At 40.3% G+C, this 144,179-nt stretch overlaps 7 protein-coding genes across 16 annotated transcripts in view; 6 read left to right on the forward strand and 1 right to left on the reverse strand.

Annotated features, from left to right (window-relative positions):
- Positions 1-2,711: 2,711 nt before the first annotated feature.
- Positions 2,712-41,396, forward strand: LOC108679726 (glucose dehydrogenase [FAD, quinone]; the record flags this gene model as incomplete). Its single annotated transcript, XM_018168439.2, is given in 8 exon segments — positions 2,712-2,825; positions 3,483-3,639; positions 6,946-7,100; positions 9,857-10,031; positions 11,567-11,640; positions 12,212-12,363; positions 38,924-38,985; positions 39,185-41,396. Coding segments are annotated over 8 exon segments (897 nt in total). The 3' UTR covers positions 39,262-41,396.
- Positions 41,397-55,641: 14,245 nt separating this feature from the next.
- Positions 55,642-58,797, forward strand: LOC125178305. The gene is made up of 4 exons (XM_047881737.1): positions 55,642-55,959; positions 56,515-56,616; positions 57,924-58,136; positions 58,559-58,797. The coding sequence occupies exons 1-4, from the start codon at positions 55,731-55,733 to the stop codon at positions 58,795-58,797; spliced, it is 783 nt and encodes a 260-aa protein (XP_047737693.1). The 5' UTR covers positions 55,642-55,730.
- A 7,157-nt stretch (positions 58,798-65,954) lies between these two features.
- LOC108679725 (protein pygopus) lies at positions 65,955-81,701 on the reverse strand. 6 transcript variants are annotated; one of them, XR_001931394.2, is made up of 7 exons: positions 81,367-81,606; positions 72,403-72,456; positions 70,250-70,438; positions 68,633-69,444; positions 68,268-68,413; positions 66,541-67,668; positions 65,955-66,480 (listed from the first exon to the last, which is right to left on the reverse strand). XR_001931394.2 is itself a non-coding variant. In XM_047881739.1 (6 exons), coding segments are annotated over exons 1-6 (1,323 nt in total). In that variant the 5' UTR covers positions 81,614-81,701; the 3' UTR covers positions 65,955-67,547. The 6 variants fall into 6 exon arrangements, 5 of the variants coding, with proteins under 5 accessions (XP_047737695.1, XP_018023924.1, XP_047737697.1 ...); XM_047881739.1 differs by lacking the exon at positions 81,367-81,606 and adding an exon at positions 81,613-81,701 and having other exon boundaries at positions 65,955-67,668; XM_018168435.2 differs by having other exon boundaries at positions 65,955-67,668.
- Positions 81,702-86,951: 5,250 nt separating this feature from the next.
- Positions 86,952-110,190, forward strand: LOC108679721 (calponin-3). The gene is made up of 8 exons (XM_047881738.1): positions 86,952-87,118; positions 97,871-98,025; positions 99,316-99,382; positions 99,661-99,765; positions 105,404-105,436; positions 106,862-107,027; positions 108,367-108,423; positions 110,052-110,190. The coding sequence occupies exons 1-7, from the start codon at positions 87,065-87,067 to the stop codon at positions 108,384-108,386; spliced, it is 600 nt and encodes a 199-aa protein (XP_047737694.1). The 5' UTR covers positions 86,952-87,064; the 3' UTR covers positions 108,387-108,423; positions 110,052-110,190.
- Positions 110,191-118,393: 8,203 nt separating this feature from the next.
- On the forward strand, positions 118,394-127,586 carry LOC108679722. Its single transcript, XM_018168432.2, has 5 exons — positions 118,394-118,489; positions 124,881-125,085; positions 125,546-125,756; positions 126,032-126,111; positions 126,959-127,586. Exons 2-5 carry the CDS (start codon positions 124,888-124,890, stop codon positions 127,034-127,036), a joined length of 567 nt encoding a protein of 188 aa, XP_018023921.1. The 5' UTR covers positions 118,394-118,489; positions 124,881-124,887; the 3' UTR covers positions 127,037-127,586.
- Positions 127,587-132,412: 4,826 nt separating this feature from the next.
- LOC108679727 (probable 4-coumarate--CoA ligase 3) lies at positions 132,413-140,414 on the forward strand. Its single transcript, XM_018168440.2, has 10 exons — positions 132,413-133,410; positions 133,719-133,836; positions 134,199-134,412; positions 134,786-134,991; positions 135,275-135,419; positions 136,974-137,128; positions 137,395-137,569; positions 137,978-138,147; positions 138,461-138,616; positions 139,269-140,414. The coding sequence occupies exons 1-10, from the start codon at positions 133,097-133,099 to the stop codon at positions 139,569-139,571; spliced, it is 1,956 nt and encodes a 651-aa protein (XP_018023929.1). The 5' UTR covers positions 132,413-133,096; the 3' UTR covers positions 139,572-140,414.
- A 3,357-nt stretch (positions 140,415-143,771) lies between these two features.
- The window catches only part of LOC108679724, a 7,467-nt gene continuing 7,059 nt past the window's right edge, over positions 143,772-144,179 (forward strand). For all 5 annotated transcript variants that reach the window (XM_047881742.1, XM_047881743.1, XM_018168433.2 and 2 more), the window contains exon 1: positions 143,772-143,854. The gene's annotated coding sequence lies outside the window, so the exon portion shown is untranslated. The remainder of the gene's footprint in view (positions 143,855-144,179) is intronic.

Below are 144,179 nucleotides of genomic sequence, written 5' to 3' on the forward strand. Positions count from 1 at the left end.
TCAACAGTAACAGAAGAAGAAAAAAAAGAAAACTTAATTATTACTCCAATTGTCAATTCGTCACTGCCAGTTTTTGAACCCCACACCGACTGCACCACTTGATTAGAGAATATATTTGTTTAAGGAAATTTCGTTTTATTGAGAAAAAAATTTGGTTTATTGTTCTAAACTGTGATGATGATGGATGTCGTCCTTTTATTCCTATTTGCATATAATCGTTGTACGATCTTTGCCCGCGCTATTTCTTGAACTGTCCGCTTTAAAGCTCACGGCAAACTATCAATCTTAAATTTGTCCTCGGAAGAGTTTTCTTCTCATAAAAAAAAACACTTTAAACTGTCATGTTGGTTGTACTTGATTTTACGTTATCCGAGTGGTCAAAGAGGCGCATAGAAAGTTCTCTACTACTACTGGCAGTGCGATTCAACAAGGAGAAAGACACACACATTTATCTCAAACTTCATATACTAAAAAGGGCACTATATCCTACACCTAGTTACAGATTTAGGCACGGTGACAATAACGAGAGCCCAGGCTTACTTGTCCGAAAGAAAATCCTATCCTATACCGGGCTGGCATGAGACAACAAAATGTTGACAATGTTACTAACAGACAAGGAATCAAATGTAATTAGATCGTGAGGACTGAACAAGGTGGCTACACGAGAACGCTATATTTTATCAACTTAACATGGGTACATCACCGCTTAAATGCCGCGAATCCATCTGATCTCTGCCTGTGAGACTGGTGATTTTCGGCTCTTGACGAAGCTCTTTGGGCGAGGGTTACTGGAGACGTCTCCTCGACGACAGCAGGCGGTCTTATAATACGGCTATAGTAGGCTGGACGCTCAATCGGGGTGTATTTTCTTCGCTGGAGTTCAGGCAACTTGCAGGCCACTCTAGTGAATCCAGACTCTATTCGCAGGTTGATTGACTTCAGGGATAGACTATCTTCGTCGATACGTGGTGTTCAAATAGTTGCAGGACTTTCAATCGGGGTGTATTCTCTTCGCTGGAGTTCAAGAAACTTGCAGGCCACTCTAGTGAATCCAGAATCTATTCGCAGGTTGATTGACTTCGGGAAGAAACTATCTTCGTCGATACGTGGTGTTCAAATAGTTGCAGGACACGGCGTGTTAAATGGTCTCTTCTGACAGTACTTCGAGGCTCACGATACTTGCGATAAACGGCGTGTTAAAATGTTCTCCCTGAACGGTACTCGAGGCTCACGATACTTGCGACCACTTGCGTCCACGATACGTCTGACTGCCTCGAACACCCGAACGTGACTACCCGCGGTCGGCCCGCGCTCTCCCTTAAATACTGCGCCGGTCTCGCGCAGCGCTCTAGCTAGGCGGTTCCGAGCTCCTCCCTCGAAATCTCGAGTTTATGTCTAACCTCAATCCCTAATTTTATGTAAAATTTATTCCTATTCCTATTCCTAATCAGGCGCGCCGCGGCGTTGAGCTTTCTTTCTTTCTAAGCTCTGCCATGTCCTGCTTGAAATTATGATTTCAAGGTAGTTTGCTGGTCAAAAAATATCCTCATAACGCAAGGGATACGAATGAAATTCAGTTTTCTTTGGCTGACCGTGACAGTGGAATATATTTATTCATAAGAAATTTTCTTATAGCGTCTGATAATTAGGTTGATTCTAGGTATATAATTCTGGTAAAGTTGACTTGGTATCATTCCTACGCAAAATTTTTTAGATGAGGGTAGGGAGAAAAAGTGACACGAAGTGGTGAATATATTTCAAGCCTAGCATTCCAAAATCATCGAGTGATATCAATTTATTTTACTAGAGAATATACTTGGCGAAAATGTTCCGAATCGTTCATCTCAAAAATAACTTCGATTCTTATCATGCATTTAACCGTAGCCGTTACTCTGAGCTGATCCGTGGTCCGTTACGGATAAACAAACATTTTTTCAGTGCCCGTTTACTGGAATTAAACAGCGTGTTCAAATAAACAGTGGTTCACGGAAACATCTAATCGTAACGGCAGTGTATTTACTTGTGTTACTTGAAGATAGTATTTGCTATACTTCAGTGAGTCTCTCAAAGCGACTAGCATGCTAAGACCTCTCCGATGGTTCAACGGTATACAGGCTTCACTTCGACCGCCGTGTTTGTTACCAGCAGTCCATTTAGTCCATGTCCCACGAATTATGTGTTACGGTACATTGATAATTTGTTCCTTCTACATTTAAACGAATGCAAAATTTTTGTTCAACTTCATTATAGAGATGGCCATCGATGGCTCATCGATGTGTCATCGGTGCCATGAGGTAGTTATTGGTAGAAGATTAATTTTTCGGTTGGGCGGCCATCGGCAGGTAATTGGTGGCTGCACACGACATCGATGCCGCATCGATGCGCCGTCATTGCTCCATCAATAATTTCCATCTATATGCACCAATAATTAAAATCGGTACTCCCCCTATAATTTTCACTTGGGTCTCGTTTATGAGTTTCTTTTTTTAAAATAATGAACATGAGCGATTACCCTGCATGAATCCACAAAGAAGTGTCTTACTATGCTCTTGTCTTACTATGCTCTTGGTTTCATTTAATGGGAATTGTTATGTGATCGCGGCTGCATCTAAAATTTGTATAACCTTCGCGTAACTTAAGGGATTTTAGAATTATATTGATATATTTCATTATAATTTTTTAATTTTATATCGAATTGTACCCATAATCAGGTGAAACGAGCGTTCGCCAAGCGAGAAGTTATACTATCAGCGGGCGCAGGTGATTCTCCCAAGCTGCTGATGCTGTCGGGGATTGGGCCTAAAAAACACCTAGAAAAACTGAGGGTGAGTAAAATCCGAAGGAACAGGCGATAACAAATTTTAGATTAGATGGATTTAGATGAATCTAAATTTATATCCACATTCGTTGTTTTGTACCACTTATTCTTAATTCACATATGAGAGCACTACCATACCACAATTCAATTCCTGGAATAAAACAGCGTGTTCCCGTGCTCCCATCATTCGCTCAGCTTTGTTTGTGAATGAGATGTAGTATATAATTCTAATGCAAGACAATAGTGCTAAGAAGAAGCAATGATGAGAACATGAAATCGCAAGTAAATAACAAAATACATCACAATAAATTAACTCTGGATAGAACTGAAAACAGCATATAACTATAAATAAGCATAGCAATAATAAAAACATTTGGCAGCAATCAATTTTAGGGCACTAAAATGGGAAAGGGTCTGATTGAAAGATCAATTTAGTTTTGTCTGTATCCGAGGATTTTGAAACACTATCGCACGCTTCATTGAACGTAATTTTCGAGACGACACATAAAATAGAGCGTCAGCAGGAGAAGACGTAGCTTACCATTGCTAAATTTGATTATTTTATTCAAGGGCAAGAAGTCGAAATAAAGAAGCAGGAGGAGTTTAAATTTTTTCATGTTTAAAATTAAATAAATATACGTATATATTTTACTAATCGGTTCAGATTGAAAGTCGAGTCGACCTGCCGGGAGTTGGACAAAATTACCAAGACCACTTATATGTCCGCGGAATAAGTTGGACCATTCATCCCAACATTTCGTCTTCCATTTTCGAACGGGTCGGGACGAGTGCCATTCTGAACTATTTCGAAAGGAGATCAGGTAATTAATCCACCTAAGGCTGTTCACAGAAGCTCCCTTACACGAGTCTCTTGTTATAATGGTTTATAATGATCCTAATTATACTTTTGATAACACGTAAATTCTTTTGCAGTTGACATCCCCTAGATTATGTTGTATAGTTGTATTTCTCTTGCGTAGAAAGACCCTTTTTTGAATCGGCTATCATTGCCAGTACCTACGATAAGTTCTAAGTACTCATTATGAATCTACATGAGTGCGAGGCGATAACATACTGGCAGAAAAAATCCGGTAAAAATTAAAGACGAAATATCACGTAGGCAGAACAGGATACACACACAATCATCAAATTATTTTGTAGATGAAAGCTTCGAAATGAGAAAGAAAACAAACGACGAACCCCAAATGAGTGAGAATGAAATCGACGGACTGAGACCCTAGGTTTCAGTCCGTCACCTCAAAGCAGTTTCAAACCCGGCTACTCTACAGCCCTACTCTCCTCCCAATCTCGCATCAAATCGCAACCGGTTTCTACTTTAGACGGTGTCCTTCCCGCAACGTGGCAGTCGCGATGGACCCGTAGAAAGCCTCCGACAGTGTCGACTACTCTTTTCTGTTATTCATGATTGCATAATCTACCCTACACCTCAACTTGATCCGTTGGCTATGTTTGTAAAGATCACTGTAGTTATTGTCTTATCAGAAGTTGACGATATACACAAAGCTTAGAGAGATGCTTAGTTGAAATACGGCAATCCAGTTTTATTGTTTCCGGTTACAGAGCGTGTGATGACTGAACAGGAGAAAATTTATCTAACCATGTTAACAAAAAGTGATCGATTTCTTTAGCGGATCAAATCAAGAAGTAAGGACGGTTGCTACATGTTCCTGCCTCTACCTGCAATCCCGGTCTCCTTTCAGGAGCATAAACAACAGAGCTCCTCAAGAGTCCATCATCTCCCCAGCTATCTTCAACCACTTCAAGCCCGGTCCCGACCTCAACCATCACCTCTTACGCAGATAACCTCACCATATTTATCACTTCACCCAGACTAGACACCTCGAAGGAGGACCTGACGGTGCTGCTGTCCGGCATCTCCGCCTGGTTCACCGTCTCCGCCTGGCGGTGGAAAAGACAAAAATCCTAGGAGTAACCTGGGATATCCCTTTACTAGGATACCAACTCACGTCAAGGAAATAGCCTCTAAAGCAGCCAGCACCTTACGCGTCCTGAATATCCTATAACTGGCACCTGCTGTGGTTTCTCGAAGGAAGTCAATACCTACAAATCCATCACACGACCAATCCTTAACTATGCTGCTTCAATTTTTTATCTTCTTGCCTTCCGATACGCTGTCGCGAGTCTACAGGTCGTGCAGAACTCTGCCTTTGAGGCTCGCTTACCGCTGCCGCAAGATGACTGCAATATACTACCTACAAACTGAAACAGATGTCCTTCCCTTGGCTAGTCACCTGAATTGCGCTTGCTCGCCGTTCATTGCTACCGCCTTCCATCCTTCAGACCGATTGTCTCCGCCTCTTCTGGTGAAAGACTCATGAAGGCTACAACGCTCCGATCATCTCGAGGCGCCCGTATTGACAGTTGGCTGCCCGCCAGCGGGCTTCTATGGGGAGGCCAGAGGCTATCCTTTGCCGAGTGATCCCCTCGCTAACTGCGATGACCGCGGGATGTAGCAGGGACCTGGCGCCCTATCTTCCCCAATTGCGTCCAAGGGAGCCATGCTCTCTCGCCCCCTACCGCTCTGAACTCGCTCAGCTATAGTCTAGTTTTTGCAGCCACCTTGCGTCCTACACATTCATGGTTGGGCTCTCTGCCAGACTCAGCTTCTCCTAAGTTTGTGGATCTCCTCCACTCCACTGAACACCTTTTTTCCTGCCCGTCCTTTCCCAAAGACCTCACCGTCTCTTCTCTATGGAACATCATTTGCAGGCTGCAGCTATTCTGGCCTCCCTCCCATCATTCGCTCACTTCCCTTCTCTCGCGGTGGCCTCTCCAAGTCAGCCTCCTTCCTCAGGGTGTATGAGTTACAGAAGCAATGAACATCACAAACACATTCGAGAACAAATGGCTAATTGGACCAACACCATCGAGTTCAAAATCATTCCCTTTATTATGCGAAAAACACCTGACAACTACATTGATAACACTCATTACCCATGCATAAACAAAAGCTTATAGTTTTATGATATAAGTTTCATGTTAAATGGTTTTATGATCAAGTGCTTTCAGATTCATGGCAACAGCATTATCCCCACAAATCTACTCATAAAACATATATTACATCCACTCCAACCAAACATAAAGCATATTTTATATCATGCAATTGTTGGATCCTCTTTCACATCTCTCAGTTACATCGAATACCGCCACAAACAATATCAAAAACACTACTTCCCGAATTATAAATGTCTAAAATGCAGCCCTGCGATTCATCAACTATCGACACTAGTCCGACTTGATGTATTCTCACAAATACTACAGGCACAATGCAACATTCCATTATATAAACACGGTCCTTCATCAAACCAACCATGGCACTGTCGAGTTATTAGCTCCACAATCCGACGTTATTCCAGCTCTTAAATAATACAAACGAACCTAATCATGCAGTTAAGGCCTTTTACCTTTCACATCTTCATTTCAATTTCTCCTTATCCTTTCTAGTTGCTCTGTTGCACTTCTGTTGTTTACTCATATTCCTTGTAACACTGCCACCATCAAGCTGGTCAAAACATTAAAATACTTGTTGGGATTTTTGTAGTTCATCTCCAGAATCAGTGAACGTGAAGTTTACTAAGTTATGTAAATTTCATCTTATCATAATTTTCCATCTTGGCATGGGTTATCATCGATCTAAGTATAAACCTGGAATTTCAAATGAGATTATGAACAGCTTTCAAATGATTGTTCCATACATGAACTAAATTACTGTCAACAGTGAATTTATTTTTGAAGTCTTCGGCATATTATTGAAGGTTCAGGTCAGTCAAAATCTCCGTTTTTTTTCAACGTTCTTAAATGGGCATTAAAGCTACTCCTGTTTCAAGCTAAGTTATGACTACAAAAAAAATGAATAACTTTTCGTGCAATTTTTGCCACCGATGGAACGTTTTCCGAACTCAAATTGTGATTTCTGCCTCCGGTCCAACTATTAACATCGCGGAAATTTTACACCATATCATCGAATCTCTTCATGATTAAATCGACAAATTTTACGACCCAACAGTAAATATCCGCCAAAAAATACGAAATTTTAGTTTTAACGTTAAACCTTATTTCATTAAAGTGACTTTCTTTGGCTGCAGGTCCGTTGACAACTGCAGTTGGAATTTGTGCTCTGTACCAATTAAATGTAGGCAGTCCTGAGGAACCCCATATTCCGGACATTCTGATAACCCAAGAAAATGGACTGCTGGGTCAAGACTATGGTCTCCCCTTTCTTTCATATTACAAGCAATCGGTAGGTTTTATAATCATTTCCCATGTTTTTGTTATAAATCTTTTTATTGGTTTAATCTGAAAAATAAAATATAATGGAATATAGTATATTGCATTCACCATAATAACATTAGCGAACGTTGGCTCTTCAGAATGTAAGAATTTATCGCATGTGTTTCCCACTTTTTATCAATTCTGTTTATGAATGACACTAAAGTTATGATCACCACACGTTGTTAGACTAACATGATTGATCGAATCTGCATTTTTCTTCACTTATCTGTACTATTTCTTAACTTATTTAAATTTATTGTGGTTAATACATTGCGTTGTGGCCGCAAAAACCCAGATTCGCATTTTGTTTCAGGCACCAATTTACGGGAAGGGACCCGAAAAAAAAATTGTTAAAATAAAAAATAGCAATTCTTTAAAAATTTATTGATTTATCAAAAAACCTTCATTTAGAATTTGATGGAGTGAAGTTCGTCACTTGGGACAGTTCCGCAAGTTTGTCAATACTTGTATGTTGATCTTCAGGAATTAGGTCCCTAATTTTCTCAACATTATCGTCACTGTGGTAAGTGGAAGGACAACCTGAACGAGGTTGGTTGTCATTTGACAATTCCCCTTCTTTGAAGCATGAAAACCATTATGAAACTTGCGTTCTCCATACGCTCTTCGTAGGCTTTCTGTGGCATTCCCTTCTGTTTTCCACATGAAAAAAAAAAATATTTGTCAGCATGTTGCTCACAAAAATCAGGCATCATGAAAAATGGACGAGCGCTCAAAAGAAGTGCCATAAAAAAGCGCGAATGTGAAGCACAGCACCAATGCGTTGCACACTAACTGGTGAATGTCGGTGAAATATTCACGTAGTGGGAGACTTTGGTAATACCGAAACTTCGCCCACTTCGCCCAGGCAGTCCGTGTCGTGGCGCACAAACTACTGCAATTTATATGCTTTATAATTTATACGCTTCGACCACTCCACATAAGCCTTTTATGATCGTATATTTTGGTAGTACTTGTGGATAAATTAAAACACCGGAGAAAAACTACCGTAAACTCAGACATTCATACTAAAGGGCAGAGGTGGGCAGTAGCACGCTACCTGTAGCGGCCGCTACATTTTCAGTAGCGGTAGCGGCGCTACATTTAAGCAATTGTAGAGGTAGCGCCCGCTACATATTTAAGTAGCGATACGAGGTTTTGCCGCTACAGCGCTATCGCTACATTTATAGATAAAGCCTTTAGATTTTACTTAATAGTATTAAATATTATTTAAAAACCAGCATGATACATACATAACATAAATTACAGAATAAAACTGTACGATTTCCGTGTAATATTGTCAACCTCAGCCTGTTACTACTGTCAACATGTTAGTTGTTACTGTTAAGTTGTTACCAGTTACCACTTATAGGTATTTTTTCATGTTTCAGTTTGCTTAGTTATTTTTATGTTTCACCTTCCCTACATGGTTGTCTACTTTAATCTACCAATCTCAAAAATAATCCACGTATACATATCTACACAAATAAAAGACTGCTTTTTTATATGTATATGTGGATTATTTTTGAGTTTGGTAGATTAAAGTAGACATCCATGTAGGGAAGGTAAAATATGAATATAACTGTAATTTTTATTTACTGTATCTAACCCGTACTAGTTCAGTTAGGTTAACTGCAATAAAGTTGCATTGATATGTTTTGAAAATGTTTTATTATCTTTAAATGTTTATGAGTAAATCCCAATAGCAGAACAATAAATATTTAGAGATTTTCAATAATTTTGGCCGTTGTAGCGGCTAATGTAGCGGCGCTACATTTTACTGTAGCGGTAGCAGTAGCGCTCGCTACAATCTAGTGGGTGTAGCGGTAGCGGTAGCAACCGCGAAATTTAGAGCATGTAGCGGTAGCGGTAGCGGCCGCTACATTTCAAAGTAGCGCTGCCCAGCTCTGCTAAAGGGTCGATTGCCGAAGACCACTACTGCCTCTGGGGCCATACTTTCAAAACTCGCTAAGTGAACGTAAGTACTTACGCTCTATTTTCTTGTCTATGATTGGTGTATTTTGCTTGAAAGGCCGTCAGTGATTGGCTGTTGAACTTACGATCTCCTAACTTCTTTGAAAGTATACGCCCTGGATGTAATGGACCATCATGATTTCTGCCTTCTGGAACGTAGCCTTCAACACTTCTGGACAATTTTATCTAGGCCGTGCGTCGAACCAGCCCTCGGTCGAACGGCCACTCGTCGAAGGACGATGAATTTTGTAACTAAACAACTATGCTATCTGCAACCTAACCTCAGATACAATGAACGTAAATTACGTAATTTAACGATTTCAGGATGTCATATTCGATATGCGGTCTGGTGGTGCACGGCAGGTTTTATGCATGGCCGGAGGCTGATTGGTGGATCACGGCTGATTGGTGGATGTCCGGAGAGATCCAAGGCGTTCGATTCTGGGCTTATTGGTGGTGCACGGCTGCGCTCCCATACTAAATATGACAGCGTACATTAGACAACCGATCGAAATTCCCACCTTACGATACGTGTTTTAGCAAGAACCATTTGCTTAGTTTACTAGAGGCACGAAAATTAATTCACAGACAAAAAATTCAAATAACTAGAGAAAAATTAAGAGCTAATTGCTAAATAAAATTACAGAAAAGTTAAGACAAATACAGATTCAATTAAATATATAATTCTAACAAGTTTTGTCGTTCATAACACTGTATTTTATAAGCACAATACATTCATAATTGTATTTACAGATACATGATTACTATCGACCGATCAGCGGGAGAGATGGTTTCTCTATGAGCCCGTTGCTGTCCAGACCCAAGAGCGTCGGGACGGTAACCCTCATGTCAAAGAACCCTTTCGACCCGCCCGTCCTGGACCACAATTCACTAAGTCACCCCGACGACGTCGAGCTCATGGTCAAAGGTACGTGTGAGCAAGAAAATGTAACTACGTCGATAGTTTTCGTAATCTCGAAATTTCGTAGATCCACAGTGTTTTACAAATGATATTTTTATGTTATTTAATATAACGCTTTCGTCCGTTTTCCATTTTTTCTGCATGAAGCCACTTTTCGTTTTAATCCAAAGCAGATACGTTTAGATATTAACAATAAACAATGCAAAATGGAATGCAACAAGTTTAACTGATTTATTCACTTATGAATGTTCCAAGTCACTGATTTAACTATTTTTACTAGATTTTCTTCTTGTCTTAATTAAATCCTTGACTGATGGGACATAAACTTTCATAAATTTCAATCACATCTGAAGGTCTGATGACTCGAGTTTAGTTACTGTTATTTACAGCGCTCCGAAGTCTAGGTACGATTGAATGTAATCTATTAATTCACTAAAGCGCGCTTGGGTAGTTTCGCAAGTTTCAAAAATAAGTCACATTTGAGAGTTACAAATATGTAACGTAACCTTCGCTTATAGAGGATGTATCATGGGAAACGTATAAGGGCTTTCGTTTAATTTTGCATTATAAAATATGGTAAATGTGTTACGATAAAAGAGAAAAATAACGTCCGAAGACTGCTTTAAACTTTGAGTAAATTCTGGTTATTTTTTGGTCATTGTGCTTATTGGATGCTATTAATCGCTCCTTCTTGATAATAGACATGAACGAAAATTGTATCCAATTCAACTATTCTTCGCACTCCCATCTTTTCTCGACTCCCTATAAGTGATGAGTGAAAAACAATGTTAAGGTCCACTCAATAAATAAGCAGACAAATCTTGGTTTCCCCAAACTTTTAATAAATAACTGTGATGATAAACAAATCACGGATGCAAGAATACAAATGAATAAACCGTGTATTTCTCTAGCACTTCTAACTCCGGCCTCACGTTTTAGAGCCTTTCTCTGTGGTGGGATTCCCGTACAATGACGAAATACAAAGCGCATCTAAACGAGTTCACGCCAAAGGTGAATCAAGACGCTAAACGATAAATTTTTAGAGTCCTATTGCAATCCCTTACAACAATATATTGGCCCGCTCAAACTTTTTCAAGATGGCGAAAACCGATGAGCTTAAGTAAGAAAATAGCTTTCTGCACCACAAATTAGAAAGTTCTTTCAAGCGCCGACAATTAGCAATAAAACACGTGATAAAAAGACCTAAATATCTGTCCCACATTGGAAATATGGACGAAGCCCAGGCACTACGTAAATATCAGTATAATAACATTTACCTAAAAAAGTATTTTTTGAACACCATCAGTCAGCTAACATGAATTCATCGTATCACAGCTTAGTCAGTTAAACAGAAATAATCGATGGAGGACTGAACTGTTGTGTGACATTTCATTTGAGATTCAAGTTTCTGCGCGCAAAATTATAACTGATCAGGAAAAATATTGCTTATTGTCATTTGAAGCTCATTTGTGCCTTATGTTTTTATTACACATTAAAATTGATTAAATTCATGTTTATGAGAGTCAAATTATTTTTTGCAGCTGCCAAGGTTTCTCGAAGGCTAGGAAATGCCAAGATCTTCCGGCAAGCTCTTGGCGCTGAACCCATTACAAAGGTGAGCTTTCATATTCATGACAAGCGCGATGTAGAAACATCTCTAGAGTGCTAAAAAACCAATGCATGATTTGGAAGTCATTTCCAAAGATAACGGAAATTCTTCTAACTGTCGGGAGCTTCAGTGGGCATAAAAAAATCTGATTTTCTTTCCGCTAGCAAGACCCAGGAGTATCGAAAAATATCACATATCAACAGAATATCGTGATTTCATGCTTTTCAATGCCATATTAAAGAATTCGTGTTTATATATCGTTGAGAGATCAAAAAACTGCTTGAAGAAAAAGAAAAAATTGTCTCAGGATAATTATTCAAGGTATTAAAAGATGCTATACCTCTGTGACTAGAGCAAGTAAAAAGAAAATAAAATATCACATAGCCCACTTGAAAGTTATGAAAAACTTTTAATACCCTGAATAATTATCCTGAGACATTTTTTCTTCAAGTATTTCAGGACTTTTTTGCATTTTTTCTTCGAGCAGTTTTATGATCTCTAAACGAAATATGAATACGAATTCTTTAATCTGCCATTCACCTCGACTACAGCATAAGTGCTCTGGTTGATTGTTCAGCCGATTCCTGACTGCGCGCATTTCGCGTTCGAATCGGACGACTACTGGCGCTGCTTCGTGCGTGGCTGGAGCCGCATTGGGATGCACATGTGCGGCACCTGCAAGATGGCTCCAGACTCCGACCCCATGGGGGTGGTGACGCCCAGACTGAAGTTGGTTTGATTTTACTATTATGTTGTTAGGGTACGCTGAATAGTACATTTGCACAGTAATGAACAGTAGATCTTGTAGAATCAACATTATTCTCCAATTGTTTGTATAAAAGACCGCAAACCTTCATTCAAGTAAGTAAGAAAATTTAAGGTATTATTATCATCATTTTCATTATTATAATTACTGGTTTGTAGAATTCCTACCTTCTAACTCAGCCTCTACATGCTGAAATATCAGACTAACGCAGGTGCTGCGTCCTCATAGTAACCGAAAACACGGAAATGTCTTGGTGTCATTTATGGCTGAGTAGAGCTCTATTCTCCTTCTGAGAACACGATCAAAAATCTCGCGTCGTTGACACATTGAACGTGACGCTTAATTAACAACGAGGGTTGTGCGTGCACTGCATCGACGCACATAAATAAAACGTAGCTAATCCAACATACGTAATTCACCTTAGAAGGTAGGCAAAGGTGTTCAAAGCATACGTAGTTGTGGGTCCACAAGGGCTCAGGCAGAAAGCAGGTCGATGTTATCTGTCAAGAAATTCCATATTTAATCACGGATGAGCACAAAAATAGGCATCTTCTACCAATCGAGACTATGCAAACGCAAGCCTTTGTTCGTCAAAAGCGTAGTGGGAATTATCTACGGCTGGATTGACTACGGAGTTAGAATCCAGTGATATTGACTGAGCGAACCCGGGCACAACAGGGAGATTCTGGCTCAGCTCAGCCTCAGTTCTGTGGTTAAATGTAATGACGGCAGAATACATGCACTTAATCACAGGCATTCAGCCTGAGACATGATTATAATTAAGATTTATGTTCAAAAGAAGATGTCTACTTCCTTCCTATTTTAGTTTAATTTATGGGTTGTACCTTGATGTAAATTATTTCGATTTTACCCTACGACAAATTCATCCATTTCCAGTTATGACGTCAATCCTTTAACTTTTCTCTCCGTGGAATTTTTAGTTCAGGTTTTAGCTATCCTACTGTCAGGTTTTTGCACGAGGGCCGGGGCACAGTGAAAAAGTTCTCACGCTGGCAGCTACGACTTGACAAGGGAAAGGATACAAATAAGCATGTCAACTCTTATATACTTAAAGACAGCAAATCCCACCTAATACAGAGCTGGGCACGGCAAAAATTGACAACAAATTTCTGGGCCTAGCCTACCCGTATTTGCAATTTCCAAAGAAGGCTACAATGCACGCTAATAATTTAACCTTCCCAATAGTACAAATCAAGAGGGCTAAAACGGGGATATTATTTCACCCGATCCCAAAAAGGGGTACATCACCGGCTGGAATGAAGGCGAGCGTCGACAACTTCTCCGGGACACGTTCGGTCACACTCCGGCAATACTTGGCTGCGGCGTTCGTTGCTTCTCGGTGAGCTTTGTCTGTCGGTGTTTTCAGAAGGGTATCGTGGTGTTATCTGAAGAGATGTCGTAATATACGCTGGAGGACTCCCCGGTGGCTCAATCCGTCGTAATCCGGCAATACTTGGATTTGGCGTTGATTTCCTTCGGCGTTGCGGTCTAACGCGGAGGGTTGCTGCTTGAACACTCGTAGAACTTTGCTTCGATGGAACTCACTCTGAGCGCGTATAACCAGGCTCGCGTTGTAGCTTTTGGCCGTTGATACTAGTTGTCCGTCTTGAATCGTCGTGGTTAACTTGCAGCACTATCTCTCGCACCCGCGGAGCTGTTTCCACAAATGCGTCTGGCTCTCGGCTAAGTCGTAGAACGCCGCCCAGTAGCTCTAACCGCCACTAACGCCGATACGGAACTGGCTCGCGGTGGCCCGCTCGCCCCTTAAATACTTCCCCGGTCTCGCGCATGCGCGCTAGACGGCTCGAGCTCCACACCCCTTAATTCAAAATTCGCTTCTAACCCCCAATCCCTATTCTTATCTTATTTATACTTTATTCCTATTCCTAATCATCGTCGGTTTTTTTAATAAATCTTTTAACGGTTATAGTTATACTCTCCTATACTAATCATATCCTCCTTTGCCCCCTAAAAAAAATCTAAGCTTCGATGTTTTTTTTCATTCTAGTACCCTCGATTACACAAATCAATTCTAAACACCCTCATAACGCGATCCAGTTGTATCGGTGTATATATTCCGACCTTCACCACTTTTACATTACCACTCCTACCCGGCTATCCCTCACTCTCATCTAAATAGTTCGCATTCCCTCATTTCCATCACCTGCAATTTCCCTCGACATGTGTTCCCGTCAACTCCCCTTTCGTTAATCTACTTAACCCATATCCTAAGAAGCATATCCTATTATACATGGCATTATAAAGAGAGATAGTATCCTATGATTAACACATACACCCTAGTCACCTATAGGCAACCTTAAGCACCTGAATTTTACCCCTCAACCCAGAGCAACCCAAAAAAAAAGATTTATAATAATTAATGTTAAACAAAAAAAAAATACAAAAGAAAATACACATTTACATCCTAGTAAACATTGCAGACAACCTAAATAAAATATGTCCATTTTTGCGCATATATAAAGAACAATCACAACGCAATTATAATTTCGACAAATAGAAAAAAAAATTGCAATCACAAACCACCGATAATTTTATGGACGTGACACTATACCGTGCAAAAAATAGTTTAGACGAATCACTAGAAATCACTTCACAAGTAAAAAAAATGCTGCCCGTCTGAACACCGTAAACTATGCAGTATCTCTACCAATTATCTCAATTAATTTAACACTTTGAACTTCTATGAGAACATCTTAGTATTACAGTATAACACCACATTGAATCAGACTCACTGCACTCACTATACGGCCATTAATTTTTTTTAGATACATCGCAAATGTAATGATTTTTTTGCCATCACTATAATGCCTGAGAAAGAACAAGTTCTTCTCAAACAAATTCTGGCATAGTATCGAGGAAGGCTAAATTTCACACAGTGGCTAAAATAAATTTTCGGCAAAACTAAGAATGTCAGCATTAAAAACGGAGTTTCTTCTATCAATCTTAATCTTTCACAATACTTCTTCAATTTAATCGCCCTCTATTTTGGGAATTCCTTGTTATGTTGTCACATCCTATAGGTATATCTATTGATACCCGCACTCGTTTGACCCATTCAGTTCCCTATTATTTATCGACACAATTTATACACAGTTAAATGCTCAGAAAAATCCTCCTTAATATCAATTAGTCGGTGGTCTAGCGCAATTTTTAGTGTCTGAATAAATGTGACAACTTCTACATTTACCTACAGTCACAATACTGGCATAAAATGTCTTACTAAACATCTCACAAAGATACGAAATCACGGAAAAACTATTCGTTAGAAATTATTTACAGCAAAAAAAAATAATGTTTCACAGAGTTGAGGTACGTCCGAGTAGGCAGGTCACTCTACTGACATGAACAATCAAATTCCAACTAAAGAAATGTTTTGTAAACTTTTGCTAAACTATTCCATCACTTTAATCGCGCGTCACTGAATTCTAGACAAATTTTAACGTGTATCCTTTGTGTTCACGTAGAAAAAAAAATAAAAAAAACGAATCTTCCCACTCAGAGAAGTTAGCTCAACTAAAAATTTAATTTTTCGTACACAAAAAAAATGAAAATCTATAACCACATTTGAAACAACTCTCTCTCCAACACCCCTAGTGTGACAATGATAGAAGAAGGAGAAAAAAAATCCCGCACTAACCATCCTACCACAAGGTTTTCTTCACATAAAAAGAAAGAATAATACTTAGCGTAAACATTTTAGAAATATTATCCAGGGTATTACGCTCCACTAACTATACTCGCTCACCATTGTTTCATGTTCATACACAATACACAACAAGTAATAAAAAGAAATGACGAAAAAAAAACATATCTAATTTATCACATTTTGAGACACGTACAACAAAAAAAACATGAGAATACACAAAAAAAATATTTCGAAATCCACCCTAATTGACATCCTAACGACACAGTATTGGTAATCGTCCATAAAGAAAAACTTTATATATCTTCCGTTGATAACTCCAAATTATTATCTTGTTCCTCTTGGTATCCTTTATCGCTTCCGAGGGTCCTAGAAGGAGAAAGAAAGAAGAGACAGAAAAGAAAGAAAAAATAATTGCCTCTTGTAGGCAGCCTAACGTAACAAGAGGGGTGAAAGAAGAAGAAAGAAAAAAAATGGAGCTCGTGCCTGCTGGTTCAGCGTGCCCCGGTCGTGAGTTTATGCTGCAGTGCGGCGGTCCGTGGCGAAAGTTCTCTTCCACCTCATCACACCGTCCGCGGTTTGTTGGGGGTACATGTGGAATAGGAGGGTTAAGCACACGTTTCCCTTACATTTTTTGCCACCCACAGGGATAGGACTCTTGAATTTTTTTTTTACCGCGAGATTTTACAGGAATTTCGGCTAGCACTAAATGAGACTCCGGGTCCCTTGGTACGAGGTCATGTTTTCTTTAACTCATCTTTGATTTTAACTGAGCACTGTGAATGCAACGGCGACTGGCCACATCAGGCCTACTCTTCAGCGCCGACATCACTTTGGTTTATGTAATTATGAAACGATCGAGTCCCATCCTGGGTCATGGCAGGCATACTGTTTTAACAAAAGAATCTATGATAGAGTATTATCCCTATTTCAGTGAACATACAACAAAAAAAATTCTTACATTCAGTTTATATTTGATATCGTCACACTTTAAACCCAAATACAAAGAAAAAGATCCTTATATATAGTTATTCACAACTTAGGTTATCTTACCATGACCCAGTGAGACGTTTTTCAACCACATGACTCCGTACCTTACAATTTCCTCTATGAGGGTGGGACCCGTCCTCTCCTTACCTTATGATGAGTTTAGGACGTCGTAGTCCAAGGTCACGCTGATGCGCCACCTTCGTCGTCCTCCGTCTCCGAATCGTCGTCGGATGTAACGTTGGACGTGTTCCGTCTATTTGCCCTCATTTGGGCCAGCTGATGCAAGATGCTGTTGCTTGTCACTAGAGTTCTGAGTCAATATCGGCAATGTGGATGAGGAAGAGGATCGGTCCAAGCACTGAGCCCTGCGGAACTCCGCTTTTCACCTTCGCTTCTCTCACCTTCGCTTCTCCTGTACACAGAGCTGCTCGATCGTCTTGCCTCTCACAGGAGTGGCCCGTTTCTGCAATACATCTCTTGGTAAGGCACGGTACAATTTAAACAATGTCGTAACCTTTAAATTAGACCTCCACATACATTTAAATTTTTATCCTATCAGTTCTACTATGCTCCATCAATCGATCATTGTTACATACATTCGCTAGTTGTTCGTACCCCTTGAATAGTCTCCCCCCTCAAGCTACTCTCTCTCTCCGTTTTCTCTTGCGGCGCGCGTAAGCGCTAGTAATCCTAGGGTCACTAAACTAACTCTTGCGGCGCGCCACTTATCGTTTTCTCTGAAATTACCCTCTCCGCTGGTACCCTAACCGATCGTTTTCTACTCCGCGTGTTGGGTGGAAATTTCTACGGTTGCCTTGGTAACCTTTCCCCTGTAGTTGCCGCAGCGCTATCTACTCCGCTACCTACTCGTGCGCGCCATGCTACATGTTGAACCGCCATACTTAAGAATTTCCTAGATTATTCCATATAACAATTTTCCTTTCGGCCATGCAACCATGCAAAAAAAATGTTTTACACTGCGTATTTGCCTCCGCTGGTGCTCGCTCATAGACACTCTTCGCAACCGCACTCACGGATGTTTTTATTCTCCTATGAAGAATTCGCATTCGGATAGTGAATGCACTATCTGCTCTTGCGTACTCTTTCTTCATTTCGTTGTAACCACTGCCCACTTATTCATTCCAACGCAAGGCTCCGATCGTCCAGATTCATTTGTCTCGGCGAAGACACTTTTCTTTTCATCGCTCCTTGGCCTGTCAGCAGCTGTTAATCAGCCGTGATTTTATTCTCCTCTCGGCTACAGGTACAGAACTGAGCGACTGTGCACTAGATCTCAGTCCTTCCCGCATAGCCTATTAATTTAGCGGGTCGAGCCTAACTTCCTACTCCTCGTAAAAGTGCGATACATTTATTCCTTTCTTTCTTCCCTTCCTATCATATCACTTCTTATTAATCTTCAGTAATTTTTCGGCGCAATTATAATCTAGGCCAACGTCCGACCCTCGGGCAATAGTGACAAGTCGCTACGTACGTTATTCGAAAATTTAAAAATTTTCTATCCTAGTTATTTTGTCGCGCACCTTCTCGTCTGTACCGATTATATCCTCGACATCTCATTTTTATTTCAATCTATAGGGTCGACCGTCATCGAATTGGTTCTTTCTCAAATTCGCTTCCTCGTAAGAAAGTACTGTATCCAGCGAATCCGTTTGTTCAATATCTCTGGCCAAAGATATCAAACTTTGAGTGCCCTCGCAAGGAAAAAGTCTAGTGTAAAGAGGCAATAGGCAGAAATTCGTTCCGATCATGGCGTCCCGTAACTTTACGACTCGCATCGCTCCTCCACAAAACTATCACTAATCGTAAGATGGACGGTAACGATGGCCATTAGACTTTCGTCTTATCCCCTTTAAAAAAATATTTAGCTGCAGCATTACGTCTTCTTATAATCCTCGCGGCATTCATCATCGCGGCTTTTTCATTATCTCTTTAATCCTCACTCAATTATCGCGGCATTCGTCATCGCACAATTTCATTATCTCATTAATTATCATCACAGTATTTATCGCGGCATTTATCATCGCAGTTTAATCATTCATCATCTCTTAATCATCGCAATCTCATCAATCATCGCGTTATTTTCCTCGCGGCGTCATAACTCCCCCTATCCCTTAATTCGGCAATATCGAATTAAACTGCAGCACCTCAGTACAACGTTTAATCTCCCGGCACTTAGAGTTTCACGATGTGAGATCTGTAGCTAGCTAGATGTTTCCATCTATTGTGCAGGCCTGCAGAGTTTAAACACACAGCTCATCGCCGTTTAAAACCCACCTATTTTCAATCATTTTTGCATTTTTATCATCGCATCCGGACGTAATTTGTACTCCTCGTTATATTTTCTTTATCGCAACCCTCGTCTTCGTAATCCTTATCCTCATAATTCCTCCTAAATTTTTCCACAGAATAATTCTTACTTAATCGACCCATGCTACCAAAAAGATATACTTCCTCCCTACCTATTTAATTCCCTATAGCGCATAAACTTCGTACAATAACTGTTATCGGGCGCTCTTTTAATCCTGTTGCATTTTCCCGTGTCTTCTCCACTTATCCTGCACTTCAGAATTTCGAATCTCGTTCCTGCTTTACAGTTCAATAAATTGAATTTCTCTTTGTCTCAGCTTCCCGCTCGGTCGAATTTCCAAATCCGCATTATATTTCAACTGAGAAAGACAAAAAAAACGATTGCTTTTACTAACTTCCATTTCTATGTTAGCATCTGACTGCTCTAACTGCCCCTGCTGCGGTAGTAACTTTACTACTTAAATTTCCACTGCCTTACTGCTTCAAGCGTCCGTCTAGAACCGAAACGTATACATTCCAAATAGCGTAATTTATGACCTCCTCGAGCGCGTACCGTTTATAACTCGAGTCTAACCGCGGACTTCACGACACGCCACGCATGAAAATATCGATAATTGAAGTAGAGAAATTCAAGTTCTTAGTGTCCTATCGTTCATGATTACTCGTGATGAGGAAGCAAAAAAAATAATTTTTTTTTCTTTCATAAAATAAATTCAAACCGTCGTTAACGCATGCACTAAAATCCCACTGGCGTGTCTATCGTTCCGCTCATCAATTATCGATCTTCTGACCTCCCTAACGTTGGCTGCCCAGTTCGCCGACCATAAACCGTCCTTAATTTGCTCGCCTTTCTCAGTATCGATCCTTGCCAGCTTGCCTTACAGTTTCCTTCGCGGTCAGTCTAATTTAGTCATGCTGCACTTCCTGCTTCGGCCTCTAACGACGCCTGCCTACCCTGGCATAGAATTTACAAGCACTGCTCAAAAGCAAACCTTACGAAAATCTATGCCTACAGCAGACTACTTAAGTACGAGAGAACCGAATTCCTCTGAGTTAGGAGGTTATGTTGACCTCCAAGCCCGAAGTTCCTATCTTATTTATCGCTCACAAAAATTTATTTTCTACCATAATCGGAGTCCTTTCTTAGTTCTACTCGCATGCCCTTAACTTTATCTCTAATACTAAGTATCCGTAGAAGAGAAGACTACCAAGGAAACTCACATAAGTAGGCCATAAACGGACTCCTACTCTCGAGTAGCTTCTAATTCTATCTCTTATTGATCAACTTAGAAATATTTTTACAAAAAAAAAACATTGAGGCCAGCATTAACCTTAAAAGTTTCCTACTTCTAAGTTCGTAGTTATATATACAGCTTATGTAGGCGTGCACTCGAGTGTGCTCTTAGCTATCGACTTATTGTTTATTTCCGAAGCCATAAAACTCCCTGGAGAACATTCCTTCGTTGTCCGTCTACGCCGAGCTGTATTTACAGCCGTCTACATTTTTGTCGAGAATTTCCTTTATCGGTAGGCAGGCTGGTCACTGTTTAGAGTTTCAGATTTCCCTTATCCTCTAACCGTTACAAGCGGTTAGCCTGCCCTTCTCAAGAGCCTAGCCTAACAATTAAATTTAACGACTTGAGAGGCCAGCCTCTCTATTCCCTCAGCTAGAACCGTCACTTGATACTACGTGTGCACTTTGCTTTCAAAACAAATTCCCCAGTCTTTTGTCGACAAGGGTTACGGGTTCGGGTTATTCAACGTCTGCAGAATCCTCAACCGTCTTCTCAACGAAATTTTCTACATAAACTTTCTTAACTCCGTAGCTGCTAAAGTTGTTTATTTTTAATGGCCTAGGACACGGTCGTTACTCTACCTTTTCTTGAAGAATTCTTTCGGAATTATCGATCGTCCTTCTAGCAGCCTCCCTTTTCTAGCTTTTGTTCTACTCTAGACTTTCTTATTGAAATTTATCCACAGTTTACAGCAATTAAATCCGCGAATATCCCTAAACTATCCTCACAAAAATTCGTCTAACCCACCTGGATACTTCAAATTTGTCTAAAATTTTGACGTACATTTACTCTGCAATGGAATTTCTAACAATATGTAAATTTTGCTATTCTCCAAATTCATGGTTATTTTCCCCACTAACATTTCAACCCTTAAGACGAGGGACGAGATGACCAAAATAAAGGCTTTTTGTAATGAATTTCCTTCAGTTAATTAATTGCCCATATAACTAATCTAAATCTTTTAGCGGAACCAAATTAAGGAATCAATCAATTAATTACGTTTTCTGACCTAGACTTCTTAACGATGAACTTGATTATCACTGCGTTTCGTCGGGACCAATTTCCCATAGATTATTTCTACCGGTTAAAAATATCTAAGTCTACTTTATCTACAACTGCTGCACTTACTTATACTTAACTCTCTATCATTTATTTACAAAAATTTATCGGGGCACCTTTCTTTGAGCCTTACATTATCTTGGGATATTCTGAGGTTTCAGCCTGGTCGTAAATAATCAATCTCAACTTTCCGCGGTCGACAGGGAAACCTTGTTCCACGGTCTGAACTCTGAGCTTATCTAGCTGCGTCGATCCGTTGGTTGCTCAAGTGTCGAACCCATTAATTTTTATCGTTTGTTTAGAAATCTCTGCCCTCTGGGCCTTTGCGTATAGTCGCCCTCAACCGTCGGCGCACAACTTGTTTTGAAAACATAGCGCGATTGAATAACCGCCCCGAAAGAACTTGCTCCCTGAGCTCCAACCGTCACGTGAAAAATAAATCACGGAGAGAAAGAAAAGAAATACATTTATATTCTAACATCCCCTCTAAATTTTATAGTTAAGTCGCTTCTCGTTCTCCCTTATCCGTACTTGTTAGATTTCTTACGCAATACATTTTGATTCTAATAATTCCTAACGCCGACACGCTATAATTCGCATTTCTGCCTACAATAAAAAAAACTAAACTTTCTATCAAAATTCCGGCGCTATTAAATTATTGCATGCGAGTGATTATATGTTTTTGCGAGCCTTTCTCTAATTTTCCGTCGGTAATTTAAACTCATTAACTGAGGCGCGCGCCGTTCACAAAACAAAACAAAAATATAGAATATTCCTAATCCTCTCCTAAGAATTATTATCCCGAATGTGTGATACTTTAAATGTTATGCACGCGCACATCTTCTTTACATCCTTCATATTAAACTGAAATCATGAATTTCATCGTTCCAAATCTTACTGTCGCATGTCTACGGCTGTCCATTTTATGGCTCGCTATTCCCTATTTATTCCTGGTGCTCTGATCTCTCTCTGTGGTCACACTACACTCTGTGGCCCTTGCCGCGATCTGACCATTTGAAATTGCTTCATTCCCACAACAAAGATTGTTCGAATTGGACGCCCAACCTAAGCCTTGCTTCTAATTTTGAGAGAAAAATTAAATTTCTACGCGTCTCGCTGAACATTGCTTCGAAATTATATCTACATAAGAAAAAAAATCGTCCTATCACGGAAAAATTCTATCCCTTACCGAGTATACCTTGAAAATTCATTCTCATCAGATTTATTGAAATTACCCCTCGTTTTTTTTAATCTCCGCGTGGACGCCGCAGTTCCCTAAGTTTAAGATGCATTTTACTAAGTTAAGACGCAGTTTCCCAAGTTTAAGACGCATTTTTACTAAGTTAAGACGCAGTTTCCCAAGTTTAAGACTAGCCCGTCCCACTCTTCACATCTCGCGAAGGGAAACGAATAGAAACGTACTTAGTCCTTTCGTCTGGCGCGTATGTAAATCTCTAGACGTAAGTTATTAATGCAGCTTTACCGTGGCGCATTCATCTCATCAAGCGAGCAACAAAACAAAAACAAATAATCACCAAACGAATACTACTGTTTCTGACCATCGTCGTCGCAAGAACAATAGAAACAACTTTAAATCGGATAGCATCTATGGTTAGTCAGCCCAAGCGCCTTTGCAATTTTCAACTTGCGTTATGCGAACGTGGTCAATCGTGCGAGCTCAAGTAACGGTTGCGACTTAGAACTATTTACATCCTTAACCCTGATGTTGATTCGAGGAGCTAAAAAAAATAATAAAAGAAATTCTCAGACGAGCTTACTTCTTAGTCATGCTATCATCACCCTTACCATTACCTTAGGGGATAAGCTTATTTCTACGGAGCTCGTACATGCCCTTAACTACTAATCCATATCCGTAATTATTTATACATTTCAATTTTCTGACGTAACGTACTGCGTGCTATCGTAATCTGCGGTGGTTACTGTGCAGATACAATTATGGTGGGTGCTCGGGTACTGGACCCAGAGAGCGGAGCGCGTACCTTGGCGTCAGCTGGGCCTGCGGTTCTTCCCTCGGCCGTTCCCTCGTCTGTATATATATTACCGTGGGTTGGTCGGTCCCCTTCTGCTCCCCCTCAGCCTTACTCTCTCTCGCGGCCTTGTCCTCCTCTTCTTTTTCTTCTCTTTCGTTACACTCTGCTCCGACGTTAAAGTACGGCGCTTCGTCGTCTTGTGTAGCCGGCTTAAGCCTGTTGATATGTACAATTTGCATCCGCCTTTTTGCACAGAGGGGTTCAATTTCATAATTTACTGGCCCCAGGATTGCGGTAATGCGGTACGGGCCTATCCATTTCAGTTGAAATTTAGAATGAGGTCCCCGTTTCTTGGCATCATTACTGAGGAAAACCGTGTCGGCAAGCTTTAAGGCTACCAGCTTAATTTTCTGATATTTTACTGTCAAGTCGTGTGCATTGTCACTTGCGATTTTGGCATTTCTAAAGGCTTTTTGCATGCGGGCAAAAGTGCTCGCGGGGTCATCGTCTTCCCGGGAATAATTTAGTACGGAAGGTTTGGTCAGTTCCATATACGGAAGAGATGGGGGTCGGCCGTAAAAGACGGTGTAAGGGACGTTTTTTTATGGATGCGTGGTAAGAGCAATTAAGGGCGAAGATTGCGCAATTGAGCTGATCGTCCCAAGACCTCGGATCGTCGTGAATCATTCCCACGAGCGTTTCTTTGATTAGCCTGTTAAAAACTTCCGTCATTCCGTTCGCCTGGGGTGGAAGCTCGTGGTGAAATGCAATCTTATCTTTAGTAATGCGCCAATCTCCCTGGAAATATTTGAAGTGAATCCTCCACCTCTGTCACTAACACAGTTTTCTGGCACTCCGTAACGTAGTCTAGAAAAGCGTTGGCGATTGTCTTTGCTTCTTTGTTTTCTAATGCATAAGCTTGCACGTATCTCGAGAAATGATCGACGATTGTTAAGATGTACGATTTTCCTTTTAGCGACGGTGTTAGTTTCCCTATTAAATCTACACCAACGCGCTGCATCGGATAATGAATCGCTGGAAAATCCTGAATCCTTCCTTTTAATCTGCCTTGATGCTTCCGTCGCTGGCAAACTGTGCACGCGGCAATGTGTTGTCGCACGTCTCGCAGCAGGCTGGGCCAATAGAACATTTGCTTCGCTCTATACACGCTTTTTACTATACCAAAATGGCCGCCGAGCGTAGAATCATGAGCCAAATACAGGGCATTACGCCTCAAACTTTCTGGGACAACTAGGCGTAGTTTTATTTCTGCGCTCTCGGGTTCTTCATTTCCTTGTTGCTCAATCAGGAAAAGACAGCCGTCGTGCATTGTATATTTTTCGATAAAGTGTGCATCGTGAATCTTCTGAGTCGTGCCCTCGAGTATCGCGATGGTTTCGGCCAAATTATCGTCGGCCAGCTGTGCTCTCCGCACCTTTTCTGAGTCAAGGACGTTCGCGGGGTCATTCTCGCTCTCTTTCGATGCGGTTTTCTTGCCGATAAAGGCAACTGATCGAGACAATGCGTCCGAGACAATGTGATCTTTACCGGGGCGATACAAAATATCAAAGGAATATTCGGATAATAACAGAGCCCATTTGGTGATTCTTGGCACGGTCGTTCTATTGGTAAAAAGATATTTGAGCGGGGCGTGGTCCGTAATCACTTCGAATTTCTGGCCAAAAACGTAATGGCTGAAATGTCTTACCGAAGCTACGATCGCGAGCGCCTCCTTTTCCGACACGGTGTACCTGGTTTCAGCGGGATTAAGCTTTCTCGAGAAATAAGCCACCGGAAGGTCGGTGCCCTCGTGATTTTGTGTTAACACTCCGCCAATTGCTGTGCCGCTCGCTTCCGTGTGAATTTGAAATGTCTTATCGTAATTCGGGTAACATGACACTGGGGCCCTGCTCAGCTCATGTTTAATTCGTTCGAACGCCGCTTGATGCGTGCTGCCCCAGACGAACTTGGCTTTTTTCTTGGTCAGATCTGTCAGAGGTGCTGTGATTTCCGAAAAACCGGCTATAAATCGCCTGTAATATCCCGCCATTCCCATCACTCTCCGAACGTCTCGTGGGTTCTTGGGCGCGGCCATTTTCTTCACTGCTTCTACCTTCTCCGGGTCGACCTGAATGCCCTCGTCGGTTACTACTTGCCCGAGATACTTCAGCTTGTTACGGCCAAACTCGCATTTTTCGGGTGATATTTTCAGTCCAGCTCTTTCGATCAGAGTTAGAACTTGTTCAAGATCTCGCACGTGCTCCTCGAATGTTCGAGAGAACACGATGATATCGTCAAGAAAGACGTACGCGATTTTTCCTAGCACTGGGCGCAGCACGAGTTGCATCAAGCGTTGAAAAGTTGCTGGCCCGTTATGCAAACCGAATGGCAATCTCTTGAACCTGTAAGTCTCATTCGCGGTAGCAAACGCCGTCTTGTCACGGTCACGTTCAGCGACCTTTATCTGCCAATAGCCTGCTTTGAGATCCAGAGTGCTGAATAGTTTAGATCCACGAAGTGACTGAAGAATAATCTCAATCCGCGGTATAGGAAATTTATCTTTCACGCTGATCTCATTGAGTTTCCTATAATCTACACAAAAACGGAACTCCTGATTTTTCTTCCTTACTAGTAGCGTTGGCGATTGCCAAGCGGAGTGACACGGTTCAATTACCCCCATCTTTCGCATTTTCTCGCATTGTTCCTCTACGTTTTTTATAGTGCTGTGTGGCAACGGCCATTGTCGTGTTGCGATAGGCGCATGGTCCCGGTCTCAATATAGTGTTCGACTAGGTCGCAGCGACCAATATCTTCGCTATGTTGGGAAACGGCGGCTCTGTGTCGTCTTAATACGTCCTTTATTTTGTCTGCTTCGCTCGCGCTCAGGTGACTCAAGTCGGGCGGCGCAGCTTGCGGCTCCTCGTTCACGGTTTCACTCTCTATCACAAAATCTTCGTGCAGCGGGCTCACCGTTGCAATTCGTTCACCTCGTGCCAACTGAATGTCGGACGGCAACGCATTCACAATTTCAATCGGAATTTCACCGTTTCTCACAGTGGCAACGATATTTGTAACTTGCGCGCCTCCCTTAGTTCGCGACTTCTCCTCCACGAGCACTGTAGTTCCGTTCGGAAATGGCACTCTCGCATTTATTACTGCTACTGTATTTGCGGCCACAGTGGCCCTCTGCTTTACGGACGCAAACTTGTCGTTTGTACTGCGCCCAGCGGCTTTATCGATCGTCACCGACAACGATGTGTCTCCGGACGACCCCCCTTCGATTTTGTACTTCACCCCTCCTATCGTCACCACCTGTTTCCTTAGCTCGAAGTCTACCCTCTCAACGCGTTGAAGTAAATCCATTCCGATCAAAATGTCCCCGGGAAAACCCTGCGCATCACAAATGACAACGTTGTGCCTGAAAATCCGAGAGCCAATCTTGAACGGCAACGTCACTACGCCTTTTGTAATTAATTTTTCACCGGTCACTGTATTTAACGAAACATCGCAACTTTTTACTCGAAATCGCCCTGTTGCCACTAATCCTTCCGCCGCGGCCTCTTTAACCAGGGTCACAACCGACCCCGTGTCTAGGAAAGCCATCTTTACTCCCTCACCAACTTCCATCCCAACTGATGGCCTTGTTGGTGCATTTGGCGCTTCAACAGGGCTCGCTTCTAGTTTTTTGAGAATCCTCCACCCCTGTACGGCTGATAGCCCCCGCGTGAGGCTGGTGCGCGCCACCCGCCATTTTGTGGATTTCGCGGCCCCTGATCTCGCCCCCCGGAATACGGCCCCTGACCGCGCCCCCCGTAACCTCCCCCGCGATTTCCTACGCTATTTGCGCGCCAATTTTCGTTCTGATGCTCCCCGTTGTAGCGGCTGTATCCCCCCCGGCTTGTTGGATTCCTTTCTTCGCAGTAGCGCTGCACATGGCCGATTTTACAGCACCTATAACACTGTGGCGCGTAATACGCTTCACTTGTCGAGTTCCTAGCCGGAGGAGTGAAGTTCCTTTCCTGGGTTTTGTAGACATCCCTACCGTACTGGTCCTCCCAGTCATCCTGATAGGGGTTCTCGCGGTCTGTAGCTAGTGCCCCCACAGTTCTACGTGGCGTTACCCACCGGGCCTCGTAATCGCACATCGACTTCAGCACTTGGGCATAATCATCCTTCTTTAATGGCAATACTATGGGTTGGTAGTGCTTGGGCAGCCCATCGATAAACGTCCCGACTATGAGGGCATTCCGCCTATCGTCATCGGGGTATTCGGGTAACACGTCCTGGTATTCTGCAATTATCTCCTCTATCTGGCTGCCAAATTCATTTACGCTCATACTGCCTAGGCGAAGCTCTCGCAGTCGTGCATACGCCTCCTTCGAACAGTTCTCGCTATTAAAACGGGTTTCGAGATGCGCTTTTATCTCCCCGTATCCTAGATTTGCGTACCCTGGTTTGCAGCGTAACCAGTTAGCCGCCTTCCCCTTGCATAAAGTGATAAGCACCTTACGCTTTTGGTCTGCATCCCACCCGGCGGCTCAAATGCTTTCAGGAATTCGCTGAGGCTACCACGACCGTCAAACACTTCGTGCCTTCCTACGACTGAAACCTCCACTTCGCCTCCGTTCCCTGCCATTTTTTATCGATCGCTTTCCCTGTGTTTTTAAATTAATCTAATCCCGATTATCCCCGGTGCCCACAAGAAAACGCCCTTACTATTTGCTAACTTGACTAGCGAGTAAGAACAAGTCAGTCGTATGATACGTGCGGTCTGATGGCGCTAAAAAAAATAAATTCCTCTATCGTATCCCCACGACGAAACGTTCTGTGCTACGGACTTTAAAGAAATATCTAATTTCTCCCCCCTTATTAATAGTAGAAATACGATGGTTTGCGCGCCATATAAATACGAGTTGTTTGCGCGCCACAAAAATACGATTGATCGCGCGCCAAATACACACACACAAAAAAAATCTATATCTAATAATCGAATACGAAGTACCACCAAAAATTACCTACACAACCAAACAGCTACTTGAATGCATGGATAATACGAGAATCGCGCGTCAATTGAACAATTGAAGCCAATATCTTAGTTAATTTTTAACTTTATGCGTGCAAGCAAGAGAAAACGTGAGAGTTCTACCACACCCTAAACATCCTATAGGAGCACAATAGGAAATTCCCACAGCACAATAATTGCATTAGACAAAAATCACATCATACATACAAAAATTTCTACCCTAAAAAAATTCAATTATGCCACACAAAAATGCATAAAAAACAACTTAACAATTAATACTCCACTTGTCAATTCGCCACTGCCAGCTTTGAACCCCACACCTGACACCACTTGATTCTAATAAAGATTTATGTTCAAAAGAAGATGTCTACTTCCTTCTTATTTTAGTTTAATTTATGGGTTGTACCTTGATGTAAATTATTTACGATTTTACCCTACGACAAATTCATCCATTTCCAGTTATGACGTCAATCCTTTAACTGTTCTCTCCGAGGAATTTTTAGTTCAGGTTTTAGCTATCCTACTGTCAGGTTTTTGCACGAGGGCCGGGGCACAGTGAAAAAGTTCTCACGCTGGCAGCTACGACTTGACAAGGGAAAGGATACAAATAAGCATGTCAACTCTTATATACTTAAAGACAGCAAATCCCACCTAATACAGAGCTGGGCACGGCAAAAATTGACAACAAATTTCTGGGCCTAGCCTACCCGTATTTGCAATTCCCAAAGAAGGCTACAATGCACGCTAATAATTTAACCTTCCCAATAGTAAAAATCAAGAGGGCTAAAACGGGGATAGTATTTCACCCGATCCCAAAAAGGGGTACATCACCGGCTGGAATGAAGGCGAGCGTCGACAACTTCTCCGGGACACGTTCGGTCACACTCCGGCAATACTTGGCTGCGGCGTTCGTTGCTTCTCGGTGAGCTTTGTCTGTCGGTGTTTTCAGAAGGGTATCGTGGTGTTATCTGAAGAGATGTCGTAATATACGCTGGAAGACTCCCCGGTGGCTCAATCCGTCGTAATCCGGCAATACTTGGATTTGGCGTTGATTTCCTTCGGCGTTGCGGTCTAACGCGGAGGGTTGCTGCTTGAACACTCGTAGAACTTTGCTTCGATGGAACTCACTCTGAGCGCGTATAACCAGGCTCGCGTTGTAGCTTTTGGCCGTTGATACTAGTTGTCCGTCTTGAATCGTCGTGGTTAACTTGCAGCACTATCTCTCGCACCCGCGGAGCTGTTTCCACAAATGCGTCTGGCTCTCGGCTAAGTCGTAGAACGCCGCCCAGTAGCTCTAACCGCCACTAACGCCGATACGGAACTGGCTCGCGGTGGCCCGCTCGCCCCTTAAATACTTCCCCGGTCTCGCGCATGCGCGCTAGACGGCTCGAGCTCCACACCCCTTAATTCAAAATTCGCTTCTAACCCCCAATCCCTATTCTTATCTTATTTATACTTTATTCCTATTCCTAATCATCGTCGGTTTTTTTAATAAATCTTTTAACGGTTATAGTTATACTCTCCTATACTAATCAGACACTCATACTTACTTCAGTTACTTCCTACTTAATCTTCCTTACTTAATTAGTACACCAAGCACCAACCAACAGCATAATTATGCACAGATCGCCTTTTTAGCGCATTTTCAATTTATGGCTCGCCATTTCCGTCCGTCCGTCTGTCTGTCCATTTTCGTCGACGGGAAAATGCGCTCTTTGTCACTCACTGCAGTGAGTACTGAGTTACATTTTTTGCCTCTTCGCCATTTCCATTTCTCCTTCCCATTACTGGCCACGCTGCGCCACATTTTCTTTTTTCTCATTAACTGGTGGCATCACACCAGCATCTTCCATTTTGCATCCCATTAGGGCAGCTGATGTACCACGTAAGCTGCATCCCTAACGAAAATTAATGAATGATTGAGACTGCGTGAGACTCGCTATGGTTGGGTAATGTTATTCTGGGTCTGCGCGGCCGTTCGACCGCAATCAGCGACTAGTCAGAGTCGCCTTGTCGACTTTATAATCTCCTTAGAATAATGGCATGAGTGGGCTTGGCCGAACTTACCCTGCCGATAAACTGCCCATAGGCTGCCCTTCAAGCCCAAAGCGGAAGGCAGTGGGCAGAATCCTCCGGAGGTGCATGGGCGAGCTTATCTGCGCCTGCATAACTAAATTCATGTACGTATATGTCGTGCCTAAATCGCGGAATCACCGATTCCATGGAATCAGCAGTCAGTTGCCGATTCTGTAGAATCAGCATTTCTATACTATAGAAATATTGGGTTAGGTCTGTCAGCCAAGTTTTTTCAATATTCAAGTATAAAGGAACTTGACCGAACTTTACCCAACCTTTTCTTACTCTAACTTTCAATTTATGTTCTAACTCTAACTCTAACGTCAGATTTTCTGAATCAGCAATGAAATATTGGATTCCACAGATTCGGCTACTGGCTGCCGATTTCATAGAACCGGCAATTCCGTGATTTCTGCACGACATATATATGCGGGTATGCCAGAATTCAATCAGTGCCCGTTCGCGTGCGTGCGTACGTGCATGTTTGTTTTCCGTCAGCATTTGTTCTAGATTGCTTAAATTTACGATTGAAACAATCACGTGAACTTCATATTTGCATTTCTTTCTTTTTAATACTCTAATGTAAGAGAATCAAGCATGCGTTCAAGTCGAATTTACTGGTGTGTCACTGGTACAATTATGGCGGCGTGTGGCAACTTGTACGAGTATCATTGCCAGGTATATATATCGTGTTAGGCAGGAAATAATCTTAAGCAGAAAACAAGGTCGCAGATGGATTACTAGAATTTGAAGCAAGAACCAACACCAGGGGCCACAGCTAAAAATTAAATATAGTGCGTTGCAACTAATCGACGCGACAACACTACTTTTTGGTTCGAGACATCTACGTGGGGAACAGCCTCCCCGATTACATCGTTGATGCTCTTGACTCTTGAGTATGAATGCGTTCAAGAACAGACTAGATAAATTCATAGAGAAATATATGTCCAGACTTGAAATGCCTAGCACCATATCGAACTTGGAAGAAGTCTAGCAACGATTTCAATCTATCGTTAGTTTTGAAAAGATCCGGTCAAGGACCTGTTGTTAGATCTGTGACTCCGAACTCCGAAGAAGTACAAGAATCGGCAACAGGCAACCTCACACCTATTCTTTCGCGTCGGCATCACTCAATTTTATGTAACAAAATCTCTTCTGGAATTCCCTCGCATACCAGTTTGATTACCAGATGTAAAAAAATTGCTTTTTGAAAAGCTAACGAAAATCACGATTACCTACATTTTTCCCGAATAATCGAACTACGAGTAAATCTTTCCCAGCAAGGATGCTCGTATAGCTTTCCCAGCTATACGCATCTTCAAATAGAGTTGAAGATGCGAATAGCTCATCTATACCAGTTATCAGATAGTTTGAAACATTATAAGGAGAACACGCGTCGCCGTAGCGTGCTGCGATGAGGCTCAGGCTATTCATGGTCTAGACCCGCGTTCAAGACTTGGAAGCAGCGCGTTGTTCTTTCACCGGACTGCAGGTGAGCGAAGTGTAATTTAATCTCATATTACCTTTTCACTGCTTAACGATGTCGATTATACTGCTATACTGGAAATGTAGACAATTGTATGTTCTCTATGGCTGCAAATGCTTACAAATACGGATGCATAGAGTGGCAAGCCGTTATTAGTTAATTCAATAAAATCGAAAATTAATGGCATCATGGTTTAATATTTCGTCATTTTACAATGCTTTGGTAAATTTAGATATGGCAGCGTTCCTCAAGCAGAGAATACACAACAATGATATTGTTTGGTTACACAACGCTGTTATTTTAACGAGTTACAGAACGCATTGATAGTGAATTACGTATAAATTCAATTGCCCCTCCCTTCCTCTTACTGCAGAGGAAGGGGGGGTCGATTTTTTTAATCACACTGTCAGACTCGGCCAGAGCTGCTCCGAATACGGGGACGATCCTAACCCTATCAAAATTTTTATTCCTGTCAGCCGCTGGCTCAAAGACACCTCAAGCTCGCCTAGCGGCGTAAATTAGCGGTTCTATATATGTCCGCTTTAGGTTCTGCTTGCGCGGGGGAAATAAGCACCTGGGGCCTTATTATCAAAACTTCGTAAGTACGCAAAATCGACTTACGAGTGGCGTTGCTATGACAACGTAATACTAGCGATGGTTTTATAAAAACATTTGCGCTGGAAAAATTGGCGCGGGAAAAAAATTTAGGCCTATAGCCAAGACTTGCGTACGAAAGTTTTGATAATGCCAAAATTAAGGTGTATTTACGTACCACAGAACTTTTTTGTCGTAAGTACAAAAAGTTACGAAGCTTTGATAATCCGGCCCCTGATCAGGATCCGGTCTATTCCTTGACAACCGAGGGGCGACTGCGGGGCGCGCGTATTTGGTACCTGAAACGTTCGGGACAGACACGGCCGAATCTGGAAATGCGTTAAAATAATGTCCCCTCCCTTCCCCCCCTCTATGGGGGAAGGGAGGTCGCATCTGAATTGCTCTTCGCTGTAATATATGAGCAGACTATACATGTTTCACGGCGTCACATTGAAGCAAGTGGCAAGTGAACACGAGTTTGAAACGGCAATAATATCAGTTAATACAACTTTCAACCCCAACTTTCCATTTTACCCATAACATTCTATAATATTCACCATAATGTAATACCCTTTCAAATTGCCTGAGCAAAACAAGGTTCAATATTCACCACCACCACTCAGCATTTTCACACATTGCCTAAAACCAAATTTTCTTCAGTGTGCAATAGCACTCAACGATCAGCATTGTCCAATATTCAACACCGCTCAATATTATCCCACATCATCCATGTCCGAAACATTCTTTTCCATTCACAAGTATCAAACATACCAATCGCGGGTACCGAATATTTTCCACGTACGGCAGTAACGGCAGTGTGAAACATCCTCTCACCTTAACCAGTATTAAAACTTCTCTCATATTCGCCATCACACAACATTCACATTTACTGTTAAGCATTCCCCAGCAATAATCACTTAAATCAGTTCTCAAAGTTCTCCCAAAATATTTGCAAACAACTGCCTAGCGGATCTACAGGGCTCAACTTCAACGATTTCAACATTGCGCAGATTTAATATAGTAGCTAATAATTTCATACCTGTGTTTCTAGGTACGAAATGCCTAAAATATAATTAATTGTTCGCAGTAATGCTATTCAAGGTGAGACCTGCGCTCATTCCTACTTCATCCTGCATGCACGCGTACCTAACATCCAGTGTAAATTGCTAACGACTTGTCATTTCACGATACGTCACTACTAAGTTCCGTTAAGCCAACTGTTTTTCCACTTTTGCCAACTGTAAAATACTGCCTACAGCTGCTGTAAAGAAGAATAGAACTATTGCTGCCGTCGAAATTGCAGTTGGAATTTGTTACCTTTTCAACATTCACATTGCCATGTTCTATGCCAATTTTCGAAATTTATCCTGTAATAATTTGTAATTCTTACAAAATAACGCAATTTATAACGACAATTCGATGTCACTCCGGCAAAAAACCTGATGATCCCATAGAAAGAAGCACATAAATGATGATCACAGAAAAAGAATAGCTTAGTTACTTACAACACTGGACGAACATATTCGCACACGTTTTGCTTGCAGCGACTTGGTGCTAATCACGCTGTCGAGTGTCGACTGCCACCTGCCGGTAATTCTCAACTTTCGATTCCACAATTCTATTCAATCGCCGGATTCATCAATCATGGTGAATTAGAAATTAGAACCTAAGGCATGTGAACACGAACAGCTCATTTAACACGCTCATGTAGACATACCCCACGTTGAAAATTTCTATGACTGCAGAAATCTTCGCTGGACTAAGTTCTTGAGTGCCGGTGCCAGGTTTTCCAACGAACAACGCTCCGAGAATCCCGGGACAATAAAACTTAGAAATCTTATAAAAATCTTATGAATTAATATATCTATCCGTTAAAACCAATTATTTTTCAAGTAGCATATTTCACTATCCACTGTACGATTACAAAACTGAAATGAGAAGCGTGTGTCACTCCATATGCGAACAAGACTAGCGTAACTACGCAACTGCCGCCAGCAGTCCAGCACTTGACTAGCAGCCTCGGTGTTTGCTCACTCCCCCTACATATCCACAAAGCGGGGTAGTGGAAACCCCCAACTAATGGGGGAGTTTAATGAGTGGGGGTTAAGCATTTTACTTGTCTAGCAACAAATTTTGCGCAGCGAACAGAATTAAGTCATTATATTAAATAAAAACCGTAAATTATACGACTAAGTTTTGTCATAGATGTCGTTTGAACCACTGAATATAGTTCGTCTTAATTAATTTCTTTGAAAACTAGCGAGGTACCATGATACTTACGTCGCGATTGAGTCATGCCCAACATGCGCAAACCGTCATTGAATAAAATGATCATAATTCACCGACGGAATTATGTGAACCGCACCACAATATTATACAATTGTGAACCTCAAATGAAAATATTTAAATTTTGTAGACCTTGTTTGAAAAACCGAATGTACATTCCTCAATGCCTATCATCAGGCAATCAATATCACAATATCAAGCATTTTTATTCCAGAATCATTGTGACCTAAAGATTTAATAAAACATTTGTAGACCTTGAATAACCGAGAATCCCGGGAAAATAAAACTTAGAAATCTTATATAAATCTTATGAATTAATATATCTATCCTTTAAAACCAATTATTTTTCAAGTAGCATATTTCACTATCCACTGTACGATTACAAAACTGAAATGAGAAGCGTGTGTCACTCCATATGCGAACAAGACTAGCGTAACTACGCAACTGCACTGTCATCACAATATATCTGTTGCTTTTTTTTTTTGCTAATTAACAACTTACAGATTACTCATGCATTTTATGATAAGAATTTGAAATTTATCTCTTTGAGCTGCAAGCATTACGTTTAATACTTCCACGTACTTATCAAGTATTTTTCTGCTCTTGCACCCCTTAAACATACATATTTCCATGCCTTCAAGCAGCCTGTGTTTTATGAAGATAGCCAAATAAATTCAGATGTTTTTGTCCTATAATTAATGAAATTATTATCTTACAACGCGTAAGCTTAAAAACTTGGTAAAATCAATTCTCATTTCATTCCATCGTATGCGTAGACAAACGTACGCGTGTACATACATATATTGACGCCATTCCATGAGCGAGAGATGGTCATGGTTCGCTCCAATAATAGCGTCTGACATGAGACTGCTTGACCAGCAGCTATTTTTGGTTATGTTTCGCAGATTCGGCCCATCGTGCATTAGAGTCCGCAGTAAGCTCCTCATTTCCAGCTGAATAGGGTAGGTGGCCGATTTGAAATTGATTTCTCTCTAAGCCGAGTCGATGGCCGGGGCGACCTTGAGTGGAATCCGAAATTCGACTGGGAATCCGTACCGCTCAACAGCCGCCAGAGGAAGGACCAGACTCTCGTAGCTGTCTGACTTGGGATTGGAATGTCCCTATCGAAATTCGAAGACCTGTCAGCCGCTGGCACACGGACGCCCCAAGTTCTTATGGCAGTGTAAATTAGAAGCTCTATGTCCGCTTTAGGTTCCGGTTGCCGTAGCGAAATAAGCGCCGAAATAGAATCTTATGAAATTCCTGTCGAGCTTGGGGCGCGCGTATTTGGTACCTGATACGTTCGGGACAGACACGGCCAAATCTGAAAAATTCGTTAAAAAAAATGCCCCCTCCCTTCCCCCCTTTATGGGGGGAAGGGAGAGGGAGAGGCATTTCAATAACTGGACGTTATATTTATGTGCAGTCTATATAGTACTACTCGCTTAGTTTTAAGATCAGAGCACCGTCTATCAGAGGCTCAATTTCATGCAAAGACGTTTACAGCTAGTAACTATTATGACATGGCGTGGTTAGAAATGAGGACAATAATCGTAAATAAAAAAATGCAATCGATACATCAATAGCACTGATTCGAGGTTATGCAAGTAAAGCCAATTTCTCCTATTAAATCCATGTATCCTGCTGAATGAACGTTTTGTTTAAAATAATCGTTGACTTATTTGCCGTTTCATGTCATGAAACTTTCGTCACATTAAATTTCTATCGAGCAAACGGTTCTGCAAGGGCCTCGAATTTCTGCGTCCATTGACGAAAGAAAGACCATACAATAGAATGGAGAAGCACATTTTAACTTAACAAAATATAATTACAGCACACTTCATAGCAAATTAGGATCTTTCTGCATCCATCGTCGGTTGCTGCAATGACAGTATTAAGTTTCACATGTGGTTCTTCTCACGCATTAAAGTTATCAGCTGCACTTTAAATTCCTGGAGAGACTATCAAATAAATAGCAGAATATACGATAGTTATGGAAATCCTCAATTCAGATGTATTGCTCACAGAGGGGCTCCTTGTTATCGATAGTTCATAAACTATCTTCTGCTTGAGCAATAAGCTCACGCATGCAGACATACGCCCAAAGCTGAATAGTTATTTTGTTGAAGAAACCATTTGTCTAGCAAAAAATTTTACCGGGGTCTGAAAATACTGCTTGCAACTGTTGCAAAATGATGAATAGAAGCATTTCTAACGTCTAATACCATTCCAATATTGCTGAGCTCGATGGAAATTTCCTGAATCTATCCTCGTATAATTTGTAGTTCTTCAGAAATAACCAAATTCAGCCTTATACTTAAATATAACTCCACAATGAAACCTGATGATACAACGAAATATAGTAGATAGAACAGAACAAAAGCAACTAACTTACTTGAGAATAATCAGTATACGCTCTGCAAACTGTTCCATCCTGTTCAGCTGGCCCGCCTAGTGGTGTCGAGTGTTGTCTGTCGGTTAGGTAGCATCGTAGGCAATGATAAACTTTCGAGTTTCGACTACACAAATAGATCCAGTTGACGTGTTGATTTAGAAATTAGAACCTTAAGCATATAAACAGGAGCAGCTTAAATAACATTCTCGTGTCGACATGCCCAAAGTTGAAAATTTCTACCGCAGCTAAATCTTGAACACACAAATGCGTAGTCATGATGAATGTCGCCTGCCACCGAGAACTTGAGAAGTACCTATTGCAACGAACTGATCAAATAACTGATTTAAGCATATTCCGCATGAAATCTCATATTGTCGAAAAAAGAACTTGCATCGTATAATTGCTGCGTTTTGAAAGAAGTGATGGTGAAAGATACACCATACAACTACATCTTATTAATAAAATACTCGTTGGAAAAACTAACAATTTTTCCTTCATAATTTAAATTTTTCAGTCAAATACGTCATAATTTAAGGAAGACAACACAATCGAAAAGTGAGTGTTAATCTTAACAAAGTCAAGTTACTGCAGTAGCTTGATTGCAGTAAACAGCCATCCGATCACACTCAACAGGAGTCGACTATTTTTTTTTTTTTACGTGATTTTTAGGGAGTGTTTCTGTAATACAATACATGCGGTAGCGTCATCAGCGTTCGACCAGGGGCATCATGACGAAGCTTGACCAGCTGCTCTTTTCAATCATATTACGCAGATTTGGCCTACTGTGCAATTGACTTCCAAAAGAGGCTGGTAAATAGAAGCAAAACACCCTACGTGGCCGACTTGCGCCTGATTCACCCCTAAGCCGAATATAGTTCCTCTAAAACGACCTTAATCGGCACGAAAATTTTGACAGGGTGCTCCTGATTCACCCCTAAGCCGAATATAGTTCCTCTAAAACGACCTTAATCGGCACGAAAATTTTGACAGGGGTAGGATACACAAATGAGGACATTAAGAAGCTGATTTACTATGCTCCCCGAGTCTTAGATGCTCCCTAATTCAGAGCCGCCCTCGGCTCTATATTTTGTTAGGGACTTTGCTCGATGATCCATACTTCGTTTGATTTTCAAGTTACCGTCCTTTCCTCTCTGCAATGCTGAAACTAATACTCTTTCGTCTGCTCCCTTAAGACCCCTCTCCACTTGATGTGATGAATAAATTTTCATTTTCGAAAATGTGTTTATTTTCTCAATTAGTCTCCTATAGACTGTACCTGTGGTACTAGCGTCTCAATTATTGCATTTATTTTCAGGGTTCGAGGTGTCAAGAATTTACGAGTCATAGACGCTTCTATAATGCCCTCCATTACATCAGGTAATGAAATGTTCTTCTTTCCTATTATATCAATTTTCCAAGCATACGTAATTTGAAAATCTTAATTTTGTTTGAAAAAATTGTTTGGAATTTTGGATGTATACTTTTTCATACTCAATTGCAAATTAACAAGCTATTGGTTTTCAATTATTTATTCTAAAACTCCGACTAATGAGACAAGACTTTCTATCCACTGCAGGGCACATAAACGCCGTCACATTCATGATTGGGGAGAAGGGAGCTGATCTCATCAAAGAAGATTACGGCAAAATCTGATCGCCATTTAAGCTAAACAGTTTATTTATCATTAGTTTTTTTACGTTAATCAAAATAATCCAGTGTCTGCCTTCGGATTTTAATGCTTTCTATGTTTGAAGGAAAAAGAGTGGTAAGTCCAAGTGTTACAAGCGGCCTACTCGTGACTTCTTCTCCTTAACCCGTCATCAATCAATCAATAATGAAAAAGACTACAGAATAAACCTGTAAAATAATTCTCAGCAAATTCACGTTTATCTCGCCGCGTTTGTCTTAACTACTCGATTGAGGTCGGTTTTTATTTTGAGAGGCATTCTTTTACTAATTCAAATACACATGATTCGTCCGTATCATTAGTAAATCATCTCTGCTCATGTTAGTTTACGTCTCATGTATCTCGGTACTTATCAAGCTATAATTTTATCATAGATGCTCGACACACGGCGTCTTCTATGCAATGATAAACTTCGGCATTTAGTTCTTGTTTATCATGAGCCACTACGCAGGCAGTCGTAAAAGCAGTAGGAATTGCAAAAAACAAATTCGAGTTACCATTAAATGTTTGCTTCATAATTTAACCATTATAATAATGATACCGATTTAACGCAAAAATTTTGTAGCTCATTTTTTGTAGACTTGGTTACTGCGAGCAAAATTCACGCAGCCATTTCAGAAGTCGCTACTCTCATAAATAACAAAAAACAACATAAAATTTGTTCAATTTGATATGAAGTTATCTAACACTCGTGTGGCAAGTCTTGACTGCGCAACGTGGAGAATAAAGACAGCGAGTTGAGACTAGTGTTTCAGAATCTTTCAGCGGTGAGAGCTCAACTACCAAGAATTGCGTACGACATATTTGTTTCTAGGTAGAGTGTGGGAACAAGTTATAGAATGCACGAATAAGTAGAGAGGGAATGAGTAGAGTGGGAATAAGTTAAGTGTATCAATGACCAGTGGGAATAAGCAGAGTGTGGGAATAGGTAGAGTGTGGCGATAAGTAGAGTGTGGGAATAAGAAAAGCAAGAGAATAAGTAAAGTGAGAATAAGAGTGAGGGAATAAAAAGTGTAGGAAAAAGTATAGTGTGGGAATAAGTAGAGTTTAGGAATAGTAAGAGTGGGAATAGGTAGAGCCTGAGAATAAGTAGCGTGGGAATAAGCAGAGTGCGGGAAAGGGCTATAAGAGCAATCACTATACCATAATAAGCGTATGTATAATTTGGGATTGCATGGCGTGTGACGCGTCACTGCCGGCCTAAATTACGGGAAGGTATCAGAATGTATCTGATATTTGGGCGTAATTTCGACAGGGGACACAATGCCGGAAATACTTACAGTTGATCTGTTATGAATTTGATTTGATGGGACAGTTCATGTACATAACATTCTCTCCTAATTCCCATTTGTAAAGCAACGACAATAAATTTCAAATTTAGCTGAGTACAATGTCATTAAAATTATGATTGATCCTGATGATCGAGCATTTAACGATTATTTAAAAGCTTTGAAATACGAGTAAATTTGGGCACTGCAATATTACTACAAGTGAAATTGATAGGGCAAATTTTAATTTCTAATCATAAACCATAGTTTTAATGTACAAATTTGTATGCCGGTGAAATAGTGAATATATATGTTCGAGTAAACTTTTGTGAATACTGAATTGTAAATGAATTTTTTAACGTGCGAACATCTGCAATACTAGCAAAGGTCTCTTTGTTGAAGCAAATGCGAAGGTAACGTGCAAAAAATGGAAGGCCACATAAAAATCTTTATGGGCCCACAGTTATTCATTTGTCCACGCCAATCTTTGCACAGGTTATTTACCAGCAAAATTCAGTAAATGAATTGTGACAATGGAATTTTTTCACTTATATGTCGCCTTCCTCTCAAACCTTCGATTTTCCAAATGCATGAACCGAATGAGAATATTAAACATTACCTTTCATTCGTCTGGACGAAGTTATCGGAACGAAGCTATGTTGCAGGGTGACCCAGTGGTTACAGTTCTGAGTACCAGATTGGAGCAGAGAGGCGCGGGTTCGATTCCAGCTCGTTGCGACAGTTTCTGGTCAGAATCGCCAAGGATCGAGGCCTGGCGGTTAAAAGTAAAAAGAAAATTTGAAGCAGGGACTTGCGGGTTCAAGCCCGCAACAAGCTGTGGATGTTCTGCAATGTTAAGAATCGGCGGCAGGCCTACGGCCTAATAAACGCTGATACCGCTATATTTGTGCTCCAAACAGTTTTGAATGATTTTCCGAACTTTTTGAGGACTTACGCAAACTTATTATTTAGTTTCTAATACAACAACATTTTTTATCCCTATCTTAATGTAAATTTAAGATTATTGCCTCGAAAACCTACGTTATTTGTGTTTTTGTCCTATCATTTTATTGTACATGGTAAGGGTAATTTATGTCTCAGTTTAAAATCACTACCAAGTCGGCTACACATTTGCTAGGGCATTCAATAAAAGTTTTTGTTTTTCAAATGTATACTCATATGAACCTTAATTGCTTACGTTGGCATGGTTTGTCTTGTAGCTTGCATAGTTTTTGGTTTACGGTTCGCATATTCTTTCGTTCATGTTTCGCATATTTTACTGTTCATGAATCTCATGTTTTTTTATCCTGCGGGTATAAGATGATCAAGACCACAGCGTAAGATGTGGCAAGGACGTGTTGGAGGTGCGCGGTACCATTGAACAAAATTGTTCCAGTTTTTGCCGAAAAGAATTCAATGACAAGACGAGGTCCGCACGCGTACGCAGACTTGAATGTTTCCTGAAAATTTTTGCGCAAGCAATTCTATCTTTGAATGGACAACCATGAGCGAAGGCAGTGCTGTAAGCATTTTTGTTGCTGATCAAAAGTCAATACAATTATAAATTGAAAAGGAGTTTCAATGAAAGAGTCCACAAGTGCACAAGTGGAACAATGAATACTCTGCAACATTGGTGTTCATGTCAATAATGAGTTATTTAATGTTTTTAAATATTCCTACCTATATTCTTGTCTCAAACGCGACTTCTGGTGACTGAAGATAAAAATAATTTATTCAGCTGATATGTTGAATAGGATGAAAGGCTAAAGGCATTTATTTCATTTGTTCGACTAACTTACAAGGCAGCAAATTAAATACAGTACTAGTAAGATGCTTACATGATTAATCAAAGTTCCGAAAATTATAGCCGCTGCCATTGCACCAATAAACCAACAAAAAAATCAAAAGAATCACATTTTTAGCGGGCTGTCTCAAGTCTCTACTTTCGCCCAATCTTGTTCTCAATTCTTTTCGTACGATGCAGTGAAATTCACTAGCACATGAAAATATTACGCTGACACGCGCGGAAAATTTTCTGATCTTTTAATCTACAGCTACCAGAGCTGTCTTAGATCATGTAATTAGCTTCGATCCAATAGTGCCTAAAACTGAATTTTGAAGTAGAACTAGTTTAGTTAGTTTAGTGGCCAAATGTTTACTAGCGCGTCAGCTATTTAGCTATCTCGCACCGAAAGTCAAGATGAACATCACCATAGAGGTGGAAGGTCTCAATTATTCATCACCCACAAGGGGCGGAAGGTCTCAGATGTCCAGCCCGCTGAAACTGGCTCGAAAGAAGCAGCGTTAGCATCTCCAAGAGACGAAGTGACAAGGAGGGACAGGTGAAAAGCATCAGAAAAGAAGACACTCGAACAAGAGGTCGCTTACACGGGACGTCGGCCGCCCGCACGAGAGAGACAGAGAAGGGAAATGTAAGGAATCCTACCTACATAATAACTTAACCCCACAAACTGAGACTTGCAGTCAGACACCGCGGCTCAGCGGTGGGGCGCTCAGGAACAATCCCCCTAGGAACGCGAAATCCCATAGGACTTCTGACGAGCACAGACACCCGTCAGAAGTCCCCCCTGAGGGGGAAGTAGAACTAGTGAGAGTCTCAAATTGAAGCACGATTGTGTAACTACGCAACAATTGTGTAATATTTTACTTTCTTGTCCAAATAGGCTTTAGAAATCCCATCAGAAACGTTTTAAATGTTTGACTGACTTCATTTATTGGATTTGACAGATAATATGTTGCTTCGTTAAGATTTAAAAGCACTTGTAGGCGAACTTGGAATAAAGCTATGACTTATCTAAAATAATAAAATCTGAGATAATTAAACAATCTAATTACGTAACTTACGTATATCACTGAGCATTTCATTTGAATCAACATAATCGTTTGCACTTCGATCGCAATAGTTTGGGCACTGTCCGGGTCTGTCCCTATATAGTTTCGGTTAGCTGACTCACAATCAGCTGACCTCCAAATTGGATAAACCTCGAGATCTCTGGAAATGTTTTTCTACCGTAAACATATTAACAACCCAACAGGCAATGCCAGGTTGAATCAACGTTGAAACAACAAAACTCAAGACGTTGATATAACGTTGAATATTAGTTTTGAATGAAAATTAAAGCAATGTAATTTTTACAAGGTCGTACATTCCGACGTTGTTTCAAATTTGAATTAGCGTAAAATTCCGACTTTAAAATCGCATATATTTATTCGCGATCTTACCGTCAGATGTCAAGGCGATTTTATCGTTGCAACGTCGAAATGAAAGACGTTGAAAAAATGACGTTACTTCAATTTCATTCTAAACTAATATTCAACGTTATATCAACGTCGTGAGTTTGGTACGTTGTTTCAGCGTTGATCAATCTGACATTGCGTGCTGAGAAGAGATAATGAAAACGCGGGTGGAAATCCCATAAGAATCCTTTTAATAGCCTTACATGACGTCCTTGAATGATAAGGCAAGGAAACACTATTTGTTAATTACATTATATATAGTTACAGCGTACCCAGTCAAAATACAGAAGCAGCTGTCGGTCACCTTTCGGTTGCCACTTTCGTCTTAGAGATTATGTAGGTGTGAAATGGCCGCCTTCCCTATTCAGCCGCTCATTAGGAGCTAATTTGGGTAGTTCCATGGTAAAAAATATAAGGTTCAATTGACACACGAAATCAGCAGCTGGTCAGGCTACCATATTGGCTTACCCTGCTCAGTAGCTGGCATGAGTTCTAAGCGCGAGCGTAACAAGCCCCTGCCTTTAATACTGACGTTGCATGCGCATTGTACATGGGTACGAATTTATCAACACGCGAGCGTATCAATAGTCCTGCATTGCGTTTTCGTCAACATGCTTGCTTTGCGTTATCTTTGTATGACATTGCATGCGTGTACGTAACACGCTTGCATTGAGTGCGTGTTGCTTACGCGAGAGTTGCGTGAGATTCATAACGCGTGCAATGCGTGCCTGTCAACGAGCGTGTTTTGTGTGTACATAGGAAAACACGAGGGCATTGCGTTATCTTCAACACGCTTACATTACTTTTATGTCAATAGATGTGCTACCAGTACCCGCCGACACGCGTTTTCAGCAGCGCATGCGTGAACAGCGTCAATACGCGATTTAACGCGAACATTACTTCTCTGTTAATACGCTTGTGATGTGCGTATATGTAAAACAACACGCGTGCATTTTAGGGGGGCATTTTTTCAACGCATTCTTTAGATTCGGTCGTGTCTGTTCCATGCAAACGTATCAGGTGCCAAATAAGTGCGCCCCGCTTTCGCTCCACGGTTGTCAAGGAATAGACCAGATCCTGATCAGGTGCTTATTTCCCACGTACAATTAGAACCTAAAGCGGACATAGAGCCGCTAATTTACACCGCAAAGCGCTCTTAAACCGTCCTTGAGACAGCGGTTGGAAGTAATCAAAATTTTGATAGTGTATAATGCCGAAGATTAGTCCTAATAAGAATATAAATAAGTTCGTTCAATTAGGACTGCTCGATCTTCGTTTGTTCCCATGTGTTATTCATAATCTTCTAATTATTCTCCTCCTTAAAAGATGTGGTTACGCCGATGGCTCGAGGAAAATCTCCATCCTGATTTCCGTATAGATCCTCTCAAGCCTATGATTTCTATTTGTAATTTACACTCACTGCATTCAATTTGAAGTCAGCACATTGTCCTCATGTGCCTATTCTGACTAGAATGTAATTAGAGATGATACACACGTTTGTTAAGTGCAATTAATGAATATTCTACAAGCAATCATGCTGGCTTGAACGTCGAAATACTGCTGTGCATTGAACAGTCATAAAGATCGTGAAAGCTAGGGAGGCTGGGAGGAGCGCGGTAGAGAGTACAATTAAGTCTCAGCTTTTTATCGCATTATGCTGCACTCTGTGCTCTAGTTCAAAGAACAAGGAACGAGTTTGCAGTCTGTTCCAATCCATATGAACTTCCAAGAATTCTATCACGGTGCTGACAGTGTATTTAAATCCAAACATCGTATAATCTACAAAAATCTTACAGGTAGCATGCATCAATTAGAAGTCAAACCAACTCATGAACGGTGATTATTCGTGGGGTTAAAGAACACACAAGCACATCTCATCTTTCTTTAACTGGCATGAATTATATTTTATATTTCTCATGATTTTAATAAGGATAAATTGTCTTCGTCAGATAAAAATCAAATCGAAAAAAAAAATAAAAATAAAATAACCAAAGCAAAAACGCATCACAAGGACCTTAAGGAGCGTCAGGCCCACTCATAGTTATAATGAACTTAACGATGCTTGTTGGTAATTTTTTTAATCTATGTACCAAATTGGCTGCTGTACTTCTCTAAATTTCAATGTACCCATCCGCATTTACTTTCTCCTAAGCCTTTTTTCGGAGTATTCAAGCAAAAAGTTTTATCGGCCAAATTGTTTTCAGGGTCTAATTAATTTATTACCAATGCTTACCTCATCGACGAAATATAACTGAAGATTTTTATGGCCGCAAGATGAAACTAATTTGAAAGCTAAATTTCACTTAACCAAAGGCTTAACTATTTCTGCTCCACACACACATCTATGACGCGTATATATCACGACTCTTTCAACGAAACCGTCAGATGGTGTGCTAAATTTTACCGAGCAATGCAGAGAGCAGCGCAACTTCTTGATTGTTCCCTCTAAAAACAGAATAGCCTTGTAGCGTTCACGGCAAACCTTCCTTGAGCCAATGCATTCGCACGGATAAAAACTGGTCGTATATCTGGCTATTAAAGCTGCAAGACCTACCAAACCACACTTTTTCTTAGTCATATTCTTTGTCTCGTATGATATCGATGATCTTTTGTTCAATAGGTAAGAAGTGTTATCCGGAACTAAATATGCTGCAAGCTTGGTAGAACTTGTTCATAGTTCATCCGATTCCATCCATTCAACCTCTGGGTCTCCTAATGAAATTGCACGCGTTTCATCGCGACGAGAGAGAACTTTATCGCTTATTTTGATGTTGGTGTTAATGCCAACCATCAATAGTGCTGGTAGGCTGAATGGGCGGTGCTGCAAAACTTTATCAACCATAGACATACAGAAATCGTGGATCAATTACAGAATTATGAGTGGCAAAAGATTTTATGCTTTAATTCTGTGTCACAAGCACAATCAACTTTCCGAAGCTCTTCTGAAATGTATTTAATATGCAAATAATTCCTACGGCTTGGATGGGCTTTAGAAAAAGTATCGTAATTCAACGTAAGAATTCACATTCAGGTGTTATCAGGTTTCAACCGGAGGGGGGAAGATTCGCTACAAGTTTTCAATTATATGAATTTCAGTCCGACCTTTATATAGTGAACATGAGGAAAATAAGTCGAAGCATCTCTGCTAACGAATGGAATTACGTGTATCAGCGAAACGAAGGTCAGCATTATTTCTGCATGCATGAAACAACACTGGAACTCGTAAGAAGAAATTTTACCGCAATTATTGAGAAATTTTGTACATTTGTTCATCAAACGCATTTATTTACGATATATTTTTAGGTACTGTAGAATAAGTTCAATAAACTATGTACAAAAGTTTGTTGGGTTTGGTGTGTCGAGTGTAGATGATAACGCACTAATTTTGCGTGTAAAACGATTAAAGTGCCGTAATACTGACTAATTTATTGCATTAATTAGACAACTTCAAGTCTGTGAGTTGTTGAAACTGAGTTTACAATGAAGTAGCTAGAATATTTCCATGATACGTTCAGTATATTTGTGTAAGGTCTATAACCTTATAAAGTACCACATTCGGATTTACCTCTCTAAATAAAAGACTGTGTACAGTAAAATTTGCTAATAGCATCATATTCTTGAGAAATCAGTTAAATTTTATTCATAATTGCAAAAATAATCAATCGCATTTCTTTGGAGATTAATTAAACTTAATTAATGTTAATTTAATTTCGATCTTAACAGTTTTTCCAATCGAGCCTCATATGTTTGTATACTCATGTGCCTAATCTTTATTTTCATCTTTTAAAATATTTCAGCCACAAACCTTGCCTAACTAACTTTGCGTGTATCAAATCTACTGGAACTGCGCAAACGACAGTTCGCTTTTAACGCTAATTTTTCCGCCACAAACGCGAACCCATGATTAGAATTTTGAGGCTATGTTGCTAGTGTGTCGTAAAATTTCCTGATAATTTTACATGATTGAATAGATATAAAACTACTATTTGTTCACCGTTTTATAACTTTTATTATTATAAATTTTACGAATTATAAACAATTGTCTTCATTCATGGAAAATGGTGACTAATGTGTGCTGCAACTTTCAAACCAATTACTAAGGTTTCTTTGAATGTTAAGAAATTGCAAGGAGTTTGACTTCGGTCCAAGAAAATCGCCTTTTATCGAATACGGACATTAGCGACGAACATTCACCATTAAATCGGAATCCACACAAACGGCACGACATGTCCTTATCTATAAAATTGATATTCACCCAAATACAAATTTAAGGTGGCGCCTCGATGATTATAGGCGACGATGGTAGATTACAGGTGGTGTAACGGTGGGTGGCCTGATCTTCCAAAAATCGACCATAAAACACCAATAAATTGGGAGGTGGCAGTCATCGGTGAATCATCGATGATTTATAGGATCTGAATTATCGATGGCGCATTGCTGAAAAATCTCTAGTAAGCCACCGATAACCGTTTGCCCAAACTGCAAACTGTACGAAGGAATTTGCCACTGTGAATAATCCAACGTAGCTAGAAATTGGAGTTATTGGGTTGGGGTTCATTCGAGATCCAGACGAATCATGATTTTGTTCTGCGTTCTTGGCTTATAAGATTTTGATTCAAGTTAATTTAGCGAAAAATTAGCGTGAATTTGGTAGGTACAAGTAAAACTGAGAGCCAGTTGTAGGGTGTTCACAAATATTTCACGCTAAAGTGAAGCAACTGGGCATGTATCAGAATGCCTATGATATAAATTATCCAAGGAACAGTGGAAAATTTTGTTGCGAAAAATAAAATTTTCCAAAAGATGATGGTGAATCCAATTTTTTATGTTCACCTAATATGTTGTGTAAATTTATTGTGAATTCTGTGCATACGCTAACTTGCTGTGCTTGAAATATTGCGATCAAATGAGACTAATCATTTGTATCATTGTGATGATGCTGGGTTCAATTGATTGATATAAAGTTTTTATATTTATTCGAGAATAGTTTAGAATCGCGATCATCTAGGTAGACTATTAAACTACAGAGAGACTATAGAGAGGAGAGGGACTTCGCTCTGTCCTGCCGAGACAAACAAATGACACAAATAAATACACGTCGGAATGAACAATACAGAAAGACAATTCAATAATCCAAAATACAATAATTCATAGATACTTAAAGAAGAACACTAATTCAAAGTCGCTCGATCGTACCTAAGAATAGCGTACTGCAACCTATATTAGCTCAGTCAGCCTCACAGGGACATCAGAGACAAAGTGCTCTAACTTGACTGGTTAGGCCTTTCAACAGGTACTATTCCGACAAGTAGTGCGGATAACCTTCTTACAATCATTATGTATTAATCATATTGTTCTATTATGTGCTTTATAATATTTATATTATTCTATAATTAACGCATTTATCTAAAGCCACGTTGACGTAGTCGACAGCGGCTCGACATCACTAAAGCGCAGCGAGCAGGATACAGGTGTACACTTTCATATTCATACCTGTTGGGTTGGAGCGCGTCGGCTTTGAGTTTCTTTCTCATTAATCTTAAACGCGTCTTGCTTGGAATAGGTGCCTTCCGTGAATTTGCTTGCCAAAAAAGTATCCTCTTTACACAGATGGATACTAGTAAAAATTCGGTTTTCTATCGCTGACTTCGATGGTGAAATTTAATTATTTTGCGGAAATTTTCTTTTTCCATCTGATAATTATTTTGAGCTTAGGTCTGCTTTTCTAATTGAGTGGTGTCGGTGTCTTTCCGACGAAAATATTAAACATTAAGCTAGAGAAAAATAGCGACACAAAGTGGAGAAGGCATTTCACGCCTAACATTACAAAACCATCGAGTGATAATTCATTAATTAAAACGCGCAAGAATATTCTTGGTGAAAATATTTCGAATCGAACCGCTGTTAAAATTGGTGTAATGTTCGCATTATTAAACTTCTATTCTTATCAAGCATTTTGCCGTAGCCTTTGCTCTGAGCTGAACAGATCGTTGTGGATAAATGAAGTATCTTTCAGCGGCTGTTTTCTCGAATATAGCATCATGTTTATATTAAATGGCTAATAGACCCTTCTAATCAATACGGTGGTAGCATTGACTTCTCTCATTTGATGAAATTAAGATTTCAATACTTCAGTTAAATCTTTTAAAATTACTCGACTGCCATGTCCTTTCCGATGGCTCAACTGTAGGGGCTTGGCTTCCCGTGAGGGAGATCGGAATTGGAATCCTGCAGGCAGGGACTCTTCTTCAAGCCGATTTCACACGAGGTGTGTGTATGGTACTCTGATAATTTGTTCCTGCTAATGTCTAACATTTTACTTGTACTGCCAGGGTGGATATGCATACGTAGTCCTCAGAACATGATCGTCTGGAGCAATATCAGTAAATGCAAATGAATCGGATAAAAAGAATTTTATCGATTCAATTTTAAAGGTGGCCATCGGTGGCTCATCGATGCTCCACCGGTGCCAATGGGCAGTTATTGGTGGAAGAAGAGTTTTTCGGGTAGGGTGTTCATAGGCAGGTTATAAGTGAAACATATGCCGGATACGCCATCGATGCCGCATCGATGCGCCATCGGTACCCCACATATAATTTTCACCTATCGTCAAAAATAATCATCGATTCTCCAACTATAATTTTTATTTAGGTTAGACGATTATTATCAGAAATATAAACAAAACTATTGAACCATTATTATACTTTGAAGAACCTTAAATACGAGTTATCAAAGAAAACTATAACAATGAAATAAGGGAAGCAGTCAGAGGTGTGTCCACTTATAGTAAGTTAAAGTAAGACTCCTAGTAATTTAAATCTATTTACGCTGCAATGGTTTATAACTTTATTGCAACCAATGAATAGCTCCACCAGCTCGCTTGAACCGCCTTTTAATTTCCTGTACCCAATGAGTTGAGTTTAGGTCCGCTCAGCTATGTTTTGGGTGAAGAAATGTTGCAACTTGCGTAGGTTAGGCCAGAAGACGTTGGGCAGGAAGAAATTGCAGTATGGCAATGCTTGATTTAGATGCTTGATTTAGATGAAACTTGATTCGAGCATGCTTAAGCGGTGGCGGTGGATATTTGGCATTATGGTTTTAAGCAAAGCTAGGCTGCTATGTCCTTTAGCTTGCTTACCCACGGAAGGTAATATGAACCAAGTTTTAGGTTGGGCAAAGCTGGCCTCCGGCATGCGCCCTTGTGGCGATTGCATCGAATTAGTAGTTATTCCGCGACATTTCGATTGGATCTACGATTGCATTTCCTTTGCATAATCGACTAGGTTGAAATTTTATTTGATTGAATGATTAATTATCTCCATTTATTAAGCCGTTTTCTGTTTATGCAAAAAAATAAATATATACTAAATGTGGGTTCAGGAGTTGACATTCACTTTATTTATAGCCCTTTGTGGCATTATAAATAATCACGTACAATTATTTTAGGTTTATGCTACATTATTATGCTAGAAAAATTATTCCCACATGGTCAAATTTTAATTAATAATGTAATCGAAAATCTCGAATATCGATTTTATTAATTCCTCAAAACATGTATGCATTGCATCTAAGTTATACATTATGCATATTTATCAGTCACAATTCACACGTGCATGGCGATGGTGCATTCTCTGGCATGTAGAGTGCGGTGAAAAAAAATTGAAATAATGAACCTGCTTTAGGCACGCAATTCCAGTTTGCATTTTTCGAAAAGTTTCCGTCGAGGGCACAAAACGAGATCTTAAGATCACCAGGTATCTGTGATGGCATGCTAACTTCCACGTAGCATGCCATCAACCTCATTAACTATATGTAGATGAGGTTGAAATTTTTCAAACTTTAGATCTGACTAAGTGCTAGCGTGAATGAATTATTCGGATATTCAATTCGAATTCGAATTTGAATACTAGATTAGGATATTAAATTCGAAGATTAAATTCGAATTCGAATTTGGATACTAAATTCGAGTTCGAATATTAAATACGAATTCGAATATTAATTTCGAATTGATGAGCAGGCTATCCTTCCCTTTTTGTCTTTCATTTTTTATTTCTTTATAAGCTATCGATAACTCGTATAAATGAAGTTTGGTTTTCAAAAAAATGGAAAATCTTGGCAATTTTGCAACAGTTCAGTAGCTTTAATGATTTCTTGCGTGTGAATTTAGTCGTTTTTCAAATTAGTTACTTACACAGAAACTGCCGCAAATAACCCTTAAATCGCCACGTGCTCCTGACACCTCGTCATCACCACGTGCTCCTGACACCTCGTCATCACCACGTGCTCCTGACACCTCGCCATCACCACGTGCTCCTGATACCCTCGTCATCACCGCGTGTCCTGGTCTCCCAGTTCGTCCCGTGGTCACCATCATCGAGCAGGTCACGTGAGCTAACAATAAACTGGCAAACTTTAATTTGTTGTCATTAACCGACCAATTACATCAAGCCTCCCTAGTTAATTTCAATTTGTTCCTATTAGCATAACTCTTGTTGCCCTGGCATGAAAAACCCCTGAGACGGAGCCAAAGACAAACAATAATTAAATTTGATCGGATGCAAGCCCCACAGCTGCACCCGGCTGCTCTAAAGCGCACCCGAGCCACTCATAAGTCACTAAATTCTGAACAAATTTGCACGAAATTCGGAACATAACTAACAGCAATAAGTTAAAAATTTTAATCTTTACCTAATTTTTTGACACTTTATTTTATTTGAAAGGAAAACTTCGGAAGCGCAAAAATTGTGTTTTGCGTTTGATCGGTGACAAGCCTGCGGGCGAGCACAGAGAACTGCGGATCCAGTCAAATAAGAATTCAACAAGTGACATGATCACACAACAAGGAATGTACACGTAACTGAAAAAATATGTAATGCCAAATAATTTAGGTTAACTTGAAGTTTCAAGGACTGGTAAATCTAGCTACTACATCGCACTCCAGCAGCACGTTCATATTCAGATTGTGCAACACCGAAAACAATGACATTAGGTTTCATATATCCATTAAACCATCACACAAATACTCCATTTGAATTTAGCACAACGAAAATAGAGGCCGTAATTAGTACCCAACAAATCATATCAAGAATGTAATTATTCGAAACGCTGGTTTCACTGTGTAAAACTAACTATTTTACAAAGTGAAGCCAGCAAAACTTTTACTTTGAATAATATGCATATATACATGCGACATAATGGACTACATAGAAAATTGTATTCCGCGAGCGGGCTCGGCCGCGGCGCGACCGCTGGAGTGTTGATTCGTTTAATTAACTGCCCGGAAAACACATTGCGTTTAGAACGTACGAAATAAATCTTGGGCAATAGATCTATGACCGTGGTACACACACACACAGAATAGTTCAGTGAATAGTACACAGAATAGTTCAGTGAATTTTAATTTGAGAGTTTCGTACTATTTTCAGCTCGTATGAAGTGAAGTATCGTTTGAACCTCGGCTTATTACCGACTTTGTAGATCTTCAATCTCAGTGATGAATGAGGTAAATGTTTGGCCGCGTTTCTTGATACAGTAGGTATACAGTAAAGCGAGGTTGCTGTCTCACTTAACGTGGCAGCATGGGGCTGGTCCTTGCTTTATTTATGGCTTTATTTACTGCATTGAGCATGATGATGAAGTAATGCATGATGATTGCGGCATGAAACATTACGCTGGCATTCGATAAGAATGTGGTACCTATGACTGATGACGTTGGCATTTATGGTAATGATGATATGCAAAGATGATGATGTCGTTCATAATAAGGTTTGTATGCAACATATGATGGTGTTGAATATAAATATGGTGTATATGGTGATGATGGCATGTGCGATATTGATGATATGTAAGATGATGATGTCGTGGATGATGAAGGCATGCAGCATAATGATGGTACTGCATATGATAATGGTGTGAATGATAACAATGGCAAGCACGAGTGCGATAATGATGAAATTAGTAATATAGGTGGCATACTAATGGCATGCAAGGTAACTATTCTATTTAAAAACTATAAAGATCCTACCCTTTATTCAGACCCAATGATGGCCAATCAGTTCTGAAGAAGTGAAGGCACCGAGCAATTAGGTCTAACAAATCTAAAGATCGATGCCCTGCTATCTCGTATGCTTTTAGCTCGTAATGCATTATTGAGCGGCGGCCTTCGAGGAATTCGCGGCAATTCACCCCGGCTTGTAATTTACCGTGGATTGTCTCGCCTTAAAACTGATCTCATTGTCCGCACTTCCATCACTGACACTGGAGTCTTACGAGCAGCGAGGTGTGGGTTGGTGAGCGCCGCATTTTTGATGCCTTAAAAAGTTTTCTGCTATAAATGATATTGTGTTTATTTGTTTATTTGGATCAGTAATGTTCGAAAAATAACAATATCGGCCAATCTCTATCTGAGTAGAATCTGGTGAAATTTTAGACATTTATTATAGTAAAAAGAATTATAAAGTGAGAATATAGGTGAATTCCATTTTTAATACGAATCAATTTGCAGTTGCGTCACATATCTTTCACTCGAAAATATTTGTAATGATGCATACTACCAAATTGCAGTTCGGATAGCAGCGCAACTGTAACGAACAACTCTTAATTACGCTACATGTACCAACACATGCTGAAAATAATATGAAATAATTATAGTTATTTGTAAAAAATGCACAATATATATCTAATAATGAATTTACAAAAATCCTAGTTCATCAATTTTGATTGTGGATGGTCAAGAGATTTTGAAGTGGCACTTGCGAGTAATTTAAATGCTGGCACTAAGTTCCGTGGACTTTTACCTTGCAGCGGCAGAAGAGCTCCAACAACAACAATATGTAACAAATTTTACGTATTTTTAGGTTTTGATTTTATTAGTAGTTTGTAACTAATAACAATTTCAGACGAGCAACTGGTAAACCTAATAAGATCAATTCCAGACTGAAACTTGGCATTTATGATCACGACGAAAGTTTTTGAAACGGTTCCGTTAAAAATAAAAACGTTCAGTATGGCGAAAAGTTTGGTGGAAATAACTGATTAAACGAGATAGTGAACAGACATGCTTATTTATGGATTAATTGCAAAACTTCGAGATGATCACTTGCATTAGTTATCATCTCTACCGCACGGTTCTCTCATCAAGACTTCGTCATATTCCGAATTTTGCAGCAGTTTAATAGCAAAATATATTATATGACACAATCAATACCGTGCTCTGTAGTGCGTAGTGAACATGTGCACGATGAATACCGTGCTCTGTAGTACGTAAATAATATGGCATTATCGACAGCGAGGTAAGCTTTAATCGCCAATGACGTTCAAGTCTGCGTCATGCTTGATTATTTTTTTGTGCCTGTACTAACAATTCTGGGGCAAAAAGAAGACTTCATGACCTCGGCTCTCTAAACTGGCAAGCTTTCTGAAATTTCTATTTCTCATTTGCATTTGTGTTTCTATTAATTTTAAATTAATAAGAATCATTCATATAAATTGCCGAAGAGTAAAAAAATTATCACGGATTCAAAACATCAAGATTTTCATATCTCGAAACTTCATTGCAGGCTTATAGACAATTTCCTATCTTGTCCAACCTAAAATTGTATTAACGGTATGTGTTCTCTTACATTAAACATAGTCACGCATTTCAATTACTCCTAGTCTGATGTAAATCAGCATTACGAATGTGTGTCATCAGGCAATCAGTATCCAAGTTGATAAATTCATGTACTAAATGTCAGGTCATTTGCTCAGGAATTGTCAACGTTTACTGGTATGAAAAGAAGGGCACGCAACGAAGGCGTGAATTGTCAATTCATCTTCATTCCCAGTTATTCTCCAGGAGTTCATGTAAGATGCTTCTAGTAACTTTGTTCTTTTTGAATAATATTTAGGAGGGGAGCCAAGGCGCCAAAATGCACAACGTGTGGACTCCAATAGACGTAAACGTGAGCACAGTCTTGTCCTTGTCGCACCTGGACATCTCTGTGATGAGAGAAGTAAAGTGTGCTGGAGCCGCTCTAGCCGGCAACACGACGTTGCTTTACTGCTACCAGGCGCCCCGGTGCTTGGTGCTGCTGGACTCTCTTGAACAAGTGCGCCCCGGCGACGGATCACAGGAATGGAGATGCAAGTACTTCAAAGGTGTGCTCATGCATACAGGGCCAGGTTGTTGCTCTACTCATTGTTGATTGGTGGAAACAGCAAGTATTGCACGGAAGATACTTAAATTCACGCAAAATACTTAAATAATGAAATATGTTTTCATGTTGAACTATTTGGTTACATATCATAACTACTCCGACATAGAGCTCGTGCACTAATCGCTTATTAAGACCCGATCATTTCCATTGTTATTACGACCCACCTAATTTTCAGCATGGATTGCAAATCTGGGAAAACTTGCAGAAGGAAGGCCCCTCGAGGCTGCTCTAGATATTTCCTTATATTTGATATTCTCCTTATGATCGAGTTTATTGTTACATTTAAAATCGTCTCTCGTGCCAATAAAACCATATTTAGGCTTAACTCGCTTGAATAAAAGTAAAAGTCGTTCGCACAGCTTTTTACGGAATAAGCCGTATTTTACCCGCGTTTCAGCAATAAAAACGTGGGACAAGTCACTGAATCTAACTAAAGCCTACAATTAATTCACTTATTAATTCCAGAAGACTGATCATGCAATCGTATTAATTTCAGAGGAGCGCTCATGCGCACTGCAAGATGGAGCCAAAGTTGAACTGTTCGCCGTCACCGACGATTGTCCTGAGGCCAAACTTTGCTCCATTGGAGGATTAGTTGGTAAGAGCCTCCTGTGTGGATTTGTCCACACATTTAATAATATGGATTTATAAATTACTTTTTAAAGACAACACTTCTAAAGAGGCCAGTGTCTTCGATGTTACACATGTACAATGAATTTATTCTACTTTTTTGTATTCAAAAACTTTTTCATATTAAAAATATTATTTCTTAAACTATTTATTCTGTAAATTGATTCATGCATTGTCTCCGGCTTTACGCAGGTGTAGAAAATTTTAGATCAATTGGACAGGTAGAAGTGTGTTAAATATCGATTATAAGATTTGTAGCAGACAAACAACAAAAAGTGAAGTTAAGGAGAAGTTTTGTAATAATTAACAGGCTTATTAATAATTAAAAGTTCAATTAATGATTAACAGGTTAATTGAGAAATACCAGGTTAATCCCAGCATTGACCGAGATCGATAATTGCAATCCCTATAATTTTAGAAATCCCGTAATCCAGATCTTGAAAAACATTGCTTAAGGAGATTTCTGAAGATATTTTTGCACATTTGTCGAAAGTTTGGACATAGCTTGTCCAGGACTTGTCCGAGTTTTGTCCGAGGTCATCCGGACTCTATTTCGATTTAGTCCGAACTCTGTCCGAACTTGCTCCAATGCCGAACTCTATCCGAACTTGCTCTAATAACGAACTCCATCCGAACTTGCTCCAATGCCGAACTCTGTCCGAACTTGCTCCAATACCGAACTCTATCCCAACTTGCTCCAATACCGAACTCTGCCCGTACTTGCTCCAATACCGAACTCTATCCGAACTTGCTCCAATTCCGAACTCTATCTGAACTTGCTCCAATACCGAACTCTATCCGAACTTGCTCCAATACCGAACTCTGTCCGAACTTTTCTCCAATACCGAACTCTGGCAGAACTTGCTCCAAACCGAACTCTGTCCAAACTTGCTCCAACAGTCCGGCCTTCGTCAAAACTTTATCTGAACTCTGTCTTGAAGTTTGTCCGAAGTCTTTCTAAGATTTGTGTGAACATTACAGTAACTATGTCCAAACTATTTCCGATATTTTCCTATATAGCACTGCGTTGTCAAGGACGGATAACTTTGGATCTCGTAATTTTGAAATCCCGTCTAACAAATCCCATAATCCAGTATCCCGTCTCCTGAATCCCGTCGTCCTACTAGACTATTCTCTATATAGACAATAAACGCCCCTAGTTGTTTCCTGTTCAGGCTTCAAATACACTCACAGAAAAATTAGTCAAATTCTAAGAAATTTTAAATGATAAATATTTTTTAGATTTAACCTTTTTTCCCCATTTCGGTTGTGAAGGCATCCCGATGTCAGAAATCTCTTCACCGATGGAGTGCTGCCCAAGCTCCTCATATCTGGACGGCCTCGGCTGCGTCCTAACTCAGCTGACGCCTTCCGTCAACTTCTGCAAGGCGCAGAAGTTCTGCAGGTCGCGAGGCGCAGAAATCTTCTCTGCAAAAAATCCAGCGGCTTTTAAAAAACTCCAATCACAACTCAAGGACCTATATTCAGGTGAAAACTAATATTGAGAAGTTAGTCATAGCAGAAAAAAAATAAAATAGGTTGGGATCATTCTCTGAACCCTCCTCTTATCCTCAGTTGAAATCCGACAATTAGGTTCAAAGTTGAAATTATCTCACAGGTGTCTCGCTAATTGATCGCCATGAGAACTAAATAGGTATTTTACGTGGAAATGCACTAATTTACGTTGCTCTGTTTAGTTTGTTTCAAATGGTTGATTTAATATTTAATGTTTTTGCTAATATGCACACATCGTTATCGTTCGGTGTTCAACGAATGCATTTAATTTTTTCGCTGAAGTGATGTATGAATTTCCAATTTACCTGTATCCTTGATTAAGTAATTGAACTAATCTTTTTCGACATTAATTGCTGTGAACCATTCTCTCTCTCCCTCTGGTGTGAATCCATTAGGAAGTCACAGTTTCTGGATGTACGTGGTGCGGGACGCTAGCGATGGGTTCACCTGGAAGCTGAGTGCCAGCAACCGAAAAATGACGCCGCCTGAATGGTCAAAAAATGCTCCCAGCGACTCTGCCTCAAACGCCTGCGTCCGAGCAAACGGCGCCGATGATTATTTGCTGCGTAACTTTCCCTGTGATTCTGAGGGAGAGGTCCTCTGCCTGTTCAACAGCACTTTTCCTAAATGCTAAAACTTATTGAATGCTAATGGTCATCAACGCAATCATCTCATTCAGAGAGAGAGGTCCTCTGCCTGTTCAATAGCACTTTTCCTAAATGCTAAAACTTATTGAATGCTAATGGCCATCAACGCATTCATCTCATTCTGAGGGAGAGGTCCTCAGCCTGTTCAACAGCACTTTTCCTAAATGATAAAACTTATTGAATGCAAATGCCTTCTGGCCATCAACGCAACCATCTCATAGTGGTTTCTGCAATTTAAATCATTTATGCAATACGATAAGGTAAACATTTCTTCTAAAGGCTGCAGAATAGGCGAAAATAATAATTAAATTTAACTAATTAAATAATAAAATAAAACAATGCTTACAGAGTCAAACAAGTTCAGTTTGCTCTCAATCGAGTGGCAATTCACCACAGAATTTTTCAAACAAGATCAATGGCCTCGAGGCGCTCAATCACAACATGTTTGAGCGCACACCTTCTAATTGGACGGACAAATTTGCTCATGATGGACATATAGCAACTAATTCCAGAGAATGCAAACAGTAGATCTTCGACTTGAATAGCTGAGCAAACTCGTAAATCAAAACTTAATTCTGGCAGAAGCTAAGCTCATTTGTTGAGCCGAGAAAGGCAGCTGATTGAAACAGCGCTGAATGATGAAGCTAGTTTGAAACTTTTCATGAAGCCAGACGAGTGAGAACAGGCGCAGGTTTTCTAAAGTATAATTTAACGACAGGAATGTAACAGATCAACAAGACATTTGCTTCGAGTCGAAAAGAAATTTTAACGTTTGGCGTTTGAACTGCTGGCCTGTACGTAGCTCATTTATTAGTTTGCCTATACAATAAATTCAAGATTCATTCAGCCACCATTGTTTACAGTCACAGCACAGCATGCGTGTATGTATTTATTTCACACGAAGTTAATTTTCCTCCTTTTCTTTATTTGTAAATATTAATACTAACATAGAATTGTTGCGATTGAATAAGATGCTCCCAAAATATTTAAATATATTATAATATATTAACAATGTGTAAATTTTTAGTTTCCGAATCTAGTGTCAATTTTGCTTCTCTATAACGCATCAGGTAATGAACTAGAATAAGAAATTAATTATTTTCCCTTCTTAATGTGGCCCCTACTCACAAATTTTATGTAAACCCAATTTATATTATGTTCATAGGAAAACAAAAGCGAAATTTAATCGTTTGTCATTTATTGCACTGTTTGAATAAAACATTGAACACAAACGTTTCATTTCACTCGACCATCTGCTGATATTTTATTCATTGGAAACTCGACAACGAATTCTACTATCCTCACAGGATAGTAAAATCGAAGGAATACCATTTTAAGGACTACAGTCGGCTCTTAACTTATTAAGAATGAACCGTTCATTGTATGTTTCATCTTTAAAACAAATCATTTAATTGAAATTCTAAGTTAAAATATATCGGTTTAGCTAAAAAGGTTTCCATCAATCTCTATCACGTCTAATGAAAATTACTTTTTAATTATAATGAAGAGAATGAGACGCCTGATTGACACCGGACAAATGCTATGCATTTCAAATGACCTCCTCTAATGGTCTGACAAAGGCGGGTGCGTCAGGTATGCTCGTAGTACCACACTTATGGTTAGATAATTGCGATGCTGTTTATCACTCTAATTAAAGCCACATGAAGAACGCTGCCGATTTCTTGTGATGCTTGCTTTAATCTTAGAAATAATGCATTCAAATGACGAAATTGTGTTCGAGTATTGTGCGGAAAAAATGAGGAGCACTTCGATTTGGAGAACGAGAAGTGTTGACATGTAATAGAGAATGAAATTAACGAGTGCAGGAAATTGCCAAAACGAATCCCGCAATTTCTTTGACTACATAAGCGGCCGCTGCAACCTGTGTTGTGAATTTCATGTCTCGAGCTATCATTTTCGGTCAAAGGTAAGATATCTATATGCATCGGAAGTGTGTATACCAAAAGCTATTGTTAGGCTTTCATTAGAACTGGGTATATTTCTCGCTCCGCAAGCAGGCAGACTACCACCAGCCTGACAGATGACGTGTCGCTTGTAAGTACAAAAGTCGTAACGTAACTTGTAGTCATCGACGCCGGTGAACCGAGCGCACATTTTCCCCACCACTGCATCAGGAAAGCCTGGAGAAAACTCGACAGCTTCCGCCGGTCGACCATTCCCCTACCGAATGTAAACGCCGTTCACTTTTTGGATGAAGGCCCGCAGATCGTATGCTCCTGAGATGAAATGGATTTATAGAAGCGCGAGCACATTCATTCTCAACATTTTTGGTGAACTCTTGAATACTCAAAATACCCAAAGAAATTAAACATTTTATTGATTCTAAATGAATTTGTATTAGAAGTCTGTTACAAGTGTCTGTATTTCTTGCCTACTTTTGTGAGGGTATTAATCACGAATTATTATGATAATAAAAGTGAGAGTTCAGTACGTAAATACAACCTCGCAACCTCGCAGTGCGACGTCGTTGTATTGTCTAAATTGACTTAAAATAATCCATGGACGTTACTATAATTAGTGCATTAACAAACAGTATGACAGAGAAAGCAATCGTCGATTGCAATATCTAATATATTGGTAAACAATGTATCGATATCTCTATGCCATATGCCAATAGATGATTCTGCTCTGAAATATACAGGGTGGGGCAGAAGCGATTGAGCAGTTTTGATGCGAAATAAAAGAGTAATGGAGGTACATAAAGAAGAAGGTATATTTTCCTCGAGGTTAGCATAACATACCATTTAGAATACTTATGTTTTGAAAATAATATCAGGAAGATGGTGGCCGTTAGCTGCAACACACTGTTGGAGTCGTTCTCGGAAGTTTCCTACAACACGTTCACACATATGGCGAGGTATGGCCATAACCTCTGCAATAATCCGTTCCCTTTAGCTGTGGTAGGGTGTGAGGGCGACTTCTGAACACCCTTTCTTTTAGATGTCCCCAAAGAAAGAAATTGCAAATGCTCAAATCAGGTGACCTTTCAGGCCACTGTAAATCACCCCTCAGAGACACGTCAGACGTCCGGGAAACATGCGTCTCAAAACATTGAGTGACATTCGGGCTGCGTGAGCTGTGGCCCCATCCTGCTGGAACCACACGTCTCCCAATGCTTCATTTTCAACAATCTTTTCCAACCTGGGCTGCAAGTAATTTTGTAACATTGCAGCATAGTGTTCGGAATTCACGGTCACGGTTACTCCCTCCTCCCAGAAAGACTCCAACAGTGTGTTGAAGCTAACGGCCACATCTTCCTGATATTGTTTTCAAAACATAAGTATTCTTAATGGTATCATCGTATTGGTGTTATGCTAACCTCGAGGAAAATAAACTTTCTTCTTTATGTACCTCCATTACTTTTTTATTTCTCCTCAAAACTGCTCAATCGATTCTCCCCCACCCTGTATATAGAAATTATTTAAGACTTAATATGAAAATTAGTGTAAGGTCAACCTCAATCACTGACTAGTCATCGTCAGCTCCAGGCTGACTTTCCCAACCACGACAATTCTCAGTTCCAACGCCTACGTCTGATTATTGCCACTTATACCTTCCTGGATGTTATATTATTTTAACGCTATGATGCGCAACTCACCCTGGATTAGTCCTATAGGGGAACAGACCAAGTCGTTGGGACAGAACCTCTGGTGCTTGGCTTACAGGCTGATGCTGGTGCCGTTGTCAAGGTGCAGCCGTCGGTGTAGGAAGCTAGCAACAAGTTTTATGGTAATTACGGAAGATTGTGGTCCTTTTCACCTTATTGCTAGCTAAACTAAACTATACAATGTGCATACCATTGTTCCAGTAGATAGATTTTTACAGTCAGAAATTAAAATCTCAAAAAGTGTGAGGCAGGTGGCTGCCTGCGAAGTTATTTTCACTTTGCTGTTGAATAAAAATAAAATAGCGGTTTCAGCGTTTATTAGGCCGTAAGTCTGTCGCCGATTCTGAACATCGCAGAACATTCACAGCATTTTGCGGTATCGAACTCGCAACTCACTGCTACAATTCTGCTTTGCTTAACCGCCCAGCCTCCTTTCCGATTCTGACCATAAACTGTCACACAGAGCTGGGTTCGAACCCGCACCTCTCTACTCCTATCTTGGTACTCTGAACTCTTAACTACTAGGCCACCCTACCTCTAGAAACTTATAAGTTTTGTATTATTTATAGCGTTGTTCTCGTATGAATTACTTTAAACAAGACCCAATATTGAATTTCATTCTAGAATTCATTTTAATAAGATTATTTCTTGGACTAATCAGACGCTCATACGAGTTCCTAGATGCAGAAACGATGAAGCAGTTGTTTGTTGCCGTCGTACGCCCGAGTCTAGAGTTTGGAAACGTAGAAGTCTAGTAGCTACTTCAAACTATCGCCAGTCATGAAAATATCCGGTCAAATGACACGAGTTTAGATCTATGAACAAGGCACGAAAAGGAAAAGAATCGGCGACAGGCCACATCAGGCCTACACTTCAGCGCCGACATCACTATGTTATGTTATGTTATTTGACTATCAAAAATCTTTAGAAAACGGCCTGTCGTTAACCGGTCCGACACTTCAGCGAACTCGCGTGCGAACTGGCCTGCGAACTCGAATGCAAAACCTAACTTCATTTTCAACTCAAACACCCATAAATCCGTCAATAATGAAGGGATTTTATTCAAATTTGAAATATAAGTAGATAATATCAGTAATTTGTGGACGGAATTTTTTCAGATTTTTACATCAATAACTTTTTGGTTAATACGGAAAACCTAACTTCATTTTCAACTCAAACACCCATAAATTCGTCAATAATGGATGGATTTTATTCAAATTTGAAATATAAGTAGATAATATCAGTAATTTGTGGAAGGAATTTTTTCAGATTTTTACATTAATAACTTTTTTCTAATGCTACAAAATACAGAAACTTGACCTGACTAGGACCTAACCTGCGAGGTGAACGTGAAGTTAGGTTTTCCGTATTAATAAAAAAGTAATTAATGTAAAAATTTGAAAAAATTCCGTCCACAAATTACTGATATTATCTACTTATATTTCAAATTTGAAAAAATCCGTACATTATTGACGGATTTATGGGTGTTTGAGTTGAAAATGAAGTTAGGTTTTCCGTATTAATAAAAAAGTTATTGATGTAAAAATCTGAAAAAATTCCGTCCACAAATTACTGATATTATCTACTTATATTTCAAATTTGAATAAAATCCGTTCATTATTGACGGATTTATGAGTGTTTGAGTTGAAAATGAAGTTAGGTTTTGCATTCTAGTTCGTAGGCGGGTTCGCAGGGGAGTTCGCTGAAGTGTCGATTCGGTCTGTCTTAACTAAATACACTTGATCCATGCGTCACCTCAACTCTTTCCCTGACGCGAAACCAACTGCGCGATTGGTCAGGTAAACCTCAGCTCTGAATTGTCAGCTCGATTAAGATATAATTTCCATCCTTTTGTAATTGAGATGGTAGCGTGGTAGACCTGTAACCATAACAAATCAGTAAACTTAGGGCATGAAAAACTTTATATGGAGCGTTTATGAGAATTAAGGAACTAAATGGCCTACATACTGCATTAATTCTTACTATTTTCTCGTTTTTAGATCTTCTTGAACTTTCACCTGAAAAAGGTTTTCAAACGATAATGACCATAAATCACTAAGTTTTAACTTCATGCACGGTTAGAAAAATTAGATTGGTACCGCTAACATGAATTAGAGTACATGAAGAAAGCATAATCGTTACTAGAGAAATTGTAGAGGAGAGAGACTCCGCTCAGTCCTGGGAATAGCGCTCTGCAGCCTAATATCTGTCTAGCAAGGACACATGAGACAATATGATCCAAATTGTAAATTCGCAGGCTTGGCTTAACGAAATGTGATATTTTTCGCTAACAACCACGGATAACAATCTTACAGTGAAATTTAGCTCATAAAAAACTTGCATTATTTTTGTGAACAATTTTCCAAAATTGTTCTTAGTTCTTCTATTGTTCTCACCGGCAGGAGTTTTGCAACGCCATGAGTTCGTCTGCGGACCTCGCACGTGGTTCAGCTGCCCAGTCACCAACAGGCACTCGAGGCCGAGGAAGCAGTAGAGCAATGAGCTGTAGCTGACCGCTAGAGCAGCGCACGGACGATTCCTTCGATGTGGACACCAGGGAATGCGGGAAGTTGAGGACAGTTGTGATATTCACTGGCACATTTATGAACAAAGAGCTAGATATCTCGCTGCACATGACGCTGGATAGCAGCGTTACCAAATGCATCAGGAGCTGCATATTTTCCACAAGTTCGCCAGCTGTGAATTAATGTTCCAAATGCGATTGTCATGCGAAATAAATCAAATAATAGACTAAATATCTCTATTCATGCCTCAGATGAACATGTGTAAGTATACTCAGCCAAGTAACTCAGCGACGTCTCAAATTTAAAAGCAAAAACCCTGACCGAATGTCACAAAAACTTCAACTAAAAGACTGAACAGAGCCGTTCTGCCTTTTATTACCACGTTTTTCTTAGCTCGCTTTCGTGTCTGTGATGATCAAATCTTGCAATCGATAAGAAATACAAAAGACCAAGAGAATGAAAGCAAACAGAGGTCAGTAGCTGCCGAAAAATTATTTTCTACTTTTGAGTCCACATGAAAAACGTGGTCTTTAAAAAATTTTTTTATACATTTTATTAGTACTGCAGTGCCTACGTCGAACTGCGACTAGACTTCAATTTGCTTTGATCGATGATTGATCATACCTATCCACTGAATTATTAATGTGAAATCTGTCGGTACACTGCTGAATCGATCTTATACAACTTTGTGTTGACAACCATTTGACGTCTTTTAAGAAAACGCGATTATTTGATGCCTGGAACGCAGGAGTCAACATCACACATGGCAAGAGTTCGTGACCGACTAATAAATATCTAAAATCTGAGCGCTAACTTACTAAGAATATTAAGAAAAGCCCTTCCTGTACTCAAGCCTGAATGAGTGTGCGTGCAACTCCAAGGTTGCTGTTGGGTTGCCAGTTGAGCAGCTAGCACGGGTTCCAGATTCCTCTCTCGTAAAAGTTTTTATCAGATAAGCTGTTGCGTCCTCAGGAGGAATGGAAACTACATAGCATCTTCTATACATTTACTTCACAATATCTCAACGACCGAGAAGAATTAATGCACTGAAATACACTACGTTCCAAAAGCGAATAAAAAAAACATAGTTAACCATATTTACAAAGCTGCCTCGACATTATCTTAAATATAATCTATGTACAAGTAGCTCGAGATTATCTTTACAACGCCTAGACTCTAGGAGTCACAGTGACGTGACGTCATCGCCTTTATGCATTAAGCGAGCTCACGTAAGTGGTTAACTTAAATCCATCGACAAGTACCTAGTTCCCCCATAACCTTTATAGTAGCAAGTAGTTCCCCCATAACCTTTATAGCAGCAAGTAGTTCCCCATAACCTTTATAGCAGCAAGCAGTTCCCCCATAACCTTTATAGCAGCAAGTAGTTCCCCCATAACCTTTATAGCAGCAAGCAGTTCCCCCATAACCTTTATAGCAGCAAGTAGTTCCCCCATAACCTTTATAGCAGCAAGTAGTTCCCCAATAACCTTTATAGCGGCAAGTAGTTCCCCCATAACCTTTATAGCAGCCAGTAGTTCCCCAATAACCTTTATAGCGGCAAGTAGTTCCCCCATAACCTTCAAGCTGCACGTACTATCGAGTTACCCATCCAGCGGTAAGTAGTCCCATTTACCCTACTCGGCATAGGCTGACTCAATGAAGCCATTCACAGGTAAACAAATCAAATGCACAAAACTAATTGGATCAACAGGAAATAAATATTAATAACAGGAGACCAAGGAGCGCCAGGCATCAGATAATTTACTGCTAATCTCGCACAGACCTGTAAACTGAATAAAGTGTCAAGAAGTCAACAAAGTCCTCATTTAGCTGTCAGGATGGTCACCTAACTACATGGTGAATAAATATCGCAACATTCCTTGACAAATTAGAGCCTAGTTAAAAATAACATATTTTTAAATTAAAGTTACATCAAACTAAACGCTTAAAAAACAATAATAAACGAAATGCAATAATTGAAATAATTTGTACACCAGACTCGCGACGAGCTGAGAGCGGAACACAATAATGACAGCACAAGAAGATATAGAGCGAATTGCGGCAATGTACAAACAAAAGAACGCGCTCTTGCTATTTATATTCGACTTACAGTACAAACACGCAAGCCATTTTATTTCCAAACTACATAAATATTAAAATGTAATCATTCGTAGCAAACCCAGGTTGATACAAGGGCAATGAAGATCGCTTCTGGCCCTAATCAGAAGAGTGAACTTGTTACCAAAGTAAATAAGCTCTGTTTATTTGATACTGAATTGTTGAACAATTACATTTCAATTAGGCACATCATTGAAACGGAAATTAACTACAGTAACACCAAGACAAATTATGGCGCATCCGACTTGTTCACTACCACTTAGTTGAGGCTTCTTATTTACAAAACAATTTGATAGCTTATTTACAAAACACTATATTCAATAAATATAGAGCGGACGTTGACACAACAATAATCAGGTGAGGGCATTAAAGGGAGCCTCGGAGCCCACACACAACAGTTTATAATCAAACACAAAGCAGAGCAGCAGCATCAGGAAGCCTTATGTTTGGTTATAAACATTTGTTGCTATGGTTTGAACTTGACAAGCGGGATATTCTTGGAGTTTAAACATTTGTCGCACACCCACTCGGCGTAGACCTCAGCAGTGAGAAGGTGGTAGGCGCTTTCTGTCAGGCCTGTGCACACTCTGAATACATAATAGAAGATTAGCAAATAGAAAAACTTTAGAATAAACACGAAACATTCAATGGAAAATGTGCTTCAAAGAAACGTCATTATTAAATGACACAAAAGGTTCTCAAGTAATAGAAGCGCTTCAATTATATCATCTCATCAATACCTGCCACTAAGAAGATTTCTTCGCTGAATATATGCTGAATTAATAATAGCAATATTCTCTTTCATAAACCAGCTTCCTAGGGAGGGATCCTGGCAACTGGCTTAGTGCAAATCCTGGTATTGCTAAGAGTTATGGTATTGCTAAGTGTCAGGGTAACTGGCTTGGTGCAAGTCCTGGTATTGCTAAGACTCAAGGTAACTGGCTTAGTGCAAGTCCTGGTATTGCTAAGAGTCAGGGTAACTGGCTTAGTGCAACTCCTGGTATTGCTAAGAGTCAGGGTAACTGGCTTAGTCCAAGTCCTGGTATTGCTAAGAGTCAAGATAACTGGCTTACTATGAGTCCGGGTGACGATCATGATTCCAAAAATGCAGATTGGTAACAGACTTACGAGTCATGGTAACCTACTTATGGAGCTAAGTAACCAGGTAGCTAAGTAATTAAGTTACCTATGGAACCAGAAGTTACAGCCAGACTCGCACAGGATGGCTTGGTCGTTGTCATGCACTTCCTTGTGGCAAATTCCGCAAGGGTAAATAGGAGGAGCGTTAGGGTTCTGGGGGTTGAATACCATCGGCTGGTCTGACGGATAAATCTGCCCAATGATACAAAATTAATAGCAGGATAACAGGATGTGATCAAATTCCCCCTTAAAGCAAAATATTCTTCCCTAATCCGTATCATACATATTATAAATCAAAGAAGAATCGCCATAAAATAATTATAATGTTTAATAGTTAGTGAACTTGCAGTTGTATACACAGCAAAATAAATTTCACTTCAAAATTAATGTGTGTATAAGAGTCTTGCTCACCTTCCCAGAGCTGACGGGCATGGGCTTCTGCCCCATATTGGGCACGGGCCCATTACTCATGGACCCATCAGGGCCACTCATGGAGCAGGACATGGGGCCGTTCATCCCCGCCATCGAGGTCATGGGGCTCATGCTGTTCATGGGCCCGCTGTTCATAGACATGCTGCAATTCATACTATTCATTCCATTCATGTTCATTCCACCGTTCATACCACCATTCATTGAATTGCTCATCCCGCCGCCTGGGCCCATACCGGGACCGTTCATACCAGGACCCATGCCGGGACCATTCATACCATTGCCAGGGCCAATTCCAGAACCGTTCATACCATTACCAGGCCCATTCATTGGGTTGTTCATTGACCCATTCATGGGGCCACCAGGACCCATGGGGCCTCCCATTGGCCCATTCATTGATCCACGCGGACCCATTGAACCATTCATGTGGCCTCCTGGTCCCATTGGCCCGCCTGGGCCCATTGGTCCCCCAGGTCCCATTGGCCCGCCAGGACCCATTGGCCCGCCAGGTCCCATTGGTCCCCCTGGTCCCATTGGGCCACCAGGCCCCATTGGCCCACTCATGGGACCCCCCATTGGTCCCCCCATTGGACCACCCATTGGGCCACTCATTGGCCCACCCATGGGCCCATTCATATGAGGACCCATTGACATGCTCTTCATGTTCATGTTGGACATGGCCATGTTATGCATGTATGACATGTTCATGGGGGGCATGGGCGGCATGCCTGACGAGGATGGCATGCAGGGGGAGTCATCAAAAGGGTTGGACGCCACGATGGTGTCACCATAGCCTGCACAAACAATTTTCTTTCACTTCAACAGAAACTTGCACATGTGATACACATGTAACATTCTAGTCATGGAAACAAACTTGCACGTGTGATACACATGTAACATTCTAGTCATGGAAACAAACTTGCACGTGTGATGCACATGTAACATTCTAGTCATGGAAACAAACTTGCACGAGTGATGCACATGTAACATTCTAGTCATGGAACAGAAACTTGCACGTCTGATGCACATGTAACATTCTAGTCACGGAACAGAAACTTGCACGTGTGATGCACATGTAACATTCTAGTCATGGACACATTCCAATGGAGAATGAAATGTGCAATACATTAACATAAACCATGTCATACTCTTAAATAAATACATTTCACTTAATATTCAATTATTTGTGAACTCAATCATTTAAAAATGATGCCTTCAAGTATCAAGTGCATCAGATTACAAAATTAAAAGCATTTAGTATACTTGAGTTATTGTAAGTTTCTCTGCAGCACATAATTACTGATTCAGATCACACAAAATTCTGACAGGGAATCTTCATGTTGCTTCACAACTAATGGAATTATTTCATTTTAACTCTCACCAATGTAAAATGTATATAATTAATGAGCAGTTTAACTACTAATGTTAAAACATTGCATCTATTTTATTTGCTTGAACAGTGTATGCATAGAAAATAATGAACTTGATTTTATCTAAAAAATTATTATTTATTAATGCTGCTCAAGGTTTGTTCCATTTATAAAGGTAGTCCCGTCAAGCTTCTAACATTCATTTAAAAAATTGGGGTGGGGTTGTCACCTGTTAATGGAGGAGGTACGAGATCATTGCTGGGAGGTGTGGAGGGAGGTCCCTGACTAGAGGGGGGAGGGTTGCTGGTTCTGCGCTTCTTCTTCGGGTTGCTGGGTGAGGGAGAGCCTGGCGAGCTCCCCATGCCCCCACCACTGCCACCGCCTGACTTGAAGTCCCCGGCCAGTGCTGCAGCACTCCCTGCAACAGTACTTACATTAACTGAAAATTTATGATTATTGAAAATCAATGGCAAAAGAAGCCAAGACAATGCTTCTATACTGATATATATATTTAATGTATATCAGCTTGAAGTCAGATTCTGTGAAAAAATAAGACATTAATATACGGTCTCATAAAAATGCAATTTCAGCGATATTTCATACACTCGTTACAGTCATTAAAAATTTCAGCCAGAATCTGCAGCAGACATCAGTTATGTATTCCAAAGATTAATGTTACAATCAGAGTTTCAATGGAAAAAGTATGCCGATTGAATTTTGTTTCTGCTTTCCAATCTGTCTATTCCCACCTGAAACATTGTTTGACTCATTGAAAGAACAAACAAAGAAGAAAATAATCACAAGTTCTTGAAGTTACCTATCACCAAAAAAAACTTTTTCTGGTCTTCAGATAACATGTACAAAGTAACAACCTCTGCTCAACTACCATATCAAGATAGAAATATGTACACACGTCCCATGAAAGGTTTTCAATGCAAATCAGAGCTACAAAATAGCCATTAGGGCTTGAGGAAATGATGATTTACACTAACATTGCTAACATTTTTGTTTATTAAATACCTACAGGAATGGTAAATTATGTCCCAATTATGTCCTCTCCAATCCCGTCAGAAGGATTAGAGGAGAAACACAAGTAGATAAAAATTGTACATGAAGGCACTGCTAAAATTCTGCACTATACAATACAGTAGTAAACAAACAAAATAATAAATTAATCATATGACAATAATGTACAGCTCAGCTGTAATCAAATACTGTACAACATGCTTTAGAATTTTAATGCTAAATATATTCTCATGATTAGTAAGGATCAGGGGACACAACAATAATTAAAATGGTATGATTGTGATCATATAACTTTCAAGGATACAGTTTTCAATCATGTATGGGAAACAGGAAGCAACATACAGCACACGGACAGCAGCAAGTGAACACGCAAAATAAACAAGCAATAAACCACAGGCCTAAGAGATGTGACTGAGCATCTTGCATCAAGTTATAAGCTATTACTATTCTATTCAAAAGCAAGGATTGGTAGAAGAATAATAATTACCATGAAAGGAACACAGGTAAAATAACTGGGCCATGATAAAGCATTGAATGAAGAATACAAAAAAACTATTGAAAACATGAGAACTTAAAAGACAAAATAAGCCAATACAGAGACCAACCTCCAGAAAAACTAGTACAAGTTACTGTGATGTCATTGTCATATGAATTAATTGAACATTAAATAAAAACTTAGCTGCCTTGATGGTGTATTCATAGATAAGAGCACATTATACTTTGTGTTAGGAAAATATTGACCTAGCATACATGGAATTTAACACAATTCATCAAAATGAACTTCTTTGAAGCATGAATGGAAGTGTATTAGTCATTCTAGTCTAAAAGGAAAATTTAAAAATCATAACTGAGCAGAATGGAATCAAACTACAATAATTGAAATGTTCATCTTGATAAAACTGAAGTCCTAAATATATCTGCACTAAGAACTACTCAAGGTACCTGCAGAAGTTCTCATTCCAATTCATGGTAATAATTTATAACTAAGAAAAGGATACCAGTCCTTATTGATTGCAGGCAAAGTAAACTGAAGTTCATGTCTGCCATAGTTCCTGCAGAGCTTCCATATCATTCTTATGCATATGTGCATAGCACTTTGTCCCTTCTTCATTACATGCATGGTTTAAACAAAGGGTATGCTTCAATACAGATACGGTAAGCTAAGTTCCAATAGTAAGATATTCCAAATATTGCAATAAGCAAGTGCTGCACCATGACAGCATGGAAAGATGCAGCATCAACACAGTACAGACATCCAGAAACTAACTGACCAAATCTTTCACTCAAGAACTCAGATTATATTTTGGGTGAAGCAGGTAATGCTTGAGTGCTGACAAGACATAGTCCTAAGCATACCTTGGAGGTGTGCTGTTTTAAGGTTGCCTCGAGCTCCTCGCTTCTCCTCCTTCACTAGAAACAACGAACAAGCAAGCACGTTCAGGGCAGGTCACAGGGGCATAAACTAGCAGCAAAATATAAAGAATTAATCAACATGAAATCTACAAAAGCCAACCAAGATCACACCAGATATGAAACAGAAAAATACATCTTTTGGTAGGTACTATGAATACAAATACTTGCATTCTAGTAATCAAGTATCAATTCTTCCATAAGCAACAAATTACTCAAGCATGGAAAATAACTAACACACTACGGTATTAGTTTAAAATTATTTCTAAACTTGCATTCTTGGATTACTTTTCACAGGAAGTTTATGAGCTTGTTTGCCCTTCAAAGTTGGAAAGGTTGAGTAAATATAGATATACTATATGAAAAGGGACAGATGGCATTGTGAAAGTGGAGGAAAATGTCAAGGAAATTGTGTTTTCATTTCTTTGGTGACAAACTCATCATCAGTTGATAAATTTAATAACATAGTATCAAATGGACAACAGAATTTACATGAAAGAGACTGAAACATGAATTGACCAGTGTAACTTCAAATAGTGTACAAACCAATCTATTAATTTTCTAATTGTAATAGATAGAATGGATGACTAAATTTCCAAGTGAATTTAGATATATATTCTTGATTGCTGTTTTATTTAATTTTTGAACTGGTGATGATGCTCATTACCAGAATGCTTTAATAAAACTATGGTAAATTTACTTGCATTTATATTCTTTATGCATGGAGATGACACGTCATAATGGCCGCAATATTGATTGTTATTGGAGGGAGAACAAAGCCCAAGGGAATACAGTTACATACTGCAGTTGTCAACATAAACAATGGAACATATATACATACATACATGCCAGAAAGCAAACCTGGAATAATACACATCGGGAAAAGGATACATGCTTGGATCTACATAAGTAAAGCATGGATATGATTATGACAATCATGCAATCTATCTCTGCAATAAGGGTTAAAATGGTCATTTAAACTGACCAGTTTAGTAACCCGAAATTATATTGCTGCTGGATATGGGCTACTTTTTCTTGTTCTTATCCATACCAGGCATCCATTTGATACCAGGCATCCCAAAGAGTGTAAAATATCAATGAAATAAGACACACATGTGTACTGATAAAGCTATTTATTGAGCAGCACCAATATCTGATGCAGCTATTTATTGAGTAGCACTAATACTGTCAAATGAGATAATAAGGGATGGTTTTGAGTACCGGTATTTTGTTAATAACTTCTTCCCATGAAACATTTCATTTTAAAGGTCTTTGCAAGGGCTATTGTATGGCATCTCAAAAAAAATTCCATGTGCTATTCATAAGGTGTCAGATGCAAAATAAAAGGCTTCCAAATTACCCCTGGAAATGGGGCAGTAAGGGACACGTGAAATAAAACTAAATTTTAAAACGTTTGAAGCATGCAGAGTGTACTCATTCATAACTAACAGTACTCTGAAGTCCTCCTCTTCCGTTGTAGATGTAGAATAAATGATATTTTCTGTGATTTTTACTTGTTTTTCCTTTATTGATTTATTACCTTATCCATACATTACTGTATTATTGATGTGATATTAATATATCCATAGACATGCCATTGAGCATTGGCAATGTTGTGGGAAGTCCCTTTCAATGATCCTGCAAGGAAGTAGGATTTTCCTACTAGGGGTCCAGCAACCCCCCTCTCCTGAGATGCAAAGACATGTGAAATCAAAGTATAAAATTAAAGCAAGAGTTTAAATTTCAATGTAGACATTACAAGTAGACTGCATACTGCCTACAATAATTCACTAACAATCACATTAAAATACCTGTGTTGTAATTGAAATTTTATGGTTGGATTTAGTGCACTGCTTAGGTTTATTATATTAATTCTATGTTTAATTTTCAGACTGGGTAAAGACAGACAGACTGGTACATAAAATTACATGAGGTTGAGTAAACCCCCATGCCTCAGATTTACGCAGGTTCTTTTTTTCTTTTCTGTCCACTTCTGTCTTCTGTCTGTACATACATTGTTCTTCTTGTTGTGTTGCTGCTCAATAAATTGTTAAATAAAAACAATGAAATGTCAAATAAAAAGGTGGATTGGGATGGTTGTAGGGGAGGTGGAGACCCATCACTAATTCCTTGTTTTCCTAACCCCTTGCAACAAACACCCTCAGGCCCACAACATGCTGATAACAATACAAGAGTCCTATGAGTCCTACTACAACAACAACCTTGTCCACTGCAAACTTCAGATCAGCAGCCATAAAGCATTTCATCTGTATCTACAAGCTTACAGGATGACTTGTAATTTCACACTATTTTAATTGAGTCAAGTTAATTCACTATAACAAAAAAAAATATCATAAAAAAACTACCTGAAACAGAAGGGAATATTTTAGTGACAACCATCATATTTATTGTAGAAATAAATCATAGTTTAAGTTAATTACTTTTCATTCTATGTTGCCCAGTGTACAATTCCATCTATGACATTCAATGCACTTTTTTGTGATGACCTATGATGCATTAATTTTTCCACAAATGAAATTTTTTTGCTGAGCAAGATAAATGCTAACCAAAGTTCTACTGTAAATGAGTTTTAGGGGTCTCCCTTATTACCCCTTGAGGGGTGTCTCTTGTTGCCCTGACATGCAGAAATTGCCGCCATTTTTTTTTTGGAACGAGCAATGCAACTTCCATCAATCACATTTCTAAGCCAACACCTATGTGCAACTTTCATTTAAGTAAAATTATTTATGTGGTAAATATTTTTTACTACAGACCTTAGCAGAGGTACTTTTCCAAATTCTCACTTTTCACACATTTCGCATCACAGGCAGTAAATGTAGAATTTTTTAACTTGCTTTATGCTACATAGAATGAAAAGTAATTGACCTAAACTATGATTTATTTCTCCAAAACATATAATGGTTGTCACCAGGGTTGGCGATTTTTTTTATTTTTTTAAAAAATCAAAAAAATCAAAAATCAATGATTTTTTATATTTTTCCATGATTTTTTTTATTTATTTGACTTTTTTGATTTTTTCAGCTTTTTTGTCTTTTTGAGGTGTTTTTTTATGTTGCAATTAGCCAACTAACAATAACAGTATATGGATCATAATGGATGGCTAAAAAGGGCACTTATTGCCTCCAATAATGGCCAACAGGCCAAGGTGGTGTTTACCACTTAGGGATTTTTGGGTAAACAATTATTGATAAGTCTATTCATTAGCTTTGTAAAGACAATGAAAGAGGAGGACTTCAGAGTACTGTTAGTAATGGATGAGTACACTCTGCATGCTTCAAATGTTTTAAAATCGAGTTTTATTGCAAGTGTCCCAGATTACCCCATTCCCAGGTGTAATTTGGGACGCTTTTATTTTGCGTCTGGCGCCTCACGTACAGCATATAAAATTTTTTGGAGATGTCATTCAATAGCCCTTGCAAAGAGCTTTAAAATGAGCCCAAACTCGTTTCTGAAATGTTTCATGGTAAGAAGTTAGTAACAAAAAACGCTCAAAACCGTTCTTTTTTACCCTGTTTGATGGTAGTGCAAAAAGTTTAAAATTTTACTATCCATGTAGCATAAAGCAAGTTAAGAAATCATACATTTATTACCTCTAAAAAATCCCTGAAAAAAAGTGTGAAAAGTGAGATTTTGGAAAAGTGCCAGGTGCCTCTACTAAGGTCTGTAGCAAAAAAAATATTTGTTGTATAAGAAAGTTTTACTTACGTAAAAGTTGCACACTGGTGTTGGCTTAAAAACGTGATTGACAGAATTTGCATATCTCATTCCAAAAAAATGGCGGCCATTTCTGCAAAATGGAGTAATAAGGGACACCCCCAGGGGTAGTAAGGGACACCCCTAAAAATGCATTTACAGTAGAACCTTAGTTCGCAAATTCTCCAGTTAACAAAAAAAATCAATTAACAACAAGAAATATTGATAACATTTAACTGCTCAGTGAAAAAAATTTCACTTGACAAAAAATTAATGCATCATCAGTCATCACAAAATTGTGCATAGAATATCATAGATAGAATTGAGCACTGGGCAGCAAAGAATGAAAAGTAAGTAACCTAAACTATGATTTATTTCTCCAAAAAAAAAATATGATGGTTGTGACTAAAATATTCCTTCCTGTTTCAGGTATGTTTTTTATGTCTTTTTTGTTACAGTGAAATCACTTGACTCGATTAAAATTGTGCGCAAAATTTGAAGCCGTCCTGTAAGCTTACAGATACAGAAGAAATGCTATATGGTTACTGATATGAAGTTTGCAGTAGACAAGGTCATGGTCAATGCTCAATGGCATGTCCATGGATATGGTAATATCACATCAATAATACCTACTATAGGTAATATATGGATAAGGTAATATCATATCAATAAAGAAAATACAAGTAAAAATCACAGCAAGTGTCATTTATTCTACATTTACATCATCTACAAAGGAAAAGGAGGACTTCAGAATACTGTTAGTAATGGATGAGTACACTCTGCATGCTTCAAATATTTTAAAATCAAGTTTTATTTCAAGTATCCCTTATTACCCCATTCCCAGAAAAATTCGGTACAGCAATCCCTTGATTAACGCGGTTAATAAATCCCCGAATTTAACCGTGTTAAGCAAAACCGCGCTAATCAAACTTAAGAATATATGGGAATAATTATAATGAATCCTCAAAAATAGCAAAGGAAAGGAAAATTATGTAGTTTGATAAAAGTGAGCAGTAGATATGGCAGCGATCTTGACCAGTTGAAGGCTAACGAGTAACTAGCCCTTTACGCACTGAATTATGTTTCGAAAGTGAAAAAACAAATTTTGAACATTTTTCATTTGTAACTTCTTACCATGAAACATTTCATAAACAAGTTTAGGTTCATTTCAAAGCTCTTTGCAAGGGCTATCACATGACTTCTCCAAAAAAATTCTATATGCTATTTGTAAGGTGCCAGAAGCAAAAAAAAAGAGTGTCCTGAGTAGCTCCATCGAACGGGGCTCCTCAGGACACTTGTAATAAAACTTCATTTTAAAGCATTTGAAGCATGCAGAGTGTACTCATCCATTACTAACAGTACCATATTCTGAAGTCCTCCTCTTTCATTGTAGATGATGTAGATGTAGAATAAATGACATTTTCTGTGATTTTAACTTGTTTTTCCTTTATTGATATATTACCATTTACATTAATTACTGTACCGTAAAATGGGGTTACTTTGACCGGCGGGGCAACGTTGACCACTTTTCGTTTTTTTAACAAAAACCCCCAGAACTCATAAACCGTTTGACATAGGAAAATTTTGTCAATGGCCATCAAAGGCCTAATACTGAGGCTATGTAACACAATAGAAAGATTTAAAAAGTTTGCATATCTAATAGATTAAAAAATTAATAATGTGACCCATGAAAAAGAGCTATTATTTAAAGCCTGTCAGAGTACCCCTCCAATTTTTTTATTTTTTGGTAAAATAACTCCAGGTTTTGATGCATTGTAGTAGAACTCTTCTAGTTACATACCGGTATGCAAAAGACAAATTTTAGGAAAGTGTCATAGTTTGCAAATGGGGGGCGCTGCCCCCCAATGGGGTAACTTTGACCACCTAATGGCAGCCGTGAAGGGGTAACATTGACCAGCTTGGAAATTAAGTTAAAATTACCATAGGTACCTATATAACATATTTTATGTTTGATACACCTATTAATGTTTTTTTCTTTATGTTTCCAGACTCTACAGAGTCTTATATATGGTAATTTTTACATAATTTCCAAACCGGTCAATGTTACCCCATCACGGCTGCCATTAGGTGGTCACTTTTTGCCCATCAGGGGCGGCGCCCCCCATTTTAAACTATGACACTTTCCTAAAATTTGTCTTTTGCATATGTAACTAGGAGAGTTCTACTACAATGCACCACAACCTGGAGTTATTTGGAGTTATTTTACCAAAAAATAAAATTGATTTTACCACCCGGTCTAAGTTACCCCAAGAGCTGGGGTAACAAAGACCATCACTTTTTTGAAGTTACATCAAAACTATGAGAGGCAGGAGCCAGCAATTCATGGTGAGTAAAGCTAGAGTATAGACATGTATTTTGAATGTTTCAATTTAAGTTTAACTTATCTAGTAAAAAAATGGCATCATTTTGAGAAAAAAGTGGACAAAGTTACCCCATTTTACGGTATTATTGATGCGATATTACCGTATTATTGATGCAATATTACCGTATCCATTAACATTCCATTGAGCATTTACAACAACCTTGTCCACTACAAGGTTCATATCAGCAGCCTTATAGTTTTTTTTCTGTATCTGTAAGCTTACAGGACGGCTTGTAATTTCACACCATTTTAATTGGGTTAAGTGAATTTACTATAAAAAAACGTGAAAAACATACCTGAAACAGAAAGGAATGTTTCAGTGACAACCAACATATGTTTTGGAGAAATAAATCATAGTTTAGGTCAATTACTTTTCATTCTATGATGCCTGGTGCAGCTTTCTATATATGACATTCTATGCACAATTTTGTGATGACCGATGATGCACTAATTTTTCGATAAGTGAAATTTTTTCGCTAAGCGAGGTAAATGTAATCAATATTCTTTGTTTTTAATCAATTTTTTTTCTTAACTGGAGCCTTTGCTGACTGAGGTTCTACTGTAAATGCATTTTTGGGGGTGTCCCGAGTAGCCCCGTGGGAGTGTCCTGAGTAGCCCGGCCATGCAGAAATGGCTGCCATTTTTTGGGGGGGATTGAGGTATGCAAATTCCGCATATAAAGTTTTCATGCTGACACTTGTCTGCCACTTTTTTCTAAGCAAAATTTTTAATATGACAAATATTTTTTTTACTACAGACCTTAGCAGAAGTAACTTTTCAAAATATCGTTTTTCACCATTTTTTTCAGGAATTTTTCAAAGCCAGTAAATGTAGTATTTTCGAACTTTCTTTATACTACATAGATAGGAAAAATGTTGACGTTTATGCCACTATATTTAGTTTTGCAATATACCAATTAGTTATGCTACTAAAACAGTTTTACGCCGTGTTGGACAACTGTCCCAAGTTACCCAGCCCATCCCGAGTAGCCCTGGTTGATGGTATGGAATTTTTTTTAAGATGCCATTTCATAGCCCTTGCAAAGACCTTTAAAATGAGCTCAAACTTGTTTATGAAATGTTTCATGGTAAGAAGTTATTAACAAAAATTGCTCAAACCATCCCTTATGCTTCTGCCCACTTGATGGTAGCTCTGTACCGTAAAATGGGGTAACTTAGACCACTTTTATTTTAATAATTGATGCCATTTTTTTACTAGCTAAATTAAACTTGAATTGAAACATGCTAAATACAGGTCTATACTCTAGCTTCACTCACAATAAATTGCTGGCTCCTGCCTCTCATAGTCTTTATGTAATTTCAAAAAAAGTGGTGGTCTTTGTTACCCCAGCTCTTGGGGTAACTTAGACCGGGTGGTAAAATCAATTAAATTTTTTAGTAAAATAACTCCAAATAACTCCAGGTTTTGGTGCATTGTAGTAGAACTCTTCTAGTTAACCCCGCCGGTCTAAGTTACCCCATTTTACGGTACTCAGCCTAAGCAATCATATTAAGACTACAATTTATGCTTCTAAACTGGAACATATCTTATTTTACAATTATATGTATATACATAAATTAACTTTCACATTAATATTCATCAACATTCATTTAACCATTAGATTTTAAAAAATGTCTAATTGCAAGTTGCATAATTGCATAATTTGATTCCATAATAATCATATAACAGAAGCAGTCTTTTCTTCTGCATTGCTAGGGGCTAGGGCATGGGCTATTTGTTTAATGAATAATGAATCTTTGGTAAAATCAAAGATTTGAAGTGAAACCAGCAACTTCCCAAATTAGTGGTTTGTTTAATTTCTTTTATATACTCACAGTTCATGAATTTATTTCAGGGCAGAAGGGTTCTTAAACTAAAAGCTATAAAAATCCAGTTGTAGTGCAGAAACTGAGAGAGTATACATATTTAATATTTGCCTTTATGCAAGTATAAGTTAGAAAAAATTTCCAAAACTGAAAGTGTAAAAAATCATTGGGCAATGATTTTAAAAAATTAGGCAAGGCCAGGATGTGTCATTTTTCTCATTTTTTACTAAATAAATCAGTCAAGAGCCATTGGAATAAGTAAAATTAACTATGAGCAATTGATCATAGGTATTTTTGTCACATTCTAGATCTAGGGTGGATTTTGCCTGATCTTCAAAATCAAATTAGGCTTTCATTAGTTTATAAAAGATGTCATCATGAAAAATTGTAAGCATGATCAGTTATTGATCACAATTCACAAATACAAAAAAAAATTACTCAACTAAAATTTTTATTCAAATAAGAATATGGTTTATTATAATCTGGATAGTGGATGATGATAATTCAAGTGTCATAATAGGTATGTTAAATACAGAAAAGAAATGCTTCTGCCTTCTTGAAACTTCATAGTTTAAAAATGTATAATTTGTATATGTTTAATATTTAAATCAATCTTGCATTTTGTATAATAACCTCATTTGCGTTTCTTGATTACTAGCTATTATGAATGAAACTCTTTACAATGATTTTTAAATTTTTTAATGCTTGCAAAAAAAACACACACATATTAAAAAAATTGCATCTTTTTCCAGGCTTCCAGCCCCTGCCCTCTGGTTGCTTGATTCAACAGATCAAACTCGTATCGAGTTCTCAAATATTTTGTTCATGAGCAAACATTTATGGACAAAATTTGACAGTGAAAAAATGAGAAATTTCTAAATATAAATTAATTAGAGAAAATTATTCCATTTAATTTGAAACTATTATTATAAGACACAATCTTTGGATATTATTCACACATAAAAAGACAACACTAGAGTAAATTACCTGATTTCTTTTTGGCCATCTTAAAATTTGTATGCAAGATGACTTCGGTAGTCCTATATTCACAATGGATAACAAGGCACTGCGTGAATAAACCTATCCAAGAAAATTATGCCCCGAGGCTTCATAACTAAACAAGGTTTCGAAAACTTATTAATAATTCTACTTTACTAGATTGCAAATTCAACAAATGAAAAGCAAATGTAATTAACTAGAAGTATTATATTTCATTAAGAACTACAGACTCACTTGACTAATGAATAGTTGGTTTTATTAATAATTTCGAACGTATGACTTTTGTTTATAGATGGCAGCACTATCAAATCAAACCTGCCAGATGCACGACGTTGGGCGGATGAACGTAAACATGTATCTGAAAAAGGCTCAGAAATAGCAGAAAATAAATATTTTAAATGAAGTGAAGTTCAAATATTAAACCTGCGCGTCATCTATGTACATCTTCTCGTACTTATCATATAATCTGAGTTTCTTTAGGTATAAAGAGTTTGAAAGAAATTTCATGTTCGAGCTGAATCCCGACAGCCGACACTAACCATGTCCAATTCTCCCTATGTCAATTCACTAAGATATATTAATACAATTCATAAGATTAGCCATAATTTCGCAGTAACAAATAACACTCAAGTGAAAAATTCCTTGTCTAAACTCTTCGAATTTTAACAAATTTGAGTTATAAAAGCCTTGATTTTGAATTATTTCGATTTTATGTTTTCGTTACCTAAGTAGCCACCGAGGTTATTTCCCAACTTTTGTTTTGATTTTTTTACAAATCAATATCTCATATTCAGCTTAAGTAATTTTCATAATTATTTTCTCTCTCCATTTACGTTCTGATGGGCGATATAACTTCTTCGATGTGCCTCCAATGGCTAACCTAATCTCTCAGAAACTGGGTCCAAACTAAGTTTTTGAGTCGCTGTCTAAAATTTTTTCTGAGATTTTTCAATTTGTACATATTCAGCTTAAAGCATCATGTCCATGATTATCGAATTCTATGGCTTTTTGTGTTATATTGAACCATGAGATATGCTATCCAAAGTTTATCGAACAATTAACGACTGTCGAATTTTGAATCAGCGTACAGTCGCCGAATTAGTCGCCTCGTACTCCGGCCCGTATGCACTTGTAACATTGAAAAATTCTCCGCGCAGCGGCTCACTTAGGTTTATGCGGGGGCGGCACAACGTTTGATCCATATAACATTATGTCCTGAGGCGCCAATGGAATATGAAAACTTAATAGTATAGACCGTCCTAATCTAAAGTTTCAAATCTTGTTTACCTAACATTTATTTGTAGAAGTTTGTATGTGTGTTTGGCTTGCTTTGTCCATATACGACACTTATCCTAAATACTTGAGTTAGAAAATTGAAGGAATTTTCTAGTCTCATAGATTATATTTTCAGTGCAACGCCGGGCTCGTATGCTTGTTTCCCTACATAATGGGTATTATGCTATTGCGCTCGGATAACCAAATTGAAATTTACCCAAATATTTAGAGGGTGAGTTTACTAAGCTAGCTTCAGAAGGCTGGTTCCAAGATGAGCAAAAATGTTTTCTTTGAAAAAATGTCAGGTAAGAGATATGTTGAATATGCATGACATGTGTACGTTTGACACCAATAAAAATATGCATTTAGTAATTTTTAGTTGATTAGATAAAGAGTTTGAAGCGATCCAAGAGACAGATAACTGGTTCGAATTATGATTAAAGGCTTTTCAATAAGTGGAAAATGTATGCGGAATAAATAGATAGTTCATGAAAAATATATTTTAATTTCATTACCTGGATTCCTGGATGATGCATTGGATCTTATTAAGAATAAGCAATCCAGTATATCCTTGTTAAAGAAACGCGCCCCAGTATAAACCTTTGGAGAATCACTTGGTTAATCCCGCACCTTAGTAATGTTCTTATTAAAAAAACTACGTTCCCCAGTAATGTATGGGGTGCATTGCCAAATGCACAAGTGAATTGCTATTCTTAACAAGATCCGATGCATTGCTAAATTAGATCTAGATAGTTTTGATAAGTTGGGGACATTGTTTCATGAATATTTGGAGATGGAAGGAACGCTGTGCAAGGCGATTATTTTAAAATTTAGTGGAAAGTTTATTAAAATCTTATGGAGATGCATTGTTAAAGTATTGAACCATTAGGCTATTACAGATGTGTGAGAAATGTTGATACAATTTTGTGGTATAAGTAAAGAAAGGGTAGAAAATAAGTGACAGACGTTCGACAAACGTAAATAGAATGTATGAGAAATGTTTGTTTGGAAGTCCGAATGGGAAAATATACGTGTTAATACAAGGCGTGAGCTGGGAATGAATTGTATTCATGATATTAAGGCAGTCTTCAAGCCAAGTAACGCAAGTTCTGAACAAAATACAGATTACTCCCAGTGGCGTCATAAGGTCTATTTTTAGAGGGGCTTTAGCCCCCTAAAATATTCTCATGCACCCATAATAATAATATTAAATTCAGCATTAAAATATATCTTAGAAGGCTTTGCCAAACCTGAAAGCTAGCCACCCCTGTCCCAAAAACCTAGTGCCGTACCTGACTGCGCCGATATTTTAGTCAAGAAGGCGATCGAGTTGGATTATTTCCTACCTGACTTCGTCTGGACCTAACTACGGCAGTCGCGTTAGTCTGCAGAGCTTCGTAAATTTTCAGTTTGCAATGTTCAAGTGTGCCATCAATGTTACATGTAAATCTCCATCGACCTATTTAATATGAATAACGTTTTAAATCAATGGATATAACAGTCAAATTCTTTCATTTGTCGGATTATTTTGGTGGATTATAGCCTAGGATAAGCGAAATGAATAAACGGGCCTAATCTGCCCAGGCTTACATGTCGTCAGCGAGCCGTTTACTTAAATTCCAAGAACTCCGGAAATTAAATGCATACAAATATATTATTCAAAGAAGATTTTGAAATCCATCTATATTTCCGCAACTTTACCACGTGTAGTAGTACAGCAAGATTATAAATTTAACACATAAATGCAGAGATGAAGTTACGTACGTGTGCAGGTACCGGGAGCGCAAACCTTATGGCTATTATGTCGTAATGATCTCATTACAGATATGAAATCAGTTGTGTCAGCCTGTCAGGTGAACGATTGACATCCTGGTCTACGCGGGCACGACACGTAATTGGTTGATGAATTCTCACTGCATGAATTAAATTTGAAATCTCCAGGTTTCATGAATGAAAAGCAAGCGCTATGTATGGGTTGCCATACATAGTTGACCTCTATCGATTCTTGCAGCTTCCTAACAGATAATGCACGACCTCTAGATGGTTCTAGAGCAGATTCAAGTTGAGATAAACTGGGTGCCAAACGTCTAGATGGTTCTAGCGCAGAGCTCAAATTGAGGTAAACTGGGTGGCAAAAGTCTAGATGGTTCTAGCGCAGAGCTCAAGTTGAGATAAACTGGGTGCCAAACGTCTAGAACTCTAGATGGTTCTCGCGCAGAGCTCAAGTGGTAAACTGGGTTGCACGACGTCGACGTCTCGTTACCAGTGCCTTGTTGCCTCCTGTCTAGTCACCACCTGTCTCGTCACCACATGTCTCTCGTCACCACCTGTCTCTCGTCACCACCTGTCTCTCGTCACCACCTGTCTCTCGTCACCACCTGTCTCTCGTCACCACCTGTCTCTCGTCACCACCTGTCTTATCACCACCTGTCTCATCACCACCTGTCTTATCACCTCATGTCTTATCACCTCCTGTCTTATCACCTCCTGTCTTATCACCTGTCTCGTCATCACCTATCTTATCACCACCTGTCTTATCACCGTCTGTCTTATCACCTCCTATCATATCACCTCCTGTCTTATCACCTCCTGTCTTCCGTCACCACCTGTCTTCCGTCACCACCTGTCTCGTCACCACCTGTCTCGTCACCACCTGTCTCGTCACCACCTGTCTCGTCACCACCTGTCTCGTCACCACCTGTCTCGTCACCACCTGTCTCATCACCACCTGTCTCGTCACCACCTGTCTCTCGTCACCACATGTCTTTCGTCACCACCTGTGTCTCGTCACCACCTGTGTCTCGTCACCACCTGTCTCGTCACCACCTGTCTCGTTACCACCTGTCTCGTCACCACCTGTCTCTCGTCACCACCTGTCTCTCGTCACCACCTGTCTCTCGTCACCACCTGTCTCTCGTCACCACATGTCTTTCGTCACCACCTGTGTCTCGTCATCACCTGTGTCTCGTCGCCACCTGTCTCGTCGCCACCTGTCTCGTTACCACCTGTCTCGTCACCACCTGTCTCGTCGCCACCTGTCTCGTCACCACCTGTCTTCCGTCACCACCTGTCTTCCGTCACCACCTGTCTTCCGTCACCACCTGTCTTCCGTCACCACCTGTCTCGTCACCACCTGTGTCTCGTCACCACCTGTCTCGTCACCACCTGTCTCGTCACCACCACAGCAAGCCAACTGGTAGGAAGGAGAGGGTCAAGGCGTATGCCCATTTCCTGTTCACCATCTGCAACCTTCATCTAAAACACCTGTACCAATTGCAACTGCATGCCCGAGTTGCAACTGCATGATCCAGAAGCAACTGATGACATTCTGTACCAACTGCCGCTGCTTGCATCAAAAGCAAGTGTCTGCATCTGCTGGACCTATTTACACCAACTGTAACTGCCTTCATCAGCTGCAACTGTCAGCACCTGCTGCAGCTACTTGTACCAGCTGCAAGCAACTTGAGTTCAGCCGGTGTTATTTCATTTAGTTTACTTAATTCATCACCATGATTTGTATTTTCCTTCACTCCAGATTGAGTGAAATTGCTCGCTGTTAGAGCTGATAATCACGACTTGAGAGCGCTGGTACTTATGGGCTATGGTCGTGGCTCATCGTGCGTACGTGGAGACGGTATCCGAATTGAAGTCACTACATGCTCATTATCATATCTCAGTGCTGGTGCTGATAATTCTGTAGCTTTGTTTGGTTTGAAAATGTGTTGATTGAAGATGCTTTGACCACGCCGTAATCATTACCTTCCATAATTTGACCCCAGCAGAAATTAGATGTGCGTATTGTGGTAAATTAGCTTTCATTAAAACCTTCACAATGTGAGAATAGCTCGTCAAGCGAGCCTCTTCGTAGACTTCTAATTACTCCCTGTTGATTCAAATGGCGTTATGTACCTGTTAACATGTACATATTGATGTACACGTTAAGTTTCAATTATGCTAGACTAGAATTCGTCCAGGAATATTCAACTTACATTAATCATATGTTTTGCCATTAGTATTACATGTACGTGTGAGATTTAAAAGTGAGAACGAACTGTGGGTGCTGCCCGTCACACTTGTCTGTTCCGGAGTCAGGCTGAGGTAGTCATCGACTCGTCGTATTCGTAGTACGTTGTGTGCTGTGTTCAGGTGTGGTCAGGCTTGGCGTGGCTCCCGACGCCTCATGGAACTCTCGGCATCTTGCCGAAGCAGCGACAACTATAGAACCATCTTGTTACCATACTAGTTTATTTTGATTTAAAATTGCCACTATTTAACATTCGTTTTCTTTCCTTCTTCTAGGAGTGGTAGATTCACCATTCAAGGTCACTCACGGTGTTGCTCAAATAGTAGTTTGGAATCTCAGGAATAATTTTATTTATTAGATTTATAAGCAAAATATTATTAAATTCTCATGATGGCTTACCACGGACCCTCATATGGATTGAGCCGCGAGTGCCAAATGAAGGTGAGTAATGCTGAATTGATTTGTTGTTGGTATTTCCTTACATTTACGTTCACTTCAGTGCCGCGTAGTAAGAAGGTTAGGCACTTGCATGTGCCGGTGACGTTCATACTAATGCGACCACTCACTAATCGCTACAGGCCCGATTTAAGAATGTGTGCTTTAGGAAAGTTACTCAGATGTTCTCTGTAACGCTTCGCAGCATTTATGGCTTATCAGCCTCCTTTATCTTATCTCCAAGTTTCTCCTATATCAAATATTTGTTGTGTGCGTAAGTGTTCCAATATCTGATGTATATATATATTACTCACCAGTAAGTCGCTGTACGAGTACGTGGATGTGATGACGTAACAAAAGCATTTTATTGCTTCATTTTTCATTAATGCTTTTCATGACATGAAACGTTTCCACTGTATAATCCGTATTTTAATTTGTTAAGTTTCTATTCTGACTTTGAATTACCAAACAATATCCTTCGATTCTATTGTAGATAGTTGATGAAGGAGAAAGTATCAGTCAACCACTGCCCAAGCCGACTAAGTGAACTCGTGTACCCTGTATACTCGCCTCTTGTTTGACCTGTGTCAAGTTTCGTTCACTGAGAACATTTAATATAAATACCATTATACCAAATATAATATACCAAATATTATACCAAATATATAATTTATTGTCAATATTTTGATTTACGTTACTGTGCCTTGTCAATGTGTATCAAACTTAATTTGTACAAGTTGAATATTTTGTGTGCTAAATTCATCCAATTAATGAATTAGTCAGATCCAACTTTGAATTAGTTATCGTACGACTTAAGGTGACACTTTGACTTCTATTTTGGGCACGGCCTTGTCCACGCGCCTAATTTATTGCGGCTCAAAACTGTGGATGCTGTGGGGTTCTATGAGGATAGTACAATATTGTATTACAAAATAATTGTACTTATCACTGCTACCAGTAAATACAGGGATTTTATTGTTGCTTCGAGACTTCGAGTGTCCCCAAAAGTCGATAGTCTTAAATACGAACATCCCAATACACTTCACATGCGTTGCTACAAGTGTTCAGTGAGTCAATTTCAGTCAAGTATCTTGGATACCAACGTTATCAGCGCCATTACATTTGATGTGCTGCCGCTCCATGTTTGATGTGAGGCGTCTGCACGTTTGATGTTCTGTGGCTCCATGTTTGATGTAAGGCGTCCGCACAATTAATGCTGATGTGGCTCCATGCTTGATGTAAGGCGTACGCACAATTAATGGTGATGTGGTTCCATGTTTGATGTAAGGCGTACGCACAATTAATGGTGATGTGGCTCCATGTTTGATGTAAGGCGTCCGCACAATTAAAGGTGATGTGGTTCCATGTTTGATGTAAGGCGTCCGCACAATTAATGGTGATGTGGCTCCATGTTTGATGTAAGGCGTCCGCACAATTAAAGGTGATGTGGCTCCATGCTTGATGTAAGGCGTACGCACAATTAATGGTGCTGTGGCTCCATGTTTGATGTAAGGCGTCCGGACAATTAATGGTGATGTGGCTCCATGTTTGATGTAAGGCGTCCGCACAATTAATGGTGCTGCGGCTCCATGTTTGATGTAAGGCGTCCGCACGTTGTATTTGTCAATAGATTAATATGGCCGCTGTATCTGCTTGCCTAAACACGAGGTTGTTTGTTCGCTCCCTGCACCTCTCGCGTCTCCCGCGCTGCAGAGTTATTGGCACCTCGTGAGCAACATTCTCCCCGGGACCAAGTTTTATCCTTTTTGATATTTTTTATACACTTAACAGGTCCAGTTACTCGATTTTTTTGAACTGAGTTTTTGAAGGCAACATCTCACTCCCACCAACATGGCGGCAACATCTCACTCACACCAACATGGCGGCAACATCTCACTCACACCAACATGGCGGCAACATCTCACTCACACCAACATGGCGGCAACATCTCACTCCATAAGAATGTAGCAACATTGTTGGATTTGAGAGCGTCGTGTGGCATGTACCAAAATAATGTACAATTTTGACATGCATATTGAGGTATATAATTGTTGACATACATTGAAGGCACACATACGGCCGTGTACATTGTTGACATCCATATTGATGTACATTGTTAACACGCATAATGTACACGGTTGGTACATAGATATGTGATGCTTTGCTGAATCATGGAAACTGGTAGATCAGATGAAGGCAATCATTTGCAATCAAGAATTTTTTGGTCGCAATTAATGTGCAGCAATTATCATTGCCACCCGAGTCAGCTTGTCGTGTGTAATCTAACATCGTGAGGCTCTCACCGAATTTTTCAGACTCCCTCCTGGATTTTTCATATTGTTTTTACCAAAGTACCAAGTTACATTGTCATGACCTCGATTTACTATGTGCTTTTGAGAGCAAGATGAGTAAAAAAACTTATTAAAGTTCGAAAATAGGGTTGCAAACGAAGCATTATCGATATGAAGAAGTAAATATTGTAGTAAATATGAACGTGGTCTGTTTAGTCGTCTCGTAAAGAGTGTCACTTGACGATGCATCGCGGTGATGGAGCCACGCGACAGTCTGTTACGCTGGTATGGTGATTGAGAGCAAGTGTGCTCGTCAGTATCCAATCTGCCAGTGCGCTTGTCTAGTGCAAAAAAAAGAAACAGGAAGAGCGTGAAAAATCCACAGAAGAAGCAAATCAAGGAACGCACAGCAGCACGACGACATCGTGCCTGTGGTTGCGCTCCTCCGTAGCCGCGGTCGGCATACTCATGCTTGGTGGCAGCGGTTGCCGATATACCGACGCCCTTGCTTGCAGTACATACTTTATTGCTATTTCTTTCTTGCTGTCTTCTTGCTGTTTCTTTCAACTTGCTGTTTCTTTCATCTTGCTGTTACCAGTTTCCTGACATTTTCTTACCATTGACGTGCAAGTCGCACTCGAGCTCGCCAATTCCACCTATATAGGCTTTCATGTTTTTCGGTACCTGCCTACCTGGGACTCGGATAAAATCGAAATCGTGTCTATCGTATTTGATTGTGTGTTCACTGACCAGTTCCGCGTGTGATTGATTTCTAATCTAGGCACGAAATGCAGCCAGTAATTAGTATGGTGAGCGGATAAAGTGTCTGTATGTGTTGTATTATTTTATATGAGATGCGGACTCATGAGCAGACCGCTTCAAATTCCTGAAGTAGCCGCGGACGCTCGTGTCTCTGCCATAGGTGTGGATGATCGTCAGTTTGGACGAATCATGCCACAGGATTTTCAGAGGGTCCCTTGAAAGTGTACTCCGCTTAGAACGAATGAAGCTCATATACCACTAACTAATTGAATGTTTTCACTATGATTCGAGGGATGCAGCTTGGATATTTCCGTATAATACGTTTCACAAATAGAATTTTGTTTTGAAAAAAATTGTATAATTACTAAGTACTAAGAAGTAACGCCAAATATGTTAAAATTTTAGTTTTGTTTCCGATGAATGAAGCTAGTAAGCTGGAGATAGTATACATAACCACGAGACGCTCGGACTGTTCCTGTTTCTTAATATCTTAAAAGTTGAATCAGATGTAGCACTTTGTTATCGTGATGCCTCCTATTAGATAATTGGAACAACGATTATCGTGCAGCCATAAAATCAAATATCAATTGTTTTTGCCTTCACTTTTGATGTGATATCGATGATTGTATATCACTGTATTATTACATTATGATAGAAAAGCGAAAAACTAACATTTTCCATGTAAAATGTTGTTTAAACTGGTCATTCTCTATTTATCATAAATTACATTTATTACAGTTAACAGTATTTAGGATGTGAAATCACATCTCAACCTGGGTAACACTGGCCAACATGCTAGTCTTTCATAAGGTATAGTTTACTCCTACGTACCTATATGAGTTGGGTCCTCTTAGCTCTATTGGTCCCATCCTATCAGCTCCATAAACAAGAAGTCAATTAACTCTATACGCACCAAGGGAGGTGAGCGTAAAACAAGAAAACCGATTGCAGTAAAAAAAATTGTAAGCGATTTTATGTATAAATATATATACAAAAAGGTGGCTTCCATTTTTAAACATAAATAAAATATGTGAGGTCATTAATTTTTGCACTGTATCACTGAGATGTAGTTTCCTTAGCCCACAATACCCATCTGAGTGATCTGGAGCGAATTATACATGGGAAACGGGTAAAAGAATATGGGGTCACTACTCTTACTCTATCATAGTCGGTATAAAGTTTTTGAAAGAAATGTGAAAATCCCATAACCTCCTGACGATCCCAAGCTATCCCTGCCTCACCGGATCAAAATAAAGCGCATTCTCAGCGGGCAGATTCCGTGATGCGCTGCATGCCACAGTCTTGAAGAAAGTGACACATTGGAGGCACTCTTTATTATTTGTTTGCATGGCGTGAGTGTCGGTGCGAAGACTGGGAGCTCTTGATGGGACCGAGACAGAGTCGTCCTTGTTCTTGAGGTGGCGGCTGCTGCATGCTGCATGCCCCTTTGCGTGCAGCATTTCGTACCTACTGCGGCACGCCACCTCCTATAGCGTGCAGCATGACATGCTGCTTCGTAGCACATGTGTTTACATTGGGTACGAATGTGGTATTACATGCTGCTTCGTACCTTCGTGTTCGTGAACAAGAATCCGGTTGATGTAAAAACACTTGTTCGCGCATGAAAGGGTTTCCGAACGTTTTCGGCAGTGCCGATAAAGTGGAAATAACGACAACAAGAGAGGTGGAAATAGAGAGTACTCTATCGTTTTTGGTGAGTTAAAATTTGTAATTGCAGCAGTTTTCCGTTGAAAAATACAATAAAAATTCATGGAATTTAAGGGTTTGATTGAAAAAGTTGTGAAAACCTCTCGCCGATGCTGTAAACTTCGTCGAAGATCTGCTCGTAGACACACTGTTAGAAAAATTACCGTTAACGGTATTACCGGCGTTTCAGTGGCCGGTCGGCACGTGAAAAGAAACACCGTGTCGCCGTTTTTATTCATATTTAACACTAGAAATCTGTAAAACATCTGATAAAAACGGCGCAACAGTTTAATTTCACGGGGCGACCGGCCACTAGAACGCCAGTGGAACCGTTTTTTCACCGTTTTTTCTAACAGTGCACGTTCACACTCTGCACGGGAGTCGCTCCTGCACAATGACCAATACTTGGAATTTTGCAAACGTCTGACGACTCTACTTAGCTGTTGATGAATAGGCCTGCTGCTACATGCTGCTGTGTGTACAGCGTTACATGCTGCTGTGTGACCAGCGTTACANCAATAATGCTAGAAATTATGATAGCAATAATGCTGGCAGTGATGCTGAGAAGCAGGCTCGCCTGAATTGCCTTAACGAAGCCCATTGAGTTCCGTGACCGATGGCCTGCCGGGCAGTGAGAGTGAGAGAGAGTGAGGAGGTGGAGTATGAGGGGGAATGTAACGTGAGAGTGAGCGGACAGGAGGAATGTGGGAGGAATGAAAGAAAGGGAAGGAAAGCGGGAGGAATGAAAGAGAGGGAAGGAAGGTGGAAGGAATGAAAGAGATTAAAGGAAGGTGGGAGGAATGAACGCGATGGAAGGAAGGTGGTATATACATATTATGATGAGATGATAGGAGAGAGGAAGGATCGAGAGAGGGGAAAGAGACGATTGATTGAGGGAGAAGGGAAGGAAGAAGAAGCGGAATATCGTGAGGTTTGGAGGTGAGAAGAAGGAAGATTGACATGATGGAAGAGGGCGTATGGCAAAACAGAAGGAGAGGGGAGTTGATGGAATTCATCTCTCCCTGTACGCACAGTCGTACAGCTTTCCCTGTACGTACATCCTCTCTGACCTGTCTGTATGTCGTGCCGTGCGCACTGCTACCATCCACCTGATGTAGCTCTCCCTCGTAATGCCCTCCTGTGTAAAGCTACATCAGGTGGATGGTAGCATTACGAGGAAGAGCTACATCAGGTGGATGGCAGCATTACTACGGAGAGCTACATCAGGTGGATGGCAGCATTACGAGGAAGAGCTACATCAGGTGGATGGTAGCATTACGAGGGAGAGCTACATCAGGTGGATGGTAGCTCTCCCTTGTAATGCTACTGGCGTAATACTACCACTGACACTTTTTATAAAAATAAGGATGTGGATGCTAGAGGATGAGTTTAACTTATGTAGGAATATGACAACCGCCAATTGTAATGTTCTGTAGGAGGCTGCAGGATCAGCCGTGACGTAAGGCTTGCTACAGCGGCGCCAGACGCTCGATCTTTTTCTGGCCGCCCTCCAAAACCTTTGGCCTTTATCCAAATTGCGATGCACTCTGCCCTTATGTGGGTCACTTGACTCAGTTATGAGCGTATCAGTGCTACGTGCTGAAACTGGCACTATTTGGCTGATCTTATCCATTCAGTTTTGTGAGAGAAGCCTGGAAGCCACCTTCGCACATTTCTGCACCAGATTTGGTGCTATCGCTGCACCAAGCATGTGTAGCATGATTCCTAGTACCATGCAGCTGCACAGCACAGCTACACAGCAAGCACAGCTACACAGCAAGCACAGCTACACTGCAAGCACAGCAAGCACAGCTACACAGCAAGCACAGCTACACAGCNCGCGTGGAATGTCGGCTGCGTGGATAGTTGGCTGCGTGGCATGTCGGCTGCGTGGCATGTCGGCCGCGTGGAATGTCGGCTGCGTGGATAGTTGGCTGCGTGGCATGTCGGCTGCGTGGCATGTCGGCCGCGTGGAATGTCGGCTGCGTGGATAGTTGGCTGCGTGGCATGTCGGCTGCGTGGCATGTCGGCCGCGTGGAATGTCGGCTGCGTGGATAGTTGGCTGCGTGGCATGTCGGCTGCGTGGCATGTCGGCCGCGTGGAATGTCGGCTGCGTGGATAGTTGGCTGCGTGGCATGTCGGCTGCGTGGCATGTCGGCCGCGTGGAATGTCGGCTGCGTGGATAGTTGGCTGCGTGGCATGTCGGCTGCGTGGCATGTCGGCCGCGTGGAATGTCGGCTGCGTGGATAGTTGGCTGCGTGGCATGTCGGCTGCGTGGCATGTCGGCCGCGTGGAATGTCGGCTGCGTGGATAGTTGGCTGCGTGGCATGTCGGCTGCGTGGCATGTCGGCCGCGTGGAATGTCGGCTGCGTGGATAGTTGGCTGCGTGGCATGTCGGCTGCGTGGCATGTCGGCCGCGTGGAATGTCGGCTGCGTGGATAGTTGGCTGCGCGGCATGTCGGCTGCGTGGCATGTCGGCTGCGTGGAATGTCGGCCGCGGGGAATGTCGGCTGCGTGGATAGTTGGCTGCGTGGCATGTCGGCTGCGTGGCATGTCGGCTGCGTGGCATGTCGGCTGCGTGGAATGTCGGCTGCGTGGCATGTCGGCTGTGTGGCATGTCGGCTGCGTGGAATGTCGGCTGCATGGAAGTTGGCTTCGTAGAATATCAGCTTCGTAGAATATCAGCTTCGTAGAATATCAGCTTCGTAGAATATCAGCTTCGTAGAATATCAGCTTCGTAGAATATCAGCTGCGTAGAATATCAGCTTCGTAGAATATATCAGCATCAGGAAATGGGATGGTCTCTTTTCAACATGAGGAGACATCGCGCCGAAATCTACTACTTCTCTCAAATAATTACTCGGGAGCAAAACACGGATTGAGACAACTTTTCTGGCATCATCGTAGTCCGGTGTGTCGTAGCTAAGCGAGAGAACTTCATGGCGACTTCTGCCGTCGCGTAATGTCAACGGCACACTGGTCGCTTGTCGCTAAACCTACAATCGCGCGGAAAACCTTGAATATCGGTCAAAATTTATGTCGACAAAGCAGTACTGCACCGAGAGATTTTTGTCAAATCGAGTACAACCTGCACGCCACGGTAGGCTGCTGACCACTGGTACTAGTTATTTTGTGTACATTTTAATGTTCAAGCTCATTTTGTATCTTGTTGGTTTCTTGAGCGTTCCTTTGCTGATAACTAATTCAGCGCGCGAAAAAAATGGTGATATGCGGTCAACTGGTTCATGTATCGTGGTGACGACTTACGTATAACCGACTACATGCTGCAAGTATATAACATATATAGTACATTACGTATGAAGTATACTATTGATTATTAGCTCAGCTACTTCATATACTAAGGTGGCATTATATCGGAGCATAAATAGACGTATCTGTATGGACTGCAGCAGCTGCGGAAACGGATGCCAGATACACACTCGGTTTGTCTCGCTCGCCACGCCAGACTCGCCGTCTGCTCCGTGTGCCCTGAATAGTGTATACAATTTCTCGTTTTGTTTCTTCACGTGAAGTTTGTTTGAACCAAAGAATAGCAATTTGTAGTTTGTACAGGAGGGGGAAGCGAAAAAAAAAAAAATTTTAGGTATTCACAATGCGACTACTTTTTTCCCTTTTTTGTGTACGTGCGTAAAGAGGCTCGCTGAAAATCTAAAATAGTAAAGTAAATAGATAAACATTGGTTAATCGTAACGTAGTGCCGGTACACAAAACATGACGCAAATCCAGTGATGCTTAAGTATAGAGGTTCTTCTAGCCTCATACGCGCCAGCTTATTATAGCGATACATAGAGGTTCTTCTAGCCTAATACGCACCAGCTTATTATAGCGATGCTTAGAGGTTCTTCTAGCCTCATACGCACCAGCTTATTATAGCGATAAGCTTATAGGTAGCGATGCTTAGAGGTTCTTCTAGCCTCATACGCACCAGCTTATAGCGATGTTTAGAGGTTCTTCTAGCCTCATACGCACCAGCGTATTATAGCTATATGCCACTGATAGTCCTCCGAGGCCTGGCGCAGTGACCGCAGGTTGTTGCGGGTGCTTGTGTGTTTGTTATTAACAATAATTTATTTTATTTCTCATCGTCATCAATAGTTTAGTGTATTTCTCTCGCTTAATGTTTCTAGGGAAACATTCGTCCCAACTTTATTGCATTAGGAGCGCTCGTAAATAAATTCTTTTGTCTGATGTTCGTGTTGCTCTTGCCTGTGTCTACTGTCTATGCTCGTCGCATTTAAATGATGCCAGTCGATGTTTGTTTTGATCATTTGATGTGACTAGGATCAAAACAGTCACAGCATCGAAATAGGTTCCCCCACATGAATCTTAATGATAATGTTAATGAGAACAACGAACCCTATGTGTGGCTGAATGAGATGGTAATGAGAGAATGAGGTGTGCATATGAAGCAATATTTGTCCGTCACTGTACAATCTGCTGAATCAGCACAATGAGTTTCATGCGACCGACTGTTGTTGCAGCGGTAAGGGCAACAATGTGGTCTCGAGTTGAGCAGAACTAGTGCGGTCTGTAGTGGGGACAATGCCGCGGTCTGCATACGGTAACGTATATTTATGGCTTATGGAAGGCTTAGAATTTGTGACAGGCTTCATATTTGTGATAGTATATTGGTGTCGGCGCTGAAAACTTGCTCGAGGTTGAATTTTTACCGAAGGGCCTGTGTTGTGTCGTTTGGACAGTGTTGACAACTATATAGGACATATTGCTTCACAACTTTATTGGTGGTTGTACGTAACGAATGTGAGCAAATTACTGATGCATGCTTGATATTATGATAGTCCTTCTATAGCATACCTTCACGTGAGATAATAATTAAAACAATAATGATTATATCAATTGTTGTAGCCCGAGACGGCTTGCCATTTATATTATATTCCTCTTAAGTATAATGCAAATGAAGTGCTTAAGTTTAGTGAAATTAAGCACGGGGTGTGGTCGACCTGGTGTTGTGTCCGCAACTAGGCACGTTCATCTCATCAGCTTAGGGCCTGCCATGTTGACGTTTGCGGCCAACATCGTTAGTGATCGCCGCTCTTGTTTACTTCTTTAAAATTGTTCTAGCCTCGTTTCTGTCAAAGCGTTTGCTTGATTTTTGTCGTTGTATGTTTGCTTGATTTTTGTCGTATGTAAAACTTGTGTTTGAATGGAACATCTTCATGACGATTTTCCCGCTTGAAATACTTTTGTAAATCTAAGTTAAATTTTCTTAAAAGACCACCTTTAAATTACCCTCCTTGAGTTATATTAAAATATGGGTTGGTCCCTTGAAATCTAGCTTCATGCTTCATATAACTACAGATCGTAATGGCTGATCTGAGAGCGGTCGTTAGTTTCAAAGTAACGCTATATCGGATTGTTGCTACGCAAATAATTTATCGGACTTCCATGAATGGAATGCAAGTGTACATTTGATTGTATATTGCAGGGACAATCAATAATTTCAAAAGGCTTACTGCTTGAAAGTCAATGAAGTACAGTTAACAAGTTTTGTTATGTCAAAGGTTAGGTGAAAGATGTTCCTTCCGTACGAATTTGTTAATTAATGTCACTGGAAAAATATTCGTCTCAGTTAATCATGAAATATTGAGTTAGTGTCAGAGCCAAAAAGTGCTTAAACCGTTAATTACTAATTGATCTTTATTTTTTCGCTAGACCACAAAGTATTCAGATTTTATATTTATGTCTATGGAATCTTTAATCTTATGTGTGCTGCAAGGTCAGTAAGTCTTCGGAGCGTAAATCACAATCAAATGACTTGTTAATTGTACAGTAGTAGAAGTATATGTAGTTTAAATTATAACTTAGTTCTCTATAGGGTGTGAAAGTATTTAAATATATGTAATATTATATTTAAATAATATTTAAATAAAAATTATATAAATATATAATATTTATATTTAAATAATATTATATGTAATATAAATTTTTAAGTAATAGAATGTGTGGTTGATGACAGAGCCAGGCAAAGTTCGACCCAGCGCGCGCCAAGAGAGTGTGCGAGTGGATAGAGGCCGTCACGGGCACAAACCTGGACCTCCCTTCCAACGAGGAGGGCATCAGCGACCAGCTCGACTTCGGGCACGCCCTTAAGGACGGCATTGCCATCTGCCAGTGAGTCTTTTATCTCATTTCTGTGTTGACATTTGCCAGTTAGTCTTCTCTTTACTGCTCAGCATTGCCATCTGCAAGTGAGACTTTTATCTCATTTCTGTGTTGACATTTGCCAGTAAGTCTTCTCTTTACTGCTCAGCATTGCCATCTGCAAGTGAGACTTTTATCTCATTTCTGTGTTGATATTTGCCAGTAAGTCTTCTCTTTACTGCTTGGCATTGCCATCTGCCAGTGAGTCTTTTATCTCATTTCTGTGTTGACATTTGCCAGTAAGTCTTCTCTTTACTGCTTGGCATTGCCATCTGCCAGTGAGTCTTTTATCTCATTTCTGTGTTGACATTTGCCAGTAAGTCTTCTCTTTACTGCTCAGCATTGCCATCTGCAAGTGAGACTTTTATCTCATTTCTGTGTTGATATTTGCCAGTAAGTCTTCTCTTTACTGCTCGGCATTGCCATCTGCCAGTGAGTCTTTTATCTCATTTCTGTGTTGACATTTGCCAGTTAGTCTTCTCTTTACTGCTCGGCATTGCCATCTGCCAGTGAATCTCTTCTCTCATTTATGTGTTGACATTTGCCAGTAAGTCTTCTCCTCTTTACTGGTCGGCATTGCCATCTGCCAGTAGGTCTCCTTTTTATCGCATTTTCTCATTTATGGGAAAAAGACGCTATTGTGCTCGTCATGTCCGTCTGTCTGTCCGTCTGTCCGTGACTTCGCGGACGGACGAGAAAATGCGCTCTCTGTCACTCACTGCAGTGCGTACTGAGTTATATTTTTTCCAGGATCACCTCATAGAAATATATTCAAGCAATAAAATATTTTCGTCATTCCAATTTATTTTATTGTAATATTTTTTTCTATGTCCTTTATGATACCGATTCTTCAAAACTATTGACTACTTAGCAGTTTTTCTAGTTCCCACCCGATGAGGACGACTGACAATATCTAGAGGATGTTCGCTACAATGCCACAACTATAACTAACATGTTAGGTCATTTTCAATGTTCATTGCGGTAGAATTACAATGATTTACTGCGTTGACAAAGTTTGACTTATTATTATTTAAAAAGCACTCATGATAATCGATTCTTTGACTTAGTATATTTGATCCATACCTGATGATCGAGTTTTTGACATAGCATTTATTACCTAAAAATAATGCTAGAGTCTTTTTCTTGAAATTTCTCATGAAAACATTTGATGATCGAGTTAATACTAGAGTCTTGTACATTATATTTTTATGAAAACATTTTATGATCGAGTTGCTATAGAGTAATGTGACTGCCTTGCAGACTGCTGAACGCGCTACAGCCCGGCCTCGTCAAGAAAGTGAACACCATGAAGGCTCCCTTCAAACAGGTCAGCTTAGCACCTGTTCTCAAGTATACCAACTAATCATTTATTTCTCTACAGTTTTTACCATGTGTCGAAGCCCTGGTGCGTTTATGTTACTGATATTCATATCATTTCGCCTCGAAAAATATCTGAACTGTGTGCATTATACGTAGCATATTCTTAGTGATTCTTTTGCTTGTCATGATGTGTGACACGATAAACCTAGCTTGTGAGTCTCCTTTCTACTTAATGTGTTACCTTGAGCATAAAGTTAATCTAATGAGGTGCTTAACACCCCACAGAGAGAGAACATAGAGATGTTCCTGAAGGGTTGTGAGGCGTACGGTCTCAAGAGTCAGGACCTCTTCCAAGTCAACGACCTATACGAGAACAAGAATCTCTACATGGTCAGTGTATCACTCGATTAACTCTTTACTATTTTATTATTTAGGTACATTTGTAATTATTATTATTATTATTCTACGAAGCATTTATCGTGGCGTCTGGTTCAAACGAACTTCGAGGGCACGTCTCACATAAGATTTATAGCAAGCGAAAATAATGTAATGCTTGAACATAGTTACTCTGGATGTTTTTAGCGCATTTTCTCATTTATGGAAAGAGGCGCTATTGTGCTCGCCATGTCCGCCCGTCCGTCTGTCTGTCTGTCCGTCCGTGACTTCACGTTTTTGGCGACGAGAAAATGCGCTCTCTGTCACTCACTGCAGTGAGTACTGAGTTATATTTTTTTGTTCATGTGCGTAATTAACAATTTTGCGTAATATTCCAACACTGGAACCAACTGGGTCTCACGAAGCTCCACGTAATACCCGCCTAGTGTAAACCAGACCAGACAATTTCCCTTTACCACAATTCGTAACGTTCTAGCTACGAAGCTACCAAGGAGCCTCTATGAAATATAAGTAGGAAATAGAGGTTTGCTGCGCGTGGAGGCATGCCATGTAGGGTTGAGGCGGCGCATGAGGGTCCATTTAAAGGACGGCATCAGGAGCTCGAGGTGTGCGGTCACGTCACCGGGCACCTGTGCTTTGTGTTTTATGATTACTTCATAGCAGCGCACAATCATGTACACCTACACAACACACACTAACCTAACATCTTACACTTACACAACACACACTAACCTAACATCTTTTTACGATTACTTCATAGCCGTGCACAATCATGTACACATACACAGCACACACTAACCTAACATCTTTTTATGATTACTTCATAGCCGTGCACAATCATGTACACATACACAGCACACACTAACCTAACATCTTTTTATGATTACTTCATAGCATTCGACGTATCTCTGTCCTCTGTGGCAATCGTGGCGGTATTTGGTTCGACGTATCTCTGTCCTCTGTGGCAATCGTGGCGGTATTTGGTTCGACGCATCTCTGTCCTCTGTGCAATTGTGCCTGCATTTAATTCGATGTACCTATCTCTGTTTTCTGTGGCAATTGTGGCGGCATTTGATTCGAGGGATCTCTGTTGCCTGTGGCAATTGTGGCGGCATTTGATTAGACGTATCACTGTTTTCTGTGGCCTTTGTGGTTGTATTTGCTTCGACGTATCTCTGTTTTCTGCAATTGTGGCTGCATTTTTTCGACGTATCTCTGTCCTCTATGAAATTGTGCATGGCTACAATTTTTTGACGTATCTCGGTCCTCTGTGGCCATTGTGGCAGCATTAGGTTCGACGTATCTCTTGTTTGTGCCATTGTGACACCATTTTTTCGACGTATCTCTGTTTTCTGTGGCAATTGTGGCAGCATTTAATTCGATGTATCTCTGTTTTCTGTGGCAATTGTGGCAGCATTTAATTCGATGTATCTCTTGTTTGTGCCATTGTGACACCATTTTTTCGACGTATCTCTGTTTTCTGTGGCAATTGTGGCAGCATTTAATTCGATGTATCTCTGTTTTCTGTGGCAATTGTGGCAGCATTTAATTCGATGTATCTCTGTTTTCTGTGGCAATTGAGGCTGCATTTGGTTCGTCGTGGGCGCAATCATCGCTCTGCCTTTGCCCCCGTCTTTAACCCAACTCAGTTCACCAAATCTGTCCGTAAGCTACAGCGCGTGTGGTGCCCGAGCTAAATCCCTGCTATCCATTTCGCCTAATTTGTTCCTGCGCTCAAAAAATAAAGCAAAAACTTGGCGGACGTGTTGGTCGTCACGGGGTGACTGATGCGTTCATTATGATGGCCGGGCATCTATTTCTGCACTAATAACTATGCTTATTTGTAACTATTTCATGTATTATTGAACTTAAACGCATTACTATGCGTTCCGTGGACTATGTTGTCTTACAGTACACTACCCTATGTAGTAATATTCGCCTTGGCTGCCAGCAGGTCTCGTTTACTTCTCTAAGCTCATCAGCAAACATTTCTTATGTGCTTCTGAATAACTTCTTCTTGTGTGCTGTAACGACGTTCCTCGCACTCAATAACTCATATTAAGAATTAATAACGTTTCCATTTCTTGATTCTTTTTAAAACTACCAGCTACTATAATAAGTGTTGAGTTAGACGTTTGCAACGACGCTGTAATAACTTTCCTCACTCGCAATAACTCGTAATAAGAATTAATAACGTTTTCGTGTCTTGATTCTCTTTCAAAACTACAAGCTACCATATTAAGTGTTGAGTTAGACGCGTGCATCGACGCGATGTAGCTGTCGTCGCGCTTGTTGCGTTCTGGCGACGTCCAGGAACTGAGCGCTGCGCGGTGACTCAGACTGAGTGCTGACCTCGAGGGCAGCGAGGGCTCTGGGTCATACAAGTCCTAAATGAGCGGCGCCCACCTGTCTTGTATGGCGCCCACTGGTGGGGGAGAACTGGTGGGGTGGGTGATGAGTACACCTGTCAATCTGTGCTGCGTGTACCTGTCAACTGTGCTGCGTGCACCTGTCAACTGTGCTGCGTGCACCTGTCAACTGTGCTGCGTGCACCTGTCAATTGTGCTGCGTGTACCTTTCAACTGTGCTGCGTGCACCTGCCAACTGTGCTGCGTGCACCTGTCAACTGTGCTGCGTGTACCTTTCAACTGTGCTGCGTGCACCTGTCAACTGTACTGCGTGTACCTTTCAACTGTGCTGCGTGCACATGTCTACTGTGCTGCGTGCACCTGTCAACTGTGCTGCTTGCACATGTCGGTTACGGTGTGTTACGTAGCGTCATCTAAGAAGTTACGGCGACCGTAACTTTTGTACCCAACTTAAGCCCTCAAAAGTTCCCTAATTGCTCTTTCTTTCTGATGCATTCGCCTTACGATTATTGCTACAGCTGTTGTGATGACGTCACGCATGTAGCAGCTGTTGCGATGACGTCACGCACGTAGCAGCTGTTGCGATGACGTCACGCATGTAGCAGCTGTTGCGATGACGTACGATGACGTCACGCACGTAGCAGCTGTTGCGATGACGTCACGCACGTAGCAGCTGTTGTGATGACGTCACGCACGTAGCAGCTGTTGTGATGACGTCACGCACGTAGCAGCTGTTGTGATGACGTCACTAAATGGAGGAACTGAGTGCCGGTGCCAAAACGTAGTCCCAAATATCTCGCTTTGAAAATTTACTACCGCTCCAAGAGTTGGCCTTTCAAGAGGAAATAGATTCCCTCTTCCCAACGATAATTGAGTATATTTACTTGATAGGAATAATAAAAAAAAACAAGATAATTACAGCAAAGGGGTGCATTATAGCAAGAATAAATAGCTGCTCACTATTTACCTTATTTGTATGAGAAGTGGCCACACCTAACCTGCCACCTCTAAAGAGTCTTCGGCACCTCTAAAGAGTCTTCGGCATCTCTAAAGAGTCCGGCAGGACTTCAGGGTTTACTGAGTTGCCCTCGTGTGTGGCATGTCTCCACATGCTGGAATTATTCAGTTCCTGAAATGATGATTGCAATCCTCGTAAATATCGCAGCCAATCTGCAAACGAATTGTCTCCCACCGAGCGGCCTTGACATTCGCAGCGCTGAGGCGCTCAGCGGAAGGAACCCTGACCGTGCGAGGCAGCAGCACCTGATGTAACTGCCAGCAGCGCATGCCGCTCATTATCGTTGATTTCATTACGAGCAGTCTGAACTAATGCTAAAGTGATATCCGATTTCATTACGAGCAGTCTGAACTAATGCTAAAGTGATATCCGATTTCATTACGAGCAGTCTGTACTAATGCTAAAGTTATATCCGCTTTCTCTTGATCGCCACAAACTTCTTGCTAAGACGGAAAGATCTTCATAGATGACACCAGTTTCCGCATTTTTTCTCTTCATTGTCTTGTCGTTATTTGTCGGCCATGTGTTGATCATGACTCGGGCGTTAATGATGCCAACAATATCACCGCGAGTCCGACCTTCAGAAGAACAAGCGAGGCTGTCTCTTTCAGTTACCGGAACGACGAATGACACATTCTCCAGCTTTCTTAGATGATCGCTTGTCAACGTTAATAAAAACGCCGATTTCACGGTTTAATTTGCTGTAATGCTAGATGCTAATTGCCTGAAGAATTTATGACTTAGAAACAAATTGCGAGGACATAGGATGAGCAACTTTTCTTGCTTAAGAATTTCGGTCACATATTTGAGAAAAAAGTCACCCTGCGCATTGAGTGGAAAAATTGAAGTTTAAATGCGAACATATTTTTCTGCTAACTATTTGTCGTCTCGTTTTATTTTTATTCAGTCAAAATGAAATTTAGTTGTAATACACCATCACTATTATGTATTATATTCTTTACTGCCTACTTATTGATGATATTTACGCATTAATGATCAATTAAACAATATTACATGATAAATCGAGTGTAGTATGTAGAACACAGGAATTCAACTGTACATCTCCACTGTACACAAATTCTTACCGAAGAGAAGTGCCGGCACACATATGACAGAAAGTGTGTGTGTGAGTAGCAGTTTCGGCGACACGGAACCTAATTTCTATTTGAACTATCCGATGAATCCGAGGAACTCTACACACGTGAAGACGAGAAGCTCTCGCATCAGTTCGTCGAGGACAAGACGTGTCCATTTCAACGAAGGCTGGCTATATTTTTTGTTTCCCTGTTAACTCGTCACTAAAAAAAACTGTTCCTCTTGGATCACAGCAGCGTGTGGTCGCACGTTGGTCCAGTTTACGTAGGATTCATGCAATACGACAAAAATCAGTAAATGTATAATGATTCTAGAGCCTCCAGATATAGCACCTCAGCTTCAAATAGGCTTGTGTCTTCCACGTGCTTTACTAGTATAGACCGTACAGTTGATACTAGTCTAAATCTCAGATCCCTCATAGACATATAAGATAAGCTGCCTAAGTGCCAGGTAGTTTGGCCCCATGAACGATGCCACTAGAACGCCCTCCCGAGTGGACATAGTCACTGGCGCCTCAGATGTGACCGTGCCCACCGACGCGTGCCTGTCACGGCTCAGCGCTTTCGACGGCCTTGCGTAGGGCTGGAAAGGTCACTTCCTCATGCGCTGAAATAGATCTAATTACAATCTAATTGCTGTGGCCATTAATACCGTCAACATTAATGCAAACCTCTCACCTTCCTGATTACGGTGGCCCTTAATACCGTCAACATTACTGCGAAGCTCAACATCTTCCTGATTACGGTGGCCCTTAATCCCGTCAACATTATTGTGAAGCTCAACATCTTCCTGATTACGGTGGCCCTTAATCCCGTCGACATTATTGTGAACCTCAACATCTTCCTGATTACGGTGGCCCTTGAAACCGTCAACATTATTGTGAACCTCAACATCTTCCTGATTACGGTGGCCCTTAAAACCGTCAACATTACTGTGCACTTCTACACCTTCCTGATTGCAGTGTATTTCCACCGCCTTCATTCTAATAATGTTGTCTTACAAGTAACACTTTTCTTCCACCGCAGCATTATTTCTCAATTTTACTGTTAGCGGAGCCTAATCCTAAATCAATTTCGAGTATTTCTGCCAGTATTGCATTAATGTTATGTTAGTATTTTGTTTTTAATGTTGTATTCCTTTTCTTCGTCAGGTTGTCGACTGCATATACGCATTGGGTGGCATGGTGAGGCATCTTCACAAGCTGTAACTATAGCCTAAGCAACTCGAAAAATATCGCTGTTTCTTCTTCCCGCATTATCATTTCTCGGAATATTTCAATCGCAGTTCATTTCAATCGACCCCTCGTCTACCACATGCTAGTATGATGGCATGGTATCTACCACATGCTAGTATGATGGCATGGTATCTACCACATGCTAGTATGATGGCTTGGTATCTACCACATGCTAGTATGATGGCATGGTATCTACCACATGCTAGTATGATGGCTTGGTATCTACCACATGCTAGTATGATGGCATGGTATCTACTACATGCTAGTATGATGGCATGGTATCTACTACATGCTAGTATGATGGCATGGTATCTACCACATGCTAGTATGATGGCATGGTATCTACCGCATGCTAGTATGATGGCATGGTAGTTTAATCACCTGACACCTTGTGGGTGCGATGCTTGCTCCTCGAGTATCAGGGCTGCTTTGCGTTCACAGTGAGCCTGGGCCTATAATTCCAAAAAAAGTTAAGAGATCGTAAGTTCATCAGCCAATCACTGACGGCCTTTCAAGCAAAATCCACCAATCATAGACAAGAAAAATTATCGTAAGTACTTACGTTCACTTAGCGAGTTTTGAAAGTATGGCCCCTGGTGTTGATATTTACAGCGCACTTAGTTTAGCGCGTTGGCGGTGTACTGAGCTTGGATTCTGTACAGTGTACTAAAAATCTAACTTCATCTGTACTGTTCAGGTTAGAAGTACAGTCTACTTCTGTACTGTTCAGGTTTTCACAGTGTACTTTAGGTTTAGGATTTTTGCAGTGCACTTAGTTTACATTCTGTACAGTGCTCACAATTTAGAAATTAGTGCAATAAGTTGCATCTCTGCCTTGTAGTACGTCATTTTGCACTTCGTTTATTGCCTGTACAGTGTATTTAGTTAGGATTTGTATAGTTTTTTTTATTGGGCTTTTCTGCAGTGTACTGAGTTTAGTAGTTTCTCGGGATACTCAGTAGTGCGATTTTCATATTAATAGCTGAAATATATTATAGACAGTTTCTAAGTACTTTATCCCAGTAAAATTCTTCCTTTAGGGAACAAGTTGCTGATGTCTTATTTCCTTGCCACAAATGTATTGCAATGTTTTCTACAATACTCATTCATGTTCAGTGCTGATGGCTTATTCACTACATTCCTTGCCACAAATGTGTTGCAATGTTTCCTACAATAAGCAGGTGGGTACAGATCATCCTGGCAGGTGGGTACAGTCTTTAGTCTGAGCAGACAGCGCTGGCGTGGACCACGAACCTGTCTCGATTGATAATATCTCCTACATAAATCAAAATTAAATTTCATGTATTATTGTTGATGTGTTATAATTTTATTCAATAAGCTGGCAAAGGGACGTAACATTGCTGTGTGTAACGTATTGCCCGCATTGCAGAGGCTCAGAAGCACATCAGCGAAGACAGCCACAAGATCATCGGCCTGCAGAGCGGCAGCAACAAGGGCGCCTCTCAGGCCGGCATGACTCCATACGGCGCTACCCGCCAGATCATGCCTGATGGTGAAGCTCCTTCCTATGCTCCTATATGTAAATATACTCATACTTCAACTCTTCTGTACTGCCATTTCTCTTATTCTATACTACTATAATGCCACTACTGCTATTCGATGCTGGTTAAACGCCACTACTTATTCAATACCAATGCCGGTACTAATGCTATTGAGTCACCGCGGACTCTTTTCGCATTAAGATCGTGCTGCAGTCCGCATTTGATCACAACTTCATTTTCATCTGAATTTTTCATCATCCTAACGTTTAATGTTTACTTCTCACTGGGCTTCTTTGCTTTGGCCCCTCGTCTTGGTGTTGGTGAACGCTTCTTGTTTGTAACGACTTCTAACTTTTCTTCCAACGCTTCGCCTTAATAATAAGGCTTTGTTGCGAACACTCATGTGAGGATATAAGCTTATTTTTTTACCTTTTTTGTGCCTTTCATGTCAGAAATAAACTTAAAGTACAGAAGAGCTGGGCGAGCGAGCAAAATCTTTTCAATTGAATGTCTTGCAGTTGCCTTCATTCTTTCCGGCAGTTGGTGTGCTGACTAACCAACTTGTGTATTCTCTAAATACACACGAAAGAACTCGAGCATCTAAGAGAAAATATTTCTCGTGTCAAGATAAGGTAGCCTCGCCCTGCCCTAGAGTTGCATCATCAGCTGCTGATGAAGTATTGGGCTCTCGCTCAGCGCCGGCAGCTCAAACATTTTGCGATCAGGAACCGTACCATCAAACAATACTTAAAAGCTCCTAAATCTATCAGCGAATTTATGACGGCTATTCAAGACAAAACAACATTCCATCAGTGTTCTTCCAACCATGCTTTATCTCCTTACTATTTATATGGGTTGGTTGCTTTTGATAGTTGATTGCCTTTCTCGCGCAAGGATCTCGCCTACTGGAGAATGTACAGTTTATTGTACAAATATTTAATATCTCATTCTAGTGATAATCATCACGTGCAGCTAATCCATTGGAGGGTCAACTGCAATTTATTGAAGAATTATACTTTTGCTTGCTGATTACCACCTAGCAGGACTGTATATGTTTAGGGTAATTAACACTCACGCTTACTGCTTAATGCTTTACAGGGCTCTAGGATGTTTAGGTTAATTAACACTCACGCTTACTGCCTTACTGCATTACAGGGCTCTAGGATGTTTAGGTTAATTAACTTCACGCTCACTGCTTACTGCCTCACAGGGCTCTAGGATGTTTAGGTTAATTGACTCTCACGCTTACTGCTTACTGCTTTACAGGGCTCTAGGATGTTTAGGTTAATTAACTTCACGCTCACTGCTTACTGTCTCACAGGGCTCTAGGATGTTTAGGTTAATTAACACTCACGCTTACTGCTTACTGCTTTACAGGGTCAAAGAAGCAAGCTTGACGACAGCAGGGAGTGGGAAGTCAAGGAAGCTGCCATGGTAGCCAATCTCCGCCGCCTAGCGTTTCTTTGCAACGCCTGGGAGTTTCTTGCTAACGTTTCTTGCTAACGTTCCTTGCTAACGTTCCTTGCTAACGTTCCTTGCTAACGTTTCTTCCTAACGTTCCTTGCTAACGTTTCTTGCTAACTTTTCTTGTTAACGTTTATTCCAAACGTTCCTTGCTAACGTTTCTCCCTAATGTTTCTTGCTAACTTGTTCTATTTGAACTCTCGTCATGGCCACCATCTCGTGTTGTGTTCAAGACTCCATCCTCACTTTGACATCATACCACAAGTCCGTATGGCAGCTCCTTGCATTCATGACACTCAGTTAATGATGGCCTTGGTTCGATTCATGCATGATAAACTTTATAAACATTTCTCTAATCATGCCATCTCTTTATTCAACGACTGGAATTATTGAGGAATGACTTGCTGTGAATAAATAACTTTTGTTATCGTCAATTGAAATGGACATGATTAAATGAATATTATAAGTAATCTATGACCAGCAATTTCACTAAATTTAATGACACTTATCTTGATAAATGCTATAAAATGATGATGAGAAGTCTTCCAATTAAAGTCTGTACAGCCACATCTAGCACTCATAAATGCTATAACATGAGAAGTCTTCCATCAAAGTCTGCACAGTCACATTTAACACTCCATTAAAGTCTGCACAGTCACATCTAGCACTCATAAATGCTATAAAATGAGAAGTCTTCCATTAAAGTCTGCACAGTCACATTTAACACTCCATTAAAGTCTGCACAGTCACATCTAGCACTCATAAATGCTATAAAATGAGAAGTCTTCCATTAAAGCCTGCATAGCACTCATTCAGAGTGGGCTACTAACTACACATGTGCTACGCTTGCCATTGGGCGAGGTTCCTTCAACTTCGTTTAAATGGTGGGAATGATAAGATGTTATCTTACCATATTAAATGGTATGAATGATAAGATGTTATCTTACCATATCAAATGGTATGAATGATAAGATGTTATCTTACCATATTAAATGGTATGAAAGATAATATGTTAGCTTTCCATATTAAATCGTGCCACATTAACACAAATGCATCGAGTTTATGGCCTGTTTCGAAGAATTCTGTGTTTCATATCTGCACCATTGGCAGGCAGTTTACGTGTAGCTTTTCGTAAACTTAACTGCGTAGTGCTAAACTTTGCTATTGTTTCAGCTGCTGAGGTAATTCTTAATCACATTCTTTTTAATTTGCCCAAAATGGAAAGTCAAACGTCATGTTTGTTGTGGTACTTAATGAAGTCTGATCACTCTGATGTCGTTTTTGTTGTATGTAAAGAGAAAGTTGTATGTCTGTTTGTCATTTACAAAGTACAATTTGTATGCATATTGGTCGTATGCAAGGGAGGAGTCATAAGCATGTTTGTCGTATGCAAGGAGCAAATCATATGCATGTTTGTCGTATGCAAGAAGCAAATCATATGCATGTTTGTTGTATGCAAGAAGCAAATCATATGCGTGTTTGCCGTATGCAAAAGCCAAGTACGCGTGTTTGTTGTATGCTAGGAGCAAGTCATGCGTGTTTGTCATATGCTAATCCCAAGTCGTGTATATAACTAATGTTTTCTACCTCACCTGCAGGCAACAGCGACTAAACCACAACCTCCGTCAGCACACAAGCTGTTCTCACATCCAGCCTCCTGCTCCTCCCAGCCTACACTTCTCAGCCTCCTGCTCCTCCCAGCCTACACTTCTCAGCCTCCTGCTCCTCCCAGCCTACACTTCTCAGCCTCCTGCTCCTCCCAGCCTACACTTCTCACCCTCCACGTGCTTCCTCTCTGCCTCATCTCAGGGGAGTCAGTGTGACTCCCTTGAAATTCGGCTCCTGTCAAAAACATAAAATTTGTATTAATTTTCCTTTCTCAGTTTGGCTCCTGGAACGATTTTGAACGAAACACAAACGCAGCCTTGAGAAATGAATGCGATGGTGACGTGGATCATTGAGCGATGTTGAGCTGAGCAATCGAAACTGCTCAGTAACATTCTAAAGACGAGCCTGCTAGACATCTGAAGTTGAATCAAAGCTGAATTAAACGCGGTTTGGTTAAATCAACATCATACAACGATGTTACAAGCTTATTTGCCTGGCAGGCAGAAGCTGTGACCTGCAGTCTAGCTGATCTGCATCTCAGCTACGCCGTTGCTCCTTCCCTCTGCTACCACGGATCTACTTCCGCTTTCAAATCCACATCCTCTCAGCGTTACCTCTTAAAATTGTTCGTATTCAAATCTAATAGTATAGTAATCAATCGTTCCCTAATTGTTTTATCAGTATATTGCCAAGCATTGAACTTCCCATCTAATATTTTTTTAAGTATGACCAATTTTCGTATTTGTGTTTTTGTTCTATTTAAATTGATTCGAGGTAACTTATGGCAACCTGCCTGCTTTATTTTAGCGATCACATTCCAACATCGAGCTTATCAATTCCACTTTTGTACTATTTTTCTATGTATTTTTTACCTTTGATTACTTCTTCTTCTTCTTTTTGGAGCTGAGGGAGCTCTGGAGACTCGTCCAAGGCAGCCCCCCCTTTGATTACTTAATAACGCAGTCTGCCAATTGTACGTTTAAGATCGTATGATGAACTGTAACCGCAGTAAAGGTGATAAAAATGGGACCACATTGTCTCGAAGACCGGGACTTTTCAGAGGATAGAAACGATAGATAAACTAGTTCTCTCTGAAAGCTAATAACAGTTCTGATCATACTTTGGAGAAGGCGAAGAACTCGGGAAAAAACAATCTAATTTTTAAATAATCATAAAGAGGATATACGGCAGAAAATTGAACACTTTTGTGAACATTTTTCTAATGTAAAAATGTGTAGGTATGATGGAAATGTGTATCCTGTCCTTACCAGTGCTTCTATAGGGAATAAAAACTCATATTTGGCTCACTAATGTGTTTTGGATATAACTAATAATACACTAGACGTGTGGTTGTCCGAAAGAGTATGACACTTTTTAGCTTGTATTCTTACCTCAATTAACGTAAAATCAAAGCACGACTCGCTGGAGCGTTAGTTATCTCTTAATTATGACAGAACTGTACGCAAAGTTATCGGTGCGCTTCAAAATGATAGGTGGGTTCGTTTTATTTGTGTTCAAACTGCCGTCCCAGTTTTTCCTCAGCGATGTTTCTGAAATGTAGCGGATTATTTTCTTAATTTCTTTATTTTGCAAATTAACGTTCGATTCTTTCACCTATTATCTTCAATTGCCTGTAGTCCACCGTAATCATTACCCTTGCCCTTGTTTCCTTCAAAAACAATGCCATTAAGGTTCCTTGTGTATTGAATGAGATTGTGATGGAAAGTGGACGGGTTAAGGTACCGGAAACAATCGACCGGTGATCGGTTGCTCGAGCTGCTAAACCTCTTTCTCTCTCTTTGTGATCATTGGCACCAGTGCGATACACTAACAAGTTACACTCTAGTGATCATTGGCACCAGTGCGATACACTAACAAGTTACACTCTTATGATCATTGGCACCAGTGCGATACACTGACAAGTTACACTCTAGTGATCATTGGCACCAGTGCGATACACTGACAAGTTACACTCTTGTGATCATTGGCACCAGTGCGATACACTGACAAGTTACACTCTAGTGATCATTGGCACCAGTGCGATACACTGACAAGTTACACTCTTGTGATCATTGGCACCAGTGCGATACACTGACAAGTTACACTCTTGTGATCATTGGCACCAGTGCGATACACTGACAAGTTACACTCTTGTGATCATTGGCACCAGTGCGATACACTGACAAGTTACACTCTTGTGATCATTGGCACCAGTGCGATACACTGACAAGTTACACTCTTGTGATCATTGGCACCAGTGCGATACACTGACAAGTTACACTCTTGTGATCATTGGCACCAGTGCGATACACTGACAAGTTACACTCTTGTGATCATTGGCACCAGTGCGATACACTGACAAGTTACACTCTTGTGATCATTGGCACCAGTGCGATACACTGACAAGTTAAACTCTTATGATCATTGGCACCAGTGCAATAGACTAACAAGTTACACTCTTATGATCATTGGCACCAGTGCAATAGACTAACAAGTTACACTCTTATGATCATTGGCACCAGTGCAATAGACTAACAAGTTAAACTCTGCTGCACTTTTTAAGCCAAGTGTTTACACCAGCACACGAAACTTGTCTTCCATTACCAAGCATTTCTTTCTCGTGTTGCCATTTCCAGTTTTTGCTACTTTTATTGCCAATTTTTGAGTATTATGAGAAATCTTTCATTGTAACAAATTCTATTTTTTACGTCTATCGCCATGCCAACGAAGACGATATTTGCTTCACTCTCGAATCATTTCATCGCTTCTGAGAGACCGCTGATGCTATAGTGATGTCCGTGAACGCGACTGATGCTATAGAGATGTCCGTGAACGCGACTGATGCTATAGAGATGTCCGTGAACGCGACTGATGCTATAGAGATATCCGTGAACGCGACTGATGCTATAGAGATGTCCGTGAACGCGACTGATGATATAGTGATGTCCGTGAACGCGACTGATGATATAGTGATGTCCGTGAACGCGACTGATGCTATAGAGATGTCCGTGAACGTGACTGATGCATTATCGCACGACCGTATGTCCTTCGTATTTGAGTTCAACAAGACAGGCTTCAGTTCGCAAATATGTTTTCAACATCGGCACTGCATTTCTCCATTGAAATATTTCTCCTGTTTTGTGTCATGGAATTGAATTTATTTTAGTATATAAGGTGATATTTATTTCTGCGCAGCATTGGACGAAAATTATTTAGTCATTCATATATATTGTAAAACGATCAGCCGAAGCTGTAAGCGCAGTTCCTGCAATTTAAGTCAAGGCCATTCCACGTGACTGCAGCAATTCCTCGTGCCTAGTATTCTAGATCTTGAGACGTACGATATTTTGAAATTTTCTATTAAACGTCGCTAACTTTTATGGGTTGTTTCATTATTTCCTATTTTAAAGTGTCGTAGAGAATAGTAAATGTAGCGGTGGAAAATATCGAGTAACGTGGTTGTGCATTCGTGAGACATTCAATACCAAGTAGTGAAGACGAGATTTTTTATTCGAAATTAAAAATATTGTTTTGTATGACGGATCATTTAGTTTAGTTGAAATGATATCTATATTTGATGTATGTAACCAAAGATGTTAACTAATGCGCTACGACAACACAGATGTACTTACATTTATATTCTCTTACTCTACGTGTACGTTCTCTTAGGCTACGTGTACGTGGACATCGATAACAAGAGCATTCAGCAAATACTTGCGAATAAAATTGAAATTGATTATGAAAATATATTTCGACCAAATTCTTGCTGTATGACTACTTATGAATGCGCCTCCTACTAGTGCTTGCCAGGATTTGCCAAGATCTAGTGCATGTACTACTAACTCTTTACTGTGCCACGAATTAGTGATTGTAAATTGAACTATTGAGTGCGCCTCGAATTAGTAAATATGCTCCATTAGGGACATGATCGATTCTACTGCAAAGACTGAGCACTCCTCGAATTATTGACTATTCCACGTACTTGACTTAGTGTGCCAGAGCATTCAATTGAGTGGACAAGAGAGGTGACGTTGATTGTACTGACGTCTTCTGTTTACCGCAGTTAATTGCGGAGCTTTGAGCCTGACACCGTAATTTTGGGCTTGTGATCATTGTTTCTTTAAAATATGTAACAAGGGAAGAGCAAATTCATCTCATAGGTTGGAAGATCGCGAATACATGGAAACCAGCGTTTTGAGGTCTGTACGTAAATGAATAATCAACAAAATTATCGTATTGTTCCAAAAAGGTATATTATACAGTTCATACGGCTTCCGAGGAGGAAGGGAACCATCTTCTGCGCATGCGTCGTCGTAATCGGCTCACACAGGTAATGAAAATTCAGACTTGTTTTTATTTTAACCAAGAAACTTATGAGAGATTCTCAGTTAACGCAAGAAAAATCAACAGTCGATGAATATACTCTCATGAAGCGCTTTAGGCTTTGTTCTCACCATACTGCCGGGCACGTGTCAGGCATATGCCAGTCATGGTCCAGCCCAATATTCATGAATGCATTTCCATAGAAACATATTCATATCAGTCGTGCAAGGCATCTGCCTTGCACGGCGTGGTCCAGCCACGATCAAGGCAATATATATTTTCACCGAGACGTGATTGCAGCGTTGCCAACTATTTTTCTACCGAGTATATCAGATTGTTAGATTTTAATTATACATGCCAGACACCGTCTCAACGTACCATGCAAATGCATCAGTTGGAAACGCTGCGTGACTGCATGGCATAAGTGATACGACATGAACTGAAGTGAGAACGGCTCGTGACCGGAATGAAAATGTGAACGCGCCTTACGGAACGAACCGTGATTGGCATGAGGTACGAAAACAATCTCTGCCATTATTACATTGAAGGTCACATTCAATACAGTCTGTTAGGGACTCTCAAGGTCAGCTAAGAGACCCTCAAGGTCAGCTATAAAGGCTGCGGTGATTCCTAGAATTCGAAGGATCGCCGTCCTCAGGAAGCGCGTAGCAGCGTTCCAATCTAGACGGTGACATAGCGTCCACTCCTGCAACTCACTGCATTGAGTGGCTATTGCATTGGCCGTCTGATTAGCTTTTACATTGGAAACATGATTGGATATCGTATTGGCCATCTGATAGGTTATGGCATTGGCTTCTGATAGGCTATGTCATTGGCTTCTGATAGACTGTGGCATTGGCTTCTGATTGGCTATGGCATTGGCTTCTGATGGGCTGTGGCACTGGCTTCTGATAAGCTGTGGCATTGGCTTCTTACAGGCCATGACATTGGCTTTTGATAGGCTACGGCATTGGCTTCTGATAGGCTGTGACATTGGCTTCTGATAGGCTATGGCATTGGCTTCTGATAGGCTGTGGCATTGGCTTCTGATAGGCCATGGCATTGGCTTCTGATAGGCTATGGCATTGGCTTCTGATAGGTTGTGGCATTGACCACATGACTGACTAATTGCTCGGATCTACAGGAGCTTGCTGGGTTGCAAGCGGTTTTTGCTGCCATTCATTTTATGATCCGAGCTTTGCTGGAACGAACATTGACGGATTGAGTGAAGCGGATTAGGTTGTTTGAGTTGATAGTATATGGCCATAGAAACATGCTCTAGTGTAAGGACGGATATAATAGAAAAATTGTTCGAACTCATCTAGGGACGTCCGTTGTCTAGAGACGTTTGTTTAAGTAGTCTTCATAAAAAATTTGCTCTTTTTTGTGGGGGGAGACGTAGAAAACCTGCTCTCATTTATCGTAGGACGCAGCAGTAAATGTGCTTTAATTCATATAAAATGCGTCAATACAACTGCACTCTTTATTAACGAGGGACGGTAAGAGAACGCACTCTTTATTCAAGGAGGGGCGGCGGGAATAACTCGCTCTTATTCAAGGAGGGGCGGCGGGAATAACGCTCTTATTGAAGGAAGGGTGGCGGGAAGAACGTTCTTATTCAAGGAGGGGCGGCGGAAAGAACGCTCTTATTCAAGAAGGGGCGGCGGGAATAACTCGCTCTTTTTCAAGGAGGGGTAGCGGGAAGAACGCTCTTATTCAAGGAGGGGGGCGGGAATAACGCTCTTATTCAAGGAGGGCGGCGGGAAGAAGAAGAGCTCTCTCATTAGGTATAGCTCGCCAGAACCACGCGTTGGCGTCCTCAGCCGATCCTGAAGGACAAATCCCGCCCGTCGTGGCGGAAATAACTGGCTATTTTAAGAAGGTTAAAATTATCTCTATTGAAGGTTGAATGACAAAGTTACGCTTACTTTGAATCTGTGTCAGTCTAGTATGTTCCATGGTTACGGGTTCTCTATTCATCGACACATTGAAGAGTTAAGCAATTTAACTGGGCTTATTACATGAACAAATGCATCAAGTAATCAAGTAATCAGCCACTGATGCCATTGATTATAAATTGCCAGCGCTCTGCTCTTGTGGGTAGCACTATCAGAAAAGCAGTGCGTTACCATGCGACGAATTATCTTTGAAAAAATTACGTGGAACTGAAGCCTCGAAACTCATCGTCTGCTTATATCAAAGCGTCATCAAATATAAGAATTTTTAACATTTTTAGTCTTTAAAGACGAACTACCTGCAGTCAGAGTCGTGTGCTGTAAATTATAGTGCTTGTTCACTTGTCCATTGGAGCTTCTCGTTGGGGCTGATTTTTTTTCATCGCCTGGAAAATACAATTCCATTTCCAGGTTATGCTGACAGGACAGATAGAATGGATACGCGCTCCAGACCCTTATGTACCAACAGCGCCAGGCTTCAGACTACATCAAGAAACTTTCACAAGGACGTTATGTCGGCAGGTTAGCCCGGCGTTGCCTGTATTAATCTAAAATCTCCGAAATTTAAGAAACCTGTCATTTCGAATCCCGTTAATACGAATAAAATTAATGCAAGTTAATTGAGGAGTCCTCTTTAAACATGTATTCACATGAAACTCCCATTTGGCTCTTGTTTGTACGAATGAAAAAAAAAACATTTGCGTATTTTGAATTAAATTTATCTCTATCAATTTGTAAACCAAATTTTGAATTTTTATCCAATACGTTTATCATACGCATGCAATGCCATACCAAAATTCTAATAAGAATTTTGGCAATATCTTTATATTAATTTTCAGGCACCGCTAAACAACCCCTACGTACTGTATTTGTGGCGTCAGGCCACAAGCACTGAGAACAACATATCATATATTAGGAGGGTAGCCCGGCATTGCCAAGCAAAGACAGTCTTGCAATTTGGGATTCCCGCTGCCCGAATCCTGTATTTCCAAGCCGCATCATACCTAATTCAGCTAATAAATTGTAAACTAAAATACTGCAATTAATAACGACCCGTTCATAATCACATTTCCTCGGAAACCAATAATGAAACCTAACCTAACCAGGCAAAGACAGTCTTGCAATTTGGGATTCCCGTTGCACGAATCCTGACTTTCCAAACCGCATCATACCTAATTCAGCTACTAAATTGTAAACTAATATACTGCAATTAATAACGACCCGTTCTTACTCACAAATAGCACGGAAACCAATAATGCTTAATTTTGAAATTTAAGGTAACCTCTATTTTTAAATATAATTGGCATTTAACTCAGTAAAAATCCTATTTTAAATTTATATATGACTCACGTCTCCGTTCTCAATAACGCAGGATTGTTCCTTCGCTAAAAATAAAATTTTTCTAGCAATATCCTGATACGACTAGTACCCTTAGCGCTAGAGCAGCCTTCATAAATTTTAGCGTTCCAGGCTTTAAGCATACACATAAAAATTTTGGCAAATATATTCATAAGAGTAATCAAGATTAGTGTTGGAAAAAATCATTTTAAAATCTGATTTTACGAAATCAGAAATGAGGTACAGCAATTCTGAAACATTAAGCGGCTAATATAAATAAGGCAAATTGACATGCAAAAGTTGGGAAATTATGGGCGGGTTTCTGACATCTTTTGCATACAAACAAGTGAGTCATTTGTTGTTGTTGTTTGATTTTGTCAAGCAAGAGAAAAAAACGACCTTGGCCGACAAAGACTGTGCGGCTCCTACAATTTGTATGCTATGCTCCGTGCGTTTTGGGCATATTGTTCAACATTCAAGCAGAGCGCTAATTTCAAAGCCAACTGTTAGCCCTCTGAGAGTCGAAGCCATTATGCATGTCAGAGATTACTCATTTAGTTTCAGCGATAGCAAGAGGCAATTTGTCGTTTCAGTTTCATAAAACACTGATGAGTCGGGAAGAACTACGGTGGAGATCTCCATGACGCATAGCTCATGGAGTCCAAGTGTGTGGCCAGTGGCGTGCTGCAGTCTCCACTCTGCAATCTGCATGCATGTCAGTCAGTACGCTGCTGTCAGTCTTAGTGTGTGGTGTGGAGACGTCTGGTTCCTGAAAAAGTGATAGCTAAAATACCTCGTCTCTTCCTCAGAAGGTAAGTTCACTGATACTGAATTGATTTACTATTGCCAGGGATACACCCTAAGAATTGTGAAGGAACCTGGATTCCGCGAGTGTCCAAACGTGGCGCCATTCGCTCATTTCGCTGGGTTCTGGGTAGGACAATGCGCAGTGTAACGTAGCGCAACAGTTGAAGAAGAGCAGCCGAATTTTACAGAAGAACAAAAAATATTGTATTTAAACAGTGCATGTTTTACCGTTGACATCTTTCAAGTTGCATGCAATTCACTGTTCACGTGATCTGACGGAAATTAGTATCTCAATTTATTTTAAACGTTAATCTCAAATAATTATGGCATTACCGGCCGCTTCTTCTGCTGCTAGGAAATTTTGTTTGCTGTTTGAATTAAACTTTTGACATGTTCAAATGATTAATCGTTATCACATGAAACGATAATCATAAAAAAATGTTAAAAATTATTTATGAAATTCAAGGTTAGTATTACTTGATGCATGGCACCGTACGGCTTAGAAATAAATCAGCTGTTGTTCTCACCACGGACCGAGAAGCGGCGAGATCGATACGGGCCATACGGCCAGCCCGAGCATGTCACATCTTCGTACCAGAGACTGGTGGTGTGCCCGTGTGTCCGCATGGCTTTCCATTCTTATTTTCGACTGTCCAAAACATGGTTGAACAAAAACATGGTTGAACTAGTATAAGGTTGACCCATGAGAAGCTCATTTTTGGCGGATGTAGTCTGTTTTTCGCCTGTGACGTCACTGATCTAAGCGACGTCACGGGCATTAACCAATTAGGTACTACCGAAATGCAATCAAACCTGTCAACCTATACGTCATGAGAATGACGGGATTGTTTACGTTTCTCGATTACGTGACGTAACAAGAAAAACTGAATGACTGAAATCTTCGTGGGTCAACCTTATATAGTTCAACCATGGGCCAAACTCCATGACCAAGCGTGAACGTGTTGCTGTGAGTTTGAGAGTTTGATTGCGTTGCGATACATCGCAATTTCTGATTTATAACGAAATATTTTAATTGGAAGTACTTCTAGCATTAATCTGCTTATATTACAGGTTCACGACGTTTTTTTTAAAGCAAAGGTGACGTCAAGTAAACTTTCCATATCTTAATCGAAAACTCTTGTGATGAATATAAGCCTAAAGCTTACTTCGCGTTTCCTTTGCTTTTATATGGTTAGCGGAATATCTCGATGTTTTGTGTTGCTTTTCCGTTGTTAGATGAACGTAGATTAAGCCTTCGTAGTCGTCTACGATGAATAACCCTATGTCTACATTGCTGACACCCGTTTTGATTGCCCCCCTGATTTCCGAATCTGTTGAAAAGTTCGTGGAGTAAATCAAGGAATCTTCCGCACCATTTTATTTATGTGGCAACGACGGGCTTTACGTTAATCATCACTTACTTCTGATCTGCTTTCAATACTGGGGCAAGGCTTCAAAGCTGATACGCAAGCTACCGAAACGTATCCAAGTCAGTGTAAGCATACCTAATCGACGTTATCTCTTGAGAAAAATATTCAACTATATTTTGAGAGGATAACTGTGTACAGGATCCAACTGTACACACTATCTTTATATCAATAACTTGTATTTAATATTCTTCATGTACGGTATGCGATCAGTTTCCTGTTGATTGGCCTATTGACCTATGTTGATTGTATCTCAGTACAATCGTAAATAAAGTCAGAACCCCATACAATTATTGTACATTTTCTGTATGTTATATTGGCGAGATGCGCGGCGCAATTATGTCGACCTTCGATCATTGAATCGGTGCGAAACGCAGCGACCCTTCGAACGCTGTGGCGTTCGCTGAATGAACTTATGGGACGGGGTCATACAGATGCTTCGGAAGCATGAAGGAATTCTATGAGTTTTTTTTAAACAAAATTTCTTCTGTTCGAGCGTCGTCGGCCGGGCAACATTTGCGCCGTGCCCGTTCGACTGCGCGCTCCAAGATTTCACTTGCATCACAGCTGACTATGTCATCGCTGCAGTGCGCGCGCTGCCTAAGACAAGCAGTGTGTCAGCGATCCGCTGCCGACGTCGCTACTTGTAAGGAATGCCGTAACCCTAGCACCTTTTCTGGTAGAATTTTTCAACCATTGTTTCACTGACAGTATTTGTTCCGAAGAAGTTCAAATCAGTTTACATTACGCCTCTATTGAAAAAAGACCTTGTCGTTTCTGTTCCCAAATCATATCGACCTATCTCCAACCTGTCGATTTTATCGAAACGCCTGGAACGCGTTGTGGCATGGCCCGGCAGCTGAACAACCAACTATCTTCAGCAATCCGGCCTCTTGCCTCGCCTCCCGTCTGCATACCGTCATGAGTGTCATCTCCTCAAGCCTGCAGAAACTTGGTAACTTTGCAGGTTTTCAAGACCTGGAAAAAAGAAGGGTAATGAGAAATTTAAGATCTGCGCATACATCGGCTTGGTCTCTTTGGATTTAATCCAACACCTCAGTTGCACCACCAGCACCTCAGTTGCACCACCAGCACCTCAGTTGCACCACCAGCACCTCAGTTGCACCACCAGCACCTCAGTTGCACCACCAGCACCTCAGTTGCTCCTCCAGCACCGTGATTACATTGACTACGCTGAATACAAATGCTTACCATTCAATCATATGCGCTGAATGCATCCATGCAAGCTTTCCCTAGATGAAGACGTTGGGAAGGCCAACGTTGCTGCGACGACGTTCTTTAGAGCTCTTCCTGTTGCATAAAATAGAAGCAGTCACATCGGTGGTCAGATAGCTGACACTTAGTCGCCGATAATTCAGTGTTATAAATTTTGATGTGGTTTTACTCTCACACCATTCGAAAGAGCTTCGATCCACGAGATGTATGCATCTAATGTTTTTTATGTATAGTTCGTTTTAGTTTGTTAAAGTGTGCGTCTGTTTTGGCGTATCTGTTCGTATGATTAGTTTGCATGTAGATGCTTTTAAGAATGAGGTGTCTTGTATAAACCTCTGTCTCATATTTTTGTTAGAGATGCGTTAAGTAAGCCAAATGTTTGTTTCTATTAGCGATATAAAAACAATTTCAGAGATTAACGCAGATTTCAGTGGAAATCTGGGACGATACAGAGACAAGACGTTCCAGACAAAGTTGGAACTTCCCTATTTTTATCGATAGATCATAACATAGCATTTAGCGTCAGTTCATTCTATAGGCGAGACTTGAATGAGTTTTTACACACCTTTTTTGAAGGGCTCCTTGGTTAGTTCTTTAATTTTTCATATATTCCTTTGCTTTCCGCGTTCTTTCTGATTGATTGAAAATTTCACTTTAAATAAATACACTCCAGCAGGGCCGGATGTAACACTCGCTAAGAAGTAAGGAAAAAATCAGTGAGATGTATGATGATGTGGCAACACTTTAGTAAGAACTGGTGTAGCAGCTTAATTGTTAATTCATAAAAATTGAATTTATTTAGCGAGTTCTTATAAATTTTGACATTTCTGCTAACTATAATAATTTCCGAGTTGTGTTGGCAGGCAAATGTTGTTCAATCTTCCCAATTGCACGTTAATAATTATAGGTGTATATTTTTGATGTTAATATCTCGTTCGTATTCTCGTGTTAATATTCGTATTCTCTCGAATATGTTCGGAATATCTCGTTTTTTTTCTAGAATCGTAATGGATATCTCGTAGCGTTTGATCATATCAGGTACACAATTTTTTCATTCCCGAACACAATTATTAGTATCATTATTTTTTTGACCAGTTTCGTCTCATCTCATTGTCCCGGTTGACATCGAGACAGCATTTCGGGACGCTGAGGTCGGGCATGTGATGAGTTCCAAAGGCCAAAGGCCGGATCCCTTGTGAATCAAGTCACGAAAAGCACAAGAATCGTCAACAGGCCATGGGCCTATTTCTTCAGTGCCGACACTTTTATTCTATGTGTATTGTGACGCATGGCAGCCCTGCGCTGCCTTATCTAGAGCGGCTGCGTGCGTCCTGTTGTGTAAAGCTTGTGCTGCGCCTGAGGAAATAATTAAATTCAGTTTCCAACTTAGGAGACTCAATGCTTGAGATCATCGCGGATCTCAAGTGACCATGTAAATCATCGTTTCCAATGAGCGGATTTGATTACATCATTGAGTCTTCCTAAATTACTTTCTTTCTCAATGTACTAAAGCTATGTTTAAAGAGTACCATGAATCCGTCTGATCGATTTACTGATGATATAGGTTGAACAATTCAAGTCATATTACGCGGCATATATCTTATCTCAAAATTTGTTGCATTAAATCTCACACCAAACCAAATCGAGTCATATTGGAACACAAATCAAATATAACAACACGATAACATAGTACAAGTGATTTCATGCCGCACATGTCACATCCTAACACACCATCATAACTGTCACACAACGCGTAATGTACAATACAACACGTCATCGTCACCGCACACCTGTCCTGACCATGAAACTTGATTGCACGTAAACCGAAAGTTACGGCAGCTGTGGGCCTCATGAGCTGTGAAAAAAAAACCTCAAATGCAAAGTCGCCTCTCCTCATTGAACTCCGCAGCCACGACACCTTGTCCTATACTTTCAAACCAAGTTAAGAGATCGTAAGTTCATCCGCCAATCATGGACTGCCTTTCAAGCAAAATCCACCAATCATAGAAAAGAAAATAAAGCAAAAGTAGGTACTTATGTTCACTTAGCGAGTTTTGAAAGTATGGCTCCTGATTTTCTCCATTACGAATAGAGAGAAGCATCAAGCGTTTGCTTATTGACAGTTGACGTTGTTGGTCTTCGAGCACTTGCTTCAAGAAACGCGCACATTGCAATAATACTTAAGGCGGCATCTGCTTGCGTCCGAAGGATCATAAAATTTTTATTTATTATTATTTACTATACGAGTTTTTACCTGAATATTTGTTACTTTCTCGTTTGTCTACAGACTTGCGCTACAAAACTACATCGACTATGATAACTGGATAAAATAGGCAGTTTAAGGAGCGCTAACTTTATTGACGGTAGGAAGTTTATTTGCACAATAAAAATATCGAGCTGCTTATATGAGACTTATATTTAATAAATGAATAATGAATGAGGTTAAGCTACCCACGAAAATCTCAATTCTGGCCATTAACTTTGAAATGATCGGCTACGAGCGGCTTGCCCCTAATATGATCATGGTTTGTAGTTGAAGTTTAGAAATTTCAAATTAGAACGTGGTATTCCAATGCCACAATTATTACGTACGGTATTTGTTGTGTTATTCATATACTAAATATAAGGATACTGAGGATACTAAGTCAGTAGCTCTGTGTAAGGAAGATGCATGGAACTAAGGCAGTCTCGTAGGGACTAGTTGCGCGTAGGGACTACGTGCGCGTAGTTCACAACCGGCGCTGTTGCTCAGGAATTATTCAAGTGACATCGTCTTCAGTGGGCTTGAGACGCGGAGCAGAAACTGAGCACCGATAAATTGTAAGATTATCCTTCGGATATTGCACTTTCACAAACACGACCATGGTCATTGTAGTTAAACACGAGTGTGACGCGACAGCAGGGGTTAAGGAATTTTAAGGAAGTATGCTTTAATTAATTTTATGTGATTGTTAGAATAAGGATTGTTGAAAATTATTTTAATTTTTTTTTAATTTTTAATGAAAATTATTTGTAATTTGCGAATTTTTGGTTAGAGGATGTAATAGGGAAATATGGTATGGGTATTTTTTTGTTATCAATAAAACTTGGAGCTCGATTAGCATGCTCATGTTTTTTGTGTAGGGTGTTCTATCATTTGAATATTTCCCCACAGTTATATTGACGTTCCATGATAACTCTTCACTAATACTGATGCCGTAAATCAATCATGAGAGAACTGTAGAACTTATCATTGTGAAAAACTTAGGCACTGAGAATACAGGCCCAACCAACGCAATAAAATCATTTAAAAATTTAACGTATTCTCATGGCGTTTAACTAACAGAAAGTAGTTGCGATGGACAACCGGTTTCTGATAAGGTATGTCGAAACTTGAAGAATTGGCTATACAAACCTACCGCTAATAGGGTCCAACCGAAGCCCAGGGCCTTGCATTAGCAGTCTGGCATTTATTTGCTTGCGGTCATCATTAACGTTGAAGTTTTTGTTCGCGATGCATTTGGTCAGCTTTCTTGTTTGCCCCTGCGAGCTGCCTGCCGTGTTCGCACTCCAGCGAACCCTAGTTGTTGTACCTTCCATTGTTCGATAGGCCCCTTTTAGAGACCTTCTACATTTTGATTTTCCATTTCTTTCAACATCTATATATTTGCTGCGCCAGGCTACAAACGCAAGCTTCGACTAAGATGAATAATATGTTATGCATCATATGGCTAACCAATAACTTGCATTCCAGAACCGCCATGAAGTGTGTGGTAGTTCTGTGCGCGGTGGCGACCTTGTGTCACGGAGCGACCCTGGAGTCTGGCTCCTCGCTGGGGTCCGTGGGCACCGCCCGCAGCTTCAGCTCCGTGGGTGCCGCCCTAGCAGAGTCCGTCGGCCCCGACGGCACCAGGCAGGGCGAGTGTTCCTTCTCCGATAGCAACGGCCGGCGGTTTAAGGTGAGCCGAGCTTGCAATGCAGACTGGAATGGAGGAACATAGCACAAATGTCAGTGGACGTGATAGCATTAACTCTTAGCCAATAATATCAAACAGGCCTGTAACGACGTTTATTATATTCTCTATTCATACCTTAGTTTTCGCCAACTATTCGCAGAGCTTTCCTGCACCACTTGCCATGATGTTTCGGACCATAATTTCCCATCGTTAATGTGGCATCGTTCTTTGAAATTTTTAAGTGACCGAATTTTTTTTAATAATAATTAAAGATGAATGATAGCAACCGTCACATTTTGATAAACTTTTTGCCTTCTAAACGGGACTTTCGTTCAGCTGCTTTTAGGTACGACTAGCGTTGACGACAGTTAATGTATCCTTATAAAAATGACTAAGCCTCGAATTATGAGCGTTTGACTTTTTTTAAACTTTGAAAGTATATATAGGCTGCTGTTGGTCATAGGTGCGGTACTCGGCTCGTCCCAACTCAGCGCCCCAGTACGAACTGCTGGAGGGAGGTGGTGGCGTGAGCCCAGAGGCCGCATTCGAGACCTGCATCGCTGCCTACAAGCAGAGCCAAGCGAACTCCGCGGCCTTCATCCCGAGGATCCCCAACATCGCTGCCAACATTGCTGCTGCCTTCAACCCATTCACCTTTAACCCCTTCGAATTCCGTAAGGCTATGAACGTGAGATAAGAAAAATGAAAAATGCTATTTTTTCCTGAAATGCTATTTTTTCCTGAAATGCTATTTTTTATTCCTCATCCAACCCTCTATTCAGATCCAGTCAGGCATTTTTATTCAAAATGTTGCGCCAGTTTACTTGGCAACTTGAGGAGCATGTATTGAACCTTGTGCAATTGTTCCTAAGGAATACTTTGACTATGAACCCAACTACGATGAACCTTCTCCAGATCTAAATAATTTGCATTCTATTTTTGCAAGCAGAAGATGCGCTTGCTGAGTCGACCGCGTTCACCGATGAAATGCCAGCGCCGTTCAGAGCTCTGCAGGAGCAAAACCGTGTGGTGAGAGAGTTAAAGAAGCTTTTCTACATCTATAAGATAACGTCTTGTAGCGAACTGCTAGGCACTACTTCATAGGCTGGAAGTTAGAGTGCTTCATGTCACTTATTGTCTGAGGGTTGACATTATCTTCTTTGAGTATTTCCTGTTTCGTTTTCAAGGCTCTCCTTCATCGAAGCTCACTTTCTTTGCCAACTCAGGGCATTACCGTCACCTTAGGAATTCTATTTATTTGGAAGTCTGCAGCGAGCAATCTAACACAGAATTTCGTTGACGAGGCCTTTTCAGTAGAAATTCATTCAAGTACAAATGTACAATTAACTGGGTTCAGAAAGCAACTCGTATCTGATTCTTGTGGTTAATTTTCGGGTGAACTGTGAGCTTGAAAACTTCAATACAAGATATGAAGGAACAAGTTAACGCATAAACATAGCTACAAAAATGCGTTTGAACAGGATAGTTGTTTTTGTTGCAATTTTTGTGACAGTACCGGTACCTTTATAGCCTTATTAATTAATTCGTCCAGGCTATTGGTGGACTAGACTAGATTTATCGGTGTATATCAGCTTTTGAAGCGTTGTGATTATTTGCAACAAATAGATTTCATTTGAGTAGAAATTCGATGCAATTTCCTCCAAAAAATTTATTGAGAAACGATTTTAAATTTGGGAGAACTATCAAATTATGCTTCCAGGGATAGGGTTAAAGGCGAGTTACAATTTTCCCTTTAATGCGGATGCAAGCTGTATAACAAATAATTCAATTCAATAGATCAAACTCAAAATACATTTGGCTCATAGTCTCTATTTTGTGAATGATTAAGCCAAGAGTAAAGTAATAATTATTTCAGCTCCAGGAGAACGTGAGGCGCCTGCAGCAGCAGAACTTGGCCCTGAGTGAGCGCCTTGCCCAGCAGGCCCGAGTCTGAGCCTTGCCGAGGGACCCAAGCAACGTCGGTGGAAAACATGGCAGAGTTTACTAACGCAGTCGGGATTTTCTGTCTTTGTTTCATTGATACTTTAAGCAGAGTCTATTGATCTGCTTCAATTATTTTACTATATAATCAATGTAACCTTTTCGTTCAATTGATACATGCGAACTAACTGGAGTCAATTTTCTGAAGATGTGAGCAATTTTCTGAAGTGATCAGAAAACGCGGCTGCTTACACTCAATTACCACCACTTTAATCCGCATTCATTTGTAGTATTTGTTTGTGAGAATTTTATCAGCTGCATTGTCTGTTTAATTAGAACATAGGGGAATTACTCAAACGACCCACGCTCTTAAGCAAGACAGCACGTTACTCAAATGGATCTCCAGCAAAAGTTGCAGTGGTAATCTCATCGCACTGCCGCTGCAAAACGAGTTTTGGGTCCCGGGTTGCTCTAATGTTCCGGGATGGCAGAACAAAGTGGTTTACTTAATGTGTATTGATTAGGGAGTGTCTTTAAAAGTCGGATTATAAACGTCTTCCGTATTGAGCTGTTTCATTTACCTCTCACCTACACAGAGCTGGTACGGCTTTGTAGGGGCAGGCTGATTAGATGAATTTTTAAAGCGGCATTTATAATCAAGGTTGTGGATACTTCACTGCACGAGACACTGATGCTGTGTTACAGAGTCAGCGCCCTCTTTCTGGCAGTGTATGAAGAGCGATTTACATTTCATGGCTGTTTTAATTGCTTAGATATTGTAAAATTGAGCAAACTGTGAAAAATCTTAAGATTGCACTCTTCCATAAGAAGTTATTGCAGGTTCGCGATGTTTTGGAGGGTGCCGACGAACCAAATCAATCTCGTCTGTTTCTTCAGTAAAATTGTGCTCTGCAAAAAATAGAGATTGTGAAATTATTGGCCGGAAAAAACTGATCCCTTTTCTTGACCACGATACAGGAGAGCGTTCCTATCATCGATTCCTAGAAGTTTAAGTTTAGTTCCGTTCGGATCACATGGGAGACAAGCGTTCCATGATCTGCCCGCAAGATGTTCATCTCCGACGCCTGACTTTCCATCCCCTAAGAGTTTACTTGCCTATAGAAACATCGATTAAATCGTGCATGATGATGGCGACTTCTGTGTTCTGCAGTAGCTGATTAAGTCCAATCGTAGCTTGAAAAACGTTTACTTATTTTTCAATGCTACGCTTAATCGGCACGCAAATGTCCATGAAAACCTGTTCCCTTTATTTCCATTGAGAAGCCAAAATATCTGCAATTTATACACCAGATCAAGTATGCTAGCAATAATATTGCCCGTGGACAGCTTAAACCCAGATGTGTAAGACGTCATGATGGGCAGAATTAAAATCTTGCCAAACCTTACAAAATGGCCTAGTCTTCATTACTCTTCCTTTGATGAGTTTGACGATGCGCTTCACAGTTCAATTTTCGATGTGTTTTCCATATTACTTTGAGAGCAGCAACGAGCGTTTTGAAGGCTGGAACCTAAATTTGGCTCATAATGTGTCTATTAATGACTTTAATTCTTGGCTTGTCAGGGCCGAGGATACTGGCGATTCCGAACGTGCTGACACAAACCAATTTAGCTCTTCGCTTTTCTTTTTTTTCAAAAAAGTTGGAATTTGTTATTGATATCTTCAGACTCTTTTGCTATTATTATCAGTCTACTGTTATATAACAACTTGGACTGATTTGCATCACTTGATCTATCAAGATGAAATGAGCTAAAACCAAAAGCTCAATCATGTGTGGTCTCGTCAAGTTGGATAGGAAAGAAGGAGGAAATCGAATTTTCTCCATCACCTCGTGCTTGATGTACGGCGAGGAGTCATCAATGCGCTGTCTAACTTATGTTGTCTGAACGTTCATTCAGATGGTTGACGAAGTTCTGTTTTGAGAGCCTGTATCGAGCAAGGTTTGGCGAGCATCTTTCCTATTGTGAGCGTCGCGTCTTCAGCTTTGAAATAAGAAGAGAGAACACGTATTATTCCATATTCCTTCGGATGGTTTTCTAGCTGAAAGGGAATAACAGTTTTTTGGAGCTTATCGCAACTGATGCATTGCAGAATCACCATATTATTTTACACTAAAGATGAGGCACCAAAGTTGAGAAAAACTGAAGTTTTATTTGCGCTTCTTTGAAATCTGTCAAGTTACGAGCAGCGCTATGACATGACTAAAGTTAAGCTCCAATCTAGCAATTTAAATGTGGTCTGACAGTTGGACACACCATGACCAATAGAAAAATACTCGTAACCCTTCTCGAGGTCATGACCTACAGTTTATGAACCTCACATCAATGGTATCTAGGTAACTGGGCAAGTTGCCAAACCGAGATAAAGGGTACGTTGGCCTCAACATAACGCCTCCACGTTTGTAGTAACGCTAGCTAGACAATTAAAAGGTTGATCAATTGGCTTTTATCCTGGCCAAAATTCGCTAATGTGGGCCTTTTTGTCATTGAATTAACAGGAACAAATATATATAAATATGTTTTTAACGTGATGTAATTTCAGAAGCTGAAAATTCTTCTGAAATTACATTTAGTTGTTGCATTCTTATATACAAAATTTTAACTGAATAGTTATTTATGGTTTCTTGGAATTTATGTGAGCTTATTTAACCGATTTTCCTAGGCCCTGTCTGGCAACCATGCATCTGATGTTTAATTTAGAGTTGCCAGAAGGACCGTTTTACGGCCAGATTTCGCATATGCGGCCTTTTTTGACATGTATTGGCCTGACAAAATATATTTGGCAGTTTTTTCCGTATTATGCATTTTTATGAAAAATATGTTACTCTCAACTATTTTGCATTAATTATGACCTCCACTCAAAATTGCGTATTCCTCAAGATGAGTAGATCTAAACTTCGACTGGTAACTGTGCCAAAACTTACGTTTAGGTGGCAACACTGGCCGAGTGCCGCCTAATTAGGGCTAGACATGGTTGAAGCGGTTGCCCACTGCCACTCATATTAATTAATAACCATGTTTGGCAGAGCTGAGAGTGCATATAGTTATCTCTGTTTTTGAAGTGTAGTAAATTCATTAGTGATGTATTTTTATAGTGCTGTTTCTCGATGCATTAAGCTTTTTAGTGTTAGGCACCACAAAATTTCACTTTTTATTGGTTTAATCCTTCATACGCTCCTTAATTTTTTTATGGCTAATTTGACTTTAACAATGTAGACTAGTATTTTGGTCAGTCATGATGCCATGTTATCATGACAAATGAGTTTTTAGAAAATTGCCTTAAGCTAGAACGGTGTTCAATTACTTGGTTCGATGTCGATAAAGTACTCCGCTCCTAGTTATGTTAGACAATATAATATTTTATGGGCATTTATATTCACTTTAGTTTTGCAGAGACTACATAATCATTCTGCAGCAGAAATGGGTTTGAAATAAATCAATTTCCATCTTCTGCTTATAAATATTCTACCGTCAGTGCCACAACTTTCCTTGCACGATCGAAAATCTTCATAGTTGTTGGGTGGCAAGCGAATCCTACAAATCGAAGTTCTGACGACTAACCAACATTATACGGCTTTTATTTACAATCGGTCAGTAACGTATAATTCGATGTAGGCTGGTCGCTTATGTGGCATTGACGGTAATCCAGATGTAAACTTAGAGAACTTGATGCAATTTTTCTTGTCGGAAATCCTGAAGAGTAAATGTTTGCATTGTACATGGCTTCAACTACTTTGAATTTAAAATCTTCATATTAATTTAAAAAGGGCCGTTTTGAGCATTTTTGTGAGCTAAAGTGGCCTTTTTCTCTTGGCTCCATCTGGCAACCCTGGCCTTTAATTGTTTATGTGTAGTTGACTAGTTGCCAGACGTCGGGGTAGGCGTGTGCATGTGTATGTTGGGTGCTCCAGTGCGTTGGTTGTGCATTTTGTTGTAGAAATACACAAGTAAAATGCGTGAAAACTACTGTGTACACATTTAAACAAATGCATGCCTGTTAATAATAATCTTGTGCGAATAAGGTCAAGTGACTAGAAGCTGAAATTTTGCCGGCGTATTGAAACGCAAGCGAATAAATGATCTAATAAACTTCTTGGACTGATCAGACGCTCCTACGATTTGCTAGAGACAGACACGAAAAAGCTGTTGTCTGTCGTTGTCGTGCGCCCGAATCTAGAGTTTGGAAACGCAGTGTGGTCACCGAAACTTGATAAAGACAAAATTTGGTAGAGAGTGTTCAAAGACGTGCAAGAAGAAAAATCTCAGGCTTGAAGGGCAAATAATACGAGGAAAGATTAAGAAGCTTCTAAGCCAAGCCACGCTTGAATTAAGCTTTCATGCCAAGCAAATAAAAAAACTGCGTTGCAACTCGTCTCACGCGACAACGAGTCACCGACATGTGGAACATCCTTCGAGTCGCCGACATGTGGAACATCCTACCTGATTACATCTTTGACGCTCCGAGTATGAACGCGTTCAAGAACAGACCAGTCAAAGCTATGTAGAAATACCATATGTTCAGACTTGAATTGCCTAGCAGCTAGTACCATATCGAACCTGGTGGAAGTCTAGTAGCTATTTCGCGCCATCTATCGTCAGTTTCGAAAAGATCCGGCCCAAAGGAACTATTTTTAGATCTCCTGTGGAGAAGACACGAAAAGTACAAGAATCGACAACAGGCCGCATTAGTCCTATTCTTCAGCGCCGACGTCACTACGATATGATATGATAAGTTGAGAAATTGTGATCCAGCGCGTACTCACAGCCCGAGATTTTGTTTTTACTGCTTAAAGCAAGCAAGGCCTATTTTAATTGATGAGACAGTTCAATCCTCAAAAAAGTGCTATATTATATATTTTTTATTAGTTTAGTTACTTATTTTAATATTCGTTGCGTAAATTTTCGCCGTTTTTTGTTTTCACTGTCTTTCTGAGGAGCCTTTATTTCACCAATGAGTAATGACCAACCTAAGCACAAATGCTTCAAGCAACCACAGGTCACATACACGTCCTAGAATCATAGAACTCTTATAGGTTTCCTGTAATTCTCAAATAATGGTGACCGCACAATGTTGTATAACTAAGGGTGTGACCCAACGAGGTCCGCGAAATCATCTCCATTCCCAAAGCCTCGATAAATCTAAATCATCATCCAGTTTACCCAATTGACCTTAGTAATAATGACCTACAATTCAGTGATCTCTGAAAACTCCTACCCGCGCACCCTACGTCTTCTTGCTCATATTATTGTGAAACAGGTTCTAAGCTCGCTCCGCGCAGTCTTTTTTTCTATCTATTATTTTCTAACTCGTTCCCAGTACATAAATCTTATCTGCGTTGTTCTTACCGGTAGCTGTCGTCCGCTTTCTCTCTCGGCTAAACTTTCCAGTTCTTGCTGAAATATTTTTCATCGCTTATCCGCAACTGAGTAAATCTCGTTCTCGTTATCATACTTTTTGAATTGGATGCTTTATAGAGTCGACTAGACTATCTACATATGTATGGTGGGTGATTTCCGAGAAAATCGAACATAATTTGACTGAAAAACGTTTCCCTGCAGATGTCGTTTCTCATTGATACCTAATCTGACAATGCTATCAGCACGCAGTTGCTACCGTCGCTAAAATAATAATTCCCTGACCTACCCCTAGTCATATCCACTTTGCCCGGCATACCTAGTGTGCTAGTGAACTCTTACTTGTGGTGGAGTCGCTCATATGGCATAGAGTCTAGTGGCTTGGCCGTATAACCTTAGTTCAATGCCCTCGTGCTGTTTCAAATACAAGCCATAGTCCAAGAGCTCAGTGTTTCTTTCCATGAAGTCAAAATTTCGTCAAAAACGAGTGAGTCGAACATTCTTCTTTCAGTAATTTGTCTACTGTAATTGGCGTGAGATAATACTCTATTCAAGAGACTCTGATCGTATTTGAGTAATCGATTTGTGGGTTTCTTAGAATAGACAGGAGTCACAGGACGAGGGGTTTGTTTAAAATGAACTCAGTCGATATACTGAATAAACTGAGAGCCAGAGAATAAAGCTCTGAAAGCTCATCTTAATGTGTTTCAGATTTCAACGTCATATTACATTCTTGTATTTTTTACGCCACGAAATATTTCACGGGATGTTCCGAGTTAGCCGTCTCGCTTGCCAAAGACCTGGCAAATCACAGATTGCGTCTTCACTAGCACATGGTCACGGACGTAGAGCACTGGTGTGGTGTGTAGGAATTCCGTCTCTGCAGGATCAGCAGCGCCGGGTCTTCCATGGGGGTTCTGCGCCACTCAGTTGCTTACGGTCTGCCTTTCATGATAGATATTTTCTTCGCAAGAAAATCGCATTCAAGACGTCCAAGCCGTCATGCCAAATTAGGTGAGTCTAGGTTCATTTCTTTACGGTACAAATCTGCAAGGGGGTAGAATTGGTTTTTAGCTGATGTTGGCAATCGGTACCTTTTTTCAAGAATTACGGAGAAAAGGAAATGTAATTTTATTCCTTGCGAATTATTTTTTTTTACGTATTCGTATCCTTTGTTAACACATGGTATTCTAGGAAGAACAAATTAGGAAATACCCATTAATTTAATTAATAATTTCGATGTGATTTGATTATAATTATGAAAGTGATTAGGAAACCAGAATCCAGAATCAATTCTAATGTGGAGATGCCGTTACTAACAGTACGAGCTCTGATCAAGGGGTGCTGCGCGCTGACGTGTGGCTCGACCCGCTCCCCAACCGTGACTTCGTCTCTTTTCTCTTCGAACGCTTCCAACAATGGCCAGACAATACAGCAATCGTAAAACTTATTTACATACAATATTTATTAACTGTTTGAAATCTTACACAGACGTGGTTTTATAAAGCTGTTATAATAACCAGAGAAAACTTTGTTTGAATGACTGAATAGCCATTTAGAAGCCACCGGAATTCCTGCTGAAATATTGAAATAGTAATGTGACCATTCTGGATTATTTATACATCTACACTAGAAGTGAACGTCGAGTAAAACGTATTTGAAGAATTTTCGGACGTGCAGTATGATATGAAATGTACAACGATACATAAAAAATAATAATTTAATGATTTCGACTTAACTTTAGACGAAACATTGAAATTATTTTCTGTAAAAAGTTCGTGAAAACGAATTTCTGTGCACAGCTTTGCGACGAGACCGGGCGCAGCTACAGCTATGGCGCTCTCATGGAAGGTTCCCTGCGGTGGGGCAGTGCGCTCAAGGGCCTCAGCAAGGATGGCTCGGTGCCGGCATCTGTTGCTATCATGTCTCACAATGTGCCTGAATACCCATTGGTTATCTTCGGGGCCCAGGGGGCCGGATGTTCTGTCACTACCATTTCAGTGGTAGCTACGCCGCGTAGGTTAACATACGGGCAATTTATACAAATTTAATAAAAATAAATCGATTTGTTCACAGCGACAGGTTTACTTTCTCTGTATTGAGAACCGCTATGAGTACAGTCTAACTGCAAGACCGGAATTACATGAGACAGCGAAGTGCAAATTATATTTGAGTATGTGCTGGAATTGCGCCTTCAGAAATTATCAATAGTTATAACATAACTGCATTGTACGTATTGAAGAGTCAAAAGTTAAGTACTATATAAGGAACAATTATTTTAATATAACATAAGCTATTCAAGCTCTTACTCCAAATGTTATTAAAATACTAACATGCTCCGAATCATAACATTATCAAGTTTTATGTTCTTCAATATCGTTTATTTTAGCGGAAATCGCCCGTCAGTTGGACGACTCCGACGCCTCAGTTGTTGTGGTAGACGCTTCGCTGGAGGCTCAAGCGCGCGAGGCACTCACGAGGACGACCAGCGGCCGCGACGTCGTTCTTGTGACTATAGGGAAATCTGCTCATGGATTTCCTGACCTCTTGGACATCATTAACGACAATAGCCTTGCCACCGTTGATAGAGTGGAGGTATATCAGGGTTTTGTATTATTGCTATATAATTTTGAAACTTATGCACCTATGGCTAGTTTTTTATTTTGAAAGGCGTGTTAGATTGGCATCATGCTCCTAGGTTGGAAATAATTTCAATTGCATTTCCTAAAACTCCTTCCTTAGAACTAATGTATTAAGACATACTGTTTACATAGCTAAACAACTTTACCAGTTAAGTAACTCGAAAAATCTCATTAAACAGGTAGTATCACTGATATCTTTTGTGACCCTTACTAATTAATGCAGTTACTCATTCCAGAATCACCCTGATAAAATGGCCTTGATTCTGTACTCGAGCGGTACTACGGGTACCCCCAAAGGCGTGTGCAGCTCACACCGCGTGCTCAGCAACTACTTGCCCATCCTGACGCACCCCAGCTGCTACCCGCCCTCTCTAGCCAGCCGTTAGTTATATCCTATCCACCCTGACGCACCCCAGCTACTACCCGCCCTCTCAAGCCACCCGTTAGTTATATCCTATCCACCCTGACGCACCCCAGCTGCTACCCGCCCTCTTAAACCACCCGTTAGTTATATCCTATCCACCCTGACGCACCCCAGCTACTACCCGCCCTCTCAAGCCACCCGTTAGTTATATCCTATCCACCCTGACGCACCCCAGCTGCTNCATCACTTGTGCATACACTGTCTCTTATACACATCTAGATGTGTATAAGAGATCGAGGCTCTACAGTCGCTAGATATTGTTGTTACAAATCGAATGATATGTGTCTCGACATTGTAGCATGTGATTTGCAAAAGTTATAAACTTTTTAGAGACCCCTTATTTGCCGTTTTCTATTAATTCCAAGTTTTCTTTCATTTTTTTTTAAATTTACATGAACAAAAAGGTCTTAGATTTCTGTTTTACATATGTGTACCAAGTTTTAAAACGATCTGTCTGTAAACAAAAAAATTTTGTTTGAGGGTAGCCGGTCCCCTTTAAGTAAAATCTAAAGGCTTTATCTACATATAAATGTAGCGGTAGCGCTGTAGCGGCAAAACCTCGTATTGCTACTTAAATATGTAGCGGGCGCTACCGCTACATTGCCTTAAATGTAGAGCCGCTACCGCTATTGAAAATGTAGCGGCCGCTAGTAGCGGCCGCTACATGTAGCGCGCTACTGCCCACCTCTGGTTATATCCTATCCACCCTGACGCACCCCAGCTGCCACCCGCCCTCTCAAGCCTCCCGTTAGTTATACCCTATCCACCCTGACGCACCCCAGCTGCCACCCGAGCCACCCGTTAGTTATATCCTATCCACCCTGACGCACCCCAGCTGCTACCCGCCCTCTCAAGCCACCCGTTAGTTATATCCTATCCACCCTGACGCACCCCAGCTGCTACCCGCCCTCTTAAACCACCCGTTAGTTATACCCTATCCACCCTGACGCACCCCAGCTGCCACCCGCCCTCTCAAGCCTCCCGTTAGTTATACCCTATCCACCCTGACGCACCCCAGCTGCTACCTGCCCTCGCAAGCCACCCGTTCGTAGTAGTGTTTTTACTATCCACCACCTTTGTTCATTTATATTACTTTGTATTTCATTTTAGCATTCAAATCTAGAAATAAAAGCTTGTGAATAATGTTGCCACTGTTATTCCCCGGGCTTAAAATTTCGTTAAAAATTTCAAGTAATATTGTTATTTCATTGTTTTTATGTTGACTAGTTAGTCCCCACTCAGCTAGCAGGAAAGGATCCAGCATGGGACTTATTTTCCTCTTTCATGATACCCTAAGTTTTTCTTATGAACAATTATTTTGTTTCATCCTAGTAATATTTACTTCTGTTTTAGGATCTTGCAAAGCACTTCATTTGCTCAGATCGCAGTCAGCAAATTAATATCTGACGGTCCTTCCACTCTAACGATACGCACACAGCGTAAAGTTTGTGTCCAATAATTCCTGTCATTTTCGTGTTGTATCGATAAGAATTGTCCCTCGTTTTCGGTAGCTGGCAAGCAGGTGACAAGCATCGGACTCATGCCGTTCTACCACGGCTTCGGTCTGCTCGCCGTAGCCATGGGTTGCTTCTACCTCGGCCACAGGCTCGTTTGTGCACCTCAACCTAGTCCTGCACGTTTCGCCGAGCTTACCAAGAAATACCGGGTATGCTTAACTAACACTTAGGTATTTGACAAAAAGTATAGAGTTAAAAATAAAAAAAATGTTTCCGCACACGTTGTTGGCATATGTGAATTCTTCTTACCACTGCATCGTGTCTGAGCGAACTGTTTCTAACTCTGCTGAATTTGTTTGCAAGATATTTGTTTGCTTTTTTGTATGAAACTACAAAAATACTCATTGTAAAATACAAATGTTTCGGATTTAGAAGCCACGTTTATTTGAACTGCATTACGTATTTCATCGGACAGCCGCTGATCCTGCACCTTGTGCCGCCGTTGCTGAACTTCCTGACGCAGTCGCCGCTGGTGTCAGCCGAGCACCTTGCCAGCGTCAGCAACGTGATCGTCACCGGCGCTCCTGTGCACCCTGCCGTCGCCAAGGCTTTCACTGAGAAAGCCTCGCAAAAAATTGCTTTCCAAGAAGGTAATTCATGCTACTGATAAGCCTAGTTGGTTTACTGAAAAAAACTTTTTCTGAAGTTTGTTTACTGAAGGTGAATTATTCATAAAGTCGCCTAGTCTATTAGAATAACAGTCTCAGGGTGATTTGTGTTGCCAAACAGCATCATAAAGACGGTTGTTGGTGATTTGCTCTGGTCTGAGTGCTTGGTTTCTTTGATATTCTAAAAATAAAACTATAAATTTTGTTATAAACCAGTGAACAGTTTGAAACACATATGCATAATACATAAATTTTGACTTGCCTTAAATTGTAACATAAGAAATTTAGTCAGATCAACTACTTCCCATGTTATAAGTTTGTGACTAGCATCACGTGATAAACTGATACTGATACTGAACTGATAAAAACATGAACTATTCCTCATGTCAGCTCTGGGCATGACGGAGATTTTGTGTCTGACGCTGACGCCGCTCCTGCAGCAGAAGCTTGGCAGTTGCGGCAAACTCTTCCCCAACATGGAGGCCAGAGTCGAGGATCTGGAGACGAGAGAGCCTTTGGGGCCACACCGCCCAGGAGAGCTCGTCGTCAGGGGGCCGCCGGTGGGGAAACTATCGGCTTTTAATTTACGACGAAAACTAGCAAAAATATTATTATTTTTCATTTATTTTGCAGCTTAAATATAGACTGATGGATAAAGAATTAAACTGGGCTTAGTTTGTGCAATTAAATTTCTGTCAAATCTTTATGACCTCATTCTACAGAATCAAAGAGATACTAAAGATAACCGTGTGCTACACGATTAAATGTAGATCCCCCTATGCTACCAAAAATAAAATTGAATAAAGCTGCTATCAAATATAAGGTTGAATCGAGATGATGTAGAATAAAGGCTAAAACAGCAATTGTTTGCAGCTATTCTCGCACTACCACAAGAACCCTGAAGCCACAGCGGCTGCGTTCACACCCGATGGCTGGTTCAGGACTGGTGACGTCGTCTGCTACGACGAGGACGGATTTCTCTCTGTAGTCGACCGCTTCAAAGAACTCATTAAAGTCAAGGCTTTCCAAGTGAGTGGAAGATTTTACTTGCATCTATCATATTTCATGATAAATGGGAGTTTTGATGATTTCGATGCAATTTTTAAATATTCGATAATATTTTAATTCTAACATAATTATTTCCAAGTATGAGTATATGATCTGTGTACAAAGTTATTAATCCTACTTTTGGGTAGTCTCAAAGTTTCCTAAGTCTATCCTATCTTATGCTGATCATTATAAAGAAAGCACCGAAATTTTAATTATGATTTTCTCAAATTTTAATCTGATCCCGATAATTTTTTAATCTATTCTGATTACAAAAGCCTCTCGGAAGCAGACAATTAACTGAAATCAACTGAGGTTTTATTGAAGTTACTATGAGGTATGCGTTTTACAAAAGATTTTGAAGCTTAATTATATTGAAAAGTTTTAAACGTTAAATTTAGAAAGAGTTGCCAGTTAAACATTCTGTTTTTCAAACGAAAGTTTGTTATGAACTCCACCGCAGTCAATGCGCACTCATTCATCAACGTTAACGAAGTCGTGAGTGGCCTGCCATGAATCTAAATATGTGCTTACTAAGAAAATAATTTGTCTGAAAGATAATCTCGCGATTTTTTTGGGTTAATAATAATATTCTTCAGAAACTAAACTTATTTTCAATTTACGTTACTTGCAGGTTTCTCCTTCAGAACTTGAGGATCTGATCCTGCAGGTAGAAGAAGTGCTGGACGTAGGAGTGGTAGGAGTGCCGGACGACAGATCCGGGGAACTGCCACGAGCGTTCGTCGTGTTGAAAGAAAACGTAACCGACCCACAGATTTTAGGCCAAATTTCCAATAAAATCAATTCGCACATGAAAGAAAATGCTGCCCCGTACAAGCAGCTCGCTGCTGGCATCTTCTACGTCGAAACTTTGCCTAAGAACCGAACTGGGAAGCTGCTCAGACGCGAGCTCCGAGATATGGCCGTGAAAACTTAGTAATTTAAGAATTTTCGTCTGATAGCCTATAGTTTTGAGGCTATATAACGGCCGTACATTAACCAAATAAAACGTATCAAGAATGCTTTCACTTTTTGCAGTAGGTAATTTATTTTCCCTTAGTTTCCTAGAGAGATCCACACGTCATTTTCGGACACTTTTAACAAGAATAACTTCCCACATACATTATAGCCGAAAGAAACATCCCGTTCCATTTCCTTACTTTTCCAATTTAGCTTCAGAATAAACACCACGCGCAAGCTTTCCCCGCAAGCATTCTTCGGGAAAAATAGGTTCATGCAAATCTAGACCTCGAGGAAGAAATCGATGAGTTATAGCTGTAACAGCGCCGGCCATCAGAAACTAATTGTAGGCCGCCTATAAGCCGCCAATGGGTAGCAAGAAGGTACGCAAGATACCCTTACATATTCCGGTGACGTGAGACGCCTGAGAGAAGTGAGATCTTTTCACGTCTGATATTGGCTGTCGAGCCAATAATGGGCCAAAGCCTTCTATTCGCAGCGATGGTGCGGACAGCGAAGCAAGGCTCAAGTTCTTCTTGGATTTGTTGCGATTGTCTTTATCAGTACATCAGTCACATATTTAGTGTATAATCATATTAGTTTACGTGATGCTTTTAATCTTTATACATTTGGTGTCCATGTCTGTAAATGAGGCTAGTGTCATTCTTAACGTCACCTTCTCGAGATGGATAAAGATGGCATAAGCCAGTCCAAAAATATTGAATTTGAAAAAAAAAACTTGCACATTTGTCTCCGTCTGTCATTAATCATGTAAATTTATATTTAATAATCCTTAGTAAATAAATCCTACAAATTCGAATGTCTTAATCTAAAACCTTGTCATTCCCATTTGTCACTATTTACACCGTTTTCGCAGTTTTCATCACTCCTTACTCCGTTTTTGTCACTATTTACAGTTTACACCATTTTCGTAGTTTTCTTCACTACTTACAGCGTTCACAGAGGTTAGATGATTGATGACGTACAATGAAATCATCAAGTAGTAGGTGATTTGTTGAATAATATCACAATGGCATCAGGATTTATCAGTTCAGTATCAGTATATTGTTAGTGTATTATCAGGACATTATCAGTATATTATTACTGTATTATTAGTGTATTTTCAGTTAATTATCAGTATATTATCAGTACATTATCAGTGCATTATCAGTACGTTATCAGTATATTATCAGCATGAGTATCAGTATATTATCATCATGAGCATTTGAATGCGCTCAGGAGTATCTGAATGCCCTCATGAGCATTTGAATGCACTCAGAAATGTCTGAACGCACTCATGAGTATTTCAATGCCCTAAGGATGAGATTTCTTGCACATGTAACCGGAAACACCGCCGCGAAGTTGAAATAATTACGGGTAGCGTGCCGACTTTGGTGGATATACTTTCTTATTGGTTTTAAACACAATGGCTAAAGAGTCGTGCTTTGGTCCGGCTCGAGATTCCCTTACGTTGGAGAGAGGAGGAATGAACACGAGGGGACTTTTCGGAGTATACTGGTGATTTTCAGGCGATTTAAAAAATTCTGCCGAGAGTAACAAAAGTGGACAGTAAATGATACGGGTTCAAGCCGCACCGAGACGACAACAACAAAACGAAATTACCAGGGATACGAGCCCTAATATACTGCTGAGAACAACAAATGTGGGTAACAGCAAAGAATGCGGGTTCGAGAGGTACCGCGATGACAACAACTAGCCGTAGTTGTCAGCGGTACGAGCCTTAATACACTGCTGCGAAAAGCGAAGGTTAGATGGCAGTTACGCCCCAAAAGCACGACCATCGAGGAGTACGAGCCCTCGATAAGCCGCTGTATCAAATACTCGAGCCCCTACGACACGCCACTGTACCAAAGACTCGAGCCCCTATTAGCTCCTTCGATACAAGGGTGTGCACGGTACGGTTATTAGCAGCACCGAAACGCCGCCAGCACCTGGGACTAATGAAGAACTCTGCCTACGCCGTATTTAGTCCGTTAGAGGATCTCTTGCTTACGCTTGGTTTTACCAAGCGTCCTTTGAGTCGGTTCAGCTTATGAGATATGTCCCCTCAGGTACGGCAAAGTGTTAGCAGTCCAGACCTGGCTCTCTGAATTCGAGTCGAAAAGCTTGGATCCCACCCAGTCACACTGAGTACACCCGCGAGGGGTAACTCAACTAAAAAAACCCACGACAATATCTCGTTAACAATGTTCACGAAAATTGCTATTTACATCTACATCAAATAAATCCACACTTGGCGGGGCTATCAGACGATTAGTGACGCTTATAGCAGCCAATTGTAACTAATGCTATCTATAAATAATATCACATTAAAGGAAGGTTCCTTGTTTCAGTCACGAAATTAAAAACTGTCTACGCATTACTTAGTCATACATAAGTTAAATCTCATGAGTTGAATTAGAAGCGAAACAATGTTCTTCAAAAAATAAATAGTTCATAAAATTTTTTGTTCAGTCACACAGGGTTAAACCACTCTACCTAAGGCCTAAATGCAACCATTTAATATTGAAAATTTGACGAAAGTAAGTTGATAGATGTGGAAGTTTTATTGGTGTGAGCATACAGTATGAGAGGCCCCGCTAAAATTGGTCGACAAGGATGAAGAGAGGCGCATGCAAAACTGAAATATCGGGGAATAATAATATAGCAGTTTAGAAGTTGTTTGAATGAAGCGATACTGCTTGGTTTAAGTAATATTAAAATTCGAATAAAACATCTTTTGCCACTGATACCGAACATTAGGTTGAAGGCACATGCATAGGATTGCTTTCCCATTTTTGCATACAGCACAATTTTTTCAATTGATGGTCCGCTGTCACTTCTGCATAATTCAAAGCGGTCCTCATTTCCAAAGAGTTTTAAAATTTTTGACCACCTGTCCGTGCTGAATAGTGGATATGAAAAAGCATCTACGCGTAATTTCTTCCATAGCAGTTATCGCTATCTTGTACCACAGACTAACTGTCTCTTGAATATATAACTGACTTACTGACGGGAAACACACTCCTCTACGAGACACCGATAACTAGTCGAGACATACAAAGAAAACATGACGGCACAGTTTCCGTTCGTGAACAAAATTGAGAGCTCCGTCTGGCAGCTGGCTGATGAGACAGATTCTGATGTGAAGTTCTCCCATTCAATTCATAATTCATATTGGTGTTTATCATCACTAATTTGATGCACAGCAAATTTGCAAACACAAAAAAAATATCAAAATCATTTGCGATGACTTTGTATGACTACGCGCTACTACGAGCTACATTAGTGAGAAGCTATGCAATGCGCGAAACAGTTAAATTCTGTTTGTACGTTTAGTGTCTAAACTTATGTTCGTACGTTTAATATCTTATTATGTTTGTACGTTTAATATCTAAAACTATCAGAGTGTTTTGCACAAATATTGTGTTGCCAAGACGCCTGTAAAAAGTACGCGGAACCGACGCTTCAAAGTAAAGGATTTGCACCCTAACTTGCCGGTCAACACGTTGTTTTCGGCCGAGAAGTTCCTCAAAGTTCTGAGAACTTCGAGATGTTTCAGGGTAAACTTTACTGTGAACATTGTGATCACTATACCCCCCATGGTCGGGGCTACATCACCATCTCACATGACTGTTGCCACATCACCATCTCACATGACTGTTGCCACATCACCATCTCACATGACTGTTGCCACATCATCATCTCACATACACATGACTGTCGCCACATCACCATCTCACATGACTGTCGCCACATTACCATCTCACATTACTGTTGCCACATAACCATCTCACAAGACTGTTGCCACATCACCATCTCACATGACTGTTGCCACATCACCATCTCACATGACTGTTGCCACATCACCATCTCACATGACTGTGTTCAGCACACGCAACGCTCAGTCAGCGCTAAGTTCAGCGCACGCAACGCTCAGTCAGCGCTATGTTCAGCGCACGCAACGCTCAGTCAGCGCTATGTTCAGCGCACGCAACGCTCAGTCAGCGCTATGTTCAGCGCACGTAACGCTCAGTCAGCGCTATGTTCAGCGCACGCAACGCTCAGTCAGCGCTAAGTTCAGCGTACGCAGGAACCCAGGACGCAACAGGCTGAGGGTGTGGCCAGGTATATAAGGAGTCCCGTGGAGTCGCTGGCCCCAAACCTGTTGCACAGCTCGGCCAGTGCGGTCAGTGTCTCTGGCCCCTCTTCATATTCTCCTAAGACCTAAAGGTTATCGAACGTTTTTTCAAACATAAGGTAAGGAATAAGTGTCAGGTCTCTCTAGTGTCGCAGGCAATCGGCAGCGGAAGACTGTTGGGCCCCTATATGCCCGAGCACTAAATTTATCCCAAATGTTTCGTTACTTTTTTCACTTTAGCGCGTGCAGAGCTCTTGCTGCAATCATTAATTTAGAAGAAACGACGTAAAAGTATAATATATCATGCAATAAAGTCAATTAAATGTTTGTTTATAACTCCGTAGAGTTTTCATTACTTGAATTTTGTTGGGTATGCTAAAATTGGATCGTCACTCTCTAGCGAAATCTTTGTACATCTATTAATATTCTAGTAGGAGTACATTT

Source organism: Hyalella azteca, unplaced genomic scaffold, assembly GCF_000764305.2.
Source record: "Hyalella azteca isolate HAZT.00-mixed unplaced genomic scaffold, Hazt_2.0.2 contig8769, whole genome shotgun sequence".
Taxonomy (NCBI): domain Eukaryota; kingdom Metazoa; phylum Arthropoda; class Malacostraca; order Amphipoda; family Hyalellidae; genus Hyalella; species Hyalella azteca.

Coding starts and splice junctions, on each gene's coding strand:
- LOC108679722 (XM_018168432.2), top strand. CDS start 124,888: ATGAAGTGTGTGGTAGTTCTGTGCGCGGTGGCGACCTTGTGTCACGGA. Junction 125,757..126,031: donor CTTTAACCCCTTCGAATTCC/GTAAGGCTATGA, acceptor TTTTGCAAGCAG/AAGATGCGCTTGCTGAGTCG. Junction 126,112..126,958: donor TGCAGGAGCAAAACCGTGTG/GTGAGAGAGTTA, acceptor TAATTATTTCAG/CTCCAGGAGAACGTGAGGCG.
- LOC108679725 (XM_018168435.2), bottom strand. Junction 68,414..68,632: donor TGCCCGTCAGCTCTGGGAAG/GTGAGCAAGACT, acceptor ATCATTGGGCAG/ATTTATCCGTCAGACCAGCC. Junction 67,669..68,267: donor TGTAACTTCTGGTTCCATAG/GTAACTTAATTA, acceptor TTATGTATTCAG/AGTGTGCACAGGCCTGACAG.
- LOC125178305 (XM_047881737.1), top strand. CDS start 55,731: ATGCACAACGTGTGGACTCCAATAGACGTAAACGTGAGCACAGTCTTG. Junction 56,617..57,923: donor CTCCATTGGAGGATTAGTTG/GTAAGAGCCTCC, acceptor TCGGTTGTGAAG/GCATCCCGATGTCAGAAATC. Junction 58,137..58,558: donor ACTCAAGGACCTATATTCAG/GTGAAAACTAAT, acceptor TGAATCCATTAG/GAAGTCACAGTTTCTGGATG.
- LOC108679727 (XM_018168440.2), top strand. CDS start 133,097: ATGTGTTTCAGATTTCAACGTCATATTACATTCTTGTATTTTTTACGC. Junction 134,413..134,785: donor TTCAGTGGTAGCTACGCCGC/GTAGGTTAACAT, acceptor CGTTTATTTTAG/CGGAAATCGCCCGTCAGTTG. Junction 138,148..138,460: donor TCGTCGTCAGGGGGCCGCCG/GTGGGGAAACTA, acceptor AATTGTTTGCAG/CTATTCTCGCACTACCACAA.
- LOC108679721 (XM_047881738.1), top strand. CDS start 87,065: ATGATGGCTTACCACGGACCCTCATATGGATTGAGCCGCGAGTGCCAA. Junction 99,383..99,660: donor TGAAGGCTCCCTTCAAACAG/GTCAGCTTAGCA, acceptor AACACCCCACAG/AGAGAGAACATAGAGATGTT. Junction 99,766..105,403: donor AGAACAAGAATCTCTACATG/GTCAGTGTATCA, acceptor TTTCTTCGTCAG/GTTGTCGACTGCATATACGC.